The sequence below is a fragment of the Elgaria multicarinata genome, chromosome 4 (genome assembly GCF_023053635.1).
Source record: "Elgaria multicarinata webbii isolate HBS135686 ecotype San Diego chromosome 4, rElgMul1.1.pri, whole genome shotgun sequence".
Lineage (NCBI taxonomy): Eukaryota > Metazoa > Chordata > Lepidosauria > Squamata > Anguidae > Elgaria > Elgaria multicarinata.
This window is the reverse complement of record NC_086174.1, coordinates 99,603,331-99,730,073: the sequence shown is the minus strand read 5'-3', so window position 1 is coordinate 99,730,073 and position 126,743 is coordinate 99,603,331. Positions and strand designations below refer to the sequence as shown.

The window sequence follows — 126,743 nt, the reverse complement described above, 5'->3', positions numbered from 1 at the left end:
CATTTCTCATCTGCAAAGGTGCTCTTAACCTCTGAACTACTGGCTGTTTCTCATCTTTGCCTCATGGACAGGAGGGAGCTAAAGGCTGGACAAAAAGTCATGTAACTGTAATACTTTCAGCTGCAAAATAAATAAATGGCAGCTGCGGCACCATCATCAGAAAGAAAGTGACACACAGAACATGGAGAATTGAGGCAGGCAAGTTAGAGGTCGTTGTAAAGCCCGGCTGTAGTGTTCAAGATTGTTCCCTCTAGAATTAGAACAGGAGTTGCTACTTAGACATAGTGAAGCTTGTTAATTATCTTGAGTTCTTATGTCTTTATACTGATCAAAAGTGGCTTTTTGAAACTACAATATTTAGCAGACACTTTGGGGTAAGTGGGTTGCTTACTTTAAAAATCTTCATTTGGCAAAAGCTGTAAAGAGAAAATAAATTCATGTCGAAACACCACTCTGAAATTTAAAGATTAAAATGTTATTTTTAAAAACAAGACTGGCAAAAGCTTATTTAGGGGAAGACGGTTGCTTTGAAGTCGTAAAGCTGATTGTTTCCAAGTTTTCCCTGAAGAGTAATTTAAAATGGTATGTTGAGCATCTGGCTTTAGACAACTTTGAATTGATTTCTACCAGCCTTTGCTAATATCATCAGCACTTACAACTAGAAGTTTATGAAACACTCCTTGATTTTTCAGTGGAAAAAACATTGAAGTCAATATTTTCATCCACTGTGCACATTGGTGTTGGGTTCCTATTGCTTGGAGTCTCACGATTGCTTATTGCAATGGACTAATCAAGCGGAGCTACTGAAGCCAAAAACAAACAATTCAAGCTACAGCAAAGCAACACCAAGAAATGCTCCTAAATGGGAGAATGGTTGGGCATTGACTCTGTTGACAGTGGAGCTATGGAAGCCCCAGTGTTCTCTGCTTAGAAGAGGAATCGAACCGTTGGACAAGTTTGTACTCCATGACCAAGCTAATAAAATAGCCATACATTTAGTGTTCACTTGACAGCATATGAAACAAATGCCAAGAAATATAAACATTAACACTGCAGCCTGTATGATCAAATTTGTCTAACAGACAGGTGATCAAGTCAGGAAAATGAGTGTTGTGTGATGTGCTAAATGAAAGACCTCCCTGCCCTTCTTCTCAAAGCCGTTATACAGACGTTTGCTGAGAAGCAGGATAACTCTTTCACCTCTATTTTAGAGAGGAAGCTGGTTTACACCAGGTAAGACTTGCTGACAAGTATCTGCTCCGACTGGTAGCAGCAGCTCTCTAGGGTCTCAGGCAGAGCAAAGTATTTTGCTGCCTGATCCCTGGAATGAACTTGTTACCTTCTACATGTAAACCACGTGCTCTACCAGAGGGCACTCCCCATTCACTTCAAACCCTCCCCCGTCCCTGTTTAAGGAACAATTATGACTGCAAGGTAAAAGATATCTGGGGATACCATGTAAGCCAACATAAGAAGAGCCATGCTGGATCAAACCAAGGGTCCACCTATTCCAGCATTCTCTTCACACAGTGACCAAACAGCTGCCCATGGAGAGCCCACAAGTAGGGCATGAGTGCAACAGTACCTTCCCTTTTGTCTTCCCCAGCAGCCTGTGTCCATAGGCATACTGCTTCTGATACTGAAGGTAGCATATAGTTATCAGGACTAGTAGCCATTGATGGCCTTATCCTTAACTGCTAAAAATAGGCAAACCCTTCTCACAAGCTTAATGGGAGGATGGGTGTCTATGAGAGGGTATAAGTATTTGAGAAGCAAGGTGCTAGAGATCAGGAAGTAAGATTTCTGCAGTTATTACTGTACAGGTCTGATTAAACAATTAGAAAAACCCCCAATTCCCACAGTCCAGTATTTAATATGTTAGTTTCCTCTATACAGGCCGTCCTTATGTCCCAACTATAAATTATTGTTTTATTAAAATGTGCAATTTCCTTCATATTTTGAAAATCAAAACTGAAGCTAGTCAACTCATTAATAATAACCAGGGAGCAGTTTTATTTTGTCCAACATGAAACTATAAGCTTCAAGACACCAGCAGCATAAGCAGGATTTATCACAAATGTGCCTCCATTCTATATTACAGGCATGTGTGTGTGAGAGATAGAGTATATATACATACATACGCACATATGAATAATTTACAATAAAACTTACAAGATTGTTTGACTATTGTATTTCCCTCCTGTATTCATAGTATGTTTTTACAGAAATAAATCTCTATACTACTCCAGACCCCTATATCACACAAACGGTTATCTTTCTTCACAGTGAGCCATTTGTATGAGTTATGCCATGTAGATCTGCACCTATAATGCAGTTGCCTCCATACTTCCAAAAATATGCTTGTTGACACTGACAATTTGTAGCGTACGAGAAACCATGTGGCAAGAGCCACAGCTCACCATATGAAATAACCTTTGGACAGATACAATTCCATGCGGCCTCCACAACACTTGCTGGTATGAAGTGTGATTTACTTAAATCTACACATTTCATAAGCACTAGAACCCATTAGTCTCTCAAATATGACATTCAATATGGATATGTTCCACTTCTGAGAATGCTTCCTAATCTCTTTTACCAGTTAAAACTGATATTCATTTAAACATCAGGTCAAAAATATTGTGACTGCTGGAACCACTTTTGAAGGCTAACTCCTAAAAAGCATTAAAACCTGGTAAGAACAGAGTAAAAATGAAAGGCATGAATCAGCACATTTAGAACACTGAGGCAAAAAATAATTCAACTCTAGCAAGCCTAAACACTACACAGTTCGTTTCTCCTAAAGTGTGTTTTGAATGATACTTGAGAAAGTGTTTCTGCACCCACTTCTGGTTCTCCAACATAGTACTTGTCCTCTGGGAATATCTGCAAGGCCTAGTCAAAGGAATCTCTGGATTCTTGACCTAAATGCTTGTATGCTATGTCCAACTTCCCTTGAGAGACTAAAGAAACTACATACCATTTTCATGATGATACATCATAGGCCTACCTAAAACTTCCAGCATTGCAATCTTGAACATAGGATGATGAGCTTTCCATGTTTAGAGATGTAACTTACTGTGTTGTTTTGCAATGTTTGGTTTTCCAGTTTGAATTTGATTAAGCAGATATACCTGCAATCGAGGAAATCAATCTGCCTTTTTGGCCAACCAGACATAGACTTATTTCTCTACCAAAATAGAGAAGGCAACAGCAAGACGGCATCATAGAAAGCCAAAGGAGTAGATGCTACAATAAACTTTCACTGAAATTTGCAATCTCACAATCTGTCAACTGATGCCTAGGATAATATTCACTGCATGAGAGGAGTAAGACTCAATTATCAAAGTCACTCAAATGTTGTAAAATGCCTTTGGTACATATATCTGAGCACCTGAAGCTGTTAAAAGAGTGAATTTGCTTCTTAACTATTTTCATGCTTTTCATAGTTAATATTTGGAATACCTACATCTCTTAAGACACCCAAATAGATCCAGTTAAACTCTAAACAAAATGAAGTTTCTGAGTACAATATGCCTCATCTGTTTTCTTGATGAACTGTTCCATTTAGATAGGTATATTGTATCTATGATAACTTGCCAGGAAGAAAAACTGGCAAATACCGCTTAGATTCTTTAAAAAATATATTGTTTTATTCTATTGTAAAGGTACATTTCCCACCCACTGGGTCTTAGAAGCTTTTGTAATATGGAAACTACCTTATGCCTTAATTTGAAATGAAACTCATGTAATTTAAAAACACATTTTCATCTTTCCAACAATAACCCCCCACCCCTGAAATTTCACAAAATGGACTTGCATATAATTGTGAGTGCCGGCAACTAGTATGAGTTTTCAACATTCCTCCTCACTCTTTTCTCATTTGATGGTTCTCAAGAAATTGCCAGCAATTTGTACATGCTCTGAATATTTCTTCCCCTATGCTGGAGTGAAAGTGTATCAGAGGTGACCAGATTCTTTCAGTTTGCAAGAGGAACCTGGGTCAGAAACACATTGAAACATATTGCATAGGAGAAAAAAATCATACAAAATCTAGAGACAGAAAAAGAAAGACCTACCAGGCATACACACATTGTAATAATGGTACTGAAAATACAAAGAAGGGTGCCATTCTGCTGCACTTTAGAGGAAAACTAAATGAAAAACTTGTAATGAATCACAAAAATGGTCCCAAAAATCTCTTGAGCAGAAATTTATTCTATAAAATCCTGTTTCTTAACTTGTCAAACAGCATGTTAACTACTGAGGATGGAAACTGGATGGTCAGTCAATGGACACTACCAAGTGTAGGAGAGCCTTGTAGAAAAATGGGATGAAGTCAAGCAGACCTACCAGGTACAGTCTTCTCTCACCCCCAAAGTTCTGCAGCTTTTAGGAAGAACATGTGTACTGTGAAGGATTTGATTATCACGTATTAAAGAGCTAATTCCAGAGGGGTGATGGATTAGAACGGGCAAGCACAATTTGCAGGAGCCCAATGCAAATTTGGGAGTATCTACTTGTGTTGGGCTTACACTCTACCTCTGAACACAACCCTCCTACAATTGTTTCAGAGGTCCAGGCTTCCACATGACTCATAACACAGGAGTAAGGTCACTCCTTTTGAATAACCTACTACTTAGAAGACATCATGGCGGAGAGGAAGCAGAGGGTCTCCATCTCCTTCACCCACTACAATATTTTGTATGTAGCGACTTATCTACTAATTATGAATTGCCAAGTTGAGTGCAGAAGTTACATTAAGACACTTACAGGGGTCATACATTCTTGATTCACAACTTAAACAGAAGTTCATCTACAGATATACAGAAAGTGCTGGTGATCCAATAGAACCCCCTCCCACCGTATATCTAGGAACACATGCAGGTACACTCTGTCCCCTTCTAGGAAGAGAATTGCTCCATGTACCAATTCCCCACTGCAATGTTTCAAAGGAAAGAACAAGAATGTAATATATTCACACTGGGCTCTCTTGGCCAACGCCTATAGCAGTGTTCCTTGACTTAGTCTGATGTGATTACAGCACCAGCTGTTGCACCTTTTGAAGCCAAACTTATTAATAATAAAGGGTAAGAAGCAACTCACAATAAAAGGATTTAGTTTACAATCAAAACAGTCACTGTGGAATGGTCACACTGAAGTCAATCATCAAACCTTATGATTTTTGTAGAATAAACAGACCTGTAATTATAAATCAGAACTACACACTTCTAACATTGAACATGTTTGCTTGGAAGTAAGTTCCCTAAGTTGTATAAACTATTTATTGAGAAAACTCAAAAACAAAACAATATTAAAATGAGCATAAACAACGTAAGAGCAGCCAGGCTGAATCAGACCAAAGGGCTACCTAGCCCAGCATTCTGTTCACAGATTAGCCAAGAAGATGTCTGTGGGAAACCCATAATCAGGACATGAGTGCAACAGCATCTTCCCAATCATGGTTCCCAACACCTGGGATACAGAAACATATTGCCTCTGATAATGGAGGCAATAGAGCCATCATGACGAGTAGCCACTGAGAGCCTTATCCTCCGTAGGAACTTTAGGTTCCTATCTGTTCAAACCAAACCCTCATATATCATTGATCTATGTTATACAGAGAGATCAATGCAATACATTTCCACCATTTTGAGCAGGCTATATAATAATTTAAAGTTTCTACATTCTTTCTGACGGTTCTCTTGATAATCAGCCAGTGCAAGACTTTATAAACTGCCTTTGCAATATTGTAAGTTGTATCTGTTACCTACTTCCATCATCATAATAATCTGCAAGTGGTCATCTGATATAATGTGAAAAGGGTCTTTCTTAAAACACCTTTGAATGGACTGATTTAACTGCAAACATGTAGAAGTCTTTTCTCATGAAGTGAGACCATAATACTTTTCTAGAAAGCTTTGTTTTATATTTTAAAAAAATCTTGGGTCAGTATTAATTATGCTTGAAATAAAATGTATTCAGTTCAGCTAAATAATTTGCTACAATATAGGCTTCTATTCTCTTAAAAGTCAAAGGCTTCACTTTCAAGAAGTTAATGCTAAAGACAGACTTCTGTCTCCCTTATCTACTGAATGGTAAAGACTCAGATTTCGAAGGCATCTCACTTGAAGAGGCTTTTTAAGAAAACCTTTTAGAAATGGAGGCCTTTTGAGATGAATAAAACTCCTCCCAAGTGTAGGAGATTCCAAGAAGCTACAATGCAGGTTCAATAAGTCACTTCCATAATGAAAAGAACATCCATGCTCTAAACTATTAAGTAGCCTAAAAGAGGCTTTTAGTTACTGTATTATCTGAAGTAATGATAGTTGATTTAGGGAAGAGATAATCTGCTACCTTTACATAAGAATACTATAACAATGCAGAAAGGCTCTGAACAAGATTATAGGGAAGTTTCCATGGCAGTAATTGATAGACACAAAAAAAAAAACAGTCTCTCATCATTAACTCTGAAAAGTTACAGTTTGTTTCACTGGTTTTACCACCAAGTCCATACAACTCACTACTGCAATTCAAATGAATACTCGCATGTTGCTAAGATTGCGTAATTTAATGGAAGTGTAAATTCCATACATCAAATAAATTTGGAAATTACAGGGAGAATTATGATAGGGCTCAGAACTGGAGGAATAAAGTGTTATAAACATCCTGAAGTATCTAGCAATTTCAATTTACTAAAGACAAAAAGTAATGATACGTGATGTAAAAAATATATATTGAGAGATGTGAATGACGATGTTTGCATCTGCATTTCTTCTCCCATCTTAGAATTTGGTTAAACTTGCCAGAGATCTTTACATTGATAAGCGAAGATGCATGGGGCTGGAAAGGGGAACTTAAAAATGAAAAAAGGGAATAGATGACATGAGTATAGTGACCTAGGCAGCAGTTCTTATAACTGAACTGACTCAATTCTTGTTATTCAAGGATCGGATCATTGTTCACACCAGCAGCAAAACCGTACAAGGACAACAGAGAGGGGGTTAGAGGTTGAATTCTGTAGTACACATCTACACATTTTTAATACAGGGACAGTGCTAGGACAGCTGTCACCATTCCACGCAATGCGTACACAAACTCTTCTGTTAACATAAGGTGGCTCAAGCATCCTGACCTAACCCTGGCCTTGCTTAGACTGAACCCCTTGCCGTCACCCAGCTCATATGAAGTGTTTGTGTGCAAAGACATCACTCACAGTGTCAGAATGAAAAGCCTGACAGCCAAAGTGTATTGATTTATTATAGCGGGGGGGACGGACGGGGATGGGACCCTTTACTGTTAAAGATTATCTTTCCTGCTTCCCTTTGTCTTTTTTAAAACAATATATTAAAAAAAATCAACAATACCGTAAAAGTCACCATATTTCCTATACTTGGCATTTTCTTCTCAGTCTCTAGCAGGATTCAATGGCTCACCATTGCAATGTGAAAGACGAAAACCTGTGCTACTTTTCCCATGGTGCTTGCAGTATTGGAACATTAAATCTAAAGCTGTTGAAGGCCAGTTCGTTTGTTTTAAAGCTAAACAGAGAAAAAAACTATGCACCTGTAGGCCAGGAATCTGCACTCTGCATAACGGACTGGCATTCCATGAAATGGCAGTGTAGAAAATACCAATCAACACACTGCTAATGGGACTCATTTTCCAGTTTCTGTATCTCCATTTGTCCAGCCTCTGTGAGCTGAGATAAGAGTCTTTTATAGGCTTCTCTGTCAAGAAGGGAGAAAAAACAAAAGTATATAACACTTTAATTAAAACCAGTGTCATGGAGCTTAAAAATCAGTCATGTCATTCTTAGGCTATTTAAAGTAAATTGATAAAGAAACAGAACATAATTTTCTCTCATCTCCCACTTTGCACTGTTTACTGGGAACCGCCATCAGGAAAATTACTTATTTGTTCTTATTTAGTTTATAAAGCAGCGGCTAGAAATCGAGGATTACTTCAAATTGAGCACTTTTAAAAATGTCAATATGGTATTCAAGCTCACTACCTTTTACTACCTGGTCACCCGTTATAGTATTTCCATCTAGAGCACTTCACAATGCTATTTTGTTGCACGTGTGTGTGTGTGTGTCTCTCCTCCGTTTTCAATTCTGCAATAAAGATATCTATGTTTTGTGTACAGGGCACCCCAAAACACAGAATAAATCTTTTGGCTCTATAAAGAAACAGTGGAGTAACATTTAGATTGTAAACCTCCCTGTGGGCGCTTGACAGTTGGGCAGTATAAAAATCTACCCAATAAAAGAACAACGAAGCATTCACAAGCTTGAAGGATATAGGAACAAGTCTTAAACTGAGCCAACACTCAACCAGGCCCAACCATAGAACTATTGTGGAAGCTTGAGGGCCATAGCTCAGTGGAGAAGCACAGGCTTTGCATGGAGAAGTTTCCAGGTTTAGTCCCTGGCATCTCCAGGTAGGACTGGAAGATCTCCTGCCTGGAACCCTGAAGAGCTATTGCTGCCACTCAGTGTTGACAATGCCAGGCTAGTTGGATCAAGGGTCTGATTCAGTAGAAGGCAGCTTCCGATGTTCCTAAGGTCTTGGAACGCACAGTGATATAATGGTGAGCAGAAAGTCTAATCGCAACCCAAAGGCCTCCCAGCACTACTGGGTATGCTTGAGACAGCACAGCTAGTTTTAAAAAATTATACACCATTGCTGCATTTTTAACTTCAGTCAAACGTGTTGCAGCTTACTACTGCATCTTGGGTGAAATGTGTATTTTCATCTGCACCAAATGTATCTATCAGCCATTCTATCGGGCTGTAATGAGGGAGATGAGAGGAAGAAGCTATTCCACCAGCCCTGCTGAAAGAGGCATTTTTTCTTCTCCCCTCCCCATTCCTTTTTCCTTGTATGTCGTGTCTTAAAAGATTTTAAGCCTGTGCGCATGGACTGTCTTGTTTTACTGATTATATGTAAGCCAAATTTACAACTGAAGAGAGAAATATACAGGTGGGGTAGTCAGAGAATCTTCATCTAGAAGTCATGAACTGTGTATCTATCTCATGTCCATATCAAGTTCTTTGACCTTAAGCATTGGACTCTGACAAAACATAACGAAGGGAAGCCCTTAATTGTTACAATCACTAACTGGCTGTTCGTACTCCCGTAGCCTAAAGAAAACGTCATCTTTGAAACCTTTGAAATGGTAGAACTGCAGCAGCTGAGGGGAAGAGAGCTAAGAGCTTAATATAAGTCACCTTCTCATAGGAAGTATTTGTGAGCAGAAATTATACACTTTCACTTTCTTTTAATTCCGAGAACCTGTTTTTTCAAATGCATCCTGAGATTCCTGAGTTTATAGCAAGTGCTTCAAACTTCTGGCACATGTTTGCTGTAGGACCCAAATCTTATGAAATAATCATGTTCTGACAGCAGCTTATTAGTGTGTATACACATGGATATGCAGAGCAACTAACAAACTATAGGGGGGAAGCCCCTAAAACTAATCAGTATCTTTTAAACTCTGAGTGGAATTAACTCTGGGTAAACCCTGCCTGAAAGAAATCTATGCTGTTGTTTAAATATGCATTTTGTGAAAAGCAAGTGAACTTCTGTTCATCACCCAAAAGCAAGAGTAATCCCCAAACATACCTTTGCACAGTGTTTCTGCCAAGACCTTGTTTGTACTCTGAATTCCTCAGGGCCTCTGTCATAGCAGGAATCAGGTTGATAACTAGAGACTGGTCCAAGGCGGCTACTGCTTCCAAGATGCTGTAAACTTGATTATCATATACAGTAGTGTAATCTTGGATAAACTGCCTGAAGGAAGAAACCAGGGCATTTAGTGCAAGGTACAAAAATTGATTCTCGGAAAAACAAGCTCAACCAAAGAAAGGTGTACTTTTATATTTGAGAAAGAGTCCAGGGGAGTGCACAAATGCTAGTTTCACAGGATCAGATCTGGAGAGAGAAAGAAATATGTAGAGACACCTTTAAAAAATATAAAGCCTAACCACAAATTCAGCTAGTATACATACACATTTCTTCCATACAGTGTGCACTGACGAAAGTGACTCAACTCAGACATGATGCTAAACCACAGTTTGCACTAGTCACAGTTTAGAACTGTGATGGAAAAGCCCTTTCTTGATCCACTGTTGATACCATAAGTCAACTAAAAATCCAAATGGCATCCCTCAGTGCCATTAGGGCAAGCTAACTAAATCATGTACAGAGTCATGTAAACATGTCCTGCTCAATGCTAAACCTAGAGAATGTGGATTTCAAAGCAAAACCAAACAGTCTGGATACTACTTGTTGACGGTGTTGTGCCAGTTGTAAATAAAAATATCTTGCCAAAGCATTAACCATTTCTTCAGTTTAAAAGATATTATGTTGGCTGATCTTTAATCATATAAGAATTTGGAGAAGCATGAATTCTACCTTCAAAAGAAATATTGGAACTGTCCACTTGACTGTGCGAGTCTTTCTTAGCATTAGCTAATTCTGAATTCATATCTTAAATTAGTTACAGCTCTCTTGGAACCCAGATTGAACTCTGGACCAGAGCCCCCAAAACTAAACTCCCCCATCCCTAGCATTCCCTTTGACTGGATCCTTTCCATTGATTATAGAATCATAGAATAGTAAAGTTGGAAGGGGCCTGTAAGGCCATCGAATCCAACCCACTGTTCAATGCAGGAATCCACCTTAAAGAATCCCTGACAGATGCTTGTCCAGCTGCCTCTTGAATGCCTCTAGTGTGGGAGAGCCCACAACATCCCTGGGTAACTGGTTCCATTGTCGAACTGCTCTAACAGTCAGGAAGTTTTTTCTGATGTCCAGCCAGAATCTGGCTTCCTTTAACTTGAGCCCATTATTCCGTGTCCTGCACTCTGGGAGGATCGAGAAGAGATCCTGGCCCTCCTCTGTGTGGCAACTTTTCAAGTATTTGAAGAGTGCTATCATGTCTCCCCTCAATCTTCTCTTATCCAGGCTAAATATGTCCAGTTCTTTCAGTCTCTCTTCATAGGACTTTGTTTCCAGATCCCTGATCATCCTCGTTGCTCCTGCATGACTCTGCCACAGTACCCGTACAAGTAATTCTGTGGCTGAATTTAGACAACATGACAGTGGGGTGATAATCAATTCAACAGTTGTTTATCTAGGGGGTCCTCCCCACACAACATGATAATAATCAACCATGGTGTGGATTACACCTTATTTAAAAACAGGGTGTTTGGAACCAGACTATATTTAGCATATTCTTTTTGATCAAGACAAGATTTTTTTTTTCAGGAGTGGTTGCACCATTGCTTCCTTCAAGGCAATAGGGACCACCCGATCACGCAGTGATGTGTTCACTACATCCGGTCAGCAATCTAGTTCTGCAAATGGCTTAAAGCTGTGACATTCCAGTAGCCAAGTTCTAGGGGTGACCAGGTGTTATTTACCTGTGAAAGGAAATAGCTCTGAACCTTTGCTCTTAGGAAATCTATCTAACTCTTAAGGTCTCAAACTTTCCTCTTCTGCTCCCTGCCAGTTTTAAATGTTCATCGTAATAACACTGGTGATGGTCAAATAACATCAATGATGGAGCACGGATGGAGGAATGCAATTCGGCCTAACAGTTCACTTGTGATTCTCTGTTTTTATGACTGCAACGTGTTCTCTCTAAAATATCATTTAAAAATCCACAGGGGGAAAAATGCATGTGCCTTCCTTCTAGATAGTTTTTTTTTTTTTGTCAGCCAATCCACAAAAGCCAAGTTGCCAAGAATGGAAGCACTATAAACAATCAACATCAAATTACGTTAGGGATAATTAGTTGCTTAAAAGAACATGCTTTCTGTCAAATGCCTTGCAGTTGTTCCAGTGCCAATTGGCCAGTTTTCTACTTACCTAAACACAGAAGTCAGCTGGGTACAAAGCACTTCTCCTGACCCTCCTTGGCAGCCTTCTACCAGGCACTGCAGAATCTCTGCAGACAGTTTTTTAACTGGGAAAGACAAATGGAGACTTTCAACAGAACATGTGGAAAATGGCTCTAGGAATTCTACATATAGGTTTGTGGGGCAGCCGGGCAGTGTGTGTGTGTGTGTGTGTAGGTGTGGAATGGCATAAACTTAGGGCCAGAGAGGGGGTGATCCTGGACTTACCTGCTTCCGGGATTGTCGCCCTCTGTCTACATGCAGTGCGCGACGTCCCAGGAGGATGGAGGATGTTGCGCCCGCCATTTTGTTTATTATTTTTAATCAAAAAAGGGTGCAGGAGCGCTCCTGCACAAAGGTAACGGGTTTTTAAAAAAATAGTCCCGCTCCCCCCACCCCACCCGTGATGGGCACGGAGCTCCTGAGGAGCTCTGTGCCCCATGCCCGGTTCCTGGCTCCTTGCAGATACTAGTGGGGAGCCGGGATGAAAACGGGATGCCAGGCCAGCAGACTCGGGATCATCCCGGGACCGTGGGAAAAGTTGGGATAGAAAGGTAGGGCAATATCCCAGGGAAAGGAAGGGATCATCCCTCCCTGCTCCCAGGTCCCCCTGTGCATCATGTGCCCCGTCTAGCCATGCCCATAATTTGATGCAAAAAAAGGCTTACAGGGGAAGCGCCTTATAAAGCAATATAATAAATGGCAACAAATAATAGTAAAATTTAGCCTGCAATCCTATGCACGTGTTACTTGGAAGTAAGCCCTGTTGAACTCAGTGGCGTTTAATTCTGACCTTGAAGGTGAATGGCTGACTCGTTAGACACATTTTGTTTATGTTCTTTACTCTATGGAACCCCAGGCTATAGGACAAGTCATGTGAGTTGGTCAGTACAGTGGCTAAAAGTTTGAGATTTGAAATCGCCAGTTCAAATGTCACTTCTGCCCTGCACTCACATTAAGCTTAGCAAGACCCTATCTTTAAGCCCCACACCACCCAATAATATGAAGTTTTAAAACCTATACGTGAAGTGGTTTGAACATTTTGGAGTACTATATAAATGCTATTATGAATGATCTATGAATAAAATGATCAAATCATTGCGACCTAAGGCTGAATAGCTGTCACCAGACAGGAACTAGGCTACATCATAGTCTAGTCCAGGGCTGACTACCCAGGCCAGTGTGCTGCTGCCACTTTTTCTCCTCCAGCATCTAGCCTACAGACTGCTGCAAGGGCCTCTTGCTTTCTGAGTGACAATTAGGGCAACTAAAGACTTACAGTATCACTGGCCAATTCCTAAGCACTATTTTCTAGTCAAAGGAAGCCCAGCTTTTGTTAGCCTGCAGGCAAGCTAATGACCTTGTTCACATGTCACCAACAACCCATGGCTCTGGGTTGTTGAGGGCTGAACATCTCAGAGTTTTCACTAAAGGAGTATGTATTTTTTTAAAAAAAGACCACGAGCTTACCTTGTGGTTCGTTGTTGACCAACAAAAGGCATTTCAACACAAAAGGGAGAAGCACCTCAACATCACAGGTTTCAGTGGACTTGGTTCTGTGAAATGCTTCCGAAATGAAAGCGAGAGTCGATGCCAGGTGAGAAGGAGGGGCATGACTTCTGAACTGTAGGTAATCCTTGCTGAGGAAAAAAAAACAAAAAAAGGGTGCAATAGTAAATTAGTAGTGTCTTTTCATATTCCTTAGAAAAAAGTGACATTACACCTACAGATGTATGGCAGTTTATTCTAATTTGCTTCCTTTTCAAATGCAATACATCTGCAACGACAGCCAATGTGGTGTAAAGGTTAGAGTGTTGGACTGGGACTTGGGAGATCCAGGTTCTAGTCCCCACTCAGCCATGAGGCTCACTGGTTGACTTTGGGCCAGTCACTGACTCTGAGTCTAACCTATCACACAGGGTTGTTGTGAAGACGCTTTTTATACTGTATTTCGTAATTGTGTTTTTAACCTGTTGGGTGTTTTATTGTGGTTTTAATTTTTGTGAACCGCCCAGAGAGCTTCGGCTATTGGGCGGTATAAAAATGTAATAAATAAATGAATAAATAAATAAATAAATAAGATGAAATGGAGAGAAGGAGGAGGAACGTGTAAGCTTCCTTGGATTCCTTGCAAGAAGAAAAAAGGCAGGATAGAAATGAAGCAATAAAAATATAAAATAAATGAATAAAATAATGTTACCAGCTCTGAAGACCAACCTCTTTTTGCTAACTTTCCCTTAAGTCAGGACTGTTATTTTTATTGGGAAGTTTAATTTTGAATGACCTTAACTGATAATTTCTATTTTAGTAGATTTTATTGAAGCATATTTTTTATGGACCTCTTATCGTTCCACCCTTAAAGCAGACTAGAAATAGATGTAAAGCCTCTATTTTAGATTCCACTCAAATAGTTTTTAAATTCACATACTGAATTTCAATGGCATCATCTCCATTCAATTGTTTTTCTGACATAACTAGTTTCCCAGTATCTAACAAAAGGGATGTGCCCTTGAGTGAAACTTCATGCATCTGTCTACTAAAAAAGTAACATAAGGTCTCCCTCCAGTGTTTCACCTGTAGAGAATTGAAATGTCAAATCATTTCTTTCCTTCTTTTTGGGATGTTACCTGATGACTTGCATAGTAGTCTTACGTAGATGTAAGGTTCCTGGACTGCTGGTGGAACTGCATATTGCCAGCAAAATGGGATGTTGCCCAGCTCGGGAAGTCAAAGACGATGAAGGAAGAAAGCGCCCAAAATATTGCTGAATAACATTCCCTAGCAACTGATTCAAATAGACAACTTGAGTCTGGGATTGGCAACATATAAAGGACAAGCCCTACGAAAGAAAAATTGCACAGAGAAATTAACACAATAAGGAATTTACCATTATCAACCTTGAAACTAAAGTGAATCTTAATGCCAACATTTTCTGATGGTCTTGTGAAACTGTGAACATTGTGGCAATAATAATAATAATAACAACAACAACAACTTACCCGCCTCTCCATTTTGATAAAGGCGGGGAACAATAATAATATGCCTTTCAGCGTCACTGTGCTACTGAAAGTGTCATTAATTTCCAAAACACACAAAGAGAGCAGTCCTATGCCCCCTAGACAGTGTCTGGGGAGCCATAGGATAGCTCCACTTCCTGGCTTCGACTTCAAAGCCAGGAAACCACACTCACTGCCCAGATGGTATGGGGAGAACAACACCAGGTACCTTTCCACGCTCAGAAAAAGGAGTGCAGAGATGGGGAAAAGGGGGCATTCCCAGGGGCATAGAGGGGAGCAGACCGGGGTGGCAGGGATATGATGTATTCTATGACCGCCCCCACACACCTTCCTTCTCTCCCCCTCAAAGCATTGCTGCTAGATGGGTGAAATTGCCCATCTAGCAGAAGCGTAGGGCAGATGAAACACACAGGCCCTGCCTTGGACTTTCGGCAGCCTTCAAGTTGGGAGGCTGCTAGCAATCCACATAGCATTGTGCCCTAAGAAGTTTTTGGATTTTTTAAAAAATGCAAGAAGCACAGGGTATTTTTTAAAAACCTTGTAAAGGTAAACACAAGACAGGTTACTTTCAAGTACGCACAGAAATGTGATTAACAAATGTATAACAGCATGTTTGGTCAAAATGTAAAATATCTGCTTTGAATGAATCTGTGGGATTTGCATGTAAGTGACAAGGTAATGCACTTATGCAACTACAGCAAGGCCAACTGCATATAAATAATTCTTAGGATCCACCAAAAACACACACACACACTAAAATAAAAAGAAATCCAACTCCCACTGAGATGAAACTTATATTGGTAACAAGAAATAAAACATTCAATCCTGCGAGTACACTATTACTTATTTATATTTATTATTGCATTTATATCCCAACGTTTTTCCTGCAAGGAACCCAAGGAAGCATACACAACCCCCCTCCTTCTCCACTTTTTATCCTCACAACAACAACCTTGTGGGGTGGGGTGGGCTGAAAGTCTGTGACTGGCCCAAAGTCACCCAGTGGGTTTCCCTGGCTGAGTGGGGACTAGAACCCAGATCTCCCGACTCCAAGTCCGACACTCTAGCCACTACACCACACTGGCTATGGTCCCAGTTAAAAAATAATAATAGCACCCTCCTATTCCATTCTTTGTTGATATTGATCTATTGCTGATCTTAGACAAATTATGTTTCTAATATTTAGTTTCTAGCTTTTCATATTTATTCTTCAAATCTGGAAATCAAGCAGTATCTTATGTCAGGAAACGTTTTGCAAAGCACTCCAATATTCTGTAGTTTGGATCTCAAGAACCATGAGTGTTGTTTGGCTTGTGGAATGGGGCTTTCTCATCCCCTTCTCCTCACTGCTGTCACCAGCATCACCCAAAAAGCTGAATCTAAGGGCCGGGGTGGTGGTGGCAATCCTGGGAACAGTGTGGAACGGCTGCAAGCATCTGCAGATGGAGGGGATATAATGGATCCTTCAATTCAATCCATAATGTTTAAAATGCAATTCAAAAATCGTTTATTGTAAAATTCCAACACACGTGAAAAAAGGCACCCTTTGACTAGCAGTGTCAAAGTAAAAAATTCCTTTCTCTAAAATTATTATATGACCACACTACATATTATTACAGATACAGCTCAACACCCCCACAAAGCATTTGTTCCATATCTAGGTTACCTTTTCAGTATTCATTTTTGGGCCTCTCATTTTTACATGAACCTCTGGTGTTTTTCTTTCTTTCTTTTTTTTAGCTACAGTTAAGATGGTTTTCTGTTCGTGACTTCTTGTTTGTTCTATCCATCTTTCCCCTCTATCTGTATAAACAGATTTTGTTGAGAGAGCTTCCTGAGATTGACAGGAACGGAGGTAAATCATGAGCCTCCTGTCATAAGGGGTCATTACTGGAGAATTCATGAAGACTCTTACTTGGAATGCAGACTAGCAAAATGGTCAAGCGTCAAGCATCAGTAACAAAGGGGGGGGGACTCTTGGCAGGGACATGGATTAGCAGAAGGAAGCTTTTACAAAGGGATGAAATGTTCTCTTTAATTCAGTATAGCTTTAGTAATCCAATAATACCAAAATTATTTGTATGTTCACAATGATACATCAAATATGAAAATGGAAAAAAATGAGTTGTAAGAATGCAGATAGCATTGTGAAGCTAGAACAGCCTAAACATGCCATTTCAATTAGCAGCCATTGTCCATTGTACTTGGAACGGTAACCCTGCCAGTAATTGTTTTGGAAATCTTCAGACCAGGAGATACATTTTGTGTGAGACCACCTTTTTGATTAGCTAATCATCTGCCAGATACATGTGTGTTTAGACAATGCAAATCTGCTCAGAATTTATCTTTCGAAATAAAGATTAATTAGCCAGTGTACATTAGCTACAATATATGGTAGTACAGACTTGTAAACAGCCACTTGCAATCAGCCTGCAATGAGTAACCATGGTCTCCAGGTAATCATGACATTGATGTACCACCACAAATGACAAAAGCTGATGGGTGTGGGCAAAGCAGGCTAATAACCTTTGTGAACTTCTTTGCAAAACTATATTTCTGCACAAGATTCCAACCGAATCATGAGTACTTCCCATTTCCCTTCTGGTAAAGTATAATTACTGACCCAAGAGATTTGGTTTGATGTAGAAAAAAAACTCTAATATACTCTCCCTACAGCCCATCAACAAGAATTCTATGACCCATCAGTTGGGAATCTCAGAGCCAAAATTAACATTCTTCAAATTGGTTATTTGTTTCCGTGAAGGCACATACAGCCCTGATTTTGTATTGGGACCACTGCACTCTGGGAAGGAGTACTTAAGGTGCCCATCCCCAGGGTTTCCACACATTCACCTGGGGGGAGGGAGGTTTTTTTTAAAAAAAGGAAGTTTACAATGGAAGGCAAATGGTCAGGGATGGACCCAGGTTGGGGAAGTTACTTGAAAGAAACCCAAGACATATATGAAAACGAAATGGGCATGGTTTATCACAGAATAGAACTTACTTCCTGTTTTCTTGCAGCACTTGCTTTTGATAAGGAAGTGCTTTGGGGTAAGTTGGCCCATATTGACATAGATGCCCAGCTGTTTTATATACAGACACAAATCTTAGGATCTGCATTTCTCCTGATAGGCTTCTTGCCAAAAGTGTACTTGCAACAGAAGGAGCTGAACAGGGATGCATTTTGGTGCCTTATTTATTTATACACGATATTCTTAGTACAGTGACTAGATGGGACAAATCTCTATACTATTATACGTGGATGACATGGTTTTAATGTCTTAAACAGTAATAATTAACTCTCAGGAGTTAACAGAATCATATGAAATGGATCATTCTAAAGCAAAAAACAATGAACTTTGGTCAATACTTGTATATTGATGAGCAAAGTAAGTAATGTACACATATGGGCCTTGTTTGCCCTCCTTTTGGAGTGTAGAAACATCACGTCTGATCAATAAAACTGAAAATAGCCAGGGCATCTCAGAAGATATTGATGTACCAGAGAGTTTTTGAAATCTGCCAGATCTCCACTTCACTAAAGCTCTTGGAGGCTAAAGGGTACAGAGAACAGAGTTTAGGGATAATATTAGGCATACCCAAAAGTGCTGCCATTTTGGGGTTGGGACTGGAGGTAGGTCTGCTCCCAATATAGTCCAGGACAGTGTGTAGAATATTTAATTTATGGCAGACGATAAAGCAAAGTGACAGAAGATAGATTTCCAAAAACTGTGCGATGGAACAAAAGAATAGCTCAGGGCTCTCCTGACATGCCAACTTGGAAGAGATAATTTATCAGTTTGTTTTTTCTTCAGAATTGCCCTACAGAGGCTAAAAGAGATGCATTTAAATTAAGGGTTGAAGATATATTTAGAAAGAGAGAGCAAGAACTGGGATCGGTAAATGAATATTCAGTGTCGCTTGGTATGCTAAATTTAGGTTTTCAGGTATCCAGTTATCCATGTTTTGGTTATATCATGTTTAGACTACTGCAATAGACTCTATTTAGAGCTACCAATGACAGCTGTCTGGAAGCTTCAACTGGGGTAAATTGCAACAGTGAGGCTGATAATCAGTGGATGGTATCAGAACCATATTTTAAAATCTGTCTTGAAAGACCTGTTGTCAGTTGCTTGTTGGGCTCAATTCAAGGTGTTGATTTTAACCTTTAAAGCCCTAAAAGGCTCAGGACCTGTCTATCTAAGGAAGCGCTTATCTTGCTATGAACCTGCCCAGTTATTAAGATCTGCAAGAGAGGCCCTCTTGAGGACGCCATTGCCACAGAGGCCAGTTTGTTGGTCACACATGAGAGGACTTTCTCCTGTGTTGCTCCCAAACTGTGGAATGCGCTCCCTCAAGAACTACGACTGGCCCTCAGTCTCTTGGCCTTCAGAAAGGTGCGAAGACATATCTTTTCCATTCAGCCTTTTAAAATATGCAGTTGTGATGTTTTCACTGTTTTTAACGTTCTTGGTTTTTAGAGTTTTAAGGTTTTATTGTTGGCCACTATCTTGATGGCTTTTTAGCAACTAATTAGAATTAAAGTGTTGTGCACGGAAAGCTACATACACTGAATTATTTAATAAATGTGCCCTGTGGGTTGCACAATATGTAATATACTTGAATAAATGAAATAATGACCAGTATGTACACAGTCAATCCTTTCTGTTGCTTGATTGAATAGAAAAATAAGCAATACAAACTTCAATGCACAACGCTTTAATTCTAACTAGTTGGGGAACCTACTCACGGTGACTTACTCATAGGTCCTTTTGTGTTTGTCTGCTTCAACCCATTGTGAGGGCACCTCTTTGCTTTTTAGCAACTAAGGCAATACAGAAATATAGGTAAGAAATCATAAATAAATAAATAAATAAATAAATAATCATATGGATACAAATCCTACTTAACTTTGTCAGATAAACTCCCAAAAATATATACTAGCCAGGCTAGAGGAGTTGCTAACTGCCATTTTAGAGAGCAGGTGGGAGAAAAACTCTTATATTAACCCTAAATATATTTGAGGAAGAGGGGATTGTCAAGTATTTGAGTCACTACTTATTTTATTGTTTTATCAGAAAAGGAATTTTGTTACAGACACTTGACTCTTCTTTGAAAGGAACCCCCACTTTAAAAAAACTGAATTTGTATCCATATGATTATTTATTTATTTATTTATTTATTTATGATAAATAAGTACCTCTTTACAAGATAGCAGCTGTTTGTAAGCAAAACCTTTAACAGATTATAATACATTTAATTCTTAACTATGAATTTGATAATGATTTCTATTTCCTTATATCTCAATCCCCGTTTAGTGCAATTTTGAAGTAATTTTATGCTATTTATTTATTAATTTATTACATTTCTATACTGCCCAATAGCCGGAGCTCTCTGGGCGGTTCACAAATACACTGTACACTGTACACTATACACTGTAAAGCATAAAATTATAACTAATACTGTCTTCTCATTTTCCACAAACGAAGAAAATATTTTCGTTTGATCTCATGATTCCCTTAAGCAAAGTTCCAAAACAATTTAATTAGGTGTCAAACCATTTATACCAGTGAATGATGACCAGGCATTAGGAATGCCGTTTTAGCTTGTAAAATGCTTTAGGGAAGCACATGTATCTATACCAGGTGCTTGGACAGCCATCAACATACACAGAGATGTGATCCATTAACGGGACAATTAAGATTAACTACTGGAAAATATGTTAAAAAAACAAAAAACAAAAAAAACCCTCCATTGCCAGTCATTAGTTTTACAGAGGTACACTTTGTTCATTGGTAACTAACCTTATATCTGAATCTATCCATAATATACATATGTATTGCTATTGTCTGTCTTTCTGTGCGCGCGCGCACACACACACACACAATATGGATATAGAGACTCAGACACACACCTGAAGAAAAAGAGGAAGATTATCTCGAATGGCAGATAACATCGCTGCAGGCAGCCTTTTGTCTTGCTGGAACACAGCATGTGGCAAAAGCAAGCAATCTATTATGCGAAACAAGAGTGGTTGTGCTTTGGAAGTAGCCAGTATGGGTGCCCAGGACTTCACAAGGCATCCTGTAGAATAAAAACCAAGAAACAACATTGCAAAAAGAGGGAGGGGGGGTGTTGGAGGGCATAAACAGGCATTCCACTGGGTTGGATTTTCTACCGGTAACTATAGCAACCAAGTTTTATATTTTCATGTAGCCCACTTAGCCAATGCGGGGACAGTGAAGGTCCATTTATGGTAAAGTAAAATGAGAGTTGAGAAGTCTGGTCTAAACCTGGACATGATGCGAGGAAACTGTGATCAGACCTCAAAACTTAAAATAACAACGATAAAAGACCTTCAAAGCAGGTGTAAGAAATTCTGATTTGGATCACAGCAACAGTGCTAGGGAAAGTACTGGTACTGTATACTCAATATTTAACTTATATTGATATGTCTTTTGATTAATGCTTACTATATGCTACCTAAGACTACCATGCCATGGGTGGGGGGCAGGAAGGGTGACATACTACCATTTTCAAGCCACAAGTATTCCTCCATGGCTATTTCTTTTCAGAAAGTTGATGTTTCAAAGATCTGTTTACTGGGCTTGATCCAAAAAATGCAGGTTGCTTACCTGTAACCGTAGTTCTTCGAGTGGTCATCTGTGCATTCACACAACATATGGGCTCTGCGCCTGCGCGGAGTCTCGTTCGGGAAAATTCTATAGCTGAGGCGTTTTTCTGGGCGGGAACCCCTCCCCCATGGCGTACTGTGCATGTTCCGGTTCCCGCCCGATTCTCCTCAGTTCCTGGAGACCGACATTGTGGCCTCGGAATCGAGAAGAATTCTCGGTATGGACCTGGATGTTGACACCGAAGTGGTGGATGGTAGTTACAGATTTTTTTTTTTTTTTTTTTAATTTATTTATTTATTTATTTATTTTTATCGGTAGCGAGGGTAGATTATCGATACCCATAGAGTCGCTACTCATGGGACTACTAAACAGGTGGGGAAGTTGATACTGTGCCCTGGCAGAAGGTAGTCTCCTTATTATTAAGTAGAGGCAAAATAATACTGTATAAGCACTACTTGAGTTATCAAAATATTCTGAGATCTTAGACACCGAGAGGGGTAGGAGGGTGGGTTGTGTGAATGCACAGATGACCACTCGAAGAACTACGGTTACAGGTAAGCAACCTGCATTTCTTCTTCGTGGTCTCTGTGCATCACACAACATATGGGAGATTAGCAAGCTGACTTACCGGAGGAGGGTCGGTGTTCTAGGATAGTATTGAAGACAAAACAGCTCTGCCAAATGCGCAGTCCGCTCTGGCTCTGGTATCCAGTCGATAATGCCTTACAAAGGTAGAAGGCTTAGACCAGGTTGCGGCTTTGCAAATATCTGTTAAAGGCACTCCCCTTCCAAATGCTACCGAGGTTGCCATCGCTCTCGTCGAATGTGCACGAACTGGAGCTGTCAAGGGGAGTTTGGCGAGCTGGTACGCAAGGGTGATGGTGTTCACTATCCAGGACGCCAAACGCTGTGAAGACACTGGCATTCCCTTGTGCTGTCCCGTATAACCGACAAATAAACGCTGTGACTTCCGAAAGGAGCTTGTTCGATCTTTATAAAAGGCTAAAGATCGACGGACATCGAGAGTATGCAGAGCTGTCTCGAGATCGGAGGAGGGGGCCGGGAAGAAGGTGGGTAGAATTATGTCTTGGTTCAGGTGGAAGTCTGAGACCACTTTTGGAAGGAAAGTGGGGTCCGGGCGTAGGACAGCCTTATCTTTGTGAAAATTTAAGTAGGGGGCGTCTACTCGCAACGCTGAAAGCTCACCAGCCCGTCTAGCGGTAGTGATGGCTATAAGGAAGGCTGTCTTCCAAGACAATAGGCGGAGGTCTGTTGTTGCCATCGGCTCGAAAGGCTTTGATGTTAAGGCCTTTAATACCACCGAGACACTCCATGCCGGTATGTGTTGTCGGATGGGTGGTGCTAAGTTGTTTAGCCCCTTGAGGAAGCGTTTTGCGAGTGTGTGTGAGAATACAGTAGATCCATCTATCTGAGGATGGAAAGATGATAATGCTGCCAGATAGACACGAATTGAAGATGTGGCTAAGCCTCTCTCTGAGAGGCTTAGTAGGAATAGTAGTATCTGTTCAATCTTTGCGGACAAGGGGTCAAAGTCATTGTCTTTAGCATATTTCGTGAAAACCGTCCATTTGCGGCGGTAAGATCTCCTTGTTGTTTGTTTCCTAGAGGCGTCTAGTACCTCTTGTAGGTTAGATGGTATTGCGTTGGAAGAAACTATATTCTCCACGCCGTCAGTCGGAGCGTGTGTAAGTCTGGATTCTTCATCGTGCCGTGTTGCTGTGTCAGCAACATTGGGAAGAGTGGGAGTCTGTGGTATCGATCTTTCGACATTCGTAGAAGTGTGGCAAACCATGTCTGCCTCGGCCACCAAGGGGTGACGAGTATGCAGTTCGTGTTGTCTGTTACTATTTTGGCCAGCACTCTGGTTATCAACGGGGTTGGAGGAAAAGCATAAAATAGACCGTCCTGCCATTTGAGGGAGAAGGCGTCTCCTCGAGAGTTCTTTCCGATACCTGCGCGACTGCAGAAGGCTGGGACAACCTTGTTCGAGGCTGTCGCAAATAAATCTATGTGTGGTGTGCCCCACATGTCGAATAGTCCTTGTAGGATTGTCCCATGTAACTGCCATTCGTGTGGCATTATCTTGGGTCGACTGAGTTGGTCCGCTAACACGTTGTGAATGCCTGCGATATGGAGTGCTGTGATTGTTATATCTCTCTCTATGCACCAGTGGAGTATATCGATTGTAAGAAAAAGAAGGGCTTTTGACTTGGTGCCGCCCTGCTTGTTCAGGTACGCTACCACGGTAGTGTTGTCTGAAGCTATTTGGATGAAATGTCCCGTAAGCTGTGTTTCGAATGCAATGAGGGAACGTTGGACTGCACGAAGTTCTAGGATGTTTATATGTTCGTGGGTCTCGGAATTGGTCCATAGGCCCTGAGCTGTTAGGGGGCCTAGGTGTGCTCCCCACCCGGTCTTTGAAGCATCTGTTGTCAGGGTTCTGGTTGGCTGTTCCTGTTGAAAAGGCATTCCCTGGTTCAGGTTGGTTATATGTGTCCACCAAGTGAGTGAGGCTCTGATGTGGGTGGGGAGATGGAGGTGGTCCCTGTTGGAATCGTTTTGTGCGTCGAAGTGGTGAATGAACCATGACTGTAACGGCCTCATCTTTAGACGTGCGTACTGTACTACGCTGGTGGTGGAGGCCATGAGGCCTAGCAATTGTTGGATGTGGAAGGCCGAGGAGGTTGAACGCTGGCGTAGTTTGTTTGCTAAGTGTATGATCTTTCGGGACCGTTCGGGCGGTAGAAATGCTCGAGCGGCTGTAGAATCTAGTACTCCACCGATGAATTGGATCACCTGTACGGGTTGTAATTGTGATTTTTCATAATTAATATAAAGTCCCAAATAATGTAGAAGAGAGCAGGTAGTATCTATTGATCTTTGTAGGTGTTGCCTTGTAGGCGCTACTAGCAACCAGTCATCAAGGTATGGATAAATTTCCACTCCTCTAGTACGTAGGAATGCGCATACCACTGCCATACATTTTGAAAATACTCTCGGTGCAGTCGAGAGGCCAAAAGGGAGAGCTGTATATTGATATGTTTGGTGCCCTATGACAAATCTTAAGTATTTTCGGTGGGAGTCTTCAATTGCTATGTGAAAATATGCATCACGAAGATCAATAGATGCGAACCAGTCTCCTCTAGATAGAAGGGGCATGATCGAGGACAGTGATACCATCCTAAATCTTTTTGGTTTTAAGAAAGTGTTAAGGGATCGCAAATCAAGAATGGGGCGAAGACCTCCGTCCTTCTTCGGTACCGTGAAGTATAAAGAGTAAAAACCCCTGTGTTGTTGATTGTTAGGGACGCGCTGGATGGCTCCTTTTTGCAATAGTGCATCCACCTCCTGCAGTAGAGGTGGTGTTGGCGGTGTTACCTTCACGATACCGAGGGGAGGAAGGTCCTCGAATTCTATGCGGTATCCTTTTTGGATGATAGAAAGGACCCACGAGTCCGTTGTAATGTGCTCCCATGCATGGAAAAACAGTGAGAGTCTGTTCTCGAAATAAAAGGTAGTGGGCGAGTATGTATGTGAGTTAAAATCTTTATCAAAAGCGTCGTTTGAAAGAGCTTTCACCCCTACGGAAAGGTGTTTTGCCCCTTGGTGCTGGAGCTTGCTTACGTTGTTGGAAATGTTGATGTTGAGATTGTTGACGTGGTTGAGTGTGCTGATATTGTTGCTGCCGACTCGGGTAATATGATGAGCGTGGGCGAGACCAACGTCGTTGTGATTGTAATTGTGGCTGGGCGAATCCCATCTTGCGAGCGGTTGTCCTGGCCTTGTGTACTGTGTCGAGCTCATCGTCTGTCTTCGCATTAAATAAGCCAAGGCCATCAAAAGGTAAGTCCTCTATGCGTGATCTTGTCTCCTGGGCAAGTCCAGCGGAGCGCAGCCAGGCATGGCGGCGAAGAGCGATTGTTCCCGTAAGAGTTTTGGCGATACAATCTGTCTGATGGCGAGATGTGTGGATTTGCTGCCTCGATAGGTTTAGGGCTTCTGTATGGAAAAGTCTTGCTAGAGACTTCTTGTCATCTGGGAGGTGATCCATTAGTTTTCCCATCTTCTCCCATAAAAGTAATTGGTAGCCTGACATGGCTGCTTGATAGTTCGTTACTCTAAGCGCAAGTGAGGAGGAGGAGTAGAGCCTTCTGCCGAGTAGGTCTAAGCGTCGGCCCTCCCTGTCTACGGGTGAAGCGTGCTGGTGTCTATCCTTCCCCTGTGCTGCTTCTACTACTATGGAGTTTGGGGCAGGATGTTGGAATAAAAATTCCACCTCATTATGCTGAACCTTATACATGCCCTCCAATCTCTTAGAAGTTGGTGGCATTGTTGATGGTGACTTCCAAGATTGCTTTATGGTGTCGAGAAGTACAGGTAACATCGGTATGGATACCGGTTTAGTTGCATCAGAAATGATCGAGTCAAAAACAGGATCTTGAATGGTAGTTGCGGATTGTTCTACTTGTAATCCTAATGCTTGTGCCATCCGCACCACTTGATCAGAGAAATGTCCTAGGTCCTCTGAAGGAGGGATTCCCCCCTGTGGGACAACCTCAGCATCGGGAGAAGCTATGGATGGAGCCACTGATGAGGTTGAAGAGGATTCGGAGCAGTAGTCATCCTGTTCGGACGATGGTGAATGGCGTGCGGTTGTTTGAGCTAAACCCTGTGCTGATGGAATGGCTTGTGTTTGTGTAAATTCCAGGGAATCAGGAGGCAGCCTAGAAGGTGTGCCAGAAGGTGGCAGCAAAGAGTCATTTTGCTGTACTGGTACGTCTCTATCTTGCAGAGGAATAGCCGATTGGGCTTCTGGATTAGGTATAGTAGCGGAAGGTCTGGATATGCGTGCGATTGGTGGCTCACGGTACCGTTCCTCTCTGTAATAAGGATTTTGAGGGTAGTAATCCCAGCGATCGTCATATGGATGTCGATAATAGCGATCATGACCCCAGTATGGTGGGAGATAAAAGTCTCTGTCCCATTGGGGTTGTCTGTCCCTTCCGAAAGGAGAGCGGGATCTCTCCCTAAATCGGGATGGAGGTTCGTCATAGAGATACTCTCTCCGCGACCGGTGAGAGAAAACGGAGTCGGGGGAGTCGTGTCTGTACTCTCTCCTATGTGGTTGGGGCTGTCTAGAGGGCACGGGGCCGGGAGACGTATCCCTTATCTCGCCTTCAGATATTGAGGTTTGCCGCTGCTCCCTTCTGGGAGGAGATCGAGCTGTCGGTATGGGAGAGAGAGGTAATGGTGGTGGAGGAGGAAGCATTGAGCTCGTTGGGTCGGTAGCCGATGTGTTCGGTACCGTTGTCTCTCTCTGTATGGAGGAGCTCGGTATCGGAGGAGAGGTCGGTCGAGCGTCCCTCGATACCGACGTCCTTTTTTGAGATTTCTTTTTTCTCCTCTTTCTCTGCTCCTCGGAGCCTGACGCGGCGTGTTTCGCCGTCTTAGCTTTCTTAGCGAGTCTCTTAGCTATAGAAAGCGCAATGCCCCTCCCCGGAGTTGGAGGTAGCTCCTGGGGGTTATTTGTGGGCGGTATTGGAGACTGTGGGGAAGTCTCAGTTGTAGCCATATGCTCCGTATTTGGTGCGTCCACCGCCTGCAAGGCCTTACTCCAAAGTAGAGCTTTCAGCCTGTCCGACCTGTTTTTCCGTGTTTGTTTGGAGAATGCCTGGCAGAACCGACAGGTCTCCACTACGTGGCTCTCGCCCAGACAGAGTAGACAAAAGGAATGTCCGTCGGAAGGCGGCAATTTGCTCCCGCACTTAGTGCATTTTCTAAAGGGCGCCCTGAGGGCCATGCGCCCCCGTGGGCGATCAAAGATCGCGAAATTTAACTAAAATTAAATAAATAAGACTGAAAGGTTGAAATAAACTAAATATTAAAAGGAAAGAAGTAGAAAGAAGGAAAAAAAAACGCCTCAAAAAACTTTGTTTTTTGTTTTATCTTTACAGAGGATTTCCCAGACGAGGTCACCACAATGGCGGTCGAAAGAGAACTGAGGAGAATCGGGCGGGAACCGGAACATGCACAGTACGCCATGGGGGAGGGGTTCCCGCCCAGAAAAACGCCTCAGCTATAGAATTTTCCCGAACGAGACTCCGCGCAGGCGCAGAGCCCATATGTTGTGTGATGCACAGAGACCACGAAGAAGAACTTCCAGTCCCTCAAATTTTATCACACTCAGAGAGTCATTGGGGAAGGGGGGAAAAAACCCACTCACAAATATTGGGAACAGAATTTTTTTTTGGGGGGGGGGTTAAATTAAAGGGGCTGAAGTGCTTACAGTTTAAATTATGAGATGGTCATAATTTATCTTTAAAAGTAAAAGTGCAGTTTAAACGAGCGTCTGGGAGCATGGCTATCGAGCACGTTGAAAATGGAGGCTCAAATGCCCCTGGAAATGATGTTGTGCGCTGATGTAGAATTGCTAAAGCTTTGTAGGCATTTGCTTTTGCAGTTGTGTGAATATGTGATTTTGTGAATGCTCATGTGGATGCAGTTAAGTAGGTGTGAGGCTTTGTATGTTTGTGTTTGTCTGTATGTAAATCCATGAATGTTAAGCAAATTAATGTAGAAGCATAACAGTTTTTGCACACTTGAATGGGTTTGAGACAGAGGTAGGCAGACTGGGAGAGGTCAAGGGAACGGGAAATAGCCCCCTCCATCTACATTTATTCTATACTTCTGCCATAGCATAAATGTAAACAATCATGGCTTCCCCATACCTCTTTCTTAATTAAAACAATAAGCTGTATCCACACGTCATTATGTCGACAGAAGCCAATCAATCAGTGCGACTGGAAGGGGGCACAATTTCCTCTCCCCTTTTAGCCCCTCAAAATCCTCCAGAGCAGATTTCCTGGTAATGCAGATGGTTGCGGGAGGCGGAGAGAGGGGAAAAAGGGCCCTTCTGCTAACAGATTTCCTGTAGCATGACGTTGCATTTAACCCCATGTTTTCACATCAAGGAATCTGCCACTTGGATTATAGTTCCTCGATTAGCCATCCAAGGAAAAGGATGCCGCCGCTTCAAGTACAGCAATGGAAACAGCTAAAGCAGTTTCCTTTCCCACCCCCCGCCCCATCTCATTGCTTTCCTGGATTTCTTATACTGCTAGGCCAAACAATTGTAACAGAAGAAGAAAGATCTGTTAAAAACAACTCCACATAGTTTATTTCTTTACTACATATAACTATTTATTAAAGTGTTAAGGTGAACATTGGCTATAATAATTACCTATAATCCTATAGGTGAGATGGAGTCCTTCCGCAGGGCCTTTCTTCATCAAGTACGGTTTGACATATTTTAATACATCACCAATGTATTCTAGGGCTTTTGTCACCATGGCTGATTTTTCGGGTAAAGTCTGAAGTCCACTGTAGTTTTTTCCAACGGCCTGAGAAAATGGAAAAATGTGGATAGAAATAAAGAAAGGTGAAGAATGGTCTTATTTAATATCAGGCTGAAATAATGACAAGTATTTCTTCAGGCTGTTTCTTCACCTCATTTCAAAACCGGTATTTTAAGAAATGCTGTACCTTAATGAACTGGAAAATAGCATCCTTAGGATCTTGTTTGTAGACTGACTCATCAACAAGAGCCTTTGAGAAGACAGCTCCTACTTCTGGTAGCTTAAGTATCAGTCTTGTGAGTTCAGACAGTTGCTCCATGTAAGCCTTATCTATTTGTTATCAAGAGAAAATGGAATAATTTGAAATGGCTCAAGAGTACGCTCCTTTCTTCAAGGAATTTAAAACCATACAATTAAAATTAAACTAAAACTGGAAATCATAAGATATCAAGAAAAGGTAGGAAACATCCACAACCCCCCTACTTTCTGGGGAACATGATCAAATCCTGACACTACTACTACCAGTGTTGCTCTGGGTTGCTCACATCTACATACAGGGTGTTGGATCTCAGGCCCGCAGGTCAAATCTGGCCTGTCGGGAGGTCAAATTTGTCCCTCTGGGGTTCCCCAGGTGGATATGCACCCTGCCCCGACCCCACCCTCCTTCCCCTGACCACTGGTAGTTTGGTAATTTCCCAACTTTTGCATGTGTGTTTTCCCCAATCTAAAAGGTTGAAATGCCTCTTCCTGGCAAGAAACACTTCACGCTAAAACATGCTGGGCCTTCTGTCATTGATCCTGGCCCCTTTCTTTTAGCCCCCCCCCCTCCCCCAACCACCAGAATGCAACCCCTGAGCGCGTCTCCAAAACTGACTTCAGCTCTTGGGCTGAAAGAGGTTCTCCACTCCTATGTTGAGTTGAGTTCTGGTTCTGCCAGGTCCAAGTCATCAGTCCGGTTCTTTTGGTAATCGAGACAAAAAAAGCCACTTGTGCAAAAAGATGGATGCAGATAGAAAATGGATACAGAATATATACATGCAAAGAAAGTTAGCTTCCAGCTAATCAAGCTTTCTTTGCTGGGTGTTTATTGCACACACATCCACACCCATGATAGACAGAAGCCGTCCCTTTGAGCCAAAGCAGGTTCTCCGGGCCAGTTGTGCAGTTCTCCCTGAAGCGAGGCTAAAGCATCAAGTCTCTGAATTGGATCTTATAGGTTCCTCTGCTCAGATTCCTGCCGCCTGCCCTCTGAGGAGCAAATGGGCTGCATCCCTCCCCATCTCAGAAGAAGCGGGGGGGGGGTCCCTCTTGCAGGTTCCCAAAACATCTAAACTTGGGAAATTAATTGCCTTCTAGTGCCTCATTCGGAGTGAAAACCTCCCAGGTCATCCTGAGATAAGACTCTGTGAGAAAAGGATGACTTAACGATGAGAGGCCCATCCGGGAATGAGGCCTCCTCTTGTCTGCTAAAGCCTGCTAAAATCGACTCATTGTGTTAGGCTATACAGGTCTCTTAGCAGCATTTTGGAACTCTATGAAGTCCTTATTTCTGTTCACTAACAAACTCACTACAACCCTTCAATAAACATTAAAATAGGCAAATGCTAGTCAAGGCCAGTCCATTGCAGCAGCTTGTCCACTGCTGGAATCAAACAAGCCTATGAGGAATGGATAGGCTTGTTTGATTCCTATGCCAGGAATGCATAGTCAAACAAATCACTTAGGGCACAATCCTGTGCATGTTTAGACAGAAAAATGAAATCCTGCACCTCCAAGAATTCCCCAGCCAGCATGGCTAGCTGGGAGTTGTAGAACTTTTCCTATCTAAATGTGCATAGGATTGCACTTTTAATGTAGCTTAACTACTCTTTCACATATTTTAACCACCCTCTTCTCATCATAACCACTGTAGTTTAAAGGGCACATTTCCCCTCCCCACCCCGTAATTACAGAAAATACATTCTATTTTCAGCTTGTAACAGTAAACAAAGAAAAGAAAAAGAAAAAGTATCCTCTCCATGGTGAGTTTTTTTTTAAAGCTATTTGAATAATTACCCTGTTTGTTGCATTTAAGCCATGATTTAGTTAACTTAGCTCAAACACATTTCAGAGCAATTTTTTTTCCAGTTGGAAATATAGCTTGGCAATATTTTTGTTCTTGCTTTCAAACAAACACTTACCTTTAAAAGAACAACAATAAAGCAATTCATTATTTACATGCTTGGTAAAATTTTAAGTATAAAGCAACAGAAGGAGTAATTAAATGAAACAGAAAAAGGTGGGAAACATTTTGCATGTAGTTGTATGGGTTGATCATTCCCCCCTCCATCCTAAATATAAACGCATCACTGCTGCTACTCACATATTTTAGAAGCATACTTACCAGCTGTTTGCTCGGCATCCGTCCTGACCAAAGTCTCAGGAGGCTGATTGATAAACATCTGCAAAACGCAGCGAAACCAAGACTGTACCAACAAGGCTTGGTAAGACGCCTGGCCCATACCAGTAAGAGTTTCAGACAGTGCACTGCAGGGAAGAAGGGCAGTACAGGAAAAAGAAAAGCATGTTAGGTACACCATTTCTCGTCTCTTTTCATAGACAAACTCTGCGACTGCCATCTCCAGGGAATGTGCTGTAGCCACGGTGACAAAGAATATCATGGCCTTTCCTTAAACAGGCCACACCATTCCCCTAAACTAGTATTTACTGTAGAATGAAACTTCAGCAAGATCTAGGCTGTCCTTTTTTGACTCTGAAGCCGTGTTCAGATGATCAGGGGATAAAAGAAGCCACCGTGGCTCATGCAATCACCATCTCCCTAATTACCCACAACACGGGTTACCGTGTCATCCTAAACCGGTGAGGTGCACAGCAGGGGTAGCTTCTAACCCACCCCTACAACAAGCCGTGGGCTATGGGGTGGTTTAGAAGCCACTCCCGCCACACACCTCACCGGGTTCAGATTTCATAAGCAGCACGTCCAGGGTGGAGAAAAGGAGCCATGGTGGCTTCTTCCTCCCCTCTGATCATCCGAACCCAGTCACAGTGTTTCCATGTTTAGTTCAACCAGGAAAAATGTTCAACGTAGAAAAACTTCCTAGTTCAACATAACTTCGTAGTTATTTCCTAGTTCAACATAGGAAAAATTCTATACAGCTTGTTCTGCATGACTAAATGGGCTGAGAAAATGAATAGATCTACACTGCAACCTAACTGTTTACAGAAAAAAATAATATTAAGATCTAATGGTCCTGGGGCAGGAGAGTGCAGAGGGGAGGGAGGGCTAGTCTCATTGCACAATGTTTGAATTAAACCCATACATAATCCTACTGGATTCAAAATTTACATTTAGTGACAAAAACAGAACTTCGTCTTCTCTCTCTCTCTGCTTACATTGCAGACCAGGGGAAGGGGAAGGGCAACTTTTCCATCCATTATCTCGGGGGTAATCTGTTGGATGTAATCCGCTGGGGGCTGAATGCCAGTAGATAAGGCAAAGTGGGTGAGCGCCCTGCTCTTTCTATTACTTCCTCTTTTCTGTGATAGCCCTCCCTCTCTTTCCAACATATGCCCACTCTTTCTTCCTCACCAGCCAGTGGGCGGCCAGGGAAAGGGACGATCGCTCTTAGCCAAGCCCTGAACTGACCACTTGCAGAAGGGTTTTGGCATCACTCCTAAGGGCACGGGTTGCCTGCCCCAACTGTAGAGGTTGTGGGAAGACTAATGTGGGCAATATTACTTATATCACTGGAAGATCAGAAACATTGTAAATGATACTGGGGTAATTTGTATTAGTTGTCACTGGCTTAGTTGAAGACATATTCTGAATATAAAGACGTAAGAAGTTACAATGACAATCTAATGAAGAAAATGTAACAGACTAACAAGTGTATCACGCCACAACCTTTTGTGGACTACTGTTCACCATTGGATGCATGAGAGTTACAACCCTATGACCCATTCAATGAAATATGGTCTCCTTTTCTCGATTACATCAATGGTACAGATGTGACATCCAACTCTGGTTTAACTAATCTTCCTTTGACCACAGTAAATTGAAGGAAACAAGCTCGGTTCGGCATCTACAGAAATCGTGAGGTCTCTGTTTGTGTCTTTATTAGAAACGCTGTCTGACTAGTATGTTTTTATATATATATTTAACTTTTTTAACTGCTTTGTTAAATAGAGTTTAATAAATACATTTATTAAAAAACAAAACAAAACAAAACAACAACAACAGCTGAGTTACATCCATGGTGGTGGTAGTAACAGTGATGTCAGAGGAAACTGAAATGAATAAAATACAGACAGTGATAAATACTTTATATTATGCAGCCATTTTCTAAACGACTGAGTGTCAGCACATAATTTTGCAATCGTGTGTTGATTAACACGATTTAAAAAAACCCCAAACCCCTGCACCCTTTGTCCCTACTGAAGCCACAAGAAACAGACTTTAATCTTTTGATGAGCTGTAGTTCTGCTGTTTCATATCATAATCCGACTTGGAAGTTCCTTAGATCAAGAACAGCTACCTTAGTCAGTGACAGAATGTCTTGGGAGGCTGAAACGTTTCCCCATTGGTTTTTGAATACTGCTATTTCTGATCCATATCCATTATTCTTTTGTACAGAGACTAGCCTGTTTGCCCCATGTAGAATGCAAGTAGCGGACTGCTGGCAAACAAGGGCAAATGCCACATTCCAGGTGAAGACCTTTTTATTCTCCCAGTATTTTAACAGTCTCTAAATTAATTTTAACTTGCTGTTTTAAATTTGTCTTTTAAATTTGCATTTTTGCATTGCTGCTGTTTTTATCTTGGTTGTGCTTTTATATTGTATTTTATATTATGGTTTTATACTGTTGTTTTATACTTCAATTGTCTTAATTTTGTAAACCGCCCAGAGATCTTCAGCTATTGGGCAGTATAGAAATGCAATAAATAAATAAATAGATAATTCAAAGAGGAGCAAGTATCGGAAGCCCTGTAATAGTGTTGCCAAAAGACCTGAGGGCAGAGCTGGCATTTGAGTCTGCCTCTGTCTGGTTCCTGTGTCTGTACATTATATGGGTCAGTTGTTGCTAATGAGTATTGTTTTAGGTTGGGTGGCTGTCTTGCAATAGATACAGATGAAGTGTAATTCTGATCTTACTGTTTACAATCCCTCAGCCATCTCTTCCCCACTCACCACATACACATGCCATGCTGGTATATATTCTTGTAACTCAGGTCTGTAGTTCACAAAAGTCTATGCCATAATAAATTGGTTAATACTGAAGTCACAACAACATTCTTTGTTGCACTTAGTGCAACAGACCAAGATGTCTAACCCTCTGGAAAATGAAAAATCTATTACAATATCAAACTTAGAATCAGGAACAAAAGGCTTGCATACTAGCAATGTAGGAAATGGCTTTATACCAATCAGGTCATTGGTCCATCTAGATCAATACTGCCTGCAGTGACTGGCAGCGGCTCTCCAGGGTTTCAGATAGACTTTTCCAGCCCTGGATTGAACCTGGGACCTTCTGCATACAAAGCAGGTGCTCCATATCACTGAGCTACAGTGCAGGCAAAACTCCAATTAATGTTAATACTCTGGACATGTTCGTACATGAACGTTCTGTGTCTTCCCCCACTCTGTTTTCTCTCACCTATTTTAAGTCATGAACGTAGGCTGAGTGCTGGAAGGGATCTTGTGGGTCATTTAGTTTAACCAGCCACCCTCTGGCAATATAAAGTGTGCTTGACTGATGCATGTCTAACTTATTCTTAGTTTATGCCATTTAAAAAAATGTATTTTGAAATCTCTCAGAGATGTTCGGAGATTCCACAACTGCAAGTGTTACACATATTTGAATTCACATCAGTCGAACGACCCAGAATTAGACAGGCTTGTCAAGATATCTGCCTCTTATGCATGTTCCACAAATGGTTTGTACAATTGTCAGGTGCAATGAGACTCCAGTTGCTAAGCCATCTTAAAAACGACTAATGGAAGCAACGAATGCTACTGTATATATTCAGTACAGGGAGTTCTACATTTAACTTAGAGCGCAGGCTCCAGAGAACTGTGAAACTTGTTCTATCAGATCAAGGGTTTTTTAGACTTGTTTCTTGAAAAGCAGCCCATCCATGGCAATTGGTACACTGATGGGAGTTCTCAGGTAGTTGCTGAAATTGCATGGGTGTTCAAAGTAGGAAGTCAAGAATTCCCTTGAGCTACTGCAAGCCCCATGCATGGACCCAGGCAACTCTATCTGTCCCAGCCAAAGCCCACAGGTATCTTATTATTCATTCATTCAGTATTTCTTTATAGCATGACTTGGTTACATTTCCAAGAAGCTTCTCCAGGCATCGTACAAGAAAATTGCAATAACACACCCACCCACCCCTCGATAAGCAGCAGAACAAAACAGAAGGCAAGCGAACGCCTGCTCATATTTAGCCAAGGATTTACATTGCTCACCTGTTTTGTATTAAGTGACTGAGATATCTGGAAACCAGCTGGGGGCAAACCATATCATCCCATCCAAACAACTGCATCATGGATAAAACTGGTTGAGGCTGAAGGTCTAACGTACATGTGCTGGGCAAATCCAACGCCAGTAAAGTAAAACCTGATATTTTGAATCCAAACAAAACAAAACAAAAGGATGGAGGAAAGGGGTGATTCAGGGCAGTAGCATATTCCTGTCTTTCTATGATCCCTTTTCCTTACATTTCCCCCCCCATTTTAATTAAAAGGTAGCAAACCCCCCCCACCCACCCACCCAACATGAGAATGGCATGTACAGCACAGTGCCAGTGTTTCAACTGGAGCTTGGAGGAGCTGGTTGAATCAGATGGTGCTGGGAGGAATAGTTGCTCCTCGCAGTGTCATCTGAGCCCCTTTCTCTGTGCCTCTCCCGGCATGGAGAAAGGCAAAATATCCGGGTGGAGGCAGCAATGGCATCAGTAGGTGTGGTCATGCCCACTGATATCATTCAACGTAGCCTTTTAAAATGTGTCGTTTTTACTGTTTTGGATGCTCTTGTTTTTACCGTTGCAAGGTTTTATTGTTTTAAATCATTGTACACCACCTTGATGACTTTTTAGCAGACAGGGCAGTAAATAAAAGTTAATAAATAAATATTATTTGGCTTGCAGAGGGCTGGAGGTTGCGGGGAGCAATTTGGCCCAACACCACGATATAGTTCTGTACTTCTGTGCTAGAGGCAGCTTGAAGCTTGAGCGGAACTCCTGCTGTGGGACAGGCAAAGGGCGAAGAGGTGACACAGCTTATCCCTTCTCCTTGCCAGGCATTTTCCCTGCTCAAAATCCATCTCACCCAGCTGCTTTCCCACCTGCTGGGGAAGTTACACGTTGGTGGGGTGGGGTAATAAACTGGAAAAAAGAATCCCAAAGTTACATGCAATGCGCTGTTTGTTCAACCATGGTCCCACAAATCAGGAACTTCACTTTGGCCCCTTGTGCCAGACTGTCACTTCTACTTATTAGCAACATTTACTCTCTCTCTCTTTTTTTTTAAAAAAGCAACAACTTTGTGTGAGGGTTGGGGTTCTGCAGGATATAATGGCATGTTACAAAAGAGGTTCCTCACCCCAAGACAGGTTGAAAAATCCCTGCACAACGGCATTGTTATAACACTTACTCATTAATTTATATTTACGTATAATAGTAAGCAACTTATACTTCATTTTCACTCCCCTTAACTGCTATATTATATACATCACTATATTCTCAGTGCTTATGTTCACCAATTATGTTGATTCAAATAGCTTGCTTTTTTATTTTAACAAATATCTAAAGAAAAACAGAACAGCCTTTTTAAAAAGGGTAGCAGGTTTCTGCCCTAGCTTTGTGTCTGCTTTCTATAAAACATCTAGGAAATGGCAGAGCATTTCCTTTCTGCAACATTCTTTTCCATTACCATTATATCTTAATTATGGCAAAGCTGCTGAGGTTCAAGGGGTCTTTCTTCATTTCCATTATTGACCGAGTCTTTGAGAGCTCATAAACTCAGTTCTTAATTCATGTTGGGGTAAAATACATTTAAATTCAAATCTGTCTTTTCCAAATATTATTTAAATGGATTCAGTGTGCCATTATAGCTAGACGCAAGCCTCGTCAAATTGAAATATGCAGTGTTACTATATAGGAATTTCATGGAAGGAACGGTATCGTATCAATATACAGAAAACTGGATCAGATGGGCACAGCTCCACGGAAGTCAAGGATCACCACTCCTACAGTTTACTCTCAAGATGTTATTCCATCTGCTAGGAATTTTGAGTGGCATTCCTACAGTGCAGGGCTCCAGAAGAGAGGGCGTGGTGTTTTTTGTTTTGTTTTTGAATCGTACTTTCACGCAACGCGTTTGAAACCTTGTTTGATATATTGTGCAGAAAAACATTTGCGAAATGAACATTATTATAACGCGAGAGAAGCACCAGGCAGGGAGTGAGGGTGGGGGCAGAATCTTGTAGAAGCTATGGACAAACTCATTTAAGCACACAGAGAATATGCATCACATTTAATATGATGAAGCATCAACCATTAACCTTGCCTAAGCTCACATTTCAAATGTAACAAATGATACCAGGGTGGAAAGTGCCACTCAAGTTATGGATCTAGAGCTACTGTATTAATGAAGTGAGCACTCCAGAGTACTTTAACAAGTTGTGTGTGTGTGTATCAACATTTCCTCCATATTTTTTCAACCATTCCCATTCAACATATAGAAAAGAAATTGCTTTCGAAAAGAAATTCAAAGGAGAAGAAATTTCAGAGAACTTCTCATCGGTTGTGTTCAGGGGTCTTGTGTTTACCTTACTTAGGAGGTGGCGGATGAGTATGTGCAAGTGTCCTGTCTCTCATCGTACAGTCTTCTCTCTGGCAGCTTGTAGCCTCCTTGGCTTCCCACACGCTAATTAAAGCCCAGGGGAAGACATCCTGAGGTAATTCCTCCCATAGAGCTCTTTCAGATCAGAAAGTGCAGGGGAGCCTGGGAGGCTGCAGAGCAATGGAGAGATGTGTAATAGAAAGAACACACAAACACACAGCACCCTCAGCAACCTCACAGCGATTAGGTAAGGTCAAAAACAACACCAAAATAAATTCAAAATAAATTACAACATGCCTGGAGAATGAGGCAGAAAACTGAAAGCCTCTTTCATGGGAAAAGAAAACTTTCTGGAAATTGGAGCTGCTGGCCACATTCCCTCCCCCACCCACAATGTCCCAGAATGCTCCTAAGTATGGAGAATTGTGGAAAATGCAAAATGGGAGCTATGCTGCCAACACAGTTGCTGCTGTTGCCGCTTGCAGGGGCCGTGCATAAAACCTCAAATCCAAAAACGCTTGGGGGGGAAAGAAAGAAGCTGGTCTACAACTCTTGCCAGTGGTGAGACATACCTGTGAGAAACTGTAGTGTCCCCCACTCCCAATTTCAAAATAGGGTGGAGAATTTTGAGAGGCCATTTGCGAATAGCTCTGACACACACACACACGCTGAACATGCCTATAAGATCATGAGCACAATGTGCAAATGATTTCTACACTATTAATTGTCAGCTTCTAGGATGCGGGCATGGATGTGCCAAGGACACAGAGACAGAGAGCACAAGTGCAGCACAAACTAGACCTGTGCATAGACAGCCTCTCAAAATTCTCCACTCTGTCTTTGGGTAGAGAAATTAGGGGGACAATTTCACCAAAATTCTGCCGGGGGGGGGGGGGGAGAAATTCTTCCACATCACCACTGGCAAGGTGTTTTCCAAAGGGTTTTTGTTTTGTTTGCACTACCACTGCGAGTGGCAACAGCATCAACTGTGTTGGCAGCCTGGCCTCCATTTTGCATCCCCCACAATGCCCCATATACCTAGCATCACTCCAGGGCATTGAGGGGAGGGAATGCAGCCACCACAAACAATAATGGTGAAGAAAATATGGAGAAAATTCTGAAAACTGTCTTTTTATTTCTAAAAAGAAAAGAAATATATCAGGAATTTCCTGAAAGTTTTATTTCCCTATGAAATGGGCCTCCATTTTTCTGCCTCATTCTTGGGGAAGTTTATAATTTATTTTGAAGGTGTGTTGGTGGTGTTTTTGACCTCAACTAATCCTTGTGAGGTGGCTGAGGGTACTGTCTATATTGTTCTTTCTACTACGCATCTCACCATTACTTTATAGTCTCCCAGGCTGCCTGCACTTCCTGATCTGAAAAGACCCTATGGGAGGAATAAAATTCCAGGATGTCTCCCCCTGGGAAGTGCAGGAAGCCAAGGAGGCTACAGGCTGTCAGAGATATGTGGGTAAATGAAAGGCAGGACACACACACACACACTTCTCAGTCATCTCATAAGTAATGCAAGCACAAGAACCCTGAACCAAACCCATGACAATTTTTCTGAAATTTCTCCTTCGAATTACTTTTCGAAAGCAATTCCTTTTATATCAAATTGAATGAGAATGGTCAAAATTTCTGTAGGAGAAATTTTCGGCACAGCACTAGCACAAACCTGCAGCTGTATCTGCAAGCTGAGGAGGAGGAGTCTGCAACATTCTTTGGCTCTTCAAGTACGGAAAGAAATTTCTCCAAAGAGCTCTGGCCACAGCAAGGTGGTGCTCTTTCGCCACTGACAACGGCTGTGCATTTGGACCTGCACTCCCCGTAGGCAATCCTTGGCTTAAATGTTGATGCACAGTCCTAAAGAGAAACCAAAGGAATGTTAAAATTCAGTACGGAGGGAGATGGGGCAGCTGAATTCCTTAGGAGTACATGAACAGTTTCTTTACAAGAATTGAAAGATCATTTTCTGTAATTAAAACCTTGATGCAAAGACATTTATGCATACGAGCTATTTGATGGATAAATGATGGCATATTAAGCACCATAAAGTTAATGTTAATTACTAATGTCAACCATTAATTATGCACCTCTTAATGTGTCAGGCCCAAATGAGAAACAGGCAGCTCTAAAATGAACGTGTGCATTTATCAACTGACAACTAAGCCTGCATACAATCCAAAGCCAGGTCTTCTATTATTCTTTCATTTTGTGTGCCAGGAGTGGAGAAATCAGAACAAGCTCAGAAATATACGAACACCAATTCTCTTCTGCAATGCATTTCCCAGTGAAGTTTTATTTTTGAAGTCTCCGTATAAACAAAAGAAAACCAAAATAAAGACCAACACTTTTCAGGGATGTTGTGTGATTTGCTTTGGCACCAGTGGCGGAAGGACTAAAGTTACTACTATACACACCATGTCAGTCTTTTTCAGAGACATTCCAGTGGCATGAATTCAATAGCCCACTCAATTTTCTTTGATTCTGCTAGTACCATTCCTACTACTTAATCTAATTTGGAAGTTGTGACTTTCTAAAGGTTCAATAGAGATGTGTCTGTAGGGAATCAACGTTCTTAAGAGAAATGGGTGGGAGGAGGGGCAGGAAGCATTAATAAATTTGTCTGGCAGTCTAGGATACGAGGCATTCCTGCTCCTGGATGATCAGCTAAATAACATGCTTATTAAAAACAATCTGTAGCAACGTGCTATCATTCCTGCTCCTATTTATCTCCCAGTCAACTCAATTGAGATTGTAGATTAAGGCACAGGCAGCATTATTACATTTTCTTTATTAAATTCTATAAACAGCAGTGTAAAGTCAGAGTCAAGGTATTTATAAGACAATGGCATATAACAAGGACAGTAAGATGTCTCATAACCCTAATTTTGCTGGCAGGCCATAACCAGGGCTGAAAACAGAAAGGAGCATTTATATTGGTGAATTGCATCCCAACTATTCAAGGAATTACTCTAAAAGAATTCAAACTGAAAGCTAATAACCATTTAAAAAGGATCTTTTCCACCCATATTGTGTGTTATGTAAGATGGCCAGAAATCTGTGGTAATTTGCTGAGGATTGTGGGAACTTGACCAACATTTTTAGGCTGCAGAGCTACATAAGCCATGCTCATTTGTGTCGAGGGGATGAAGCAAAAGGAAGAAGGAGAATCCACCACATTTTCCTCATTGATTGAAGGTTATATATGTTCCTTGATCTGCCCATCTGAAGCCAACAGTTAATCCTGACTGAAAGAGAAGAGAGGAGGCTGAACTAGATGTTAGTTGTGTGCTTTCAATTAACATGCTTAGTTTTTAAATTTTTTAATAGCAGCCCATGGTGTGGGGGGGGGGGGGGAAATCAGTCCGGATGGAAACCTGCGTTTTCTTCAAAACCTCTATTAACCCCAGGTGGTAAATTTCCATCAGCAGCTGCTATTTAAAGTTTTAAAACTATGGCACATTAATTATACTCACAATATTTATGTCGCATATAGCACAGCCCCCAGACAGTCCAACAAAGCTTAGTGACCCCACACCTTTGATTATGAATTCCATGTGTAGGGAGAGTTTGAGAAGGGAATGCATTCATAAAAGCAATCCCTTACACACATCCTGTGCAACCACAGGGAGGACAATATTCCTCCATAATATAAACCACACAATACTATACAACAAAGACCCTGTTCAGACAGGGTTAAGCATTTTAAGCTAAACATTATGGCTTAGCGTGTTGTGTGAACCATGACTTAGCAACGGGGTTCAGACAACACGATAACCAACTGTGGTTGTGGTTGAAGTGGTCAACAGTTGGTTATGTGGCAGAAGTTTTTTAACCAATGGTTGGTTATTTGACCGACATAACCAATGCTTTGAAGAGTTGGCTATTTGTTCCACAGTTAGTTATTGTGTTGTGTGGAGGACAACGTTGGCTATTTCCTCAGCCATTGTTGCTTATTTCCTCAGCCACAGAGTCTCAAGGCAAGAGTGGTCAAAGCAGCAGCTGCTGCTCTAATCCAGCCAGCAGGATAGATTTTTGGTAGCAATGGCTGATGGGATATTAGTGGGATGACAGAGCGGGGGAGAGGGGGGATGAGTGAGTCAACTCAACGCTGATCCTAATCCACACCACAGTTGATTATTATCATGTTGTGTGGGAATATCTCCTAGTTAAACAACGGTTGAGTTGATTACTATCTCACCATTGAATATCATGTTGTCCGAATGCTGCCAGTGTGTTTTGTGAATCATGATGGCTTTATAAGCATGGTTTAAACAGGCTCACTAACCATTTGCTGCAAAAGAGTTAGCATGACTTAGTGTTGTCTGAACAGGCCCATCGACTCTTCGGGCACCTTAAACTCTAACAAATTTATTCTGGCATAAGCTTTTATGGACGCTGCCCGCTTCATCAGATGTAATTGATAAATACAACACAACTTCAGCATTGCAAATTCAAGCACAGGGTGTGGAAATTCTAATGAAGTCAATGGGACTTACTTTCAGTAAATACATTTAAGTCTTAAAATGCAAACTGTCATCCTAATTATGATAGAATAGTCAAAATACATAAAAATACACTGTTTCTCTAGCAGAACTAAAACATTTCCAATGATTAAAAAGTAATTAAATGCTCTTATTAATTCAGCATTTTTCCAACTTGGTAATTACTTAGCAGTAAAAGGATGCAACACACCCATTTTAGGAAAAGCAGAAATACAAAGTGTAGGGTAGGGTACTAAAGTGCCTTATAACGTGTACACACAGACTTTCCTAGTGACCATTTCAAATTTCATCCTCTCAAACTACACAGGGCACCATTCTGGAGGTTTTTCCAAACTGCAAGAGTGATTTTTTTTCAACAGGTATGAGAGGATGCTGTAGGAGGAATTTCTTTTTTCTTTTTTAAAGTCATTGTGCACACAGAAAACTTAAATGTAACCCTTCTTATTTTGTCCACAAACTGATAAATGCTTATTCATCAGTATTTTATCAGAAAAAGGATACCGAATGGTAGATACCGCTTTGAGGCCCAGTATTGGGCAAAAGGCGGGATACAAATATCATCAACATCATCACCACAGTAAATCAAAGGGGCATTATCACAGCACTGAATATGGTTTCATTTAAAAGAGTATGTCACGCACACCAGACGTGTTACCTGTTGTCAGCTCTTAGCATATGTAAATTCAAGATTCCTTGCAAAACTTTGGTACTTTGTCATATGTCTGGCAGGCAGACAGAGAGTACGAGGCTAAAAAAATCTGAACCAAATGAGACACTGCAGACTTAAACAATGTAGCAATCAGGTGGCTCCCACACAAAAACATTGCCTGCTTGGGTGAGGACGGGCAGTGCAGGAGATGGTAGGTAGATGGTGGTAGCAGCAGGACTCGCAGGGGCAGCTACAGATCACCATGGATGCCACAGCACTCTCGGGCACCACATTGGAAACCCATGTACTACCATGTAAAGCTCAACACCTGCATCAGGTAGAGAGTCACAGTCCAAATGCTATTTTGAAAGCCAGGGCCTAAGTAGTCAGACAGCCTCCATTGCTCTCAAGCATAATACGTGGATGGCAGCTCCATGGTCGACGCAATCATTGCCTCACCCAAATTGTTCAGCACCATTTTTTAAAGGCCAGAAGCACACGCATATTCATTCTCTCTCCCCCCACATAAGACTGTGCCCAGACCAGATGTGCATGAGCTCTCTCTCTCTGTCTCCTGGAACCTGCTCTCTCCTGGAGCTTGCTCTTGTCCTAGCCACCATGGGGATCCAAGCATAGGGCTTAACAGATGGCCCTGTCTGCTCCCTTTCCATTCTCGATCTTCCCTCGAGATGCAGCACCAGCTCGGGAAGGTCTTCTGCCTGGGCTTCAGCAGAGCTCTGCACTGCACCAGGGCAGGAGAGATCCAGACGGCTATATTTACAGGAACCTTGGCAATTATTTTAGGAAATAAATGAGAATATGGGGTGCAAAACCACTCGGCCCGAGAGCCAAATTCATATTTGGAGAAACTCTCTGGGGTCACATTACAGTGGTGAGACTGAAGGCCAAAGAGCTGGGCCCCAAAATAACCGTCTGCTCCCAAACCAGCATATTTTAGCTTAAAGCTGGGAAACAACCAAATGATTGGTGTACGGAGAAAAGTACACCAGGGAAGGACCAGGGAAGGGGGTGGGGCCCTCTGGAGGGACAGACTGGGTAGCCAGTAAAGCTAGATTTGGCACCTGAAGTTCTGCACCCTATCCTAGATGAGTATACATAACATATTAAACAAACAAACAATAAGGGAGAATCTTGCAGGTTATCTGGGTTTCGGAAGCATTCTTGCATAGTAAGTTAGCAAGCAAAATGTTGCACATCCTCATTGTTACCGTTACGAGGAATCTATGGTGGTAGATAAAAAGAGATTCATGCAGTATATCATCCCCAACTGTTGTTTCAGAAGATATCAACAATCCCCTACTCAGATTGCTGTCAGAAACAAGCAACAGCAACAGAGCTAATTTTCTGTCATTCAGGGACAACTGTAGGCTTGAGAAGCCTAGAGCACTGAGAGATACACTTAAAATACACACACACACGGAACTGATGGTTTATGAGATCAAAGCCACCATCAACAACGTGAACTCTGCCTGGTCACGTTAACAAGAAAATGTTTTACGAGTTCCACCACTGGGCATCAATTTAACAAGTTCCCACACCAGCTAAGCTGTAAAACTGTGAATGTAATTCATTTAGTGACCTGTGCACAAGGGGGAAGCAATATGTAGGTGAAGCGTTCCACAGTGACAAAATAAATAAATAAATGCTTTGATTTGCACCATTCAGATGATTGAACAAAGAACTTCAGCAATCACTGCCAAAAGCTTTTATCACCAAATGCACTAACCATTCATTATTATACAAGTGAAGCCTACTGATTTAGAGACCTGTTTAATAAAATAGATGCAATTGGATAAATATTACATTTCTATCATGAACACAACTTGTCCATTAGGTTTAAATTATGGGCATGCGACATGTTTAGGATGATCATCATTTTGAGCAGAATCCATTTCACTGTACTTTCTCATATCTTTCAAATGTACACATGGGAATTTCACACACATAGGTATGAGATAGATAACGTGCTTTTCCCACGGTTAATCTGAAATGTTGTCGAACACATTACCTGTGCCTTCTGCTATTATCTACCCCACTGGAGCAGAATGAAGGAGCTAAACCATCCCAACATAAATTGGTATATAAATCTAACTAGGGCCTTACTTAGGGCCAGTTTGCGCAATTAGCATAATTAAGTTTTAGAACATTTCCTAGGCGCCAGGCAGCAGTGGGGCGTTGCATGTTTGGATGGTTTCACATGGAAAAAATAAAGACCTTTACATAGGAAAGCTGCATGTCAGGCTCAGCTGTTCTCTTCCCCCTAACAGATGGGTTGTTCTATGTGCAGGGGAGAAATTATTTAGAAAAGCAGTCAAGTATTTGATCCCCCTACTTGTAGCCTAAAGTTGTTTAGTCATTGAAAAGCTTTACCACTTGAAGCTGACCAGGGCTGACCCAAAACATTTTGCTGCCTGACTGAAAAAGCAACACACACATGCAGCACCAAACTGTACTACATAAGCCAATTATACAGGCAGTTGTATCGTATGTCAGTACTGGTGTCATGAAACCCCCACAGCACCTAAGGGTAGCAAGCTTGTTTAGGGGATGCAGGGTCAGCTGCCGGGCACCATCACCCCAAAATACACTGCCTGAGGCAGCTGCCTCACTCTGATCCTGTTCAGAAAACACGTTAAGCCGCAGTTAGGCCGCTAACCCTTCTGCAGCAAATGGTTAGTGAGCCTGTTTAAACTGTGGTTATGAATGGTTCACATGATTAGGAATGGTTCACACGACACACTAAGTCATTGTTCACATGATAACGTTTAGCTCAAAACACTTAACAGGGTTTAGCTTGTCATCTGAACAAGGTCTCTGCCTAATAGTAGGGCCGGCACTGGTGCTGATTCTATCAACAGGGCCTTATAGATCAAGGATCAAACAGAACTTCTGGCAGTAGTAGCCATCATCAGGAGAGCATTAGGCTCGAGGATCTGCCTCTTTGCAGTGCACAGACACCGTACACAGGCTTCTTGGGCAGTGGAGAATGGAGCACAAAACCCTACCATCTAGCACCTTATCTTAAAAGCAGGAATGCTGTATCTCTTTCAATCCAAGGGCTGGATTCCATTTTGGAGCAGCTCTCAGGGGTCACATTTCAGTGGTAGGTGGGGCCAAAGGCAAAAAGAGGTATTTTAAAGCTCTCACTACCAGTACCTAAGCATCAGGAGAGTCAATACAATCTTAAAAAGTGTGTGTGTGTGTGTGTGTGGAGCCAGGAATCCAATTGGTGACCGAAGGGGCCTAGCCCCTTCTAAGAGGCGGGTAAGAAATAATAAAATAATAATAATAATAATAATAATAATAATAATAATAATAATAATAATAATAATCCATCTGAAGAAACCCCGAGGGACAGATTCTGCCCATGGGTCTAACTGTGCACCCCCATCCTAAAGGCTATATTAACATCCCCGTGCTCCACAGAACTAGTGCAACATTGAAACTGAACATTCACACAGGAAGTAGCTTACAAAATCTGCAGCTGGAACAGTAGATACAATAGGACCATCTACTCTCTATGCTAGTAATGTTTTAAGTTACACTGGCATTTAGCGTAATTGTCATCAAGTTTAGGTGGAGTTAAAAATCCAGCTAAATAATCAAGACGTATGAAGTGGGGGACAGCTGCCACTTTTTCCACACCTCTAGCTGCTCCACCAATCCAAAATCTCCACTGAGTATTTAAAATGGAAACAGCTGCTAGACAAGAAACTGCAAGCCATCCTATTATTAAAGGTTTAGGGCGTTTTTCTTATCTTGTTCCTGGACATTTGGGGGCGGGGATGGGGTTGGGGGAAGAACAACCACACACGGAAACACAGAGAAAGTCCCCCCCCCAATCCCATCCTTTCTAGGGTTAATGGATGCTTTTGTAAGATTTTAGGTCACATTAACCTTTTGCTCACAATAGGGCTGGTTTATCGGTTTTATTTTTACTCACTTTTAATGCATCTAAGAAGAAGGGGAGAAATCAATACAACGCTAGACAAAGGGCTCTCAAGGCTCTGGCTGCACCAGCTTTTGGTTTGGCTTCACACACAATCCTACAACATGCTGAGGCTGGGAAGGATTAGCCTGCTTGTGTTGAGTAAACCGATGATACTCAATAAACAGTTTCTGTTGTAAACCCCTTAGGATGTGCAAAGCCACACTAGTTGGCATTAGACCAGATAAGCTGCCGAGCCAGCTGTAATCTCATTTAGACCTGAGCTGATCCTCCTGTCCTTTCACTCTACAGGATCAACAAAAACCACGGAGGAAGCAGCTGTATTACAGCAGCACTGCTTGCTGAATGTGGCAAACGTTTCATAAATTCCTCTCCTTGGAGCAAGTCTGCATATAATCTGCACAGAGGCAGAGAAATCAATGGATTTCTGAATTCATTAGTAGTCTTATTATTGCAGGGTAGCCACTTTCTCTTTATGGAAGGGGCCGCAGCGTTGCAAGCCCACCCTGCAAACCTGATCTTATTTGCTGACTATTCCTCTTCCTGCCAATGCTTTTCATTTTCACTGCATTTTAATATAACAATTAACTGGCATGCTGTCTTACTTTTTTAAAAAAATAATAAAAAAGAAAACCTGAATAAACTAAGTAATTAAAGGTCAATTACTTAATTACTGGCAGCAAAGGCTCTCCCGGGTTTTGGGAATGAGTCCCTCCTAGCTCTATTTGGAGGTGCCTGGAATTGAACCTGGGACCTTCTGCATGCAACCTATGTACTCTACCTGTAAGCTATGGCCCCTTCCCTTACAGACAATTCTACATTACATGCTGTTGTATGGGCCGAAAATGACTGCCCATATTGGGAAGATAGAGAAATCTTGATTGCTGACTGGCAGTGGCTCTCCGGGGTTTCAGGCAGGAGAACTTCCACCCCTACCTGGAGATGCCAAGGATATTCTGCATGGAAACCAGGTGCTCTGCCACTAAGCCAGGTGCTCTACCACTAATGTTGACTTCTTAGATTCTTGTGTTTGATTGTTTTTTAAATGCAGTTTAACAAGAGAGAGATAACTTCTAAAAATAATTCTAAAGCCAATGTGAAAGTTCTGAAGTCAAAGCAACTTCCCCCCTGCCCCTCCAAAAAAGAAATAGCACCAATGGCCAGCCAGACACCTCTGGGAAGCCATACAAGCAGGGCATGAAGACAAGAGTTCTCCCCCACTGTGTCCTAGCATCAAGTATTCACAGGTATACTGTCTTTGATAAGTGCTAGGATCCAAATGGGCATGCAGTGAGCTGCACTTGTATTATTTTATTTATTTATTATTACATTTTTATACTGCCCAATAGCCGAAGCTATTTATTCCCCCCATGTCCCTGAAAACTTCCCACCCACCCGACACGCAAACACATCTACAAGCACATGTGCTTTTTCACTTGTACACAGGGGAAGGACTTGGATGTCGTCCATGGAGATTTCAATTAGCTATCATGGGTAAAATCTACTGATTCACCTATCCTCCATGAATTGGTGTAATCCTTTTTTGCAGTCTAAATAAGTAGCAGAGAGTTCCATAAACCTATGCATTGTGTAAAGGGAGACTTCCTTTGTCTGTGCTGAACTGCATTGGACTAATCTGAACTCCGGCATTATGACATGGTGAGCAAGAGATGTTATCTCCCCATCTACATCGTTATGTCTTATTTTAGGAAGACTTAAAACTCACTGCATAAACATTTCGTCAACTGACAGGGGATGCTGGGACGAAGCAGCAACTGTGTTACATTTGAAAATATAAAATCCAGCAGCAGTAAGCCATCCAAATCAAAATGAAGAAGCTTGTGCATGGAAATACAAGATGTGTTCCCCCCTCCCCCAACCATGGTAAGTTGGGAAAACGTAGCCCTTTTCGTCATGGCATGGTTTCCAGCATAGTAGCACAAATGCTACATCGCATTCATGCCAATTTCCATATGTTGTCAGCACACACCATGCAGGTCAGATGTGCGTTAAGAGTGCAGACGGGTCAGGTCAGATGCGCATTACAGATGTTGCAAATTGGCATTGACCCACTGTAGACTGCTACAGCAGACATGCCCCACTCATTAATCTTCATCCACCTCTCTGGCATACTTGGGACTGAATGCAGCCAGAAGAATTTAGATTGATCCTCAAGCTGATCCAGTACTGAGCAGAAAAGATTGCTTGTTTGAACAGATCCACATTAGGATCAGTTGAGAGCTGGTGCAAATTTCCAGCTACTTATTTCTAACCTGTGTTTAGATCAACCGTTATACTGGATTTTTAGTACACGTTGCCCCAAATAACCGTTACTTATGACAACAGACAAAACTTCCAATTAGTCACTAAATCTAAACTCTTAAAAGAATGATTTAAAGCAACAGAATTAAAGGGTGACTCACTCCCCCTCTAGCATGAAGATTAATAGAAGCATCCTATCCGTTATGGATGTGCGACAGAAATTACTTTATAGCTCCTGCACAATCACTTTAAAGCCATCTGATGTGTTAATGTTTCACCTCTCTCCAACTCGTTCTGCAGAGGTAAAGGAGTCCCATTTAACATAATCACTTAATAACTGCAAAGTGATGGGTATCAGAACCCTAATTCTTCTAATATTTGCCAAACCCAGCTCTTTTGTAATAACAATAACACCATGATAGCAAACTGTAAATCTGTGTAATTATACTTTAATTGTATTGTGAGGCATGCATTAATCACAAAGTTTAAGTGCCAAGGATGGAATTATAATAATTCTGTAAAACAAATTTAAGCTAGCTAAGTAGGTCAAAACCACTAGCATGCAACAGGAGACCTCTGGGAATTTATCAGTTAATGGCTATTTATGTGCAAATGAGTGCCCTACAACCCTCCAAAATCCTGTGTAGCCGAAGGGTATTTCTGTTAACCAGGAGCATGCTTAACTGCTGAGGCATAAATTAAACCATTTATTGGAATTATTTTAATTCCCCCCACCCCACCCCCCACTCTCACTCGCTGCACAATTTACAGTATTAATTTACATGGAGATAGAGCTACTAAGGACTTTTCAGAAATGTTCCTGTTTAGAAAAGAACTTTTCACTAAAGCAGTAACCATTGTGCTCTCAATCTCCTGACCTTCTAAGGGTGGCTGAAGTCATGAAAAATTCCAAAGGTTCCACACGGCACAGCGATACAGCAAAAAAACCTTTTGTAATGAACTCTAATGAAATGAAATGCTGTCTTATGTCCCCTCCACCCGTTTCCAACTTAAAAAAGAGTCAAAGAAGCTCAAGGGGGATTTCATCAGCTACATTTTTCTGCTGTAATGTTCATAATGCACACATATCAAAGGTTTTCTTCGTAAAGACAGAAAGTTGTGGATTTTTTTTAAAACAAAGCACCAAATATAAGAAATTGTTCTTTCTTTGGTGCAAGGGAAAATAATTTCCAGCTTCAGATTTGCTTTTTAAAACAACATTCTTACAAATAATATTTAACACCCTCCCCCACCTCTCTGTTCATCTTTTCCTCCATTCTTAGGCAGTGTAACATGTTTTCCTTTGGGACACCATAGGGAAAGAAGGGGAGGAATTATTGCCTTCCACAGATCTCCTTCACAGACCTGACTGAATCTAAGTGATCTTTAATGACACTGCAGATTGTTTCAGAAGGGAAGAAGGGAAGGGAAGGAAGCTCACGGGCCTGTTGTAAAATTTAGCAAGATACATATTTTTCAAAAGTCACTTGTGTTGATCCTGAACTCCTCTATCATGGATGCAACTACAAAGCCAATCTGGTCAGTTCTTGTGACATTTCTAGCTGCCTTTGTCTGTCCAGCCCGGCAAGATGTGTTTTTGTTTCAGAAAAGCTGGATTTATCTACTCATTTGTGTTTGGTTGGAACCTCCTTTGGCTGCTTGTTTTGTTCACTTGTCTGCAATTCCTCTAAATACGATTTGAATTGAAGCCCTTTTCGGACATTAAAGCCCTCATGCAGTCAGAATCGCATGAGGGAAACAGCAAGGATGCACTAGCTGGCCCCATCCCACCATCGACACATTGGAGGGCTGAACGTCTGCAGTGAGGAGGGCTACTGTATTAATGTCGGCTGTCCACATGATTTAGAACTCTATATGATCAGGGTTCTGTATTGTATATAATATATAAGAATAGAAGGCTCCCCACTGCTCAGCCACTGAGGGCATCCTCCTGGTGATTCCACATACACCTGTCGTCCCATTGGAGTCCACCAGACGAAGAGCCTTCAGTGTGGTGGCCCCCCTCCTATGGAATTCCCTGCCACTAAATAGGCAGGTGCCAACTTTGTATTCCTTCCGACACCTCCTGAAAACGTCATTGTTCCAGGATGCCTTCCCCTAATGACCAGCCGTGGTTAATTTTGCAGTTTGTTTCTTTTTAAAATCTATTTTAATGTGTTTTTATTCTGTTTTATTCTATTTTATCTGTCCACTGCTCCAAAATTTTGAATGGGGAGCAGTATATAAATATTGATGATGATGATGATGATGATGATGATAAATTCAGCCCTCCAACTCATGAAGGATAGTGAGGCAGGGCAACGAGCACAGCCCTGCTGTCCCTCATCACATGAGCATTGTTATGCAAAAATATGGCTAGGGTTTATTACACTAGCATAGAAAATACTTGAAATGTTAGTTTTACCCTACTCAGTGCCTGTTTACCCTACCCTGTGCCTGTTTGCATTCTTTTCCCCTCCTTATTGTTTTATTATGGTTTCATTAGAATGTAAGCCTATGCGGCAGAGTCTTGCTATTTACTGTTTTACTCTGTACAGCACCATGTACATTGATGGTGCTATATAAATAAATAATAATAATAATAATAAATGTGGGGTGGGGGGAGGCAGGGAGAGGGAAAGTAAATGGAAACCATTCTGGAAAACTCTGGAAGCCGGCTTTGTGAAATGGGATAAACCACTGCTGTGTAAAGAACATCAAGTACTGGTGGCATCAAGTACAACAGTGGACCAACCCTTCTGAACCACATATCATGCAGATTTTCACCACAGTGTGCCGAGGGACAGACAGGCCATGAATCTTTCCCCTGTTGTTAAATACCTACACAACGTAAAAGCCCAGTCGCTGCTAACTAGCTGCACAAACATCTTAGGAAAAATTCCGTGCACAGGTTTCGTCAGAAGTGACAAAGCAATACTGCCAGTAAAACATGCAAGTGTCTTGCTACCTGTGCAATAGTGTCATGTACCCTCCCATACACCTGAATTCAAAAAAAGCTTCCGCTTCCCAGACACACATATCCTAGTCCAAATCAAAGCTTAACATTCACGTGTCTTTGCCCTCATTGATTGAGACACGTAAGAACAGGTTGCTTACCTGTAACCATGGTTCTTCGAGTGGTCATCTGTGCAGTCACACTATGGGCTCTGCGCTTGCGCCGAGCCTGTGCCTCGGAAAGGTTTGTAGCTGAGAAAAAGCGTTATTTAGGCGGGAACCCCTCCCCCACCATCCACTGCGCATGCGTAGCGTGTTCCCGCCTTACCCTCAGTTCCTTTGCGACATAGTTATGAACCGAGAGAAAGGCAGGCCTCTTCTGCATCAGGGACACCGAAGAGGGGATGGTGGGTGGGTTGTGTGACTGCACAGATGACCACTCGAAGAACCATGGTTACAGGTAAGCAACCTGTTCTTCTTCTTCGTGGTCTCTGTGCATCACACTATGGGCGAGTACAAAGCTAGTGACTTACCGGTGGAGGGTTGGTGTCACTGTAGGACTGCCGAGAGGACTGCTCTGCCGAAGGAGGAATCATTGCGAGACCTGGTATCAACATTGTAGTGTCTGGCAAAAGTCAGTGGTCGTGACCATGTGGCAGCCTTGCAGATGTCGATGAGAGGGATTCCCTTGGCGAATGCTGTGGACGTGGCTAGGCTTCGAGTCGAATGCGCTCTGACTCCGTGTGGGAGTTCGATCTTGGACAATTGGTATGCCAGTTTGATGACATGTGTTATCCAAGCTGAAAAGCGTTGAGTGGAAACATTTTGACCTTTTTCTTTTCCCCCATAACAAATAAAGAGTCTTTGTGACTTTCTAAACTGTTGTGTTCTTTCTTTGTAGAATGCTAAAGAACGACGTACATCCAGGCAGTGAAGTCTTTTCTCCAAGTCGGAAGATGGAGATGGAAAAAAGGTGGGTAGAACTATTGGTTGATTAATGTGGAAATCAGTAACCACTTTGGGAAGGAACGTTAGATCTGGTCGGAGAACTACCTTATCTTTGTGAAAGATAGTGAAGGGAGGGTCGATGCGTAAGGCACAGAGTTCGCTAGCCCTCCTTCCAGATGATATGGCTGTTAGAAAGGCTGTTTTCCATGTTAGGAGGTGTAAGGGAGCTGTAGCGAGAGGCTCGAAAGGTTTTGTGGTGAGTATGTTCAGAACCACGGAGAGACTCCAACTCGGAGTTATTGGTTTTATGGGTGGAATGAGATTTTTCAATCCTTTCATGAACCGTTTGATTATAGATGTGGAAAAAAGAGTCTTGTTGTTAATCTCTCCTCTGAAGGCGGATAGGGCAGCAAGGTACACTCTGATGGAAGTGTATTTGAGACCTTTATCATAGAGGTGATGTAAGAATGTTAGGATGTGGTTGATGGAGCAGGTGTTTGGTAAAAAGGAGTTGCGTTCTGCGAATTGTGTAAAATATTCCCATTTTCTTTGGTATGACTTTCTGGTTGATGGCTTTATGGCTGCAGACAGTACGGTTCTTATCTGTGATGAGAGATGTGTTAATGAAGGATGGTTCTCTGAGGATGGATTCTCCATGCTGTTAGATGGAGAGTTTGGATATCCGGGTGGTGAATGAGGCCTTGGTTGCACGACAGCAGGTCTGGTGTTAGAGGTAGAGGGTAGAATACTCCCTTCGCTGCTTTGAGGAGGGGGGAGAACCAAGTTTGTCTGGGCCATCGAGGAGCGATGAGTATGCAGTCTGTATCGTCCCGGATTATTTTCGTGACTACCTTGTGAAGTAGTGGGAATGGTGGAAATATGTAGAAGAGGGTGCCTTGCCAAGTGTGGAGAAAGGCATCTCCCATAGAATTGTTGCCTATTCCTGCTCTGGAGCAATATGCTGGACATACGTTGTTCTCTTCTGATGCAAAGAGGTCGATGGATGGGTGACCCCAGGTGTGAAAGAGGGTGTCTAGTACTTGCCGTGCGAGGTTCCATTCGTAATGGAGATGGAACTGACGGCTTAATGAGTCTGCCAGGGTGTTGTTTGATCCCGCAATATGGAGAGCGGTGAGGCGAATGCCTCGAGGGATGGTCCATTTGAGTAGGCGGAGAGTAAGATTGACGAGGTCGGGTGAGCGAGTGCCTCCTTCTTTGTTGATGTGCCAAAGTACAGTAGTGTTGTCTGTGAGGATCTGCACATGTTGGTGAGAAAGATAATTCTCGAAGGCTGATAGTGCTTTTTTGACAGCTTGAAGTTCGAGAAAATTGATGTGTTTCATTGAATCTTGCAGGGACCAGCGGCCTTGGATCTGGAGGGTGTCGCAGTGTGCTCCCCAGCCTATGGTGGAGGCGTCTGTCGTGAGAACTCTCGTCGGTGGTGGTCGCTGGAAGGGGATGCCCTTCAGCAGGTGTGTTATGATGGTCCACCAGTGTAAGGAGTGAGCGATGTCGGGAGGTGGCGTGAGGTAAAAACGTCTTGCGTTGCAGTCTTTGTTGAAATGTAGGATGAACCACAACTGTAGTGGTCTCATATGGAATCTGGCCCATTCGACTACGGCTACTGTAGAGGCCATGTGGCCTAAGAGTTGTTGGATGGAGTGGGCAGAGGAGCGTGGAGCAGTCATCACAGAAAGTGCTTTGTGTGTGAGAATGCGTGCTCGGTCCCGAGGGAGATATGCCTTGGCTGTAGGTGCATGGAGGTGGGCTCCGATGAATTGTACTGATTGGGTTGGTTGCAAGACCGACTTTTCTTGGTTGACACAGAGACCCAGGTTGTTGAGGAGGGTGAGTGTGTATGATATGTTGTTGTGGAGGTCGTTTTTTGAATCCGATACGATCAACCAATCGTCGAGGTAAGGGTATACCTCGATGCCTTGTAAACGGAGATGTGCGCATACTACTGCCATGCATTTGGTAAAGACTCTCGGGGCTGTCGAGAGGCCGAACGGGAGGACTCTGAATTGGTAGACGTCGTCTCCTATGGCGAAACGTAGAAAATGACGGAAGGATTTGTTGATGGCAATGTGAAAATATGCGTCTTTGAGGTCTATGACTGCAAACCAGGCGTTTCTTCTTAGGAGTGGGAGGATGGATTGGAGAGTGATCATTTTGAATTTCTTGGGACGGATGAATTTGTTGATGCCTCTTAAGTCCAATATGGGTCGAAGGCCCCCATCCCTTTTGGGTACTGTGAAGTACCGAGAGAAGAATCCTTTGTAAAGATGTTGGAGGACTTTTTCGATTGCACCCTTGTGTAGTAGAGTAAGGGTTTCTTGTAATATTGTCTGCGATGGGGTGGTGTGTTTTACGACGCCGAGTGGTGGTATGGTGTCGAATTCGATGCGATATCCTGTAAGGATGATGTTTAAGACCCATGAATCGGAAGTGATGTTTTCCCATGTGTGGAAGTAAGAGGCAAGGCGGTCCTGGAAAATGTGAGGTTGAGGAGGTATGGCGTCAAAGACGGCGTTTGGTAAAAGTATCCGTTTTCTTTTGAGTACGGAATTTCGATGAGGAGTTGGTTGGTTTTCTTTGAAACTGTTGAGAGGGTTGATATTTTGGCGTCCTATCAAAGGTAGGTCTTTGATTGTACTGTTGTTGCGGGCGAAGCCAGCGCCTTGGTCTATGGGGCTGGTGTTGTTGTTGAGAAGGGGTTAAGCCCATTCTTTTTGCCGTATTCCGTGCTTTTTGGACGGTGTCGAGTTGTTCATCTGTTTTAGAATTGAAGAGTCCCTCGGCATCGAACGGAAGGTCTTCGATGCGAGAGCGAGTCTCTGGAGTAAGGGTAGCTGAGCGAAGCCAGGCATGGCGGCGCAAAGCTATTGATCCAGTCATCAGTTTAGAATAGCAGTCTGCTTGGTGGCGGGTAGAATTAGTCTGGAGTTTAGACAGTCGAGAGGCTTGAGCCTGGAACGCGCGGGCAAGTTCTCGCTGGTCCTCGGGTAGATAATCGCAAAGCGACCCGATTTTATCCCACAGAAACAGTTGGTAACGGGACATTAATGCTTGATAATTGGTAACTCTAAGACCAAGAGCTGCGGCTGAGTAGGCGCGGCGTCCCATAAAGTCTAAGCGTCTCCCCTCTTTATCTATTGGGGCAGTATGTGTCTTCTGGGACTTAGAGTGGGAGGATTCCACGATAATTGAGTTTGGCTTTGGATGTGAGAATAAGAATTCTACATCTTTAGTTTGAACTTTGTACATAGATTCTAACTTACGTGAAGTCGGTGCCATCGTTGAGGGTGACGTCCATGTTTGTTTTATTGTTTGAAGTAAGATGGGTGAAAAAGGAATCTCCACTGGGGTTGCCGATTCCGGGTATATCACATCGAAAAAGGGGTCCTGGATCTGTTCCTGTTGCTGTTGAGCATCGACTCCCAATGCTGTAGCCATGTGGAGAATTTGTTCCGCAAAAGACCCCATTTCCTCCGATGGAGATGGGTGGTCTTTAGTTCCGACTGCGTCGTCTGGGGACGGCATCGACGGGGGAGAAGTGGGTGCGGAAGATGCGTCTGAGTCATAATCTTCAATGGAAGGTTGAAGTATAGGTCTTGGTGTCGTAGCTGCCGGAAGCTGAGGAAGCCGTTGGGAGGAAACCATGAGCGAAGTTGAGCGTGGTGGAACTGGAGGTAGTTGTGTATCTTGTCCAACCTCCTGAACGTAATGTTGCCGGTGATGTGTATCCGGATATGGGTCATGGTATCTTTCTCTCCTATAGTGGGGAGAGTAGTCTTTGTGTGCATAATAGTAGTCAGAATATCTATCCCAATCATGAGGGGATCTAGACCGACTGCGATGTGGTACATGGTAGTACCGGCTGTAATGCTCCCTATAGTGAGGTGGGGAGCGTTGGCGTGAAGTCGATCTAGGAGAGTATCGATCACGATAGTATAAGTCTTGGTCTCGTTGTATGGGTACGAGATTGTCTGAATGTGGTGCTTCTCTGTTCGACAGTTGTCGAGTTGGAGAGCGTTGGTGTCCACGATGTGCCGACGTAAAGGAGGGAGGTATTGCCTCGCCTTGCTTATCGTGTTGAGGGGCGGGAGATGGCGGGAGGGGTTCTGCTGTAGACAGAGGTTCCCTCATCTCGCCGTCGGACGTGGAAGAGAGAAGTTCAATGGTCGGGCGTTTAGCCAGGTTTGAACTCTCTGTTACTGCTGGTAATTGAGGTTGTGATGCTTTCTTTTGTTTCTTTGGACGAGGTTCTGGAGGAGATTTGGCTTTCTTCGCCTTTTTGGAAATTTTCTTTGCTGTAGATACAGTAAGAGATCGCGAGGTCGATGCTGACGGTGGAACTGTTGTCGGTATCGACGTGGTGGTCGATGTCGAAGCTTTAGGTATCGAAGTTGTAGGGGACGCCATTTTTACGGGTTGGAGGGTTTGCTTCCAAAGTTGCGCTTTTAAGCGGTCTGAGCGATGGCGTCTGGTTTGTTTGGAGAAAGCCTGACAATGATGGCAGGTTTCTACGATGTGTGTCTCTCCGAGACAAAGGAGACAAAGAGAATGTCCGTCTGCTGCAGGTAGCTTACTGCTACAGCGGACGCATTTACGAAAAGGGGCCTTAAGGGCCATACAAAGTAGGATTTAGTAGAGGGATAGAAAGAGAATGAATAACTAACTAACTTTTTTTTTTTTTTTTTTTTTTTTTTTAGGAGAAAAAAGGCGTGAGAATATAGAAGAAGATTGGAGTAGGAAAAAGGAGTAAGATTGGAAGGAAAAAACTCAGCTACTGCAAAAAATCGAGGAGGAACCTTTCGACGAGGCGCTAGGTAAGGCGGTCGCAAAGGAACTGAGGGTAAGGCGGGAACACGCTACGCATGCGCAGTGGATGGTGGGGGAGGGGTTCCCGCCTAAATAACGCTTTTTCTCAGCTACAAACCTTTCCGAGGCACAGGCTCGGCGCAAGCACAGAGCCCATAGTGTGATGCACAGAGACCACGAAGAAGAACAGGACCTTTCCACAGTTGCTGTGGAACTCCTCTCTTAAGAGGCATGGTTACATCCCTCTTTTTTGATCTTTTATGCCATGTGGCATAAAAGTTGAGCTTATTTTTCTCTCCTCCTGCTGGTTGACTGTGTTTTTATTGATTTGAGTTTTTAATTGTATTTTCATTGGACTTTAATTTATATGGCTTGTAAAATGCTTTTGGCCAAAAACTGGCACAGAAATATTCTTATTGAACATACAAATAAATCTTTATTTAGGAGTCATAGAATTACATTTGGATCACTTTGTTAAGAAACCTGATTCCCTTGGGGCCAATTTGAAGCCACTGGAAATGTTCTGTGTATTTCTGGCTGCACACGATTGATCTACTCACAACATGGGATTACTGCTGTCATGTGCACACTGAACATTCATGGTAATGGCGGGCCCTGGCACACAATATGGCATTTACCACTTGTAAATGAGCCATACAACAGGAGCATTCCTTGTGGCAAGCAGCTCTGAAATGTTATAGCCACTACCAATGAAATGAACCCAGCCAAGGAGCTTCAACATGGCATCTGCAAAGCAAGATTCTACCCTTGGACAGATACTTGACAACAGAACACGGTCTGGGAGGTAGGTATTCCATACTCCACCTGACAACAGTCAAGCAAAATTGCTAGCATAAGTACTAGGACACAAATCTACACTGATGTCTTGAAAGACAGTTTCCTTTACTACAGAGATGTTGAAACGCCTTCAGCTTGACAGCTGATTCAGTTTTGGAAAAGCTCTCAGGAGCCGCGTTCCAGTGGTAGGTGGAGGCTAAAAGCCAAATGAGGTGGGGCCAAAATCCCAAAATTAACACATGTTTTAGCTTAAAGCTTTTAAGTAACTATGCCTTGAAAGAAGCATTACAACCTTTTAGAATGGGGGAGGGGAGAACCACACACTAGCCAGGAAACCAAATTATCAGCAGAGAAATGGGGTGTGGCCAGAACAAAAGAGCGTGGCCATCTGGGGACACCTGGAGAGCCCGATTTGGCCCACAGGCCTGAGATTCTGCACCCCTGCTTTACTACATGCATCATAACCACCGCCTGGCACAAAATCAAGACTACGCACAGCCCTATTGGGGTTTTTTCCTTACAAGAGTGCTAAAACCCACTAGGTATAAAAATTTAGGTGTCGAAAGCACTTATTTTTCCATAAATGTCACCTGTTCAATGTATACATATACAAAGGATGTTACTATGCAGAGGGGATGTTTGAAACATGGTTCTAATTTTTGCATGACCTTCCAAGGCTAATATCCCAGCTTAACAGAAAGCTGCAGTGCGAATCCAGTAGATCAGGGTACGCAATACGGCCCTCTCCAGATTTATTTTACTACAGCTCTCATAGGCCCCAAGCAGCATGGTCAGTGGTCAGGGATTATGGGAGTTGTAGTCTAAAACAACAGAAGGGAAAAATAAATTCCTTACCCATGCATTACATTGATAACTGCAATAGTAATTAATGAATAAAGGCATTTGGGGGAGTGGGAAGTGATTTAATATCACAAATGAGTGCTATCGGGGTGTCTGTAACTCAGTGGTTACCTCTGACATTTCCTATAGCAAGTTACGTTAAGCCATGGTTATCCCTGATCCTTGTTTTATCCTGGTTGTGCTTTTTATACTGTATTTTGTATTTGTGCTTTTAACCTGTTGGTTGTTTTATTATGGTTTTAATTTTTGTGAACCGCCCAGAGAGCTTCAGCTATTGGGCGGTATAAAAATGTAATAAATAAATAAATAAATAAATAAATCCTTCTGGCCCATCTGGCCTTCATTAACCTTGACTGGAGATATACAAGCCCTTTTTCACATGGGAAAAATAAGGGTATGAAAATATGCCTATCCATAAGCCCCTTCAAACAGTACTTGCCTCTCTCTCCACTATGGGTAGTGAAACTGGGAATGTGTTTTCAGCTCACACACTGGGTCTGTTCAGAACAGACTAACCCATGATTGGGCTGCTAACCCTTTTGCAGCAAATTGCTTGTGAGTGTGTTTAAACCATGGTTATGTAGCCATCATGTTTAGGAATGGTTCACACAACATGCTAACTCATGGTCCACATGAGATGCTAAGCTCCTGTTTTGCTCAAAATGCTTAACCACCATAACTTAGCATGTCATCTGAACTACGGTCACACCATGTCCTCACTGCTCATAAAAAGACAACATCTGCACTGGGAGATCCCACATTTCTCTGAATAAGCGATCTCTCCTTGCCTGCAATGCAGATCTATCCCACCGGGGTTGCGGGGTAGGGGAGGGATAAGGTGAGAATCATCTTATCTAGTGAACTAATTTTCCGTATAGCTCATACCTTTTATTCTCTTCTTGTTTGTTATACAGTAAACTTACCCACGGAAAGTTTCAAGAGAACAGACAGGATTTGAGGAGTGGCTGCAAAGCAAGCCCATGCATCCAAAGGGATTGCCCAACTCAACTGGCATAAGAAAAATGAAGATCAGATCAAGTCACAAGAAGGTACTAACAAGGTGGAGAGATCAGTACTCAAAATAGAGTGGAGGTGGGGTGAAGACACATGAGAGTAGCTGACGTTCTTCCAGTGTCCAAGATCCTAAAAACACTGACTTCAGCCTAATTCCATTCAAGTGAATCCTCTGGAATGACAGTTTCAGAAGCGGCACATACACTCCCAAAAGGGACAGAATTAAGCGAAAGAAGAATTTCTACAGATAAAGCTACCAGTAGGAGGCAGCATCAACTCTGACGGCAGCCACCGCCAGACAACGCGGAGTAGTTAGGAACTTGCTTCATTCTTCTGTCATTATATAAGCAAGATGACACTGTTCTCTAATCCAGCCAAAGCTGATAAGTACCATCAACCTGTCACTTCCTACATTTCAAATTCTAACACTGCGGCATCAAAGAGGGTTTTTTTTTTTTTAACATTTCGATTTCTTTTGCTGGCAGCAGTCGGTAGCCTCTCGTTCTCCCACGGTGTTCTAATGCAGCATTTGCACACCGGGGTTACTCCCAGCCTGAATAGCAGGTCATCCCCTACTCACTGAGCTCATCTGTGGCCCATGTGCTAGGCAATTTAGATCCAATCAGCCCTTATTTAGCTCAAGAGTAATGAGCAGCATAGTGACACAGACTTAAGCCTGACCCTCAGGACACTGCTCATCAAGCAGTAAAACTGTGACAAAATCATTCATCTTCCACCCGCTGGCAAGAAATAATACTCGCACTCACTGTATTACTTTTCAAGATAGGAGGGTGGGGAGAGTCCTGAATTTTCATGATGCGAGACATTAATTTGCAGAAAGCTGAATTCCCTTAAACCCCCCTGTTGCTATGAGCTCACCAGGGGGAAATAGGCCTTAGGAGACTGAAATGGAATAAAGAAAATTGCTTCGGCTTTCTTTCATTTTAAATAAGCCTTAAATCTGACAAGTTATCCTAAAGACAAAGATATAGATTATATATATTATATATATACTATATATATATATATATATATATATATATATAGTATATATTATATATACACACACACATATATATATAAAATATTATATATATATATATACACACACACACATACATACATATACATATCTTCCAAAACAAAAAGAATCCAGATCAAGATACCTCAATGACAATTAGATTTATTTTTGTATAACTGTCACTACCCTTTTCCCCCCTCTTTGTCAATAGGAAGGAAAAAATCTTGCAGATCGGGATAAATAGCTGTTTTAGAATGGGGGGGGGAGTCTTGCAATTCTGGATAAATAGCTTTTTTTTGTCCACACCACCTGCAAAGAAAGAAATATGGAAAAGAAGAAAGTTCATTCAAGGGAAAAAAAACCTGTAGTTTTAAAAGTGGAGTGCTTCAACCAGAAAATAAATGTACATTGATGTTCTTCAGGGATCACATATTTTTCTAAACAACTATGAGCCATGAGCAGCAGGTGTTCGGTATACTTTGAAATGGTTTTGTACATTTTCCCCCCTTAAAGCATATTTGGTGGATTTACTTTTTCACAACAGTAAATCATGTATAGCTGACAGGTAGGTTACAGAACAAGTATCAGAGCAGGTTTGCTAGATAAAATGGTTACAGCAGACAAGAAAAGAAGTTCAAGAACTTTTGAAATTGTAGTAAGCCTGGAAAAAGCAATACATTTTCAGAGAGACTGTATTTGAGAGAAGCAACTTCCTTATCTTTCAGCAAACTGTATCGGGCAATGCAGCTTAAAGAAGAGAGGTCCTAGAAGAAGTGCCCCAGCAGCTGTTTCAGGCTATTTTGAAAATAATCATGATGTTCCCTTTCTTTGTCTCTATGATGCAATATAGTCAAAGAATGAGAGGTGGAGGTGCGTTGGGATTTTAGTCCCACTGATATATACCTCTTTAACTGTGCATTCTTGGGAGCTCTCTTGCTCAAGTTGAAAATTGCCTTGAGTATTAAGATTAGATTAAATCAGAAACAAAATAATGTTATTTAAATCACCTTCATTTCCTTTGCTCAATAATGAAGGAAATAATAAGAACATAAGAAGAGCCATGCTGGATCAGACTAAGGGTCCATCTAGTCCAGCATTCCATTCGCACAGTGGCCAAACAGCTGTCAAAGGGAGACTTACAAGCAGGACACAAGTGCAAACGCACCCTCCCGCCCATGTTCCTCAGCAACTGGTGTACACAGGCTTACAGCCTCTGATTACTGGAGGCATCAGGACTAGTAGCCATTTATTTATTTATTTATTTTTATTTATTTATTACATTTTTATACCTCCCAATAGCTGAAGCTTTCTGGGTGGTTCACAAAAATTAAAACCATAATAAAACCACCAACAAGTTAAAAGCACAAATACAAAATACAGTATAAAAAGCACAACCAGGATAAAACCATGCAGCAAAATTGATATAAGATTAAAATACAGAGTTAGAACAGTAAAATTTAAATTTAAGTTAAAATTAAGTGTTAAAATGCTGAGAGAATAAAAAGGTATTTAGTTGGCGACAAAAAAAGTACAGTGTAGGCACCAGGCAGACCTCTCTGGGGAGCTCATTCCACAGCCGGGGTGCCACAGCGGAAAAAGCCCTCCTCCTAGTCTCCCCCCACTTTTAAAGCCATCCAAAATTGGTGGCCATCACTATGTCTTGTGGTAGCAAATGCCATAATGCAAGTGGTTTGGATCCGGAGATACTTTGTATGAGTGGAAAGGCATTCCCGCTTGCACAAGGTAGCCTTTTTGAATTCTCGAATTTCCCTGCCCCGCTCCATCATACACAGTCCCACATGCTCCATCACACAATGTTCCAGAAGGTTCCTCTACCCTGAAGATTAGTTCTGGGAGGGTGCAGGAGATTGTTTTGGGGGAGGGTGAATCAGGAAAGCCCCACTGTAAGAGCAGTATGACAATGGAACCAATGACCTAGGCCATATTCCCCAGCAACTGGTGTATATTATTATTATTATTATTTATTTATATAGCACCATCAATGTACATGGTGCTGTACAAAGTAAAACAATAAATAGCAAGACCCTGCCGCATAGGCTTACATTCTAATAAAATCATAATAAAACAATAAGGAGGGGAAGAGAATGCACCAAATAGGCAGTATAAAAGTCAGAGCAAAATCAAGTTTTAAAAGCTTTAGGAAAAAGAAAAGTTTTTAGCTGAGCTTTAAAAGCTGCGATTGAACTTGTAGTTCTCAAATGTTCTGGAAGAGCGTTCCAGGCGTAAGGGGCAGCTGAAGAAAATGGACGAAGCCGAGCAAGGGAAGTAGAGACCCTTGGGCAGGTGAGAAACATGGCATCAGAGGAGCGAAGAGCATGAGCGGGGCAATAGTGTGAGATGAGAGAGGAAAGATAGGAAGGAGCTAGATAGTGAAAAGCTTTGTAGGTCAACAGAAGTTTATATTGGATTCTGAAGTGAATTGGAAGCCAATGAAGAGATTTCAGAAGTGGAGTAACATGGTCAGAGCGGCGAGCCAAGAAGATGATCTTAGCAGCAGAGTGGTGAACAGAAACCAAGGGACTGATGTGAGAAGAAGGAAGGCCAGTGAGAAGAAGGTTGCAGTAGTCCAACCGAGAAATAACCAATGCATGAATAAGAGTCTTGGCAGAAGAGAAAGACAAAAATGATCGAATCCTGGCAATATTATACTGGAAAAAACGACAGGATTTAGCTACTACCTCAATATGAGGAATAAAGGAGAGCGAGGAATCAAATATAAAGCCAAGACTACGAGTTCCTTGACTGGAGTAAGTGTAACATCATTGACAGTAAGAGAGAATGAGAGATGAGGAGAAGGTTTAGGAGGAAAAACAAGCAATTCAGTCTTTGCCATATTAAGTTTCAAACGACGATGAAGCAACCAAGCTGAGATATCTGAAAGACATGCCGAGATACGATCGTGAACATCAGGAGAAAGATCTGGAGATGAAAGATAGAATTGTGTATCATTGGCATACAGATGATATTGGAGGCCATGAGATTGAATAAGATTACCCAAGGGCAACATGTATAAAGAAAACAACAGCGGGCCAAGTGCCGAGCCTTGCGGAACCCCTACTGAAAGGGGAAAAGAAGAAGACGAGCTGCCATTAGCCAACACGCTGAAAGAGCGACCCGCTAGATAGGAGGCAAACCAGTTATAGACAGAGCCACAAAATCCGAGGTCATGAAGGGAATGTAAAAGAAGATCGTGATCAACCGTGTCAAAGGCTGCAGTTAGATCAAGGAGAATAAGAACGGAATAAAGGCCTTTAGACTTGGCAATAAGAAGATCATTGGTAATCTTAGTAAGGCCTACTGCTGCTATTTGTTTTCCACATGGAATAAAATCCAACGTAAGTCCTACATAGAGTAGATGCATTGAAATAAATGAGACTTAAGGTTGGCCATTATTAGCTTAAGTTCTATTCATTTCAATGGATCTACTGTAAGTAGGACTTAGTTGAGCTGCCTAAATGATCCTTGTAACCTATCCATTCTTATGTTAAATAGCAGCTAATACATTTGGGTTTCGAAAATTAAAACATGAGCTCAGTCTCGTTACCAGCATATCCATCTCTGCAATGCCAATATACCACCACACTGTATGATCAATGGATGGAACACACCTAAAAAGCTTAGGGTTGTACCCAATTAGGTTCTCCCAGAGACAGAACAGCTTCCATCAGTAGAACGGAAAGGTATGATTCCTCCTTCCCCAGCAACCTCTCCGGAGCAGGTTATGGGGGGCATGAGGGGTAAGGGTAAAGTCCCATTGTGTGAGCAGACACTGGATTTTGTCCTAAAGTTCTCTTCCATAAATTTATCATGCTACCTTTGTCATTTGTGAGCACAATAGCAAAAGATATATTCTTGAAAAATCTGGTTGAAGATAGGAGAGGAATGAGAATAGCATTCAGTTTTCATATTCTTACTTCTACCATGTAAAAGAAGAGCTCAGTGGCCACCGTACCTAGGGACCACAGGCGCAACAACTACCTAAATCAGAAGCAACTACCTATGACTGCAAAAAATAATGTTGCAAATATCTTTTTAGAGATGGAGAAAATGAAACCTTATTTTAAGGAAGGCTTAGATTATGGCAAAGATCAACTCAGTTCTAAGAACTGTTACATTTCCCCCTTGACAATAGTATTCAAAAAGATTAATATATAGGGAAAATATATTTCTCAAGGACTAATATTGAAACCCTGGAGTAAAAAAACCGCCTCTCTGTGTTCTCTTTATCAGCTTATCTGTTCAATGATATAAGAAGGGAAGAAGAAGAGAGTCTCCTGATGGGCTCAGAGGACTTCCCACAGGGCATTTTTGATGACAAAGTATAACAGAAAAATACCCTCAAAACAAGTATATATTTCCATAGTAAAGATTTATAGTAAGAATTCCACACTCAGCCCGAAGAACTACAGGGTGCACTACAGCAATAATGAATATACACATTTATTTGTTGATTTAGCTACAGTCTAGCTATCAAAGAATCTTTATTAAGGAGACAACCACTTTTGCTAGAATGGTACTCTGAGGCAAAAAAAATAAAAGGGTTCAGCTAAACCTTAAAGATCGTTTTACAGTCTGCAATATGCTTCAACTACGGAAGCCTACAACTATATTGTACCCATGAAGTTCTGACATACAAAAGCTAACTGAAAGGGAATCAGGACTTTGACTACCACCTTCTCCTACTATTCAGCTTTATCTGAAGGTTCAAGTGGTACAAGTGGCTTATGTAGAGCCTATAGAAGATGACTAATAAGCAAGTGTCATGAATATAAACTAGAATGTTTTAAAACTCCTACAATAATTAAGAATCAATTTGCAGATATGCGCAATGAGTCAGAATATAGGTGGACATTACCCCTTTCTGCAAGAGTTTCTCCCATAAACCTAAAATAAATTCAGCTAGTGCTCCACATTACAAAACACATTTATTTAAAACATTATGTATAATGTTCAAATCCTCACTATGCATCTTAATTTTTATCCTGTCAAGCTCTTTCAATTTTTTGTATATGTGCCTACTGGCCACCATATTGTAAGTTCAATATGTTTCCCTCACATCTCTAGCAAGTGCTAGTTATACTATGCAAGTGCTAGCTTATGCTATTGCGATGTCATTAATGCTAGTACTGGGATACAACTGGATACTATCCATAGTACCTTTTTTAATTGCTAAAGTTCTCTTACCATAGCTACAGAAATAACTGAGATGTTGCTAATGCCCATTTCTCTCCATTCATATGATTAAACAATGTAACTGATCTATAGAATTTAAAGGGAAGATCGGTGGCACAATTGAACCACAAGGGTCTGCCAATGGCTTGCTTAGTTATCATCAGTGTCTGCAGTTCAAAACAATGGCCCATCCACTGGACTACACCTGCTACTCATTACGGAAAGCTTCCAACAGAACACTTTCACTCTTCCCAGTTTTCCCATTTGAAAATTTCCCAAGCTGTATAAGTAAGCCGAGCTGCCGGGGGGGGGAGGGGGGAGATATAACCAAAACCAAAGAGGTGAGTGGTTAAAAAGTGCTACTTGTGTCACAAAAATGTATTATGAGTAACTGCCTTGAAGAATAAGAATTATATTTAATATGCATTGGATTAGACAGACATATTTCTTTCTAATAAATGGTTTTACAGCACTATAGCGATCTGGCTTGTTTCACTGTAGCAAACAGAGACCACCACTTCATAGGAACATAGGAATCTGCCTAATATCAAGCGAGATCATTGGTCCATCTAGTTCAGTGTTGTCTATTTTGATTGGTAGCAAATGTTCAGAGTTTCAGCCAGGGATCGAACCTAGCTATATAAAGCATGTCCTCTACAACTGAGCTATGGCCCTCCTCATCTCTTTTTGCACAATATTAAGAATTTAAAGTGTTAAGAACTTGATTTCTAATGACAATAATTATAATAAAAATAACCTTTCGTTAGGCTACCAGTCTTTGATTTACAATTCTTGCAACATCTTGCAAAAGAAAAATAGCAATCGTAATTTGTAGGAGAGCTCCCTCTCATACGTTATTTCCCTAATTCCTCATAACAGAGGCACAAAACCGGTGGATACTTTGCCCACATAGCCACTAAAAACTTTCTGAGTGTAAGAGTTAGAACCACACCTTTAGTAACAGTAACTCTTGGGAATCTAAATAAGTCACTGTTTGGGAAGTTCTTCCTTAGAGGACAAGTAACTCTGCTGCATCTCCACACTGAGAATAGTCAAATGATCCAATGCCACCCAGTAGCGGATGACTGAAATCAGACCAGATCAATTAATTCCTCTATTAGTGGCCAGTTTGGGATCCTGGGCTTGCAGGAGTTCTTATTTATTACTTTTAGCATACTAGTGATGATCTTCCAGCACATATACTTTGGACATTACCACTCTAGCTCGTTTTAGGAATTCAAGAACAGAAAACAAGAGGAAATAACAGTACAGAAAAACTGAAAAGTACCCAATTCTTCTACCCTCTCATTTAAAAATAAAATAAAGTCTATATAAAAGGGAAAGGAAAGCTTTGAAATGGTTGCATGTGAAGAAAGTGAACACTTATTAGACCATGTGAGCCATGTTTTAACCCAAGAGCAAATTTTCATGGCTACATTAGAAATCCTAGAAAATAAAAGGGGTTATAATGGAAAGGCTGACAGTACCTTATCCACAGCAGCATGAAAGGCTATAATTAAACCACAGCTTTTGGCTACACCTCAGTCTGCAAAATGGAAAAAAGAGCCATTTCTACAATCATCTCAAATAAAATGTGATTCCGGAAACTCTATGTGATGTGTTAAAGGGGATTGCTACAACTATTTGACATTCTAAGCTTTAAATACCAAGGCATTTAGTTAACACAGCCAAGTCAGTATTTTCATAATGCTACTTAATCAGCAATAAAGGAATGCTCCTGTGAGCCATCATCTTGGGTTAGCAGAAAAGTGGCATATGAAGTTATTATTAACTAACTGCCTACAGGGAGCTGCTTCTCTCTTTAATCAGTGATCTCACTTCCTACCTACCTGCAAATTCTGACAGTCCTAGAACTATTACACCCAGTACAGTTGGCAGAAATATTACATTTATGCAAGGGCTGATATCTTATTCCCATCTGGATCTTAAAACAGGAAGGATTGCTATAGTGAGACATTTCCTCCTTTGCCAAATCAGAGAGGCAGCCAAGAATGCATGTTATTAATCTGGCCAAAGTCATTGCTCTATAACCCTATTCTTGGCACACCCACACACAGAATAAGCTGCAGTTTCTTCACCCTATGATGTTGCTAGCTATGCTTTCATTTCCCTCAAATTCTGGAAGAAACTGTATCATTATTCTTTAATTGTTAAAACAACAACAACAACATTCATTTGCACAAATGCAGCCAAGGACACAACAACATTGTAGGATTAGTCTAGAACCTTTTCCCCAAATATCAAAAATTGCATTCATGCAGTAGTCACACCATCATGCTGAGTTTGGGCTTATCTACACCTATGAGCCTTCTGGGATGGGGAGCGGGGAGGAACTTGGGTTTTCAGGCTTCCAGGATCCTCCCCCAGCATCCAAATGTCAATACGACATCCCAAAAGCCAAGAGGGAGGTTACAGCATGGCGTGTGTTTTTTTGTTTTGGAAGAAGGAGCCGTTTGCGCAATTGCATGGCCCCAATCCTCTGAAAAAGTAAGTAAAAATACCTCAGCGCCGAAAAGCGCCAGCAGCCATCCCAAGGATGGCAAAATTGCTTCCCCCACCCCCAATGGGCACAGAGTCACCCTGTGCATCTCTGTGCCTGTTTAAAGAGCCCTGCTACTCACAGGGAGGAGGGAGGACCCAGGAGCCCGCACCACACCACCCACAGTCCTTGGTGTTGTCCCAGGACTGTAGGAAAAACCAGGATAAAAGTAGTCCATTTTATCCTGGGGAAAGTGAGTGGCCATCCCTGACTGACCCCATGATCCCCTGTGCATCATTTGGACACACAGAGACGACCTCGAGCTGACCCTGGGATAAATGGATGGTGCAGACATGCCCTTTCAAGTTATTAATAGCATTCATTTTGTTAAAAGTTACTTCTCAACATCAGCAAGTTGTCTAACATTCAAACAATGTTTGAAGTGGCAGCAAGAAGGAATCCAAATGTTTTCATTATTGTACTGATGTTCATTTAAAAACAAACAGGCATATTTGTAACCTCTTGAAGAGGATCATTCTCCTTCCCCATCATACTGTTTAATATTATGGTTGCTGTAACTCCTCTAATAAAAACATAATTGGTGAATAGCTACTGCTTGTTTGGTTGGATCCAGAGGTCCATGGAGCAGAACTGCTTAAAGAGGATGCTGCAATAGACAGGAGGAGGGGACAGCTGATTTTTGCAATTTCCTCTCCGCCTGCAAGCCCTATGCCTCCAAAATGTACTCCGAAGAGTTTGGGTGACCCTTTGAAATACTGTGGGAGATGGCGCTGGGCTAAGAGCGAATCAGCAAAAATCACTAGCCCCTTCTGCTTGTGGAAGGGGAGAGTGATTCCGAAAACAGAAAGAGCCCTTCTGTTTGCAGAATGACTGGCCCGGATGAAGTCCAATGACATTTAGTAAGGTGACTCAACACTTTTGTTAATATGCACAATACTTTTTTCTTTTTTAAAAATAATAATACAGCTTTAAATCAAGAACTATTTTTAAAAAATTAAATGCAACTGTGTTGGAATTACACAGACCATTTAGAAACAAAGGACCAACAAAGAAACTAAGGTAGCATGCAAGTCACACTTTTTAACAGTCCCAGGAACTGTTCTCTTACATCTTGGTACTTTTCACTTTTTAAAAATCAAGTTAAACCAATTTACAAGGACCCTCCTAATAAATCACCTACACTTTGTCAAACACTTTATCTTTGTTCAAACACAGCCTGAAAAAAAGTCAGTTGTCCTTGGATTTACAAGCTACTGACAGCAGAAGTCAAACTATTCAGACAGTAACAAAGTACTTACGGTAAAGATGCAGGTCAGTTTCTTCCCACTGTTCATAATGCATATTTTCTACTGCCCCTCCCCCCCCCCGACAAATCCTCAGGTTTCGTCAGTGACCAATCAATAACTGCCTCATTAGGGTTCGTGGCAGGATGACAGGGGAAGATGTCTTCCAACCTTCCTAAAGTAGTTTTTGGCTTAAAATTGAAGAGCTGCCTCCAATGTGAATTAGTGGACAGAAATATGATCGTTGCAGAAAGGACAACGTGGAGGTTGTAAATAGTATCAATAAATCAAGGCAAAACTGATGACTATTTAATCACTAATCTCTATTCCATTCTCCCATTTTATGCATTTTTAATAAAAAATAATAATCAAACTATGTACTTAGAGAAGGCTGTGAGGTTACAAGATATAAAATATTCAATATACAACTAAGTATATGATCTGAAGCAAACTTATGTTGTACTATGCATTCACACACACACTTTAACGTGAACTACTTAGGGATTTAAAAAAAGTGAAAAAGAAATATTATAAATAAATAATAAATAGCAACTGGCTTCGGCTGTTTCAGGAGGGCTCTAGAAGGAAGCGAGGCTCAAAGCAGCCTTTGGCATTTCCAGGCTGCACCAGTATCCATGGAAGCCTGCAAGCTCAGGAGCAAAGCAGCATTACTTCCGTCCTCCAGCCTACTTCCAAAGTACAGTGATGGAGGAGTTAAATGATTGCTGCTGCTTAAGCGGGACAACAGACAGAGCTGCGAGGCTTTCCACCCTTGGGTGATGCTTCTAATTGGCTGAGGGGTGGGACCTCCTGGAAGCAGAGTGTCACGGCCCTCTTACTACTAAGGAATCAGCAGAGGGAAATGCTGCTCAAATGTCCTGTAGCTTCTATTAATTTGCTACGTATGGCAAATGTGGGCAGCGCATGAAGCAAGTGGACAACAGCTGGAAGAATCATAAGCAGAGACTGCTGTAGCACTCATTTCAATACACATCCATATACATCATTCCTCTGATGATCCACAGTTAAACATGGCACCCAAATCCACTAAAAAGCATTGTTTGAGAGACAGCATTTGATCACCAATCACACATACAGATGATCACTTATTGTTTCTGCCATCAGGTGATTAAGTTGCATGTGTCCACCAGCCCTTGGAAATGTCACCCACCTTTCTGTTAAAAAACATGAAACCCACCTAGCTGAGCTCAACCTACTCACACCATACAGTGGCCAGATGCTTGGAATGTTCTTTTTCTCTCTAAGGCTGGTGGTGGTGGGGAATTAACAAGCCCACCAAACATGGCTGGTGGGCTGCATTTGGGTTTGTGGTTGACAAAAATTGTGTCAGACAGAGGCAAAGCTAAACCATGTTAGCCAGACTTCTAGGAGAAATATGGTAAATTTGTACTGAACTGGATCTAACATCTTGGACATGCTAATTTATATAAATCTTTAATTTAAATAATGCATGCTGACTGCTAAACATATCCGCAGCTATGCATTTTTGTTGTCGTTTGCCACTTTAGACGCTTTTATGCAAAACGACAGGATACACATTTTAAATCTGAATGTTGCAATTTTTTCGGCACCAGATCAAAACCATTTTGTTTGCTCAAGCATTTTAATCGGGGTTTTTTTTTGGTCTGTTCTACTGTATTGAATGCCTTCATTTTTATGTTGATGTGATTTCGTTATTGTATAGATATTGTACTGGATATTATTTTAATCATACTTGCATACTGGAGCGGGCAGACTTCAGGCTTGCAGGATCGATTTTGTTTCTTAATAGAACACTTGAAGTGTACCAACCAGAACCAGACTCAAAAGTGGAGGCTCAGAAGGCAGAGTCAATTATCCACAGTGGATGAGTCCATGGGATAATGATCAATTATCCCATGAAGCCATCCACTAGGATATGTACAAATCTACATGTAACTTACCATAGATCAGGGATTCTAAAATAGCTCTCTAAACTGGCCAGCAGAGCTGAACAAAGACCTGGTTAAAGCAACCAATTAGTATTCCTATTTTACAGATGAACACTGAGGCTCAGATAATTAACACAAGCTGAGCAGAGGTTTGTTGTGTTATTACTGTTGATTTATCCCAGGCGTGTTGAACTTCAGGGCAAGGGGCCAAATCCAGCCAGCTATTGTTTCCCAGATGACCACACCCCTCTTCCCCACAGCTGCAAAAGTGGCAACCACTTTTGGTGGTTTCCTGGTTTTTGCACAATTTCTTCCCCATTCTACAAGGCTGAAATGCCTCTCTTAAGCCTTAGTAATTTGCAGTAGGCGCTTTAAGGTAAAAATATCCATGCGCTTCTTCAAAACTGAATTCAGCTCTTGGACTGAAGAAGGTGCAACACCCTTATTTTATCCCCTTGCTATCAACTAAAGTCAGAAACCCTTGGAGATCTACTGCAAACCACACACAGATCTAGCAGATCTATGATTTACACTCTCACTGCCCCTGTTTTACACCTTTTTATTTTAAAAATTGCATAAAATGCATTTTTAAAATAAATAAATGAAAATTAAGTAAATAAATAATAAACTGCATATATTTTACCGTATAATAAAATTATGTTTAAAGCAGAAAAAAAAGAACCACAAAAACCATTTGTAAACAAATCCTCACCTTAGCCTGAACAGAACATCCTGCAAGAAGGTTAACACTGTTGCAAGTTCAGCTCCACGGCAACCTGGCAGCAGCATACTAAAGCCGTCACTCAAGAGCTTTTCCTCGGAAAGGTTCAAGTAGCAGCTGGTCTCAAAAACTTCTTGGACACCATCCACGTAAGTGGAAAGCAGCATCCAAAGGTTTTGTTTCTGCAAGAGGTCATTTCTTGCCACTAAGAATTCTTTTGCTTTTTCGTGGAAGGCATTGGAGAGATGCTCGGCTAGCACACCCATGTCCATGTTCTTTTCAACATAGGTTAAGACGAAAGCAAAGTAGCCTTTCCAGATCAGAGCTCTCTGAGAAATGCTGGTGGAAACCGGACTGAGGAAATGCAGAAGTTCCATCATGCGGCTGGTAACATCCTCCGTCTCTGCTATAGCTGCCAGCACGAGGAAAAGATATAAACAATTTTGCAGCCCCACCTCTGTCAGTTCTCGCATTCTTTTCTGGTGGAATTTGGAGTAAATTCTGCATCATACAAAACAAAACAAAAAAACACCACAAACCATTTTTCTTAAAGCTTATTTGGCTTTCACCTTTCCTCTGATGATCTTTGGCCTGAACTACACATTACTTCTTAAAAAATTCTAGAGTAAGCACAGGTGACTCAATCCAGATCAGGCCCTAACATGAGATAAAGGGTTTTTCAACCCTTTGCCCCTTTCTGTTCCAGAGGGAAACAATCAAGGTCACTTCCTCCCTTGTTCCATCAGTGGAAATGCTCCGTTGCATTGGAAGGAGCCCTTCTGTCCACAGAAGGATGACTGTGGATCCTACCCATACTCTACTTCACAAAACACAATTATTTATATGAATTGGCATTCAAAACCAAAAAGTTTAGAACCATTAAACACCTCAACCAATTACCAGATCTGCGATTACACATGGAGGGGGGGAATAAGAACTAGTCACCCACCTGCCCACACACACTTTGGGATTATTTCAGAAGATGTGAATATAGACTATACTGATGCATGCTTCTTAGATAAAGCAAAGTGAGTCAGTCATAGAAGGTGCAGAATGATATATGGAAAACTGCTAAAGCCACTGTACCTTCCTTTGATCTGTTTCCATGGATGAATACCACTGGTCTTCATGGCCTTCTTCATTATTTGTGCCAAAATGCGAAGAAAAATTTGGTAACTATTACTGGACGTATACATGTCAGGATTATGTATATCACTGCAACAGTTCTTTACCAACTCATACATAGATAAGGGTGTCTTACTAATACTTGCAAGATCTTTGAGACCAAACCAAGGAATAGTAAAGGGACTGTTCTGAAAAAAATACAACATATTTAATCAAATGCAGTCATAAATGGCAACTGAAGTTAATCTTCCATATTTTTTCCACCATCATTAGAAAATGTGAAAATTCAGATTTTTGTTGACTAGTAATGGCTTTGTAATCTATTTCCCATAGCCAATTCCTGTTACCACCCGGTAATGGTTTTGCAGTCAAGATCCTGAGGAAGAAGGGTTCAGAGACCATCATTTATGCTTGAGGAGGGGCAGTCAGCAGGAACACTTGCTAAGGAAAGATCTGACAGCCACAATTGCTGTGATCCTGTTTCCCCCTTTGGTCCAGAATTTTTTTTTTTGCAATGACCATACAGTTGCCCTTTGGCTACAGAGGGGAAGGACACTCTAGGCTCAATCACTGGTCAGTTAGGGATTGCCTGCTGTGAAGTTGTATCTCTCTCTCTCTCTCTCCTAGCAAGAAATTCCACATCTTGGCTAGGTTTCCACCCTTTTCTTTTCTTTTAAATGTAAATATCTGAAAGCTGCTGAGAGCTTTTGTGGTGGGGTGTGACATAAATTGAATGAATGAATAAATCTGAGGAGCTCTTTTCCCCAATAAGGCCATAGACAATTCCGCTGCTAAACAGAGTGGACTGGATTATAAGAAAATCTTCCTCAAGGTGACAGGTTTACAACAATTACAACTCCAGCTCTTCCTAGGCACATTTACTAACCAGATTCTTGCTGTAATATTCCCAGAGTATGGTGACAGTGGAGAGGTTCACATCCCAAATATGGCTTAATGTCAAGCAGCACTGAAGATGCATTCGTAACTGTTCTTCTAATATTCCAGTCTAACAAACAAAGACATTCAAGTGCTGTTAGATTTTGTTTTATTTAGCATTTTTTAATTTAATAAAAATAACCCTGACCACAAATCAAATACGAGGCTTTCAGATTCTGAGAATAATTTTGTTATTTCTAATTCAGAAGCAAGCCAATCCATTAATATGAGCAGTGATCTAGAAAATAAAATCTGTCAAGTACTGGCATTGTCATCTACTAAATATTTTTAGGTGCTTGAATCATACAGCTGCAAAGATGGGGCCTTAAAATATAATCCGGAAGGTAATTCCAAGATAGGCATATTCCAGATGGAAGTTTATATACTGTATTCTGCCAAGATGACTTTCTAATGATAAAATCCCATTCAAAGCAACAGAAAATGCACATTATAAGAACATTCTGGCAACTGTGAATGGCAAGATGGACCTAGCCCACTTCCCTTGCAAAGATTTTATTGTGTTAAGAATGAGATCTGGCACTCTGCATGTGTCATAGAAAATTTATTTCAATTTAGTTCATAGCCAGTTTATCTTTCTTTAAAAATAAAAGGAAAATGCACATGCAAACAAAAATATTTCACTGAATAGGGACAGTAATTGCATACACTTGATGTTAAATGAGCAGAATAAAGGATCAGCATTTGCAAGCTACTCCATTCTAATTTTTAAAACTGCATTTAAAAATATTTCAACCTTCTGGGTAATGTTCACATTATGCCCCTCCGGACATAACAGAAGCACTACCACATCTGAATTACTGGGGTAGGATGGCAAAATTGGCTGAATCCATTTTGCTCTGTTGCCCTGATAAAAATTACAGTAAAACATGGTATGTATCAATGTTTTAGCATCCCCAGAATCACAAGGGCAGAGTCTTAAAGCAATGGGATTCCTCCATATTGGCCTTCTAGGAATCAAGACTGCATCACATTTAACCTTGCTAATATAAAAGCCACAGGATACTTTGGGACAGTCAAATTCTATAAATAATGAGTGCTGATGAATTAAATGTCAGCTGATGAACAATCAAAAACAGTTAACTTGTGCTAACCAGTTCTGCCTATCTATATTGTGAATTATCTGTCTAACTAAAGATACAGCTTGTAATCCCTCCATTGTAAGCACAAATATTGATGAAAAACCAAGCCAGAGTAGTAACTGAGGAATATCTATCTTCCACCTAGATTCACACGAGAGAGTTAGGAATGTAAAAGATGGAAGTATAGAAATGACATCTATACTGGATCTGGCCAGCTTGCATTCATTTTTAAAGGCAATTTCGCAAGTTACTAACATAGGGTCTTTGTTTCACCACAGAAGCGGAATGTGCTAACTTTAGCCCTTCCTCAGTTATGTGCAGAGTACAACCGCTTTGTTCCAATAGGAACCAGCAACAACTGAATTCGCATCAGAGCACCCCACCCACTTTTGGCATATCCCTGCCTGTGTTCCATTCTTTGGTGTGACATTGAATGTTGCAGAACACTGGGAAACTATGGGAACTTTTTATATAGACTTATGGTGCGAATCAACTCAAGTAAAATATCTAAAACTAAGGAAGACATTGCACTTTGTTCATCATCACTTTCTTTTTTAAAAAAATAACGGCTGCTTGCTTTGGTTTTAATAATACGTTTAAAGGTGCATTTTTAAACCATACTTTTCCATGTTTTAGTGTGTTTAATATTTATCTCGCTTTTAAAAAAACTATTTTAGATTTTTGTTGCTGCTTTTAAATTCTGTTGTGGTTTATCCTTGGTATTACAGTATTGCTTATTATTATTATTATTATTATTATTATTATTATTATTATGTAAGTCGCCTTGACTGCTCTGCAATGGGGGTGGAGTTCATAAATTGAATAAATAAATAAATAAATAGTAAACTCTCTTTTTGAGGTTTTAATAGTAATTCACTGCAAATATTGCAATAATTTTAGAGTGCCATCTTATGTGGATAGTCAGCAGCCTCTAAGTTCAGAGGCTACTGACTATCCAGTGCAGGGCAGGAGGACCGCAGAGGCGGATCTTTGCCTGCACGCTCAAGCCACCAGCATTTCTGCTAGACAGGTGATTTTGCCCATCTAGCAGCGACGCCTCAGAGGGGAGGGAAGGAGGCTGGAGAGGCCATAGGAAATGATGTATTGTAGCTACATCATTTTGCTCCCTCCTATAACTATAAATGAGTGTTATATATGGAGTCTGCCACCTAAAGAAATGCACATATTTTTTCTTTTTTGAAGGAAATGAGTGGATGAGTTTTGGTAACACCTTAATTTGTCTGCTCACCCATCAGAAAGGAATCGCCCACTAAGGTCACATTGTCTAGTGACCAGAAAGGGGAAATTCTCTTGAGGGTTAGCTTGCAGAAACAGGGGGGGCGGAGCTGGCCGCCTGAGCAATGGCGGGTTTCTTCTGAGGCTCTAAGCGGCGTTTGCCGGAAAAAGCAATTATCTCTCTTCTAATGGGCATAAATCTTTGAGCAAACGACAGAAAATGATTATAAAAGTCACAGGAGCTGGAAAAGCTGAGAGATTTGAAGAAGGGAGGTGAGATGATTGATATTTAATACAATGTCTGTATAAACGGCAACACTATCGAAACCGAAAGTAACACTGACGCAGTTTAAAAAGAAGGAATTTATGCTTGCTGGACATTGATTTGTGTTATAACCTTTCATTCTTATCTCACATGGGAAAGATTGAAATGCTGGCTTTGTAAGGTGGAAGTTGTTGATTGGATTTATTGGCGTGGTGAGAAGGGGGGGAGAGAAGGTGGAAGAAGCTGCATTCGGCATTCGGTGAGGGAGATGTGGGAAGCTGAGAGGCTGCGAATGATTAAACTGATCCCCTCTAGTGAATGCTGTTGTGAACTGGATATTCCCCCCCCTCATGAAGAAAGAAGAAGTGTTTGATATATAACAGAGAAGCCAGCATAAGTTGCTAAGGAAGCGAGTTACACTCTAAGATTTATGCCCTACCCAGAAGAGTCCCATGCCTAACATTAAAAGAAAGATCAAAAGTTGGGCAAAGCTTAATATACAAAAAAAGAAAAAGAAAAAAAAAAAGAAAAAAGAAAAAAAGAAGAAAAAAAAAAATAAGAAACCTTCAAATTATAAAAAAAAAAGGAACTTTCAAATCATAATTTGGCATGCCTCTCCCTCCTGGAAAGGACAGCCCCTGGAGTTGAGCAAGAGGAGGAAGATAAAGACCCAGTCCCTTTGGATACAATACCAAATAAAGAAAAAATATGACTGAAGGAGGAGAAAGTGGTAGTAACCCTCCCTCGTTGATGGAGATCAGGCCCATTATAGCTGAAAATAACATTGTTATATTTTAAAAAAATGGATCAGCATATGAGTGAATTTAGACATTAATTGTGTATTTAGCGGATAAAAAAGGTGGAAAATTCGGATAAGATCAAAAAGATAGAGGCTAAAGCGGACTTGGACCAGAAGGAATAAGAGGCTTTTGAGAAATCAACTAATATACAATTTAAAGAATGGGTACTGTGATCGATTGCCTCGGAAGATTAATCTAGTAGATCTACTTTTTGAATAAAGCAGCTAAAGGAGTCGCAGGGAGAAGATCTTAGAGAAATCATCGTGAACTGGTTCAAGGAGCTGATGCCGATATATCAATAGACGGATTGGATCCGGATCGAGTCCATCGTGTGGGGGGGCAAAACCACAAAGGGGCAAGAGACATTTTGGTGAAATTTGGTAATTATTATAAAAAAGAGCAAATTATGAAAGAATTGAGATTTAAGAATCAGATATAATATAAAGGCAAACCAGTGTAAATTTACAATGATCTTTCTCAACGTACATTAAATTGGAGAAGTAGTCTTAAACTAATAATGGAAACATTAATGAAGAATGAAATTCCTTATGCATGGGGTTACCCGGTTTTTTTTTAAGATTTACATATGGGAGGAGGGAACACAGAGTAACCTCATTGGATCAAGGTAAAGATTTGCTGAAGAGGCTGGGTCTGGATGGGGAAGCAGATGGGGCTGGAGTGGGTGGGGGAGGGAATGAGGCTGGGACATCTGGAGAGTAAGAGAATTGTTAATTATGTTTGGAGATAATTGCAAATAAAAATGCTAATATAGAAACCTGCCGGCCAGGCACAGCACTGCCTCCCCCCTCCCCCTTTAAAGTAGATGGCTGGAGTACTAGACTCACGGGGATATGGGGGGGGATTAGAGTGGGGGGGTGGGGAGGGGGGGAAGGTAGGGGAGGAGGGATTGGGGTAGGAGGGTGGGGGTTTTATGTATGGAGTTTGTGTTTTTATGTAAGCAAGTTTGAACTGCTGAGCACAAGGGATCGGAAGAGATTTCAAAAGGGTGATTATGGATAAAAAGATAAAGGTATCAACACTCAATGTTAAAGGTTTAGGGGCAGTCGTGAAAAGGAAGAGAATAGAACAAATGCTTAATAAAGAGGGATCAGATATTATAATGATCCAAGAGACACACCAAGGCTCCGAGAATTTGAATATGATAAAATTAAAGTGGCTAGCCTATTATGAAAAGTCATTAGGGACATCAAAAAAAAATGGAGTGGCCACTTTGATTTCAAAAAAAAGTGGGTTTACATTAGAAGAGGTAAAAAAGGATGATAAGGGTAGATATCTTATGTTAAAAGGTAAAATTGAGGGAAAGGTCTATACTTTGATTAATGTTTATGCCCCAAATGAGAGGCATAGAGAGTTTTTTATAAAGTTGTTTAAAGAAATAGAAGAATTTAAGGAGGGGTATGTTATATTAGCGGGGGATTTTAATATGGTTATGGATAATAAAAGAGACAGGTCAAATCCCACTAATGTTGAAAAGAGAAACAATATGACTATATTGAATAAATTAATAAAAGAAAATGATTATTTAGATTCGTGGCGCTTACTTAACGGGAATAGGCCTGGATTCTCATATTTTTCCCCAGTTCATCATACATACTCCAGGATAGATCATATATTTGTTTCAAAAGACTTTGCAACGAGGATTTGTAAAATGGAAATGGGGGTAATAAAAGTAACTGATCATGCCTTGTTAAGTTTAGAATTTACAGTTAAGAAAGATTATAAAGAGGCATATAGATGGAAGTTGAACACAAAGATATTGAAATACAATAAAATAGTAGATAAAATTCGGAAGGAACTGTCGGAGTCATGGGAAATTAATGAAAAAGGAGGAACAGCTGGGTCAGTCATTTGGGACACCATGAAGGCTGTAGCAAGAGGAATCTGTATTAGAGAAACATGTAGTTTAAAAAGACAACAACGTGCAGAACAGGAAAAGTTAGAGATAGAAATTAAAAACTTGGAGGAAAGATATTGGCGAAGTAAAGATAAATATAAATTAGTGGAAATACAAGCTAAGAAGAAACAATTAGAAAATTTAAATATAGAAGAGATTCAAAAGAATTTAATGTATATGAAAAGGGAATATTTTGAAAATAGTGATAAGAACTCGAGGTTGCTTGCCAAGCTCACACAAAAAGAAAAAGGGAGGAATGGGATAGAAACGTTGAAAGATAGCCGAGGGAATTATTGTCATGCAATGAAAGCTAAAATAAAAATTTTTCAGGAATTTTATCAGGAATTGTACAAGGGTAAAGAAATTCAACAAGAAAAGGTGGAGGAGTATATTGGAAGGTTTATAAAGAAGGAAATAAAATCAGAATATAAGGAGTTAATGGAGTCAGTAATAACTCAAAGAGAAGTTGAAGAGGTTATTGATAAGTTAAAAGTGGGTAAATCACCAGGAGCAGATGGTTTGGGTCCAGAATATTATAAGGTCTTCAAAGATTGTCTAGTTCCAAAATTAATGGAACTTTATAATAGGATATTATCAGGAGAGAAGATACCTGAATCATGGGAACATTCAGTGATAATTCTGATCCCAAAACCAGATAAAGATTTGACTAATCCCGATTCTTATAGACCTATTTCTTTAATAAATCAGGATGCTAAAATTTTTACATCTATTATGGCCAAACGATTAAATAAATTCTTGGCAGAATATATAGGAGCAGATCAATGTGGGTTTGTGGTAGGAAGACATATGCATAATTTAGTGGGTAGAGTTTTAAATGTAATAAATGTAATAAAAAAAGCAAATATTAAGGCAGGTATTATGGCATTAGATATTTTTAAAGCTTTTGATTGTGTGAGCTGGCAGGCACTAAAGAGTATTATAGATAAATTGGGATTTGGAAATAAATTTAAAAATGTAATAGAACAGCTATATTCCCAAAATACGGCGGTAGTGGTGGTAAATGACGGACTTACTGAAAAGATACGACTAGCCAGAGGAACAAGACAAGGATGTCCGCTCTCGCCGGTCCTTTTTGTAATGGTTATGGAAGTTTTGGCGAAGGCACTAAGGGAGGATAAAGAATTAGAAGGAATTGGAGAGGTAAGGGAAATAAAGCTAAACATGTTTGCGGATGATACTTTATTGACCATTAAGAATCCATTAAGAAAATTAGAAAGAATTAAATATCAGTTGAGGGAATTTGAGGAAATTACAGGGTTAAAAATAAATTGGTCTAAATCAGAGATGATGTTGTTTAACTATACTAAGAGGGAAGAAAAGGATTGGGAAGTTAAGGGAATGGAATTGAAAGTTAAGAACGAGATTAAATATTTGGGAATTAAAATTACAAAAAATCTAGAGAATTTAGAAAGGGAAAATTTAACGAGGTTAAAGAAGGAGGTACTAGAGAAATTGGAAAAATATAAAAGATTAAATTTATCTTGGTTTGGGAGAATAGCTTTGATAAAAATGAAGATATTAGCTAAAATTAATTTTGTATTTAGGATGTTACCTATAAAAATATCAGAAACCGAGATAAAAAGTTGGCAAAATATTATTAATAAATATTGTAATGGAGAAAAGAGAGCAAGAGTGAATAAAAATAATTGGTACCTAAGCCAAAAAAAGGGGGGAATGGGTCTCCCAAACATAAAATTATACTACGTAGCAAATAGATTAAGACATGTTGTAGAAGCAATTATGGGAGTAGGAGATTTATATTGGATGGAAGAAAAAATTATAAGTAAGGTAGAGATGAATCTGGAGAATGTTTTTTTTAAAGATGGAGGAAGAAAGTGGGTTGGAAGTATAGATAATCCACTCCTGAGGACTCAATGGGAAATTTGGAGTAAATTTAAAGGGAAGCTGCTTCCGAGCAACTCTCCCTTAGCACCGATAATAATGTTAAAGAATTTCCCAGAGGATCTAAAGGGTAGATTATGTAAAATATTAAAAGAGAAAAATAAAATAAAATTAAAGGATTGGGTAAGAGATATTAAAACAAGAGAAGATATGGAAAATTTGTTAAAGGAGAAGAAGCTATCTTGGCTAGAATATGGTCAATTAGAGCAATGGAATAAAAAGTGGATTAAAGATAATAGAATGTGCAGAAAGATGACGAGGTTTGAAGAATTAGTAGTAAGTAAGGAGAAAGGAAAAGGAAGTAGTATAGTTTCAAAAGGATTAATGAGTGAAATATATAAAATATTGTTAGAGAAGGAGTTTAGAGAGAATACAGAGAAAATGATTTGGGAATCAGATTTGAAGATACAAATAGGGCGACAGAGCTGGGAGGGACTATGGAAACAAAGAGTGTTGAGAAGTTTATCAGTAAGAATAAAGGAGAATTATTTTAAAATTTTATGGAGGTGGTACCTAACCCCGGTTAGATTGAATAAGATAAGTGATCAACATTCAGCAAATTGTTGGAGAGGATGTGGGGAAAAAGGAACGTATTTACATATGTGGTGGCAATGCAAATATGTACAAAGATTATGGAAGATGGTGTTTTCAGAAATTGAAGAAATAGTGGGAATGAAAATAGAACAAACACCAAAAATAGCATTGCTGTCACTATTTGAAGATATAAAGTGTGGAAAAGGAACTATAGAGCTGATATCGAGTTTGTTGGTTGCAGCACGATTGATGATAGCTAGGAACTGGAAGATCCAAGGGGAATATTCTATTGAGGAATGGTATAAAGTAGTATGGGACATAGCCATTAATGATAAACTGACATGTAATATTAAGTGGAGAAAAGGCGTAACTAAAATAAATGAGTTCGAAGGAATCTGGAAACAGTTCCTAGTGTTCGTGTTTACTAAGGGAAGTGGGAAACCACCAGCAGAAGAAATGATTAGATTTTGGACTCAAGAATGATCCCGAGGTGGGGGGTGCACATTTATGTTAAGAATGAAGATGTTGTAGAGTGATAAGGCATATGTAATAGTTTTTGATATTTGTACTCAACAATTATTCAATATGTATGCAGCAGATATTTGATGTATTTTTTTCTTATTGTGTTAGTTTCAGTTATATTTTGGAAATGTTTATCTATGTTTATTTTAAAAAAAAAAAAAGCTTGCAGAAACAGGCTATGTAGATTAAAGCCAATAATTAACAACTAGCTCCCACAATTAGGCTTTCCAAAGCCTTATTTTTGGGTCACATTACCAAGAGGGAATTCTAAGCATCTAGCAAATCTGTCAGTCTTGCATAAACTAGCCAAGTTGAAAACTCTTAAGAATACAATGTACCTTCTAAGCCTGGATTGATATACAGCTGTCGAAATGCACAGCAATGTCTAAAGTAATTGCACCTAAGATAGCAACTTTGCTTAAATTAAGGGTCAGAAATGTTTTTCAGCCTGCAGGGGTCGCATGCCAGCAGAGGGAGGGACCATAGCCCAAAGTGGGTGGGGCTACCCATTGTTGGCATTCAACCTCCAGTGTGCTTGCCCAAACACCTTCCCCACTCATACACAAACACATCCTCTTCAGACATACTCTCCCACGTGGATAGGCTGTGAACAGACTATGGAAAATGCACCCCTTTCTCACCACAGCTACTGATTAGACAGAAGAGCTTTTCATGCCTGAGGAGAGGGGCCTGGGGAACAGGTTGACAGGGTAGCTGGGGAACCCCTGCAGACTACTTCTGGTCCATAGGCCAAAGGTTACGCATGCCTGGCTTAAATAAGATAGACTACTGGAAACACAAACAGAACTAACAGGGAGGCCAGCTTTCAATTATTTCTGTAAGGATGCAAACAGATATAATCAAAATGACAGTACTACATACTACTTATCTACTATAACACCTACTATAGTTATACATATGCTTTGGAAGTATTCTAGCAGCAATTCTTATGAGACCTTGCAGCCTGGGATTAATATAGAAGTAGTTAGGCTTGATGAAAAGACAAATGGAGATGCATGTTAGTTAATCCTACCGAAAATGCTAGTCATGTGTAGCTATAGAATCTAAGTAACCACTGAAAGTGAGTTTTTTTTTTTAAAAAAAAACCCTCTTTCTTTTGAATTCACTCTAGTTTAGTGGCATCCCATAAACTTTCATCACAACTTAAACTTAGGACGCAGACAAGCTGGTGCGTGTTCAGAGGAGGGCAACCAGGATGATCAGGGGTCTGGAAACAAAGCCCGATGAAGAGAGACTGAAAGAACTGGGCTTGTTTAGCCTGGAGAAGAGAAGGCTGAGGGGAGACACAATAGCACTCTTCAAATTATTAAAAGGTTGTCACACAGAGGAGGGCCAGGATCTCTTCTCAATCCTCCCAGAGTGCAGGACATGGAATAACGGGCTCAAGTTAAAGGAAGCCAGATTCCAGCTGGACATCAGGAAAACCTTCCTGAGTGTTAGGGCAGTACCATAATGAAACCAGTTACCTAGGGAGGTAGTGGGCTCTCCCACACTAGAGGCATTTAAGAATCAGCTGGACATCCATCTGTCAGGTATGCTTTAGGGTGGATTCCTGCATTGAACATGACTTGATGGCCTTATAGGCCCCTTCCAACTCTATTATTCTATGATTCATGTGTTACTGTAGAAGTAAGCACACGTTAAATATTTCATGTGGACCTGCTTCCACACCATAATTTTTCTTTCCTTAATCATACATCCACTACCGTTGTGTTGGGAGTCACAATTAGCTATGGCTTTCTGACAGTTCCACAGTTAAAGAGAGGTATGCACATATTATGACAGAATGGGTACAGGCTCAGTTATAAGAAATACTAATTTGGGATTTTCTTTTAGACACTTTGTTTCCCCTGGACACGTATTGCCCTCGGTAGTATAAATGATCACCCAAGATAAAACAGCAGTAAAGAATTCCTAATCACCAAAAAGAAAAGAGAAAAAAAAGAAAAGCGCTAGACACAGAAGACAACTTTCTCAAGAACAACTAGTCATTCCACCTAACTCCAGCAAACTATTACACCCTTGACGCAACACCAGTATTGTCCTCATAAATAAAATTTCTATTTACACTGAAAACAAGTGATCACAGCAGCATAATTAAAAATATTCTAACCACTGAAAATACAATCAAGAAAGACTAGCTGAGTTTGCTTAAGCCTATTTATTTTATAATAAAATGTTTATTTTGCCAACATTTTTATTCTAGAAGTAAGTATAAAATGTTTCATTCTAAGAAACATTAGTTTATTCAAAGAGTACTGTGGCAGCATGGACATGTTTGAGTTTGAAACACAGCAACAACCATCATGTAAAGACAACTCAACTGAAAATATTAATCTTCTCTTAACCAAGCCTAGATTTTCAACATTTGTTTCCATTTTAGCTTTCACTTTTACTTATTTACACACCACTTTCTAGACATACTAATTACAGAAGCTTTCAAAGTCATATTAAGTTTGCAATCTTGTACACATTTACCTGGCGGCAAGTCTCAGTGATTTCAGTGAAACATCTACGCAGACATATGTTTTTTAAAAAACAACGTAATTCATCCTAAAATTGTGATAATGTAGTAAAATGTTAAAACCATAATGTGTCTACATTCTGGGATGGATTCAGACTTGAACTCAACAAGGGGACTTGGCAGCAATTTTCTGGCGTTCACTCTGCAGCCTCCAGAACCAAGCCCCATGCTGATCCAAAGGGCTGAAGATCCACTGGAACAGCACAGGAGGAGGCACTGGGAACAGCAGGAAGAAGGATAAGAAAATCTACCCCGCTGACTTCCCCCATGGGCAAGCATCTGCTGGACTCCAGCTCCTTCCACAGATGAAGGGGCCCTTCCATTCACAGACGGATGAGTTTGGATCCAACCCACTGAATGGCCGAAGTAAAAAGGAACCCCATCATTTGGCTTACCCCTGCTGCTTCGCTACGGAGCCAGCTAAAGAAATTAAAGAAATTATTGATGTTACATAAATTACAATTTGTACCATGCAACCCAAGAAGAATCTTGCATAAAACATATTAATATGTACTGCATATTTAAATGCACTTTCAAAAAGGAGGTCAGTTCTGACCTCTGGGCCACAAAGTACTGCATTAACAGCTCTGTAGAAAGAAAAATGATAAGGTATGAAATGAGTGCTCAGAAGCTACAACCTTATCAGTAAGAGTTTGATTCAAGCCTGTAAGACAAATTGCTCAGCAAGGCAAGTCACCTTCCTGCTGTGATGAGGATATAGCTGAATTTTCAATGCAATAGACTATCTCCCCTATCACGTCTCTCAAGTTGATATCCTCAGATTCAGCACAGAGTTTACAATTTCTAAGCATCCTGTTCTTATTCGGAATACATCTTGTCAAAGGAGCCAAGTAACACGTCCAGGATAATTATCTCTCTCACCCCCCCCCCCCCAATACACACACTTTATCTGACAATTTATCTTCAAAACACAACCACTTAGGAGTATGACCACTAACAAGAAGGAAACTATAGAGTGTCCTGACCGAGATAGATAATCAAGGCTGTTCATACACTTGAATTAAAGAAACCAAATTTCAGACAGCAATCTGGTGAATAAAATACATTTCACATTCTGTCCACCTGTCCCCAAATTAGTCCAATCCAAACTTGTTATTCTTCACATACTTACTTGACTATTGATGGACCGCTTCAACAGATCTTCCACATAGGGCCAGTTGGATTCTACTTGTTTCTGAATCAAAAATAGTTGTGAACAATTAATTATGTAAGTAATACTAACACCATAATCCTATACATGTCTACCCAGAAGAAAGTTCTGCTGAGATCAATGAATCGGGTATAGGATTGCAGTCTAAGTGAACTATGTACAGGTTGCAACTTTTGAGGCTTTTTAACTTGAATAAGAGAGGAGATCATAGTGGGGTATAAAATTATGCATAGTGTGGAGAACATAGATGAGGGAAATGTTTTTCTCCCTTTTCATAATCCTAGAACCTAGGGCCACCCGATAAAGCTAAATGGTCAGAGTCTCTGAACTGATAAAAGGAAGTAATTCTTCACATAACATAGTTAAACTATGGAATTTTCTACCATAAGATATAGTGATAGCTGTTAACTCTTTAATAGGGGATTAGGCAAATGTACGGAAGATAAGACTACCAGCGGCTATATATTGCGGCCAGTATCAGAGGAAGTATGCCTATGTATACCAGTTGCTGAGGAACGCAAGTGGGCGGGTGCTATTGCCCTCATGTCTTGCTTATGGACTTCCCACAGGCTAGTTGGTTGGCCATTGTGAGAACAGACTAGGCTGTACTAGGTAGGCCTTGGGACTGATTCAGCACCACCCTTATATTCTTATGGACAGAATCCAACGGGGTACTTAAACCCCCACTGATTCCTTTCTACCCCATTGATTCCTTTGCACAAGTAGTGGTTCCCACCAATTCCACTGCACTAGCAGGACCCACCACTTACGCAAGGAGATATATGCAACCTCTGCTGATCTGCCTCCTTCTGGAAATGAATGTTTCTGCTTGTTTTGGGTTGCCCAGGAGGCACTAAATTGTTGTTGTGCAAGCGGGGTGTGTGTGTGCTTACACAACAGAAATGGTGGTGAGAATGAGAATCAGCATGGATGGAAGCACCCTGTTGAATTCTGTTCATCATATAGCAAGCTAAATGAGAATGTGAAAGATCTTCTTAGCACTATGTTTTATGGCTCCTTTATTACTGCTGTTCTGTTTGTTTATTACATTCTATTTTATTCTTTTAAGTATTTGTATTATATTTTATAGTTTCAACTGTGTTTTAAAATGGCTATGACTTCTTTAACTGGCTGTAATCTGCCCAGAGAACATTCGTTATTGGGCAGATTAGAAATGTTCTAAACAAAACAATAAATAAATTGTCTCTCTTTCATTACTGTTTATGTTTTATTTATTTATTTATTGCATATTTATACTGCCTAATAGCCGAAGCTCCCTGGGCAGTTCACAAAAATTAAAACCATTCAAAGTATAAAACAAACTGTATAAAACATGATATAAAATACAATACTGTTACAAATGAGTGCTCAAAATAATCCCTTTTCTCTAGCTAGGTTTATAAGCAAAATGTTCCTTGTCTTCATAGAGAACAAATGTATTTTATTATAGTCTAAAGAAGCCCGAGCAAAATGTTCAATACACCTACACACAGCTAAAGCTACCTGTTATTTAGATCCCAAATATGGAATCCCAAATATAGATTTTGTTATTTGAAAGATACAGTTATTATAATTTTTAGATTCTACAATCTAGAATACAAGCCTACCATACTGTCTCTAAAGTATCAGGAGTAACTGCAAGAGGAAGCAGCCTATTTCAATGGATTCATTAGGCATCAGAACTAGCAATTTAGTTGTTCCTTCTGTTTCTAAAACATCACAGCCAGCATACAAAATTTAGCTTTCAGTTAGCTTTCTGGATATCCTTAACCACAAGTAACATTAGTGAAATTTAGTAGGTAGCAATGGAATAAGATTTCTCCAAGTTAACATATAGCAACTGGTCATGGCTCTCAAAGAGTAAAATGGGTGGAAAAGAACACAGGAAAGTAATTCACAAGTTCTTTGTTCTACAATTTTGTGTCAATAAACCACATAGTGAAAGTTATTGTCAACCATTTGCCGTATTCTACTTTTGGCTTACTTTTTTTGATAAGGGGAGCGTTGCCTTTTGAAATGAAGATTTTTCTAAGTTTTCCTTAATTCCTAGGGTATATATAACATTTCTGCCTAAGGAAAAGATGTATACTACCATTTGCTAAACAAATGTGCACATAGTCCTGAGCCAGTGGCATGAAAGACTACTTTCAAATCTTTTGTAAGATTACTAAAAAAGCATAACTTAGGTCAACTCTTGAGTATATAGGTAGCATTTCTTTTTAACAATGTGCAAAAACACACACACACCAGTTTCTTCTTCTGGCTCACCTGTTGAGCTGCTAAGCTGCTCAGCTGGAAACCACTCTTTGCATATCTTACAAAGTAGTCATTTTAAACAATCCAAAGGCAAGAATGTTTAGCTTGAAGTCATTCTGAGTATATTTCAATAGCCCAGAGCAGCGTTAAAATTGACCCCTGCAATGTTCAAAAGTGGTAATATTTCTATTCTATTTGGTTTTAAAAATTTATGAATGTAGCCTTTAAGGATATGATAACGTGGACTATTTTGTAGTTGATGAAAGACATATATGATCTACACATCCTATAGAAGTTTTAAATGAGGCTGGATTTTCTTTTTCTTTTTTTTTTAAGGACAGAAAAACTTAACTTTCAAATTCAAATCCATTTTCCCTACACAAATTAGCACCACCATACTGCATATATACTCTTGGTGCTACATCACTCTAACATACATAAATCTTTAGAAAACCTTATAAAAGCCAAGGATAATTACATTGTTTATTAATCTGAAACTACAACAGTAGTATAACAAATCTAGCCTCTCTCATGACAAAATCAAAATGGCTTCTTTACATCATCACAGTAGGCTTGGGAGTTTAAAAGTTTCCCCAAGTTTAAAAAGTAGCTTGCAGGATTTGTAAGAGCTGATGTTCAGCAAGGCGGTGCTAACAATATACAACCATTTTGGTCACATCTATCAAATACGTATGTGGGATTAATGGTCTAAATCAGCCTTCTCCAAACACGGTGTCCTCCATGTGTGTTGGACTAAAACTCCTACCATCCACAGCCAGTGGTCACACACTGAAGACCCCAGTGTTGGGAAAGGCTGGTCTAAACAAACTTTAACAAATCCATGCAAGAATTTAGAAGGGGGGAAATGTAAAACCCACCTTTTCGTTTACCACGCGGTCGACGTGGTAAAGTGATGCCAGGTGAGTTATTATCCACCAATTAAAACTCAATGGATCATTGCACAGAATCAATTCAAAGGCAGACGTTGTTTCTGAACTACTTCCTTTTTCAAATAAGTTCTTTAGAATTTTATTCAACCAGCTCCAAAAAGACTACAATGAAAAGGAAACAACTTAGCTTTAAAAAAAATGTTGAATTTTATATAGACCACACACAGAGAGACATGCCAGCCGCACCACCTGGCTCCTGCAGTACTTTTCCTCCCACTTGTAGACTGCAAGGGATAGATTTTGAAGATGAAATGCTTCACTTCTAGTTTTCCTCAAAGGGATCCTTTAAAATTCACACGTGCAAACCAGATGTGGGAGACCTGAAATAAACAATTCTCTGGGCACTCTGATACAATTCTCCTGGATTCTTTCCATTTTTTCTTAGGAGAATAACACTTTATACCCATGCTTGGTAGGTAGAAGTTGGCCTGATGTCTGGGGCGAAGCTCAGTTGATGTTATTCACGTTTAATAGAAAGATAATACACATTACATTTTCTGCTTCATTTTTGCCTTAAGTGGAGGGCCTCCCACACCACCAAAACAAATTGCCAGTACAAGAGCCCAACTGGAATGTGTATGTCCTATAATCCTTTGACCCTCACTGTGGTCCTAATCTAGATCAGGGCTCCCTACCTACAATTCGATACCACTCAAACAGATGGATCCTTTCCTGGCAATGCAAATTTCAGGTGCAGGGGAGAGGGCATTAATCAGGTTTGGCGCAGGTCCGGAAACTTCAGCTGGTACAAATCAGGGCAGTCCATTTACTAACAGGGACTGGCCGACGAGATCACATTACGCCAGTCCTTTTAAAACTTCATTGGCTGCCAGTCCTGGTCCAGGCCCAATTCAAAGTGCTGGTATTGACATTCAAAGACCTAAACAGTTTGGGGCCAGGTTATTTGAAGGAACGCCTCCTCCCATATGTACCTGCCCGGACATTAAGATCATCTACAGGGGCGCTTCTCTGTGAGCCCCTGCCAAAGGAAGTGAGGTAGGTGGCTACTAGAGTGCTTTCTCCACTGTGGCACCCCGGCTGTGGAATGAGCTCCCCAGAGTTCATGGTGCCTACACTGGTGCCTACACTGTACTCTTTTCGTCGCCAGCTGAAGACCTTTTTATTCTCTCAGTATTTTAACACTTAAATTTAAATTTCACTGTTCTAACTTTATTTTAATCTTATATCAATTTTGCTGTGTGGTTTTATCCTGGTTGTGCTTTTTATACTGTATTTTGTATTTGTGTTTTTAACCTGTTGGTTGTTTTATTATGGTTTTAATGTTTGTGAACCGCCCGGAGAGCTTCAGCTATTGGGCGGTATAAAAATGTAATAAATAAATAAATAAAGGGTTAAAGCCACCTTACCCACCCACCCCGTGCTAGGGACTGCATCCAGATGGGGGTGTATATTGGCAATTTGTGAAAACCACCCCCACACACACTTAACGCCAGAATGAAACAGCTACAGTAACGTATAGTTATACCCTAAAACGGATTGAAATTTTTTGAGTGAAGTAAGAAGGAATGAGCTATTGTGCTTTTTATTCCTTTTTCAGGAGGAAAAAAAATACTATCAAGGATATTTGCCTCCCCTAGATTGGTGCTTGCATATTGAGTCTGGAAGTCCCAATGCAGAGAGCTGAATGAATACTTGGATGCAACACATATATAGTTTTGAGGGCCGCTTTCAGAGTCTGCAAGGAATTCCTGCAGGATGCATTTTCAATCTAATCAGGCAAATGATGTACCAGATGAGGTGAGACTGATGTGCAATCAAATGGAGTAGGACGGGCATCCCCAAAATTTGGTTTGATGACTAATACCAGGTCAATTGCTAATAAAACTATTGCCAAACAAGTGCAACTCTGGATAAGACAGTCAGCCTGGGATATTTCACCAAGACCTGGACAGATGAGGCCAAAGGACATCAATGGCCCAAATAGTCCATCCAGGTAACTGATGCAGGAGTACACAATGTCTGGAGAGGTGGAATCACTGCCATCTGTACATAAGATATCCCCAGTGCCAACTGCAGGCAATTTTAATTATGTGTTTCTAAAAGTGGAGATGTTCTTCTCCATTTGTCAACAATACCATTATGGGGGTTGTTTTCTCAGTTGGTCAAAGACATCTTAAAGTTTGTGTTAAAGTTTGCAAAGGAACAGAGCAATTCCATGCACCAGTGATACAAACCAGTGCTTATGATACATAAAATAGTTTTGGATAGTCATTTGTCAGTCTATGAATATTTGAATAATTTTAATACAAGCCTTTCCAGAAAATGTTATTCATGCAGGGAATACAAGAAGTCTTACCTCTGTAAGGGATCCTTTATTTCTGTGGTCAAGCAGATGAATAAGCAGGATCCACAGTTCTTTTACACAGACACAAGGGTAGTGGTGACTAGCTAGAGCTTCAGACAGCCTCACCTGTGATGAATAAACAATTTCACTCTGAGCAGATATTGGTGTTGTATATATGTACAGAATCAGAAATATCTACTTTGTTAGAGGGTAGGTAAGATGTCATTAAGATGCTTAACTCTAAATAGGAAAGGATTTAAGACCTTTAAGCTAAAATATGCTGGCATTAAGGCCATGCTCTCCTAGCCACTGGAACAATGCCCCCTCAGAGCTCCTTTAAAATGGAATTCAGAAGAAAGGCAGAAAGAGGCTCATTACCCCGGTTCCCCTCTATACAGCACTTGTTAGACCTCATCTTGAGTACTGCGTCTAGTTCTGGGCACATTTCAAGAAAGATGCAGACAAGCTGGAGGGGGTTCAGAGGAGGGCAACGAAGATGATCAGGGGAACAGGGGTCTGGAAACAAAGCACTATGAGAGGAAAGAACTGGGCATGTTTTGCCTTGAGAAGAGAAGGCTGAGGGGAGACATGATAGCACTCTTTAGTTACTTGAAAGGTTGTCACACAGAGGAGGGCCAAGATCTCTTCTCAATCATCCCAGAGTGCAGGACATAGAATAATGGGCTCAAGTTACAGGAAACCAGATTCCAGCTGGATATCAGGAAAAACTTCCTGTTAGAGCAATATGACAATAGAACCAATTACCTAGGGAGGTTGTGGGCTCTCCCATACTAGAAGCATTCAAGAGGCAGCTTGGACGGCCATCTGTCAGGTATGCTTTAAGGTGGATTCCTGCATTGAGTAGGTGGCTGGACTCAATGGCCTTATAGGCCCTTTCCAACTCTACTATTCTATGATTCTATATTACCGATACAATGAGGCTTCAATCCTAAGCACACTTGCTAGGAAGTAAGCCATGCTGAACAATAAATGACTTATTTCTGAGTAAAGATGCATAGGATTGCAATGTGAGATATTTACTGAGACACTATTACCCATAAATTTGGAATTACTCCTTTTATTTCCCTCATTATGATTCATACTCACATATTGACCACTTCTTTGCACAAAACACTAAATGCTAATATAACGTCTTAGATTTACTCAGTTCATGCACCTAATAGTAATCCAGTGGCAGGGCTGGCGTCAAGGATAGTCATGCTCGGGCACCCGCTGAGGGCCTATAACCCAGCAGAGGCCCACATGCAAGAGTTCCCTGGACTTGCTCCACTTCATCATTGAAACCTTCTTGTTCACCTGCCTCTTGCACTGATTCAGACAATGGTGGTGATGTGGAGGAGGAGCAACAGATGCCACGGCCTCCTTGCTCCCAGGCTCTCTGCCTATCAAGCAAGCAAGTGGCAGCAATGATGAGATAGAGGAGGGGTAGCTGGTGACAATGGCGGTGAGAGAAGAGACTCACTGATGGAACAGGTGCATTGAGGGTGTCTTGCCCAAGGGCCCTCCAAAACCTGGACTCAGCACTGTCAGTGGAACACTGAACTTCCTGATAAATTTCGGTGTTGGAGATAAGATATTTTTTCTTTTTAAAAAAATCATTTTATTAAATTTAAGGAACTACAAAAGTACCATTTTGCAATATAAAGAAAGAGAATATTTGTCTATCCGATTTCACAAAAATGCAGAACCAAAACAAATTTCTATCAAGTATCTACAGTAGGAAGGAGACCGAAGAAACGAGAGTTAAGTAATCCTGCTGTACCATTAATAAAATTGACAAAAGGAGACCATATATTTACAAAGGGGTTGTTGCTGAGTTGGCCCGACAGAACTCTATGATAGTAAGTTAATTTTTCGGAGCGGGCTGTATCCCACACTAAGATATTTTATTGCTCCTAAAAAACAGATGCCATTTTGTTCGGGATACCAGAAAGAAAGAAATGCAGCAATATTTTAGATTTAAAACTCTATACTAAGAATGGATCAAAAAGTCATTTGGGATTCAAAAAAAACCCAAGCTATTAAACTTTCATCCTATTTAAGTATTTTGAGATAACGTGACACATCAGAGACTTAGGAAAAACCCTAAATAAACAGGTTCAAAAGAGACATGTTAAAAAGTTACTTGTTTGAGATAATATAATTGAAAATGCTGATGTTATGTAAATGAGTGTGAACTTTTTGAAATGAACAGAATTTGGGATAGGAACAAGGCAGAGTGAATACTGCACCTGGCATATCAAGTCCGGTCAGTGGCTGAGACTATTGTGTCCCCATCCCCCAACCCCAGTGGTCAGTGATGTCTTAGAAACACCCTCCTGGCTGGGCCATTAATAACAGAGCCACCATTGGCCAACAGCTGGCCTATCAGTTGCCTCCTGTAAGAGTGGGCAAGGACTGCCACTTCTTTTACCTGCCTCTCTTTTAACCTATGGTGAGAGAGGAGGCTTCATGTGAGGGTTTAGCAGATAGTATAGTGGTTCTTGGTACTCTGTGTTGCTAGTTACAGGGTCCTGGGATAGTCATCTCTTTTGTCTTCTGCTAACTCTCAAGTGGATTTGTTTGCTTTAATCCTGTGTCCCAATATTTTCCATATCGGCTGCGGGGTGTGTGTGTCTAAGTGCGTATTTTTTGGCTGAAACATGTGTTGTTTTATTATGATGATTGAAATGTATGCAGTGCTGAAATTCATGGATTTGGGCTGGGATTCTAAGAAGAGCTCACAGAAGGAGGTTTGATAAGAGTCTTTTATACTTCTCCCTTGAGCCCACCCATCAAGTCTCCTCTCCTGAGGGACCCTCTGGAAAAGGGTAAGGCTTGAGGGGGGAAGAAGGAATGGGGCAGGCCTATTGAGCAGAACTCAACAACTTGAGGCCAATTCTCCACTCAGCTCCATGTGCCTCAGCACATCCCATTCAGGGTGCTCCCCTGACTGCAGGAGAGGCTTATCATGGGGCTTAGGGAGTTGAAAGAAGGGCAGCGGCAGGAACTGTCTTTCATGAGCAGATTTAAGCCTTCGTGTTTTGGAATGTTGAATATTCAAAATATTCATGTAATGGAAGTGGTTCCAATTCTTCCTGTCAGGTTGTCCTGTCTAGAAAGTGGTGTTGGGGGATTACTGCTCAGCACCACAGTCATTGGTGTCCCACACGGTTGTGTTCTGTCTCCAATATTATCTAACATTGACGGGAAACTGATGAGAGAGGTCAGCACTTCATCCCAATATTGAAAGATCAGCACTAGTTGTCAATTGTTTTCTGTTCTCAGTTCAAGGGTTTGGAGTTAGCTTAGGGACTGGCTATCTGAAGGACCACCTATCTCGGTATGAACCTGTTTGGTTAAGATTAGCAGGAGTGGCTCTTTTGAAGGCACCGTTGCTTGCAGAGGCCCATTTTTAGGCACACAGGAAAAGGCTCCCAAACTCTGGAACACACTGCCTGTGGAGTTGTGACTGCTTCCCACTCTCCCTGTGTTCAGGAATGAATCAAGGTACATCTTTTTCACGTGGCTTTTTAAATTACTTTAGTGGTTTTCAGTGTGGTTTCAGTGTTCTGTTTTTTATTTGACTGTGGTTTTTATGTTTTGAACTTTTTGTAAACTGCCTTAGTTGGTCTCAGAAAGGCAGTATAGAAATAAAATAAATATATACCCTATTTCTTCGATTCTATGTCACACTTTTCCCCCCATATAAACATCTCTAAAAATGGGGTGCATCTTAGAATCGCGGGTGTGTCCTAGGGTTTTTTTCCCTGTTGGTGGTACAGAAATTAGTGTGCGTCTTATAATCGATGGCGTCTTACAATCCAAGAAATACGGTAGTTAGTTTAGTCTAATTATTGTTTTACTTAATGCACTGAATTGAAATCATATTGATAGATTACTATAAGATTTTTATTATTTGATACATTTTCATATTGTTTGTTTTTCAATATTATTGTATGTGCTTTAGTACGTTAGACACATTGGACTTCCATTTGGAAGAAAAAGTATGGTACTGACTTTAAAATATAATGTAACAAAACAGAATTTTTCTTTTAATCAAATTTTCTTACGTTTAAAAAATTCAGTTATGATAAAAGTGGCTTTGAAACTAACTTAGTTAAAATGAAATTCCAATCTGATAAATGTTTACTCCATTCTGCTGAATTCAACAGAGGTTATTCCCAAGTAATGGCACAGGATTGCTCGGTTAGGCACTGACTAAAATTCAGGGTGGGATAAAGTTATAATGAAGACCTTAGTAATATATTACAAATCACTGTATGTTACACTGAACATGGCACAAACACAGCTTGTGTCTTAGGAGACTCGGACAAAGAAGAATCAAGGTGCCCTTGTTTCTTTTTTAAACACACATAAAACAAACTAGCATTTCTAGCCTCACTATAGACATTGCACAAACGGCACCTTAGGGAAACATTTCTGTAGCACTGGCTTTGTATACATCACATCCATGCAATTTCAGAGCAAAGCATGTTAATTCTAGATAAATAAAAAAGGTATCCAAATTACCCAAAGCTCTCATATCTCTAATACAATTTCTAATGCATGACCCTGATGCAGTACACTATAGAACAAAATCACTATTTCTATTCCAAAACAATGTCCTATTTCATGAGTTGTTAGTCTGCCATCTTTAATCAAATGGCTTTTACCTTGATTCACCAGCAGGTGGTATTGTAGCTACATACAGTAACTAGATACCACTCCCATTTATTTCGAAGATTTTAAAAAATTAAGGTCCTCACCATTTTGCATTATGTTTAGGTGTGCTGCACTTACGGTTATATGTGACACTAGATTTGCCCTATACACAATGCAAAGCTATTTTTTTCTTATTAACATTTTTATTAACTGAGGTATTAAGCTTCTTGCAGTTTGTAACTCGTGAAGGTAGCAGGTGGGTAAAGAAAACACTACGCCTTAGAAGTATGTTCCACACGAAGCACGAGGGGGCTACACTCCAGCCCTGGACTGTTTAGCATTGTGTGCAAACCAGGAACTTTGGTTGTTGACGGGGAGTGAGTGTGGGTGTATAAAATGGATCAGATGCAGAGATACTCTACTTGCATAATGGGGCTTTCCTGGAATCTCCTCATCCTACGGCCCCCTGTACCCCCTTCCAAGGCACCCAAAGGGTTGAGAGACCCTGTGAAATGGAGCATAAAGGCCCAATGTTGGACAGGAAAATCAGGAGAATTCAGCAGGGCAGCCTCATGTGAGCAGAAGTGTCTTTCCAGTGGCACAAGAACTCTGGATCCAAGCCTATGATTATACACATAGTTAAGTATTTACACTGTGCCATGCTCAATTTAAAATTTGGCACAAGAAAATATGAATATGGCCAAGAGACAAAATTCTTGAAGGGTGATATAAAATAAATATATGATGCTTAAAAAAATTGTTCCAACACAGTCCAAGCTAGGGGACAAGAAGAGCTAAATTCTATGATCTACATAAATTATGCACATTTGAGTAGTTTCTTCACTTTTGCCATTTTTACTATTTTGCATAATTTATTGCAGTTTTGCTAGTCCCAGCCTAGAATACAGTACACATTTAAACTCTGGGCAAAAATACACCTTAAAGCTATTTTCTCATTCAACTGGCAGACTGGAGTGAGCGGAAATCAAAAACAAGTTCTTATCCAAAATTATTTAAAAAGTTATAGCAAAGGAACAACCAAAATAGAAGAATTTAACAGAAAGATAGATTCATCTGGGAAATACATCTTTAAAGAGCCATCTATGCCACACTGCCATAAACACTGTTATAAAATTACAATATATTAATATAACATTACTATAATAACAAATAAGATCGTCATCAAACCTTTGTATATCTGTTGGCTGACAAACTTATCAGATCACATAAGAGGTTTCCACAATGTTCTTCAAACAAACTGATATTGGTTAAATTTTCGCCTGTTAAATTTGTGAACTTGTGAGCATATACAGTTTGCCCTAGAAAATATAAATAAAATGAGAGAGCTTTACCCTTTGATATTGACTTTTGGAGTGCAGAAACAGGCATACAAGTTTTCATTCCATTTGTGCCAAGGAAAAAAAAAAGCGAAAGTCATCCATTTTTGATTAAACATAAGAAAAAGGTAACAGGGAAAATTTTCTTTACCCCAGATTTATTCCCAGTTTGACAGCACTATATTTTTGCAGCAGGAGGAGGAAAGTTTAGTGTGCATGATTAGTTCCTTGCCACAATCCCATGGCCTGATTTACATGTTGTGGTTGTTCCCGTTTTCTTTCTGCAACATATAAAGCTTCAGCCCAATATGATTAACTGTGAAAGCAACCAGGAATAGCAGCAACCACGCTGTTCAGATCACCTTTAAAAACTCAGCCTAAGTCATTGCACTTTCACTTCTTCACACGCAGAATGAAGAAACTGTAGATAAGGGATGGTCAATCTCTCCTGTCTAGGATAAAAAGGGAGATTTCCTCCAAGCTAAGCTACTCGGGTGACAGATTGCTTCATCATGTAATTATCATTCCTTACCCTCAGTGCACATTAGAATGGGTAGCAGGAATCTCCCCAGACAAAGAACCCTCTCAGCATTAAATGAGAAGACAACCTACAGGACATGGGGACCCTCAGGGCTGCAGGGCCAAATCCACCCCTCTGGGTTTCCCTAGATAGCCACACCTCTTTTTGTGGCCACACCCCCTTTCCCTGATTGCTGATCATTTGGTGGTTTTCAAGATTTGCATGCTTTCCAGTTCTAAAAGGCTGAAATGCCTGTCATAAGGCTTAGTTACTGACCATAAGGGCTTAAAATATGCCAGTATTTCAGCTATGTTTTCTTTTGCCTTTGGCCACATGTGACCACCAAGAGCTTCTCCGAAATTGAAGTTGGCCCCTGGGCTGAAAGAGGTTCCTCACCTCTGAATTTTAGCATGTCCTTTTATTCTGGGCTGCAAAGTCACCAGCAGACAGGGAGAACAGCACTGCATTTTCCTTGACCACAACCGCTTTTTAACTTCCCAACCTGCTGGTTCCTTCTCCACCCACTCACCCCACCACACAGCGAGACAATGTCCCAGAAGCGTGTTATGTTGCGCAACGGTCCTGATTATCCTGCCATTTTGTACTCGGGGCCTGCTGGCTTTGCAGCTTGAAGGGCACCATGCCTGTCCTAGTAGGGGCATCCATGCAAAGTGGAAGGATGCTCAAAAGGCCTCAATGATATCGCAGGCACCTGTGGGTCATCCATTAGGAAATGATACTCATCTAATCATTCAGCTAAGATCTACAGATCTCAAGATACATTGATTGGTACCTGTTGCCACTGGCTACTTTAAAATGGCACCTGTTAGCTGATGAATTTATTCTTAAATCTGAATACATATCCTTATTTTTCATTGGCCATAATTACCAGATGGTCTGGCAATTACATGCATCTAATCAGAATTTTGAACAAGAGGAACTCTGTTCACATTATTTTATTTATTTTTTTGAAAATCCAGTAAATTAATGTTTTTAGTCTGAGATCAGGCATGAATGATTTTTTAAAAATCATCACATAACCACATGTCAGCAGTATGGGTGTACATAACTATGTAAACCGCCCAGAGAGCCTCGGCTATGGGGCGGTATACAAATGTATTAAGTAATAACAATAACTGATAGCTTGCCTTTTAAAGAGTGTGTGCTGATGTTGGAAGGGTACATACATTGATGACTTTAACTTTTACCTTTACTAATTAGAATTAGGTTTGCACTGGAAGACAAACCAATTGGCCAGTATGTAAGTAGTGGATGGACCTTTTATCCAGAGAGAAAGATAAAAATGCCTACATAAGAAAATAGGTTGGAAATTCCATTAAAATCAATAGGACAAATAACATGTGTTAATTGGTTTAAAATATAAATGTGGATAAATGTATTGACCTTTTAATTGTTTTAGAAGTGGAGTTTTACTGTGGAAAATATATAGATAAATTGATAAGTTGATTTCTTTAAAAATTGTGCTGGACAGGTATGAATTGATCCTGTTATTAACTGATTAAAATCCCAGGAATGTATTCCATATAGAGTTCTAAGACTGAAAGGATGGTAGAACAATTGGAAGAAGCAGAAGATCACCTATTCCAGCAAGTTACCCAACTAGGAATGATACACATTTTACAGACAAACTCTTTTGGAGGATTACACTAACAAAGAAAGGAAAAGGACGAAAGGGGCATGTCAAGCCTGCCTTCTAGAATCTATTTGTGATCCCACAAAAAAAAATGGTACCCCTCTCCATATATAAGCAATGACCACTAGGAAATATTATCCATTTCCATATTTCATTTTATCTTTTGTTTCCTTGCTGAATTGCTTGGAAGTGCATGTCTTCAAATACAGTCTTTTTGTTTGCAATTTAGCTGCTGTCAAGTAGCCCAAAAGCCTCAATGAGCTAGTTTGAACATAACAATCTAAGCTTGTTAAATAGTGGGTTAGCAAGCTAAAAACAAACTTTGCCTGCCAGATTTGGTGCTTCAGTCCAGGTCTGTTCAAACCAGAGTTCCCTGTTATTTTTGAAATAGGGAACTCTGGTTTAATGTCAGTTTGTTTTTTGTTTTCTTCCTGGTTTACGATCACAACCAACTGTAGACCAGCATTGAACCAACATTAAATTAGAGCAGCTTATTTCACTCCGAACAGGGAACTTCAGTTTAAAAAGACCAGGACTGAAGTGCCAAAGGCAGTGTGCGAGTGAAGGAACTGAGGGGAAAGGGCCTGATGCTTATGTTATGTTTGGAGGGGATATATATATATGTGTGTGTGTGTGTCTTTTTAAAATGCTGTGTTAAATTTAAATGGTACTAAACAGTACTAACTTAGTATGGATCCAACCCACTTGGTGTATTTTAAATATAATATTGTGTTTTTATAAATACACTTTCCATAAATAGTTTCATTTACCTCAAGTAAAATTAGCCATAAAGCAATATAAAATAAACACAAGGCAGAAGCCACCAGGACACTTACACCTCTGATGATTGTCTCGTGCCCCACCAATTCCTGTCCACAAGCAGCACCCATCACTTGCAGAACAAAGGTTTAGTACTTCCAGGGCAACAGGAAACAAGCAAAAATGTTCATTTCTAGAAAGGGGCAGGTACGTGGAGCACTCGTAAGGGAGCTCCCAATTGAGAAACGAGCATTGTTGCGTGTTTTGGGGCTTCCTCTGGGAAGCAGTAAATTTGTTGCGCAAGTAGTGGGTCCTGCTCGCACAAAAGAATCAATGGGACCCATCACTTGCACAAAAAAACCTGCAGGGTGCAAGAAAATCAGCAGGGGTGGAAGCACCCTGTTGGATTCCGCCCACAGTAAGCTTTGAATCGTTTATTTTTTTTACATTGAAGCCTTCAGAGAAAAAGACAAGCTAAAACCCCAAATAAATAAATATTAAAATCTTTGAGCGTGTTAATTTTGGGGTTAGAATCAAGCTCCACTAAAAATAAGCCTATATATGTCTCACAGAACATTAGCAAAAATGAAGTAAAGCAACGTTGAAGACGTGGGCTAACTGTTGCTTTTGTTTTTGCAGAATACAGAAGCTGATTTTTCTCTCCAGGTGATTGTTTTAGTAGTTATTTTCACATGCATTTTGAATTAAAGAGTTTACCCACAAATAATACACAACAGGCAGACCTACTTGGCAGCTTTTCACCAAGAAGATGAAGTATTTCCAGCACTGACCAGTGGATGTCTAGGTGAAGATGCAGCAAATGCCATGATGGGGGAAATAACTGTAATTAAAAGGGGGGATGGCAAAAAAAAATATTGTGAATGATGTAAAATACAATTGTGTTTGTACAAGACTCTTCCTCCAACTGTTGAAAAGGAATGACTGGGACATAGAAACTGTAAACTGACTTTTCATTCACTGGAAACTGGCCAGTAATTTTTATAATGCAGTGGGGACTGTTACTGAAATATTACCGCTCTCTCATTTTGATGCACTTTTTGTTATCAAAATTCAGTACAGAGGGAACAGACTCTTGCTCAGACACAAATACATAAAAACAAGGATAGGTTTGCAAAGATGCTATGATCCCCATATAAACATCTGGCGTTCAAAAGATTATAAATCATCAAGCTCATTCATATTTTCCCCCAATTACATCCTTCTATTCTCCAGGGATCTCTCTCATGTTTACCATAGCATATCATTCTAGAGATTAAAATCTAGTACATTCCACATCTCCCATATATGGCTACTACGTGAGCATCTTTTGATGTGCAAAAAACCCCACCTACCATTTCTCAGAAAGCAATGATGGGCAGTTCAACCATTTGATGTCACAGTAGCTATTGTGGCACAAAATGGTTGGCACATGCAGCCATAGCATCCTGTGGTTGGCAAATGGAGCACTTAGGTCTTACTTGCCACACAGAAACCATTGACCACCACAAGAAAGGTAGTCAATTTCTATGCCTATAGGAGCCATGTAACTTATAGTGTGGCACTACCACAACTATGGTTCCTAACTCACAACAGCACCTAAGAGGCGAGTCTGAGTTACAACACATCTTAGGCAAAGGCCTATTACTGGTGCTAGTTGGCATTGAACTGGTGGGACATCCACAATGTCCCTTCATTAGGGATTTGATAATTTCCTAGAATAATTGGTCTGTAGAACTACTGCTTAGATTAGCCTTCCCCAACCTGGTGTCCTCCAGCTGTTTTGGACTACAACTCCCAGGATTCCTAAGCACTGGTCCTGCTGGCTGGGGTTGGTGGGAGTTGAAGTCAGCAACACCCAGAGCACACCAGGCTGGCTTTTACTGTGCACCTCTTTCCCAACTCTGATTATACATGTCAAAAGAGAAACGGTCAAACCTTTGCTTGAGTCAGATTGGTAAATCCTCCTAGAATACAACTAGGAAGTTCATACAAGTGTCCCACATGCAATGTTAAAGAATGGAGCTCCTCAACAAGCAAAGAAGGGAGTAGCGCTTCTTGTTGTTCATATGGATGGGACAACTCATCATCCTCTGCCTTGTGTGGCTCCAGATACCTGAATAAATATATTAAAATGTAATGTTGTACAACATTAAATATGTTGAGTAAATTAAACAGGAATTATGTCTTGACCTCTCACCTGAAGATGAAAACTTTCACATACTGCAGGAATTCAGTACACTGCTGTCTGACATTATGGGCCTCCCAGTGAAGATTTGCAGCATGACCTGAAAATAAGGCAGAAACTAAGGGTAATTAAGTATTGTAAGAAGAAAAAAGAAGTATAATTAATGGACTCCACTCCAATTAGCTCTGAATCCACTTCAGTTTTCAAAGTAAATACGAAACAGATAGAGTTCTGGACAAAGTGCCATCCAATTTAACACCTATACAAACAATAAACACCAAAATTATCTACAATGACACAGAAAAAGAACATCCAGTTCACTTGGTGGGTTGCTACATACTAATAGATTACTAGGTGGAGTAACTTAAGAAGCACCATAAAGTAGAGTCCATAATGTGCATTGTACCTTAGTGAAAGGGATTTCACGCAAAAAAAAAAAAAATGGTAACAGAAGAACCTCAAAAAGCTAATGCTGATCTGGAGTTGGGGAGATAAGCTGTAGTTCATCTGAAGCTTCATACTTACTAGCCTTGATCTAGCAGCTTCAATGCACATAAAATGACTACCCATCACTCTTCCACTGGGGAAAGCTTTGAGTGAGCAAAGGACCTTCCTCTGCATAAAACAATGGAAATTCTCCTATTTGTACAAATACCTATGTGCACACAAGTGCCTTAGAGAGTTTTGGGACATGGCATATATCTGTACAACACTCATGTTTTAAGGTTGCCTATTCAGAATATGCAACTTATATTAGGCAATTGGCAATGCACTTATCTTCTCCATCAAACAAACTTCCAAGCATTTGTCATCACTATGACAAACACAAATGATGTTTCAGTCGTTACTGAAAACATCAACTACCAATGTTTGGGGAAGAGGCCAAAACCAGTTGTCCATTTTTTCCTACTAAATTTGCATGATTGCTAATCTTAAAAAAAATATATTAACGCAGTTACAGCAATCTTTAATAGGGATCTCTTATAAGAAACTACATGCATATAACACAGAGCATCAACATTCTGTACAATTCTTATGTTGGAATATTATTATTGTAAATGATCCTCATATGGATGGGCATAAGGAAGGCTCCAATTTTTAAAAAAAATTAAGCACATTTTTTACTAGCTAAAACAACATAAAGCACACATATACACAAATAGAAGCCTTGCTTAAACTTACCAAAGTCAGATGAACTTGACTGAATGAGGTTTTCCAGTCTGCCTATTTGTTGTCTATAAAAACAGAGAACGAGAAGAAAGGGAGATCTCCTTGGAAACCAATCTATACAAACAAAATCTGTATTTAAAACAATTTTTTAAAAACATGTAGCAATAAATGAACAGCCTCTACTGGGTGTGTTGGTGGGGAATCAGCCAACAGTGTATGTTTCTGCATTGGCTGTGCATGTTTCTGATCTTATGGGTTGAATCTAGACTTGTGCTCAGCAGAGTTCCACTGGCACTAGAGGAAGGGTTGGAATGACAACTTTTTCTCATTCTTCTTCCCCCCCCCCCCCCCCCGCAGCCTCCAGAGCCACTTTCCATGCTGTTCTGGAGAATTGGAGAGCCCTCTGGAACAGCATAGGAGGAATAAAGAAAGAATCAAAGAAATCTGATGCCTTAGCCTCTTTTATGTAATTTATACTTGTTGTTCTCCCCGCCTCGATCGGGATGGAGAGGCGGGTTAGAAATAAAATTCTTCTTATTATTAAGCAGAAAGCCTCTGCTGGCTCCCAGTTCCCTCCACAAATGAAAGCAGCCTCTCTGTTTATGGAGGGGAAAGTCTGGATCCACCCCAATGTCCTCAACATAGCTGCCTACCTCTCCCTGGTATCCCACTACTGGCAGACTCATTCACAGGAGCAGGGTGCCCTGATGGTCCCCCGCTACAAATTAGAATGTGCGGGGGCCAGTGCTTTTTCAGTTGCTGGCCCCCGGCAATGGAACCATCTGCCAGTGGAAGTTAGACAGGCCCCCCATTTAAACGTCTCTGTAAGGCGTTTTTACTTACACAAGAGTTTGGGGGACTGACAGCTTGAATTTTAATATGGATTCTGAGTGCTTTAAATGGGAAGCTTCCTTGTATTTAAACTCCTAATTGTTTATAATAAAAACACATAAAACAGTTTAAAGTGCCACGATGCCAGAAATGGTGAGGTGGCGCTATAAAAATGTTTTAATAAACAAATAAACAAACATAGTTTTCAATGAGGCCATTAAGTATTTGGCATTGATGGCATATTCTCCAGGGAGTATTAAACTGACTCGCTACGGAAGGACACAGCATATTCACCAAAAGGTTAAGCAACTTTTTGTAACCAGGCTGCAAAGAAACCTGAATCTTCGACTTTACTCACATGAATTGACAGCCACAGCTAATCATACAGAACTGGTGTAAGGGGCCTTTTACAGGAAATGCCAGTTAATAAGCAGGCAGATCCATTCTGCACTAGATGCAATTTTCAAATGTCAAACTATTCTGAAGTGTAGCTTCATCTAATAGTAATACAGCTGCTAAAAAATAGCGATGGTCAAGACTGGAACTAAACGGAAAGATTATATTCCACTTTGGGGCAAATAGCATTTATGAAATGAACCTCATATATAACAATTCAATAAACCACAATCCTCTCTTAATGCCAAAAAATATGCAAGAATATTTCAAAAACTGGGACTCCTCCACTTTGTCCTTTCACCCGTTTGGGTCATGTAATTTAGTGGAAATCAGCTAACAGCTTGATGCAATTAGGATGGAACTCCATGTATCCTCAAGCATACCTGTATTCCAAAAAACCCATTTGCCAAGGCAACATGGGAAGGGGCAAAAAGGTAAGTGTAGGCAAGAGGATGGAGCACATGGTGACCACAAAAATGTCTCCCTCCCCAGCCACCACCCCACTGAAAAATGGCAACAAATGGTTGGGGGGGGGGGCAGATGAGAGCATTTGCAGGGCTCCCAGTTCAAGTGAGCACACAATGGTTAAGTGCAATCCACCCACCTGTCAAATCTCCTCTGCAAATCAGCCCCTCTATGCATTGATGATACAAGGCAATTGCATGCCTAACAATACATAGTTTCATCCTAAAACAACTTAGTGTTCCAACCCCTTCCCCCACCCACCGTAAACTGACAATAAACACACACACACACACACTATACTTCTGCACTTTCCCCAAAGCTTTTTCAACTCACTGAATGGGGTATGTGCCATGACACAGGCTCTTTACAACAGGCCTGTCCACGGACACTCCCTGCTCAAGCTAAGCGCCAAACACCACCTTTCTACAAACGATGTGGAGAAAGGGGTTAAACAGGAATAATTTCAGGAATAAAATAATGCGCTGTGAATTATATGTGCTGATGGTGAATTGATGTCAGAATGGGTTTTATTTATTTATTACATTTCTATACCGCCCAATAGCCGGAACTCTCTGGGGTGTTATATGTATATAACTGCAGTTGATAAATGCCAAGGAGACACGTGGGATTTTTGTGGTAGTAAAACAAACTGAATAAAAAATTATTTCAATGTTCACAAACTTTGTTTCATAATAAAACTTTTCAGACTCTTGTTAAAACCTCTCATCCAATCCTTTCTCTCTTCTCATGCACACTTTCCTTTCTCTCACACCTTCACTCTTGAACTTTCTTTATTATCAGGATTGGTTAATATACACCAATTGATTATCTGCACACTACACTCAAAAGACCTGATCATCTAATTCTCCCTTGAACCAAAGTACTTTAAAAACACACCCTCTTTTTCACCTCAGTCATTCCCTTATATATCCTCCTCCCCCCTCCTAAGATATTCAATCTCCACCCACTCAGGTCAACATTCTAAACACAATAGACTTACAAATTCTAGACATACATTAGGGAACTGACTTGTGGGGTGTAATGCCACAGTATCCAATAAAATTTAATCCTATTTCACTCTAAAGGGGGAGGGGACTTTATGGAAGCATTATGTTTTGCTCAGAAAGTTATTAAGCTTTTGGCTTTGATGGGCAGATTCTCCAGCGATGGATGATCAAATTGACTTATTGTGGAAGAATGCAGCTTATTCACTAAAAATGGGAAGCAGCTTCATGTGGGCAGGCAGCAACTTTGGACAAGTCTTAAATTTTACTCAACCACCATCTTAACTAAGAACAATAAGTGAAACAAAGTGTGCTGCTTCAACAGCAATTACTCTGATCTTCTACTCTCAGACAGGGATGCCAACAAGACTCAAAATTAGGCAGATCATTGGTAGAATCTATTACATTCTTAATATGTACATGTACCAAGACTGGATGGCTATCTAACAAATTTTGGTATTTTAGGTCTTCAGAGATTGATTAAAAGTTGATATCCATGTTCTGTGCCTGAGCAGACTGCAAATTCTGCGCGTGTCCTAGCATTAGCTGGTTTAAACCTTTACTTTCTGAAGGAAATGGAAACGTTCCATTTGCAACGCTCATCAATTGACATCACTTTAACCCTTTAGTTACTGTTCTCCAAACCAAACACTGGGATGACACCACATTGATGTCATGTTGCTTAGCGTGCCTGGGAACCTGCTTTGGCTTCAGCACAATGCAGCCATCTTGCACTGATGATAAGAATGAGCTGCAAGGGTGCAATTCGAAATACACCTACTAGGAAAGACGTTCCACTGAACTCTGTGGGAGCTTATTTCTAAAAAGTCATACATAATATGTAACCGCACTTTTTCTGCGTCATCCCTGACACAAACAACAGCATGCCCAGCCCTACAGCATTAAGTTTCAATAACAGTGCACTGCAGTAATAAAATAAGCATTATATGCTTGAATAACCATATGAAAGCATTCAGATCTACTGTACATAAATGCTGTATGTTCTGAAGATGAATAAGATTATGAAGCAATAATCACAACACATTACAGTAATAAAGGTAGGAAAAATCATACCTAAATAATCCAAAGAGAAGTGTACAAGACTCAACTAAAGCAATTTCAGTAACCCACTGGAAACCAAACAATTCCACAGTGTCTTCTTCATAATCAGTTGGAAAGGGATCCAGCCCCAGCAAAATTCTGAAAAACAAAGCCAATATTCTTCACAGGCTCTTGAAAAGATATCATAGGATATAAATGTCTTTTCCTCCCAGGACCCCAAAGTGCCGTACATGATTCTCCTCTCCATTATATCCTCACAACAATCCTGTAAAGTAGGTTAGGCTGAGAGTCAGTGACAGGCCCAAAGCCACCCATTGAGCTTCATGGCTGAGTGGGGACTTGAACCCGGGTTGTTTCAGTTCAACACTAACCACTACACCAATTTGTATTAATCTTGTATATTTGCTTTCAGCCAATGGCCATTTACTACCTGCTCCACTCACCACTTGCTGACCTGCACACATCATACAGCCCTGTCCTGTGATGGCAACAACATAATCGAACAAAACTGTGTTAGCTTTGAATCAACCTTCAAATCCTGGTTAACACAAACCTTCAAATCTTGGTTAACATAGAAGTGCAGTACTAACAGTAGCATTGCACTACCGTTGGACCACTGGTTCTAGCCTGAAGATCAGCCTCTGAATATGTTACCCCTGCCCCTTATCGCCCAAACCGAGGGTTTTTTTTTTCAGCAACTGCAATGCCACATCAGTAATGTATGAAGCGGCCCCGAAAACCCTCTATTCAAACAAAAGCTGAAGACACTAATGGGATCATTGTGGCACACGGCAGCTGTTAGAAGAAACTAATTAAACATTCCAAACTCTCAGGCCTGAACACACTCACCCACCGGGGATTTTAATACTATTCAAAGTAATTATGCCACTGAAACATTCTTAGTAAAAAAAAAGAAAATCAAGCCTGCCCAATAGTATTTTCAAGATAAAAGTCTCAAGAGTGACACTTTAAGTTTTACATACCTCTTCAGAGATCCACTTGCTAAATAAGAATCAGCGGAAAAGCCTTTCCCTCCATTTCTAAGGTCGGATGCACAGGAGAAACTGAGATGTCTGGAGCACTGCCTCTCCACTTCCATAGCCATTTCTAAGCTCTCCGTGAGCGACGACGGCACTGAGGGAGCCCTGAAATTGTCGTCCATTTTGCACGCTCCTCTCTGAAATAACACAGGATATATTTTTAAGTATTCAGTTTTCTGGATGTGGAATTGTCAGAACGACTGAATTAAAACATAAAACTGAGCCAAATACACCCTTTGAAAGAAGTCGCTAATACGTTAAATAGCAGCAAGTTTCCAAACCAGCTCAGTGTCTCATTCTATAGCAAGAATGCAGAACTTCTTTCAGCCTGAGCTGGGGCCCAAATTCCCTTTTGGAGAAGCTCTTGGGGGGTGAGTGGAGGGTCAGTGGGACCGAAAGCAAAAGAAGACCATTCCAGTGTTGGGTAGGACCGAAGGCAAAAGGGGCAAGTTTCAAAATACTGGCATATTTTATCTTAAAGGGCTTACAGCCAGTAACTAAGGTTTAGGATAAGTATTTCAACATCTTACTAGTGGGGGCAGAGGACTTAGTCAGACCTTTGGTCTATCTAGTCCAGTATTGTTAACACTGGTTGACAGCACCTCTCCAGAGTTTCAGGCACTACCTGGAGATGCCAGGGATTGAACCTAGAACTTTGTGCATGCAAAGCAGGTGCTCTACCACTTAGCTACAGCCCTTCCTCTAAAGTTCAAACATTATGAGCTATCATTCAAACAGAACAATAACATGCCAATAGCTTAGTGTAAGAAGAATAACCGTGCTCTCCCCCTGGGTTCATGTGTTCGCCCAGACTTCCAAGGAATTTGGAAGTTCCACTTCCACTTTTGGTTAACTGCAGCTTGCCCTGGTGTGTGAACCCACACAAACTGTGCTAATTCTACCAATGATTAGTGGAAACAAGGGAACTTCAAATGATAGTTTATGCCTTATTTTCAGTAACTGTAGTTAAGATAAACAACAATGGTTGATCAATGCACTAAGCTATGGTTAATCTAAAAAGGAAGCAGAAGTTTTGACCTCCCGCCCTCAACCATGCTGGAGAAGGAAGGAGAGAGTGTACAAGCCCAAGGGATGCTAAGCTCATTCTCATAACATTACACTGGCCCTGTTCAAAAGCCACCTTAAACCACAGCTTTAACCATGGCAAAGAAGGCTTTTTGCCTTATTCACTGTGTTAAAAGCTGTGGTTTAAGGTGCCTTCTGAACAGGGCCACTTGAATTTACCATTAGATACGAATGCAGCCATAGATTTTTTTAATGGCACAATGTGTACATGAAGTGTTTTCTAAGGCCTTAAGGTAAATCTGATATTAAAATGCATGTGTCCTCACCATCTCAGATGAGGTGGGTAGCTGCCAAGAGGGAGGACCTTCTCAGTGGAATGCTCTCACCAGAAAAATCAGCTGGGTGCCTACCTTACTGTCTTTTTCACACCAGGCAAAGACCATTTTTTTAAAAAAAAACCCTAAGCTTTTTAACCTTTCTCATATGGTGCTTTCGTATGGCCTTTTAAGAGCACAATCCTACACATGTTTAGACAGAAAAAAAGTCCTGCAACTCCCAGCATTTCTGTCTAAACATGCATAAGATTGTCCTTACGTTTATTATGGGGTTTTGTATTTACATTTTAATTGTTTTATTCTTCCTTGCAAACCACTCTGGGAGTATGACGGAACAGCAGATTCAACACACCTGTAATAAGAATATTGTCATGACTGATACTATTGCTGTGATTTCAATTGTTCTCTAAGGACACTCACATTACAGGTCTTAGAAAATATTTTCAACCTATGACGAAAATGGAAGAAAAACGGAAACTTCTGCTCTTAAATAGGATATACCGATGAAAGCTTTATAACTTATTTTTAGGGAATCAGAAAGCAATCTAAGTGTGGTCGGGGGTGGGGGTGGGAGGAGTGAAGCAGCGGACCCTCTGCCACTTCCAAAGCCCTGTGGCGGGAGCTTATCTTATAGTCTCCAGCAGGTGCATTTTTCTATTTTCCCTCCCATTGCTTTAGGGCCTACCACCGATGGAATTACTGCTAGAGGTAGATTTACACCTGCGGAGCTTCAATTTAGTACTGGGTGAAACAAGAATTGCTTTATAATTCAGTACTGCAAACAGTGAATAGTACAAGACCTATTGCACATTATTTATAAGGTAAAATGGGTGGTTAAATAAACAATGTAAAATGAATTTAGAAAACTTTAAATGCAATTTAAAGCACAATGCTATTTAAAACTGTCCAGTGTGTATGTCAATTACAAGGCAATGTTAATAAATACACAATCTGTTTATCATTCATATATTCTTATTTTTACTTTCTTCTGGCAAGTCAATGCATCTAAAATAAAAGGGTAAGAAACTGGGTGTTATGGACTGTCATGTGCCCAACACCCTAATAAACAAGAAGACATCTAATAAACATAGCAAATAATTCTCTAGGACTGGTGCTAATGGTTATATTAGAAAGGTGAGGGTAATTCAATAAGTTATTTCAAATGATAGAATGTCTGATGTCATCTACCCAGGTTCATACTGTTCCAGTCGATGATAAACCAGAACAGACAACACTTCTAGTTCTATATTCACAACTATTCAAATTCCATTTTGTTAATAATCATGCATTCGGTGGTGGGATCCTTGCTCTCCTCTCACCTTGAACTATCTGAGATTATAACAGGGAGGATTGCATCAGGGAAGCTAAAGGTTATTAATGCTGCAATCCTAAACTCACTTACCTGGGAGTAAGACCCATTGAACTCAGTGGGACTTACCTCCAAGTACACACACATAGGATTGCACTGTAAACGATTTTTAATGCACACCTGCAGCAGCACAACAAGAAAACTGTGTACGCTGCAGGGTAATAAGATGGGTCCTAAGAACATTTATAGAACAGAATCAATAATAATAATACCCCAAGCACGGTCAGTCTGCACTTCCTCCACCAGTGAATAACCAATAAGCAGAAGTGATTTCAATGACACTCATTCTCAAATAAGTAACTGCCTAGTACTAGCAGCCTAGAAACGGGGCAACCCTATATATGTCTACTCAAAAATAAGGCCCATTGTTTGAAAAGAGTTTACTCCCAAAGAAACAGGCATATATTGGGGCTGCTGCCTTAACCTGGGTTTGGAGTGTGAGGCTTCCAGGTTACAGAGTGCAAGTTGAAGGTTGTGGTCTTGCTACTTGGGAGTGTACTCAACAGCACTGACTTCCAAATGACCATGCCTTGATATTAACCAGAAATATGCCACTTCCTCTTAAATAAGGCCAAGGGGTCTCCTGCCTGAGAATCAGAAGAGGAGGAGGAGATAGTTTACCAACCAACTAACGCGGGACATACGTCTGCGTATCAAAGCCCCACAGAGTACAACTACAAGGCAGGAACAGGCGCACCTCGCTAGAGAGAAAAAACCGTGAAACCCTGAGCGAACACGCAAGTTTTGAAAGAGCGCCCAAAACCCTTCCCACCTGTAGCCGCGCGCTCTCGTCAGCAGCCGCCCCCTTCACACGACCACGCTTCCAGCCGCGGAACTCCAGCGGCGAACCCAAAGCCTCTCCTCCGTAACTCCCGCGCGCAGTTAGCGCTGCGTCACTGCGCGTGCTCCGACGAAGACAGTCTCTGACGTAATGTGTTCCCATTGGACGAGGGAAAGGGGTTTCCTTGAAGCCCCGCCCCAATGGAAGGATGGGTCTATGGAAGCGGGCAGAGAGCGGGTGTCGCCTCCCCTTTTCTCTTCGTAATCGAGCGGGGCTTGTTTATTCGGAAGTAAACCCTTCTCTTCGGGGTTACCCAGCGTTACTCAAAAGCTGTGCTACTTTACCCGCGCTGTTAAGGAGAGCAGCTCCTCTTCGTCCGCCCCTCCTTCACTGATCCAAAACTCCGTTGTAAGCTCGTTCTCTCTTGGGAGTAAATCCCAGCGTCTTCAGGTTTAGTTATTTACTAGCTGATATGCCCGGCGTTGCTCGGGTCTGTGAATAATATTTATAACATTTTATAAATCATACATTTCTCTGCAACTTATTCATCTTTAAGTCGGTTGGGGCTTTTTTTAGTTTGGTTGAGTTAGTAATTTTTTTTGTTAGAATTAATGGGGAATTGCGTTAATAAGATCTGTATTTTAAATTAGAGCTCCGTGATAAATCACCTTTTTTTTTTTAATCTGAAATGCCTACACCTCCCATCATGCCTTGGCCGGAGCAGCCGTCTAAACTTCAAAAACTATCAGAACACACTACACCCTTTCTTCCAGCTAAAGTTGCAAACCTAAGAATGTTTTCAAAATATACCCAGCATTGCCGAGATATCTGAACAACATACAGTAGGGAAGCAGCTCTCAGTGGATGCGGGGAACTGTTGTATGCATGTGCTTTGAAGTTATTATTAGGAACAAAGGAAAGCAGCCAGAACACAGAATACTTTATTGGTATAATTTACTATATAATATATTCATTTAACCGGTTTTGGCAGAGAGCCAGGATGGTCAAAGACACTGGTGACTTATCTGACGTACACACCATGGTATTTTTTAATTATATATATATATATATATATATATTAGTTAAATGGTCAACCCACCACCTTATGGTGCTGGTGGCATTATGCCACTGCTATGGAGCCACATAGAGGATAAAGCAATTTTCAATGTGTCCTGCTGAAGAAATTTTATTTATGGAATGTCCTGAAGGAATAATAGCAATTTGTACTGGTCATGACTGTGAGTCATAGTTTGGTGGCAAGAGAAGGCTCTTAGGAGTTCCCCCCAAGGCATGCTGGGAGTTGTAGGCATAAGCAGTTCGGGAAAGTCAGTTAGAAGGAGAACAAAGATAGTGAGAGGTCAGGAAAGTGGGGGCTGACTTAGGACTGAGAGGTAGTGACCAGGGCCGGATCTACACTACTGCTTTAAAGTGCTTTATAACAGTTTTATAGCGCTCTAAAGCAGTTAAAGCGCTTTATAACTCTTATAAAGCGCTTTAAAGCAGTAGTGTAGATCCGGAACTGGTTTGCACAGGCTGACCTGGTTTGCTAACCCATGCTTTATTTAAAATCAGCCATTCTGCATGCTGCTCTTCGATAGAGGATTGAGGAGTAGTATTGCAAAGGAGGGGAAGTAAGTGGCTGTCAGTGGACATACCCAGCTCCTGCCAGGACTGCCCCAGCCTGCACTTCTTCCCCCCAAGTGCTCCATCAGGAGCCTGTACTGAAGGGTTACGGATGCCCTCCCTATGTTGACCCTATTTCTGGACATGCGCAGAGTGCTTCCCTTCCCTTCCTCCCTCTTAAGGGTGAAGGCTGTGCATATGCTTCCCTCAATTTCTGAAAAAACATCGATATCAGGATGGGATGCCTTTGAGCATGTCCAGAGTTCATTCAGCCTCTCAAAGACACACTGTTGTATTTTTATTTATTTGTTTATTACATTTTTATACCACCCAATAGCCGAAGCTCTCTGGGCAGTTCACAAAAATTAAAACCATGAGGAACATAATAACAAAACAACCAACAATCTAAAAACCAAAATACAAAATGCAATATAAAAAGCACAACCAGGATAAAACGACACAACAGAAATTGATATAGGATTAAAATACAGAATTAAAACAGCAAAATTTAAATTTAAGTTAAATTAGGTGTTTAAATACTGAGAAAATAAAAAGGTCTTCAGCTGGCGATGAAAAGAATACAGTGTAGGCGCCAGGCGGACCTCTCTGGGGAGCTCGTTCCACAGCCGGGGTGCCACAACAGAGAAAGCCCTCCTCCTAGTAGCCACCTGCCTCACTTCCTTCAGCAGGGGCTCACAGAGAAGGACCGCTGTGGATGATCTTAATGTCCAGGCAGGTACATATGGGAGGAGGCGTTCCTTCAAATAACCTGGCCCTAAGCTGCTTGTATCTAGTTATGATTTTAAAATCACACATGGCAGGTGGGAGGAGGCACTGCAAATGGATGCAGCCCATTTATGTGGGTTTCCTTTTATGTGGAATTAGGTTGACTGCTCGAGACTGACCTTAGGAATCACAAGTGCCGCCAAAGGCCAGTAAGTCTGGTCTCCCACCCAAGGCATGCTGGGAGCTGTAAGCATAAACCTAGTTTTTTTATTAAATTCTTTAAAAATACTTAAATTCCAAAATTCATGTTTTTAGATTTTTTCCGAAGACCTGTCTGGGTGAACAGTGTTTAGGCAGTACCATATGTGGAAGTGGGTAAACATTTCTGGACATACGTGACACACACATACTTTCAGCCTTATGGGTAGAGATTTATTATATATCTACACTGTCCATCCTCCGAGGTTCTCTAGGCAGTGCACAATTAAAACCATAAAATACAACAAGTATCGATGAATTTAAAACATTAAAAAAGGCAGTATGAAACCAGCCAAGTTGAAATCCAGGGAAAGCCTCTGTAAAAAGGTATGTTGGTTTACTTCCAAGTAAGCATATGTGCGGTTGCAATCTTAGAGGCCGATCGTATCCAGGTTTACTTAGAAATACTGTATTAAATATGGTTTATTCGTCACCTGTAATTGCTGCAGTCCTATGCACACTTGCATAGGTGTAAGCCCAGTAAATTCAGTGGGGCTTCCTTTAGCGCAAACATAGGATCGCATGGTTAGTCATGTAACGTGTACTTTGGGACCCAGCTTAATCCCTTTAGAAATCTCACCATGATTATCTCGCAGTGCATAGCAGCATGGTATGCCTGGTTCAATACATAGGTGCAAAAGTGATGTTTATGGGATGTGTGGTTTAGAAAGGGGCAAAGGATAATAAATGAAGGAGTATCTAACTCACTGAAACTCCGCTGTCTGTTTTGTTATGGTTTTATTTATTACATTTTCAACATAATGGTTATAGAGGTAAGACAGTGTTCACCTTGTATTCTGTGCTGCCTATACAGAACAATTTAACAGGTGAAGCTGCTCCGCAGATGCAGTGATGGGAGATAACATGCATCTACAGAATTTTTGCTTATCTTGAAGAAGCCCAGCTAAGAAATAAAAAGTTGGTCACCTTCAACTGGCAGAATTAGAGCCCCAACATAATAAAGAATATAGTTCTTCTATAGCACTCAAACAACAAAACAGTATATAATAGCAAGAGAAGCTAAATCTCAAGTGAGCATGTATCAATGTAACTGCCTTGCTGGATGAGACCAAGGGGGTGTCTGTATGACATCACTTTGCATCTGATTCCCTCAAACCCCCGCAGCGGGGTGTGTGTGCTAAATTTAAGGGGCAGAAGGGAGTACAGGTTAGATGGACAAATAACACCCACAGCCATTCAGCTCATCAGTCCAGTCTTCCTGTGCTTACCCTGTACTATATCTACCCCCCAGCAATGCCAACCGACTGAACCCAAGCCAATGCCACCACTGAGAAACAATGTGATGACCTTGGAGCACCAAAAAATTTGCAATAAAACCATACAGTGGGAAAGTTCAGTTTCAGGAATAGAAGCCTGATGTGGCTGTAAGTTCGTGGCTGTGTCTTATAAACAATACAATGCCATTGTACAGCCACAATGGGGTAGACAGATCATGTAGACACCCCACAAGATCCATGGAGTTCACACGCCAATTTCCACCAAAGGGCAAGCAGATTTTTTGAGAAAGCCCTCAAAGCAAGTCCCAATTGTGATAATGGGACATAATTCTAAGAAAGTGTTCTTAAGACTTAAAGCCTATTCTTTCAATAGGAGTGCCTCCCAGGAAAATACAAATAGGATTGTGGTCCTAGGCCATAATTGTATGCACCTTTACCAGGGAGCAAGCCCCATTGAACAAAGTTGGACTTAAAAGTTTTCATAGAATTATGCTGGAGGGATACAGTCCTCTATAGTCCTGGGAGCAAGTCCCATTAAACCCAGTGAGATTTAGTTTCAAGTAAAAGGACTGAAAACTCTTTAAATAAAACATTCCATTACATCGGTAGATTTTTAATTCTGCCCAATGCACAGAAGTGGAGAGATGGTGCTAGCAGCTATGCACATTAAGTGAATATATAGAGGGGAGCATGGGAAAAGAACTTCCAATAAAGCACAAAGCAAGGACTAAAAGTGCTTGTGCTGCAGTTAACTCAAAGCAGGTGAGCCCAGCTACAGACTATGTATCAAGTCACACGTGTAACATAGAGAACATGATTAAGAACTTGAGCTGAAGACATTCTAGAAAACATTTACCTATTTTACAGAAGGGGAAAACCAAGGCAGAGAATAGTCCCAAGGGCAATACATGGATCTCACACATTTCAAATATGCACGTTAAGCAACGAATTGCAAACACCCACTTTCCTGTTTATGTACAAAACCCACAAGAAAAATACAGACATGCGCTCTTTCTCTCTAACATGCTTGCAAGACTGAACATTGCAGAACCGAACTACCTGTCACTCTGGGCTGTGCAGCACTGCTTCTTGGGCTGTGGGCTACTGTTCATCCTTTTCCTTATGCTGACCTCCCAGACAAGAGAGAGACGGCAAAAAAGGACTCAGCCAGGTGGGCTCTCATTGGGCTCAAGTAGGTACGCTGATACCAGTCCTGCAGTGTTGCTACTCTTCTCAAGAACATAAGAGCCATGCTGGATCAGACCAAGGGTCTATCTAGTCCAGCACTCTGTTCATACAGTGGCTAACCAGCTGTCGATCAGGGATCCACAAGCAGGACATGGGTGCAACAGCATCCTCCTGCCCATGTTCCCCAGAAATTGATGTATATAGGCTTACTGTCTCTGATAATGGAGGTAGCACATAGCTATCAGGACTAGTAGCCACTGATAGCCTCCTCCAGTCATAGGTGGGGTGGTTCAAGTGATCCCAGAAGTCCAGGGAGCTGTTCTAATGTGGGGGAATCTGCACGTCGTTCTGAGATCGCTTCTAAGCGACCCCAGTGTGGCGTGAAAGCAAGCGTGTAACTTGCCTTTTGAAGAGCCGATGAAGAGACGTCCTTCCCGCCGCTGCCACCCAACTCTCTCCTCGCCGGCTGGGACGGAGAGCTCGGGGGAAGAAGGTGGGGTGGAGAGCTTCTTCCGCTCTCAACCCCGCCTTCTTCAGCCGAGCTCTCCTCGCCAGTTGGCGAGGAGGGAGTTGGGTGATGGCGGCGGCGGGAAGGACGTCTCTTCGTCGGCTCTTCAAAAGGCAAGTTACACGCTTGCTTTCACGCCGCACTGGGGTTGCTTAGAAGCGATCTCAGAACGACGTGCGGATTCCCCCACTGTAGCCACCACAAGCAAGTCAGCCCAGAGCGTCAGCTACATTCCTTTTTCCACTGCTCACCAGCATTCCACAATGGGAAGCAGGGAATCAGCAAACCAGTCTAGCTCCATCACACTGAGATCTCTGGCCTGAGATCTCTGGGTCAGGAGGCAAGAGACACAGAGGGTGATCCAGTTCAGGCATGGCTGCTTTTAAATAATGTATATGCAATGCCACACCTTCCAGATTTCCCCTTGCCCACTATGTATAGTCTACTGTATGCAATGCATTAATGTGCAATATAATACTACTTATTCAATTTAAAATATTAATGCATAGGGAGTAGAAAATGAGCATGAAAAAAAATACTTCCACCTGTGTCTGGCAGCTGGGCCAGACATTTTTTAAAAGTGGCCAGCCCAGCCCCAAATCAGCCAGCTGGCAACTTCACCAGATCAGATGGAATCTCCCTCCCACCAGGAAACCACCAAATGATCCATAGTTGTGGGAGGGGAAGGTGGTGGAGCCTTCTGGGGGCCCATTGAGGGCTGAAGTTCTGCACTTCAGGATTAGTTTGTGCCACAGAGTATTGCCTATGGGCAGCATTTGTGGCACACAGAGGATATGTTTAGAGCAATGTGGTCTACTTCCCTTTTCTAGTCAGCCCTTGTCTCTTGCACAAGTGTGTGAGAGGTCCAATGGTTGAGGCTAGCACACATGTGCTAGCTAGGGAAAACCTGGAAAGGGATCACGTGCATGTAGGAGGCTAATTACCCAAATATTTTATTAAGCCCACTGGGATGGAAGAGGCCAGCCTCCCAAATTGCCCCTAGCCTGTAGACACTTACCTGGCAGTAAGTCCCATTGAAATCACTTCTCAATATGCATGGATAGAGATTATGCTGAGCAGCTTTGTAGCCAGTCACTCTCCCCTTCACCCAAGTGAACAGCATTTCCTTACAAGTGAATATCTACCCTATCCTGAAACACATTGGTAGGTGCAGCTAGGAAGATCTCATGGAAGGCTCATAAAATATTTTTTTGCAATTCAAAGCATCTAAAGGAATATCTCCTTCCAAATATACCTGTCCAGACTGTTGCTCATTTTCAGACACCCTCCTTTGCATGTGCCCCTACTGAATGAAGTGAAGTGGCTGGGATGGCTACAAAAAAGAGAGTCTTCTAAGTTGTGGCACCCCACATGGCCTGTCTGGAGCCCACACTGTTATTTTTTTGGTGTCAAACAAAGACATTCCTCTGCTCCCAGGCATTTTAGACCTTAGGTTTTATAGTGTACAGAAAACTTATGCAAAAAAACTAGCTTTCCACAACTTGGTGCTCTCCAGACATATTGGACTACAACTCCCAGCATTCCTGACCATTGACAATGCTGCTTCGGGCCGATGGGAATTGAAGTCCAAAATATCTGGAGGGCACAAGTTGGGAAAGGTTGCTGTTGGGTTGTAGAACATCTGCTTTTATATATTTTATATTATTTTTTCATCTCCTGTACTTATTATTGTTAATGGTTTTATAATAATAACAATAACAATAATAATAATATCTTACCTGCCTCTCCCTTTGGATTTATTGTGAACTGTGCTTTTATTCTTATAAGCAGCACTCCTATGCACACTTAACTTGGAATAAATATCATTGAACTTAATGGGACTTACTTCTGAGTAGACAGTCTTAGGATTGCGTTGTCATGTAATTTACCCAGAGGACCTTTGTTAATGGGTGGACCAAATAGATAAACAATAAATTAAAATATAAGTTGCTATAGCTCTAGAAAGTCACAGAAATTTCCTTAGAACTGTAACCAAGGTTTTATTTATTGCATGGATATCTTTCTTAGGAACTCAAGGGGGCATATATGGTTCTCCTCTCCACCATGTCAGGGAGGTCAGGCTGAGAGACAGAATGATGGAGCAATCCCAACTCTTGCCAAAGGCCAGGTGCTGGGGAGGGGAGGGTGGGACAGATGTGGGGCAGCACATCTACCTTTTGTATGCCTTTGGGAAGTTGTGTGGGCATAGGAATGCCACCAGCACCAGTTCTCACTTGTGGTAGGGATGAAATGGTGTGTACCAGGGATTTGTTGGGGGAGGGGGATGTTGGGGACGGTCTTAGATCTAAAACACCCTTGGCTCCCAACACTTCCATGGATTGAGAAACTATGCCCAAACTACATTAACTTGCATAGTTATCAATGGGATGGGAGACCAATGGGATGGAAAACTGGAAAAAGGAAATAACACCAGTTAAAATGGGGGAAAGGGGGGGGCACAGCACACACACACACTGCTTGCCCTGATCGCAAGAAGCTGGCAAAGCTTGGCAAATGGTGAGTCCCCTGCCTGATACTGCCCACACCCCCACACTGAAGATTGTTATGTGAATGACCCACGGTCACCCACCGTGTGAACTTCATGGCCAAGTGAGGGAGGAATCGAATCTGGATCTCTAAACGTAAAAGCCACACCAGGCTGACCGTGTGCTATCATTCCGATATAACACACACACACACACACACACAGCGAGAGAGAGCGCTTTTGGTGATTTACAAAATCATCTTCCCTCTTTGTCAGGTTTACAAGGAGAGCAAGGAAAACTTCTGTTCCCGATAAAGTTAACTTTCCTCTGCTGCTGCTGCTACGACACAGTAAGGGGAACTTGTTAAAGTGTGAAATCTTCTTTAGTAAAGACACAGATCCTTTTGCTCGAAGAGAACCTTTTCTTTCTTTTTTCATCAGTTCTTCTCTGTTTCATTAAAAAAAAGCTCGCCATGGTTAAAATAAAGCTGTACCCAGAGTAACCCTGATTTCCATATGCAGATTTCCCCCCTTCCTACTCTGACAGCCCCTTTCTCCAGTCTCTCTCTCTCATTGTGCCTGTCTGATTTTTACATCACCTTTATTCACTCTCTCCCTCTCTCTTTTCTGCATGACGAAGCTAAAATATCTCCCAAGCAAAGATTCAAGGTAGTTGCTTCAGGCACGATGCAGTGGTGGGGGAGGAGGAAATGCCCCATTAAAGCTCTTAATTGTGTCGCTCTTGGTTCCTTCGACACCCCCCCACCCCACCCCCTCCAGCTCTGCGATTAAAGTTCCCAGGATGAAGGACCTGGCCAAGGGAGTCCATAGTGAAGCAGCAACAAGCCTGCAGAGGAACCAGATGTGTGGGACTTTTGATGATCTTTTGACATCCCCACCACCACAGCCACCAATTCACAAGCAGAGTAAACGGCGTAGACAAAAGCTGCAACCCAGGCAGACACATTTTCTTCATGGCATCATGATCCACCGCCTCTGCCAAGCAGCAGCATGCTGGACACTGAGTTGGATTTACTAGGAGAAGAGGTGGGGGCTTCTTTCAAACGGAGATCAGAGGTAAGAAACCTGTTTCAGTGTTCATGTTGCTTTTTGAAAACGGGTTTCTTTTCAGGCACAAAAGCCAAGAGGAAGAGAGACTAATGTTACATTACTTTGCTGGGGGATTCTTATGTTGCTTCTTTTCAAATGAAATGAATCTGTTAGGGTAACAGCTTTCATCAGTGACATCATGGTTAATGCTAAAAACAAATATGTCAAGTCTTGTTCCTACAGAGATAACTTGCTTGAGATGGCTAGACCTGTTATAAATTTAAGTAGGTTTGTTTTGATTCCAGATCAAATATTAGAAATCTTGTTTAAAATTATAAGGTGTGTTTTTTTTAACCAACATATTTTTAGCACAGAAGCTGCAAATGGTGGATAATTAAATACAGTATTTAGCCTGGCTGTTTTGAAGCCAACGAATAAGGTAATAAATTTTATTGTACTAATCAGACTCAAGATGTTCTCTGTGTTAATTGGGTTAAAAATTGCAGTACTTATTAGAAATTCTAATTTCACAATGCAGCACTGACAATAAGCTCAGCCAGTGAATTATTCACATCTTTAATTTGCTCACTTAATGACAGTGTGCTGTAATCAGAGTGCAGCGAAGGCTTCCTATGCATTATGTATGATGCTCAGGACTTAAATGCAGGACATTATGAAGCTCTCAGTGGTTCAGTAATTAGTTTTCCACAAGGCAGGACTTAGATATTCACAGATAAAAGTTCTACAGTTAAAAAAGATTAGGCTTGTACCACAAACTAACAAAAGCAGGAAAAATCAGAATCAAGGTTGAGATCTAGGTTTGTTTTGTAATTTGCTTAAATATTGTAATGTCTGGAACAGAAAGGAAGAAGATGAAAAAAAGACAGTCCAGGCATACTAGGAAAACTGTTAAGCAGAAAGTTTCATCTGATTTTTCTTCTTGAAGAAATTTATGGCTGAAGTTTGTATGCGTGTTTGTGTGTGTGTGTGTGTGTGTGTGTGTGTGTAGTGTTTGGCTATTTCTGTTTTATGTGTATTTCTATGTTCTGTAAAAATGTCATTTCAACAAGTGCTGGTACCTGTTTCCTGCACAGTATTTGGCATATTGTTGGTGATAACAAATAGTGAAATAGTAGCAGTAAAAAAATATGAGCTACAGAGATACTTTATCTGTCCCAAGGATGCACCCCAGAGCTGGCATCAAGGCCTGGTACTCTTGGCCAACTGCCAGGGCCACACCATGGCAGCAGTCACTGCTCATACCTACTTTAGGCCTCCTTCAAAAAGAAAGCCAGCCTGGCACTTGGAACAGCATTTTAGTTTCCCACAATACCTCTGATGTAACATTCCAGGGCATTGTGGGAAACTTAAATGATGCTAAACTCAGTCACCTGGTACTGCTCAGAGTGCTGCTTACCTCTTGCTGCTGCCACCATGAGGTAAGTCCAACATGGCCCACTGATGGAGGAGGGAGGCTACAAGAGGCCCTTTGCCCAGATCCACTCAAGCCTTGAACCAGTCCTGATGCACCCTGTGGGACCTCTTACCTATTTCCCCTTTGATCAGTAGACCTCCATCTGCATCATATGAGATGCTTTTGAAATTCTCCTCAATTTCAACGGAATATTTCTGGGTGAGCGCACACATTTTCTCCCCTCCCAGAGGAAAATCCTCTGCCCCATGCAATTATGTATGAAAAAAGGCCTTTATGGGGGCACCATTGGAAGTCCCCTCCTAATTTAATTGCCATGCACGGAGTGATTTTGGGGTGTCACAGGGTGGGGGTGGTTAATCCTTATATTCCCACCTGCAACCCTCTCTGGAAATTCTCCTCCCAGGCACAGCAATTTGAATTGTTTTTTTTTTAAAAAAAGACTCCATAGGCATGGATGGAATCATTTTCTCTAAGCTTGATTGCCACATGGAGGACTTTTTGTGATGGTTGCAGCACATGGGGAGGGGATGATTAACTCTTCTCCCTGCCCAGCTGTCATTCCTCCTGAAAATCACTACCTGAATGGCAATTAAGTTTAGGGGGGATCGTTTGGCACCAATGGGCATTCAGGCTGCAGAAATAAGTTCAGGGCCCATGCCCCATGAGCATAGGCCTAGCACTGAAGATATGTTTAAAACAAACAGCAATGAAGATGATTGGAGGCTTTCAATCAACTTCACTGCTATTTTTTAAATAATATTGCAGCATAATCTTATGGACATCTATTCAGAAGTAAGACCCATTGAACTCAATTGAACTTTCAGGTAAGTATGTATAGGATTGCTGCCCCAGAATCAGGAGTCTCTAAGGCCGTAGCTAGACCTAAGGTTTATCCCATCATCATCCCGGGTTCATCCCTGCCTGAGCTCTGGATGCCCTGTGTGGCACTTAGATGAACAGGTTTGATCCCAGGACAATCCTGGGATAAACCTTAGGTCTAGCTATGGCCTTAGGCATGTCTCCTGTAATGTCTAGTTTGGCCCTGGTTCACAAATCATAATACACATGTGAGCACAATTAAGTAGGCCTATTGAAGACAATGAAACTTCTTGGAGGGGCAAGAGAACCCATATAGGCATAGTTTGATAGCTCTGAATGTTTATGGGTCCAGGCCTGGGAATAGAAAGTACAAAAACTATTTGTGTTGAATCTGTAGAGTAAGTCTTTAGAGGCCTGGAGGCCAAGTTCTTAAAAATAACAACCCTACAATATCCTCCCTCCCCTGCAAAAAATGTTATAAATTCTTTGGAGTCTCCATAGTCCAAATAATGTGGATAGATGATGATGATGATACACAGACTAGAATGTTTTGTTCCCACTCTTCTCTGCTACCATTTGAAATAATATTAGGGTGCAATCCTATGCTGATGCTCCTAAGCCTCTGAACTCAGAGGATTATGGGTATCCAATGCAGAACAGGAGGAGCAGAGGACATGATCTTTTCCTCCATGCTTTTCCCAATCTGCATTTTCACCCATCTAGCTGTGGTGCTGAGGAGGGTGAGGGAAGGAGGCTGGAGAGGCCTGGGGATAGTTGTAAGCTGGCCTCTCCAGTCGCCTCCCCTACCTGCCCACAGACATGTCCCTGTTACCTTCTCTCTGAGGTTGGCTGTGAGGGGGCGGGGAGCATAGATTTCTGGCTCTGAGATCAGAGTGCTATCTCTGATCTCAGACCCAGGAATCTAAAAAATGCTATTCCCCACCCCCTACCCCACTGCCAGATGTTGTCTCAGGGCTAAAGGATTGCTCCCTAGAAATTCAGCTGAAATTGACAAGATCTAAAGTGATTCATGAGGTCATACTGAGGTCCTTGTCAATTTCCTCTTTGGGCTTCAGCCCATTGCACAGAGCAAGATGCTATTCCAGTGCATCTCTCAGTCTTCTGTAGTGGCTTTTCGGGTCCCTCAAAACTCAGTACATATATGGATAGTCACATGCAGTCCTTTAGATCCTAGCCAGTTGTTTTATTTTGCACATATATACAGAATTAACTGTGCATTGTCTTCTTTGGGAGCCACTCAGAGAATGATGGTATTAGGCAGCTGATTATAAATACTGAAAACAAAATAACTACATCTAAAAATTCAGAATCCTTCTTCCCTTGGACTGAGATAACCCATGCTGCTGCCCTATGTTTAGAACACTGCCAGGGAGCTGTATATAATCTCGTATAATAAACCTGTTACATTGCCAACACCTGTATGGAGCCTGAAATCAGTATTCAGGTTTCAGCAGACAACACATTGTGTCAGAGCGGAAGGATTCCACACAAACCATGTGCAAGAAATGTGCCTCCTATGGATTTTGAAGCTGGAATCATTGCAGAGAACTGGACTGAATGGAAGAAGCTGAAGTTTGCAAGATATGAGTCATATTAGTGGTCTGGGCTCATTTCCTAAAATGTGCTGGTCCAAAGAGCCGAGGTATCAATAGAGCATGGGTCACTGCTTGAAAGATTACAGAATCAGACAGGAAAGACATAGCTAGGTGGTATTTGTTGAGACCTCCTGCAGCCCAAAGAGAAATGCTTTGAGACAGATATAACTTTTCTATGAAAGAGACCAAGGGGCTGTCTAGATGCACTGAAAGCCCTGTGGTGACTGTGAATCTGTGCTGTGTCAGTTATATGATACAGCTGCAGATTCACAGCCACCGCGGGGCTTTTCTGCAAAGCTATGTGGTAAAAAAGTCAGGGACTTACCCCGACTTTTTCAGTGGGAACGTCACCTGGCTCTTCTGCCAGCTGACC

At 41.1% G+C, this 126,743-nt stretch overlaps 1 protein-coding gene across 1 annotated transcript; it reads right to left on the bottom strand.

Moving 5' to 3' along the window:
* Nucleotides 1-6,647: 6,647 nt before the first annotated feature.
* On the bottom strand, nt 6,648-113,496 carry MMS22L (MMS22 like, DNA repair protein). The gene is made up of 26 exons (XM_063124862.1): nt 113,416-113,496; nt 109,857-110,050; nt 108,886-109,011; nt 105,128-105,180; nt 103,958-104,045; nt 103,696-103,873; nt 102,508-102,601; nt 98,679-98,809; nt 92,838-92,951; nt 90,449-90,622; nt 88,002-88,007; nt 87,276-87,338; nt 75,254-75,373; nt 74,329-74,555; nt 73,234-73,743; nt 39,459-39,646; nt 35,405-35,555; nt 31,318-31,460; nt 29,122-29,264; nt 28,820-28,979; nt 20,838-21,007; nt 14,534-14,745; nt 13,377-13,546; nt 11,878-11,974; nt 9,628-9,795; nt 6,648-7,730 (listed from the first exon to the last, which is right to left on the bottom strand). The coding sequence occupies exons 2-26, from the start codon at nt 110,033-110,035 to the stop codon at nt 7,649-7,651; spliced, it is 3,747 nt and encodes a 1,248-aa protein (XP_062980932.1). The 5' UTR covers nt 110,036-110,050; nt 113,416-113,496; the 3' UTR covers nt 6,648-7,648.
* Nucleotides 113,497-126,743: the final 13,247 nt, after the last annotated feature.

Coding starts and splice junctions, on each gene's coding strand:
- MMS22L (XM_063124862.1), bottom strand. CDS start 110,035: ATGGACGACAATTTCAGGGCTCCCTCAGTGCCGTCGTCGCTCACGGAG. Junction 28,980..29,121: donor CTATTTTCCAGTTCATTAAG/GTACAGCATTTC, acceptor CCATTTTCTCAG/GCCGTTGGAAAAAACTACAG. Junction 21,008..28,819: donor TCTCACCTATAGGATTATAG/GTAATTATTATA, acceptor TTTATTCTACAG/GATGCCTTGTGAAGTCCTGG.